At 34.7% G+C, this 144,179-nt stretch overlaps 2 protein-coding genes across 6 annotated transcripts in view; one reads left to right on the top strand and one right to left on the bottom strand.

The window, feature by feature from the left end:
• The window catches only part of LOC143233364 (protein turtle homolog B-like), a 398,319-nt gene extending 390,993 nt beyond the window's left edge, over positions 1–7,326 (top strand). For 2 of the 3 annotated variants that reach the window (XM_076469543.1, XM_076469544.1), the window contains exon 16: positions 6,528–7,321. The gene's annotated coding sequence lies outside the window, so the exon portion shown is untranslated. Of the gene's footprint in view, positions 1–6,527 lie in introns of all 3 variants that reach the window. The other variant, XM_076469542.1, reaches the window with a different exon arrangement.
• Positions 7,327–63,242: 55,916 nt separating this feature from the next.
• LOC143233361 (serine/threonine-protein kinase SIK2-like) lies at positions 63,243–140,142 on the bottom strand. Of its 3 annotated transcripts, XM_076469535.1 has the most exons (10): positions 139,903–140,142; positions 108,040–108,156; positions 102,661–102,724; positions 79,857–79,972; positions 75,683–75,728; positions 75,181–75,305; positions 73,887–74,010; positions 71,605–71,831; positions 67,858–68,124; positions 63,243–67,578 (listed from the first exon to the last, which is right to left on the bottom strand). In XM_076469535.1, the coding sequence occupies exons 1-10, from the start codon at positions 140,023–140,025 to the stop codon at positions 66,541–66,543; spliced, it is 2,247 nt and encodes a 748-aa protein (XP_076325650.1). In that variant the 5' UTR covers positions 140,026–140,142; the 3' UTR covers positions 63,243–66,540. The 3 variants fall into 3 exon arrangements, with proteins under 3 accessions (XP_076325650.1, XP_076325649.1, XP_076325651.1); XM_076469534.1 differs by lacking the exons at positions 102,661–102,724; positions 108,040–108,156; positions 139,903–140,142 and adding exons at positions 80,652–81,053; positions 81,262–81,388; XM_076469536.1 differs by lacking the exons at positions 79,857–79,972; positions 102,661–102,724; positions 108,040–108,156; positions 139,903–140,142 and adding an exon at positions 77,998–78,069.
• Positions 140,143–144,179: the final 4,037 nt, after the last annotated feature.

The following is a 144,179-nucleotide window of genomic DNA, read 5'->3' as shown; positions in this document are numbered from 1 at the left end:
ATAGTCTTATTCATAAAAACTTATATTTTGAAAAATGTTGTTTTCAAGGTTTAAGATCAACATGCTTTTTTAAGGTTTTAGCTTCCTGAAATATTATGACATATGTAGCAGTCTAGGGAAGTTATTTTGGTCAAAAGCCAGGTTGTATTCTACTTTAGTAGACTGAGACTAACAATAGTATCGTTCTTTAAATTTATTAATATAAATATAAAAGAAGTGTAGGTTTACTAAAAATGGCACCGAAACAAAAGAAAGCTATTGAGTATTTAACTCAGATGCAGAAAGATAGTTCAGACAATAACTGTTGCTATATGTAATGCCTATTCATATTTAAAAATAAATAACAAAATTATCTGGATGTTTAAAATATCTCTATTAAAGCTTATATACTAAGATTACCTGTCGCTGTCCCTAATTTTAAGCTACTAACAATATGGTAGAAAACCAGGGGAAAGCACAATAAGAGATGCACTGTTACTACTATAATGTTTCCACAACCTAAATATTTGGCAATTTTTTGTAGTCGGTACAAATTCAAACTCCGCTCACCAGTTTTGAGTTCCAGAGAAAGAAAATATTTGTTCGCAGGTGAGCATAAAGTTACACGAAGGGCTATCTGTGCTCTGTCCAGTACTTACATCGAAACCAGGTTTCTAGCATTGCAATTCTGCAGACATACCACTGTTTCATTGGCGGAGCAACAGTTAGAGATAATCCAGAGATATCCTTAGAAATAAACACATTGGAGTAAAGCGTATCTAAATAATTCTAAAATTTTAATCGTATTTATTTTTATTATTTATATATGTATTTAGTTAGTAAAATATATGAATTTTGCAGGGAAAATGAACAAAATTATGTTTGGAAAGCGAAAAAGTCTGTCAATATTCCTTTCAGGAGACTTATGGATTAAACTAAAATTCATTAATAAGAGACTAAATGTTTGAATATTTTTAAGCCTGGCTAATTACTAATAACTTAATGCATTTGTCCTGAATATTAATTATATATTTATTGGAGTCGTTATTACTCACACACAATGTTATGTCATGTATAAACTAATGTTTATATTAAGGTCCCGCCCTAAAAGAATTACATATATTTATATAATTGCTCTTTCTTTGCATGTGTATATATTTTTTTCTGAACGACAATAATAAATGTTTAGATTTTAATCATTCGGAAGAGAACTGCAAATATATTTTGATTAATAAAGGCGTAAAATCCTGCTTTCACTGATGTGCATAATATTACTTTTGGGTGAACAAATCTCGCTTCAAAGTTCTTGTGGTTTTCAGAAAGTTTAATTTACAAGGTAGTCTGTATAATTCATTAAATCCTGGATACACTAATAAATCAGAGAATTCAAACAACGCTTATTAAAGTGTAATCGTAAGTAATTTTCACGGAACTTGTTCTCAATTAATTCTAAATGTTGTTTTATTCTGCAGTTGATAATCTGGTTCCTTAGATCGATTTATTCTGTATTTATTTATCTAGTTAATACGTCTCATGTAACTAGTGAGTTTTAACATATCTACTGAATATTTTTACAAAACCAAATAAATTATTTTTATTGCAGGTGAGTTAATAGAAAAATTTATATTTCAAGAAGCTCGTATCTGTGTCGGCAGAATATTATGTATTTCACTATATTTGCTAAATCAGCACTTCTATTCGAAACATTTGATTTCTTTCAATCAGTCCAAAGGAATTTTTTTCATTACGAACCATCAGTAAATTATTTAATAATAACTCTAATATTTCATAAAAACAGGTTTCAGAGTTTCTTTATTTACTATGATTTTAAAACCTGTAACTATATATTTAATTATTTGAACTGTTTCTGAACTGAGTGAATATGATTAAACAGCTAGAACTGTCTAAATATTCTTCCTGTTAAAATTATTCTGTTCAACATGTTGCTAAATACGTTAACCTGTACCTATATTTTGATCAAGTTGAGATGGAGTTCTTTTGTTTTTTTGTAATGATATTGAAATACAACGTTACTTTCTTGTGTCTTCGATGTAAGAGAAAACAAACTGGTTAATTTGAAGTACGTTAAATTTATCTAATGACGGCTCTGTGATGAAAATATTCAATCTTCCCTCTTAGTAAACAAAATTTAATTTTGAAGACTCGTTAAGAATTTAGAAGAAATGACAATAGAAAGTGGAGAAAAGAAACGTAAAAAAATATATAATAATTAAAAGTTTCCTTTTAGTTTCAAGTTAATTAAAAAATAGACTTGCATTTCGTACAGAGTATTTTCAGAGCTTGTCTTTGAATGTCATTGATGTTGTTCAATAATATGTATTTAAAGATGAGTGCAAAAACGTAATAATTTTAACACGAAAATCAAATCTTTAAAATAAAATACTTGTCTACTCCAATCAGTCTGCACTACTGCTTTTTAAGTTTCAGGAAATCAATCATAAGTTGCTATAAACAAACTATCCTCAGGGGCCAGCGGAATGACTGAGCACTTGATACCCGAGTTAGGCATAGCACATATAGCTCCTTGTGCAGCTCTTAATAACAAATAAACAGATACGAAACGTAAAACGTGCAGAACGTCATTGTTTTCTTTTTTTCCTGTTAGAGAATTACATGTATAGAATTTCTTCAAGTAATCTATATTTGATATTAAAGGAATTCGAAGTAATTTTGGACGTATATTGGGGTATAAATTATTGATGACAAGAAACCCACTTGAAACAAAAATATATCTCAGAACGGCAGGTATGGGTATTAACACTTTTATTGATCAGGAGAGAAGAACGTTTCGACCTTTCTAGGTCATCTTCAGGTTAAGAAACAGAGAGTTTGCAAGTGACCGTTGCGCTCTCTTTCTTTACCTGAAAATGACCTAGGAAGGTTAAAACGTTGTTCTCTCCTGATCAATAAAAGTGTTAATATCCATACCAACAGTTCTGGGATTTATTAATGTTTCATAGTTTTCTTTTATGAACTGTGAGGAATACTGACAAATATTTCAAGTTTATTGTATAATTTTGTAATAACTTGATGACTTGTTAAATGTTGCTACTCGTAATTTCTTGAATCATCTTACTAAAACTGTATGGTTATTTGCTAATATTATGTTTATGAAAATGTCAGGAACAACTCCATTGATGAAGTAAAGTGCACAAGTTAAAGTTCCACGAGAGCTATTTATTTTTAGGAGATAATTCAAAAATTAATTTATATTAATTAATTATTGTTGTTCATCAATCAAACACATGTTTTAACGACTAGGGGTCTCAATTATACATGTTCTTTTTTTAACCATGTGCGGAACTAACTTCTACAAATATACACTGTCGACAAATGCATTCGAACCACAGATGTGCCACTGTACAAAGGTGCTCATTGTTATACATAGAATCTTGAAATCAAATCAAACGAAATTAAAGTGCAACTGCTATAGAAATTACCATATACTGAAACTCTCAGCTTATATTTTGCAGTATAAATACCTGACCATCCCTAAATGAGTTTATGATATGAAAATTAATGAATTTTGTTGTTTCTCGAAAGTTCTACGAGCTTCGTACACGAAATTAATATATTTTCTGGAAATTACAGAACTTCAAACATTTCATTTGAAGTTAAAATTATGATATAAATTATATTGTGTCAGAAATCGTAATGCAGATTAGGTTTATCTTAATAATTAATGGGTTAATTTTTTTCAATTAAGCGAGAAATGTAATATAATTATATTTTCTGACGTTTCTAATAATGTCTATATAAATATAGACATATATGTGGTTATCTTGGCTTTACATGTATTTTTGCTTTTAGATGAAGTTTATTCATAGCTTCTGAAACTGTCCGTGGATTTTCTTTGTTTCCAAAACTTTCATGATTTCTTTTTACAGGATCTGCACCATATCAATTTTTAAACCATAACTGTTATTCCATTATTTCAAATAAATTAAAAAATATATTTTAGAATAATCGAAAAAGTGACAGATATATGTTTTCGATCGGTAGTTATAAAGGGCCGGCATGGCCTAGCGTGTTAAGGCGTGCAACTAGTAATCTGAGGGTCGCGGGTTCGCATCCCCCGTCGCGCCAAACATGCTCGCCCTCCCAGCCGTGGGGGCGTTATAATATTTCGATTAATCCCACTATTCGTTGGTAAAAGAATAGCCCAAGAGTTGGCGGTGGGTGGTGATGACTAGCTGCCTTTCCTCTAGTCTTACACTGCTAAATTAGGGACGGCTAGCACAGATCGATCTATAGTAATATTCTAAATAAACAAGCGACGAAATGACACTAAATTCCAATCTTGTGTATTAGTTTATTTCAAAGTGTTTTACGTTCTGATGTCTTAGAAAACAGGATTTTAATTTATGCGATTTGTTATTTTATGTTACATAATGGACATTCAACATTATAGACATACTTATAATACCATAATTTTTTGTATAGTTTACAATTGAAATCGTCTGTACATAATAACATAATTACAGGATTGAATAAAAACTAAAAAAATTGTACTTTTCACAAAAACCACGTTTATTAGTTTCCTAAGTAAGGACATCATTAGGTACCGACAGATACCTAATAATGTCTTCTTTTTCCTCTGTAATTAGAAAGTTTTCATTACTTTTGGTTTACTGTTCTTAAAACCCTGCTACTGATAGTCATTTCAGTTAACATTAATGAAATATTACAGTAAATATTCAAACGGTATTCCTTCCTACAAAGGATATAAATGAATTATTTATGAACATAATTATGCACTAATATTTGATTACAAAGTTCTTATGTCTATAATTTAAAAGTTTCAGCTCATTTAAAATGCTGATAGTCATTAAAATTTATTAAGTAAAAATGAATATATCAATTAAAAACGTCTCTACTCCATACATTGTAATTTTACCGTTTTAAATTTGATGACGAAGGACTCTCTATTTAGAAATCAAAAGTTTGAAGACGGCTGTTTCCAAACTTTTATTTTATAAAAAAAAAATAATTCATTAATTTTGAGTTAATTATGGTCATTCCTCGAGGCTGAGAAGTCTAAAAAGTTTATCTTTGTTACTGTACGTATACCTTTCTAGTATATTCTCCATTTGTCCACCACCACAAATCTATCGTATCGTGCAACTACCTCCAAACATAAACATAAAAATCTTCAAAAGGACAAATTAATGTTTCCTTTATCAGACCTCGGAGAATGGTGCTCTGAGCAGTTAATTCACAGCTTTGTAAAACTCAAAATATCCAGAAACCTAAACCAGTTTACAGGTATTATCCCAAACAGGTAATGACAGCTTTTCAAAGCCTCCCTAAATTCCAAACATCGAGATTAAAACTATTTACTAAAACGTAAACAATAATTAGACCATCAACTTGCCTGCTGTCAAAAACCAGATGAGTACAGCGATATACAAGGGACCATCGACCAAAATAAATTCGTGTTAAAAAGGGGTAAAAATCTGTGCATAGCAAAAACCTCAAAGAACTTAGAAGTACCAGGTGATAATATAATATTTTCGAAACGATGTACATTTATGATAAAGTTGCTTTAACCACCCATTCAAGCTGTCTACAAATCTTTACTTTTTTCCTAGAACTTTAAATCATTAACACTGTCGTCTGATTAGCTAATGAGCAAACCATTAGAGGTTCCATTAGGACGGTATGACTTAACAGCACGTATTATTGAAATATCTTTAATTTATGACGAAGTAACTTTACAAAAGACTAGTAAAATGAAATGTATTCACTAGTGAGAAAATAAAGTTTAAACTTCTGAGACAAAATAATCATTTTCCTTCCTTTATCTTTTTTATTTTATACAAAAAATATTTTTTGAAAGTTTTGGTTTGTATAAGCACAAAGCTACATAATGGACTAACTGTGCTCTGTCCACCACGGGTATCGAAACCCAGTTTTTAGCGTTGTAAGTCCGCAAACATACTGCTGAGCCACTGAAGGGCATTTTTTAAAATATCAAAATTATAAGTGTATTTAACAAATCTAAGAACAGAAATGTACTTTATAATTAAGTACTTTAACCTGGCATAACTACTATTAATATCTTCCAATGCTATTATAAGTATCTTTAATGTTAATTAAAATTATTCAGAAATATTGGTATTGGTAAGAACAATTAATGGTTTTAATGTGATGCTATTAAATATATTAGCTTTATTTTTTCCAAAAAACAAACTTAATTACTTAATATTACTTAACTCGTGTGCATACTTTCGTTTCATAATTAAAATACTCAAAACTTGTGTACAGTTAAACAATTAATCTTTGCAGTTTTATTGGCTGATTTAAAATGTCAAAATTATTATCAACTGCTTGTTTGTTATTTTTTGACAAAACCTTTTTACACAATATATTATTTGTACTATGGTCACATTGGTGTTTGAACCCCAGATGTTAACTTTATAAATCTTGAAGTACAGGAACTTATTTCTTAATATTTATAGAGTTAAGTTATAACATTTGTATTCTTGTATTTGTTTACCTATGTATAAATTGTTTATATTTCTTAGGAAAGAGATTTTCGAAAACAGTACATCTGTTTGGAAGAGAATAGAGAAGTAATTATTTCGAGAAATTAGAGGCTACCAGAGAGTAAACTGTTTTGGTGTCTGAAATATGGGAAAACACAACTTAATTTCCTACTATAATAAATAGGTATACAAAATAAGATACATTATAATGTGTTGTATCAGTCACTCTAAAAGTTTTTTAAAAGCTTTTATGGATATATTCTTCTAATATATCTCATAAACTTGATTAATTGTGCTATTTTAAAACTTCTTTGACTGTTCGATCATCACGCGCAACAATTTTAATAAATTACTAAGACTTACCTAAAATTAGTGTAATATTACAATAAAAAATTTATGATTCAGTCTACATTCAGTTACGAGAAATAGATTGTAGCTTATATTCAAAACGTTCGGAAGACGTTAAGTGGCGCTCGATCTAAAATGTTTGTGCGCATTCGTAGTTCTTAGTTAATAATGTAACATAGCTTAACAAGTCTGAGAAATTCCCAATATAACGCTAACTTCTATTCTATATGCCTTAAACTAACTTTTATTTTTATGAATCAACTTCACCGACATAATATGTAAATAACACAAAATGATGTAAATATATCAAAGACTCTGATACTCACTTTAAAATATTAATACACACTTATTAATAACAATGATAATTTGAAATATAATTAAAACTTAGCACATCAAATGAGTTATTAAATGTAAACTTCTTCAAATCGAAAATTAATTAATATTAATTTCTGTTATTCGTATAGACTTCATTTTGATTTTAAATACAACTATCAGAAAACACTTGACGTCTGTGTATCGCTCACTTTTTTAAAATTGAAAATAAACTAATATAGAATGTTCTATTTTGAACTATTTCAGTTACATTTCCTTTTAAACACTTTTGAAAACATTATATGTTCACTTATTTATTGCATTTTATAATTATTTAGTGTTTAATACCTCATTAAAGCTGTTTTTATTATCATAGAAATTGTGATTGCATAATATGTATTTTCAAAGTTACGTTGACTTACAAAGACAATAAAAGTGATAATATGTTAATGTATGTTAGTGAGGAGAATAAAAGTAGCTCTTCTGTTATTTGTTGTCAGTTTTACCAAACTTTAGCGGTTAAAAAGCAAAATTATAATATACTAATTACTCATTTATATATATGAATACTAAACTGTAAAACTTTGGTTACCTTTCAATTTTACGTATTCCTTATAATGTAAGGATTGTACTTACACTATATAAATGTATTTATTAAAATACTTATTTGTCCTTGTTTTAATTTACTGTACAATGTTGCAGTATTTCATGTGAAAGTATATGTGGTTTCTGAAGTAAAATATTCAATCGATTCTATTTTTGCTCTATGTTTATCTGTCAGTGTGTTCGTGTTTGTGGTTACTGACAATGTGATTAACCGTTTTTGTATTGTATTCCTTGCATTTTAGCATAATAAAAATAGGTATACTTGAACAACTATTTTGTATTATTTTATATACTTTATGTTAAAATGTAAAGTTCCAGTACGTATGGTAACAGATATCTAATTCGGGTGTCCGTTATTAAATATTTAATTAAAAATGTACCTGGTTACAAAGAAGTTTTAATGAGCTGTCAGGGCGAATAAGTATTATTAACTGTGGCGAATGAAATGCGTTAAAATTTGGAGAAGCCAAACATATCAGTGTCTTATATCAACTATATTTTGATTTAATATATGCACATTTTAGAACGTTCCGTTAACTTATTTAACAGTTCAGAAAGTGCTAGACATTTTCTCTGGTTCATTTGTTTTCTATAAGATTATTTTTCTGACTGAAATCGCTCAGCTTCACTAAAAAAACTTTATGAAAAGTATATATGGCTGATTTTCCAATGTTATGCCCAGCTCACAAAAATGGTATACAGCCACGGATATCCCAATTGTTGACGCCTCTTTTTTTGGAAAGCGTCTACACTTTTAATGAATGTCTTTCAACTGTACAAATATCTGACAAGTAAAATTTATATAACTTGATAACTGTGATCAAATGAAGATTGTAGGTATAATGTTTGAGCTTCATCATTGTTTATTTACATTTCAAGTGAGGTATCTTCCCTCTTGCATTTTTTTCCGCCCTTCACGCGCAGCAGTTACGTGGTAGTTCCTCAGTATGGAGTCAGAGAGCGGATAACTCTAAAAATTACCACTAGGGGCAGATAGTTCAGAATTTTTCTACTAAAAACAATGAGATAATCTATGGAGAACAGTAGAAACAATTATTCCAAACAGACCTAATTTTCTTCTGAATATTAAAAAAAAAAAACTGATACTTATTTGATTTAATTTGAACTTATTCGTATAGCGGACTTAATATAAATATCAATATACAGAACAACTGACAGTTTTAATGTAAAATGTTCAAACTCTAGACGCCTGATTGCTTGTAACTAAGCACAAAGCTACACACGTTTCACTATCTGCGTTCTGCCTACCACGGATATCAAAACTCGGGTTTTAGCATTGTAAGTCTACAGACACGCCGATGTGGAGGCCTCTAGTCAATTATCCAGTGCATTACACTAATATCTACACGTTGATTGAGCTTACAATATATACAGTCTCGAAAATAGCTGCTTCTTGTAGTTTTGTACGTGAAATTTTTAAACTCTAGCTATGGCTTCATCAGAATCATATAAACTAAATGTTTGAGGTATGTGTAAATAGAAAATAGACAGTATTGTACACTTTATTTATCGTAACTTATATAGCCCTATTTTCGTATGTTTGCTCCCTCACATAAATTATTAAGCTTTAAATGACAATTTTATTCCAGCTAAGGATGGTCACACTGACAAAATATTTTAAAATATGCTTTTAATGAATCACTTACTGCAGAAACTATCCAACTAACTGTTAAAGTTGATCAAAAACAGAGTTTTTAATTAGTGAAATAACTGACAAAGTTTACCATTTTATGTTTTGTCATAGTAACTGATACGTTTTCATAAGTTCCATGATTTTTTCCAGAATATTTACTTTGAAGTTCAAATCACCAGATCACTGAGACAAGTAGTAACTGTAACTGTTGGTGAGAAAAGGAACAAATAATCATGTCTCACAGCTGAACGTATTATGTTTTGTCGAGACTCTGGGTCATGCTAAACTTTTCTGTTTAAGGTTGTAAATATATATCTATTTATTCTCTGAAACGATCCGATGATTTTAAACGAAAATGATAAAACTCATAAATACTGTTTATCTGGTACTCACACTTCAGAGGTTTAATCGGTTTGTGTGTGTTTTCATCTTATATGAGGTTATGTAATAACCTTTCTACTACACAGACTTGACGTAAAGTGAAGTTGTCGTGACTTCTTAAAAATAAAACAACATGGTAGGGCTTTTATTCACTGTTGACATGCCCAGAACAAACCTTAAACGTTAGTAATAATTATGACTAGATATTAAACATGGTAGGGCTTTTATTCGCTGTTGGCCTACCCAGAACAAATCTTAAACGTTAGTAATAATTATGACTAGATATTAAACATGGTAGGGCTTTTATTCGCTGTTGGCCTACCCAGAACAAATCTTAAACGTTAGTAATAATTATGAGTATATGTTAAACATGGTAGGGCTTTTATTCGCTGTTGGCCTACCCAGAACAAATCTTAAACGTTAGTAATAATTATGAGTATATGTTAAACATGGTAGGGCTTTTTTATTCGCTGTTGGCCTACCCAGAACAAATCTTAAACGTTAGTAATAATTATGAGTATATGTTAAACATGGTAGGGCTTTTATTCGCTGTTGGCCTACCCAGAACAAATCTTAAACGTTAGTAATAATTATGACTATATGTTAAACATGGTAGGGCTTTTATTCGCTGTTGGCCTACCCAGAACAAATCTTAAACGTTAGTAATAATTATGACTATATGTTAAACATGGTAGGGCTTTTATTCGCTGTTGGCCTACCCAGAACAAATCTTAAACGTTAGTAATAATTATGAGTATATGTTAAACATGGTAGGGCTTTTATTCGCTGTTGGCCTACCCAGAACAAATCTTAAACGTTAGTAATAATTATGACTATATGTTAAACATGGTAGGGCTTTTATTCGCTGTTGGCCTACCCAGAACAAATCTTAAACGTTAGTAATAATTATGACTATATGTTAAACATGGTAGGGCTTTTATTCGCTGTTGACATGCCCAGAACAAATCTTAAACGTTAGTAATAATTATGACTAGATGTTAAACATGGTAGGGCTTTTATTCGCTGTTGACCTACCCAGAACAAATCTTAAACGTTAGTAATAATTATGACTAGATATTAAACATGGTAGGGCTTTTATTCGCTGTTGGCCTACCCAGAACAAATCTTAAACGTTAGTAATAATTATGACTAGATATTAAACATGGTAGGGCTTTTATTCGCTGTTGGTCTACCCAGAACAAATCTTAAACGTTAGTAATAATTATGACTAGATATTAATCATGGTAGGGCTTTTATTCGCTGTTGACATGCCCAGAACAAATCTTAAACGTTAGTAATAATTATGACTAGATATTAAATATGGTAGAGCTTTTATTCGCTGTTGGACTACCCACAACAAATCTTAAACGTTAGTAATAATTATGACTAGATATTAAACATGGTAGGGCTTTTATTCGCTGTTGACATGCCCAGAACAAATCTTAAACGTTAGTAATAATTATGACTAGATATTAAATATGGTAGAGCTTTTATTCGCTGTTGGCCTACCCACAACAAATCTTAAACGTTAGTAATAATTATGACTAGATGTTAAACATGGTAGGGCTTTTATTCGCTGTTGGCCTACCCAGAACAAATCTTAAACGTTAGTAATAATTATGACTAGATATTAAACATGGTAGGGCTTTTATTCGCTGTTGACATGCCCAGAACAAATCTTAAACGTTAGTAATAATTATGACCAGATATTAAACATGGTAGGGCTTTTATTCGCTGTTGACATGCCCAGAACAAATCTTAAACGTTAGTAATAATTATGACTAGATATTAAATATGGTAGAGCTTTTATTCGCTGTTGGCCTACCCAGACCAAATCTTAAACGTTAGTAATAATTATGACTAGATGTTAAACATCAAAACACTTATTGATCTAATGCAGAGTTACATGAATTCAACTTATTTATTGCATTCTCTATTCTTTAACTCAGGCAAAATTTTGGTAGCATTGACTCTACTACCATAAACAGCATCACAGACGTCAAAATAAGGAACAATTTCGTCACCTGTGACAAAATACTTTAGATAGAAATTATATTTCTTCATTTCATTAAACTTGTATTCATAGATAACGACAATTTGGGATTAAAAATATTCAAGGTTTTGTTCTCTCTCTTTCCTTCTTCACATGGCTCACGTCAACATACATAAAAATACTTAATCTATAAGTTACAGTGAACTCCAAAGAATATACTTTGTTGTACAGTAAGATGAAGTTACAAATCTTGTTAATAACTGATACGACGATCATCAGGCTGTATAGTACAGAGGTTGTTTCTGATTATGGATTAGAATAGTTGGGCTGTTTCACTGTTTATCAGTATCATCGTAGTTTGACCTCTGTACAAAGAGTGTTAAAAGTACATACGGGTGTTATAAAACCGTCCGTCTCTTCTTTGTAATGTACATGTTTTAAATTTTCCCACCTCTCAAATTTACTATAAAATGTTATGCTTGACCCGCATATATATATACATTACCGTACAGCATTACTCATATGTTGGACAAGTTACAAAACATATGCATCGCGGTATACATTGAATAAGTCAGTAATTGAACTTCTTGTAATTTTCTCAGTCAGGAATGTGTTTAATAATGTAGAATAATCAGATTACATTCAAAACAAATATATTTAAACATTGTTCAACACAACTGATGTTACACGTGTGTAAGTACAATATGGTAAATAGATACAATTACATGAGTTATGCAAACTAATTATTACACTGTGTAACACAATTTATTACACTATGTAAACTAATTATTACACTGTGTAACACAATTTATTACACTATGTAAACTAATTATTACACTGTGTAAACTAATTATTACACTATGTAAACTAATTATTACACTGTGTAAATTAATTATTACACTATGTAACACAAATTTTGTTCCTGGATAGTATGTGTTGTTTCTTAATTGCTTATGTTGTAAAAGTACAGAAAATGGACATTATTCCCTTCAAACTTTGCTTTTGTAACCTGAATAATGAAATTTAGAAATTAACTTATTTTCTATGCAAAAACGGGCAAATTTGCGCATTTTCATTTACATAAGGTCTCAATAAAACAATATATGAATCAAGATTTACATGTATTTATACTAAAGTTATACAAAAATGTTTAGAAGTGAGTATTTTTTCTACTCACTTTTACTACTGTAATGTAAATCACTTTCACGTATCAATCCCCAAATATAGTCTCCCATCATGTTTTTGTTATGCGCTTCCAGGTCACAAAAGCAAAATTTGACGAGAAAAACAGGTCTTTTCCATTTACTTTTGGCATAAGCAATTATGAAATAACACTTTCTGACCAGGAACAAGAAAAAGTAAAAATTTTGTTACATAGCGTAATCTATATGATTTGTTATAATTATAAGAGATGGCATTATTTCACGTAATGTTACACAAAATAACTACAGTTATTCACATAGGTATGAAAAAAAAATATATATATAAACACTCTTTTGAAGAAGTCAAGCACGTGTTTCATCTAATTTACATTGGTTTACCTTATTAATAATACTGCATGTGGGAAATAAAAAAGTAGTTTTACTGTTTGTAGGTGATGTTTTTAAGCAGATGATAGGATACCAATTAGTTTTCACTGTAAAACTCATGAAGCCTTGCCAATTTTAAACATACAGTATGGGTGTTTATGTCAAAACAGTTGTACTTACCAACTAGTTTACTGATCTAGTACCATGTACTTAAAAGTAAACGTTTTGCAGAAAAATATAGAAATTAAATTGTTTGGCAAGACATAAAATTGAGATATTTATTTCTCGCTTAGCTAGCCTCTGTAATAATAAATTTGATTTGGAAAAAAAAAATAGGTGATTGAATTTGTTCTACAGAAAGGTATGCATTCATTCATTCACCATTAGATTCCATCAAGGAACATAGGGCCGCAATCGCTTGCGGATTCTTCAACAGGTATTTAAGTGAGTAGGTTGTTAGCCCACTGCACCGAGCCGTTCCTAATTTAGTAGTGTAAGACCAGAAGGAAGGCAGCTTTGTTTGTTTGTTTGTTTTGGAGTTTCGCACAAAGCTACTCGAGGGCTATCTGTGCTAGCCGTCCCTAATTTAGCAGTGTAAGACTAGAGGGAAGGCAGCTAGTCATCACCACCCACCGCCAACTCTTGGGCTACTCTTTTACCAACGAATAGTGGGATTGACCGTCACATTATAACGCCCCCACGGCTGGGAGGGCGAGCATGTTTAGCGCGACGCGGGCGCGAACCCACGACCCTCGGATTACGAGTCGCACGCCTTACGCGCTAGGCCATGCCGGGCCAGGAAGGCAGCTAGTCATCACCACCCACCGCCAACTTTTGAGCTACACAGAAAGGTATTAGTACAGAAAATCATTTGACAAAGTATAACTCTCAAGTTTCCACTATGTTTAGTTGCAGTAAAACGGTCATAATTTGTAAATAAAAGGAGACATAATAACAAAAACAAGGATGTATGGACCATGACGGATTAGCTACAATACTACTGATAGTTTTCTGTTCGGATAAACTATTTAGCTTTTAGTTTGTATGATTCAAACGAAACTATATCTTGAGTTTGAATGCTTAAGTTGAAATGTAAAAATTCATTCTTAAAGAATTATATTGTAAAATAGACTTCTGTATGAGTTCACAATAGTAGGTAAAACATTATATTTATTCAATCATATTCATTTAAACTGATTCTGAAGTGAAACTATCAATTAGAAAGTTTATCCTGATCACAATGCAGAAACTAATATTGGATTAAGAACTATATAGAATGAAATAATGTATCTTGTTTATATAACGTGTTCAACAGCATTATTTAGTAAGTTTTTTGTGAACCGTATAATAGAGTAAATTGGAAAACTATAGCGCTATTCTCCCCTAACGACACATTTTTAAAATATCCGCCCTCTGACTATACTTTGGGCAAGTATGACGTAATATAATATCTCCTCGGCCTAAAATGATACCCCCACAGGGAGGCAACCTATGACAATTTCTTCTTCCCACATCCAAAATTACTATCATTCCTTGAGTAGAAATGTGAGTCCCTAATCTTGGCTAGTTTAAATTATTCTTTGGGGTCTGTAACCCGATCATAGCCCCTTAAGTTGATCACGACGGATGTCTAATCTGCTCATAATAATTTTCCAACTCAGAAATTAGCTTGACCCTATTTTTAGATTTTCTATTATTCATGTCTCGTTTACGTCTTCTCTTCCAAGTATCTTTGTAAAACTCTAAAACCGTTTAAATGAATTTCATTCTTTATCATGTGTTATGTGTTATTTTCATGTTTATCACATTGCTCAATTTCAAGATTTAGCGCACAGAGATGTTGAATACTGCATAAGAGCCAATGTTATATCAATAATATATGTCTGTCTTTACGAGATAATACTACAAAACATAAATAAAGCTTCAGTCCTGAAGCTGTATCAGGTTGCATCTGAGTCTTAAACACATGGGACTTTGTTCTTTTTTCGATAAACTAAAGGAAGCTGTGCTTTCCTTCTTTATTACAATAATGGAAATCGTTTCGTCTAAACTTCCAACACTTAAGCCACGATTTGTTCAGAAAATTCCCGCTGGATTTTAGTATTTAGTTCAGAAAACGAAAATTGATTTAGTAACATCAATATAATAAAGAGGATTTTTTAATTTAAATATATTATGGATAAAAGAAATTTGATTTTTTTCGGATTGGAAGTCATTGAATTTTTCTAATAAACAAACAGAATCAGAGATTCCATACGTAATTTTGTTTTCAAATATGCACTTTGATGCAATTTTCAAAAACAAATTACTTTTACAGGAAAACTGAGGTACGATTTTGAAAACGGAACTCTTTTGATCAAAACGCCTTATTCTTAAACCAATATTTGTTGTCAAAATTCCCACTACCTTCGATTTTAGTACAATTCTCAGGAAAAAAAGTTTATACAAGGACTTTAAAAGTAGAAACACGTATAAGAGTGTTTCTAAAAATAGAAAGAGGTCTTCGGGGCCACTGTGTTTGATTCGGCAAATGTAACGATTTCTCAACAAATAGAAAAGATAGGAAGTTCGTATTTTTTATTGTAGCTAGTCAAGAACTCTAATTTGAGTTTCCAATTGGTAAGAAACTATAGACTTTGTGTTTGGACGTCACAAACATCTAAACTGAACCATGAACCAATGCTGCATTCAATATTCCACGTGAAACACAAAAATAAGTTTTCACTTATTTTTAATTTCAAACATTAGCTAATGTTAGTGCTAAAATATGAATTATTGTTTTACAATTTGATACCAAACATAAAAACATTAATTCATAAAATTCATAAAATAGAAGATCAACGGAAGAGATGACATGGCCTTAGTCCCGTGACCAGTGTGGATAAATGAAAATATTATTTCACTCCCGATCCATAGAAAACAAATCTTTTTTCTCTATAACAAAAACACAGTACGACATTGTTTGTTTGGTAGGTTTGTTTAAATTTCGCGCAAAACTACTCGATTCACGAGAGCTATCTGCCCTAGCTGTCCCTAATTTATCACTGTAAGACTAGAGGGAAGGCAGCTAGTCATCATCACTCACTGCCAACTCTTGGGCAACTCTTTTATCAACGAACAGTGAGATTGACAGTCACATTATAGCACAATCCCACGGCTGAAAGATCGAGGAACTTTGGTGTGAGGAGGTGACTAGAAGGAAGGCAACCAGTCATCACTACCCAACGCCAGCTCTTGGAACACTCTTTTACCAAGAAATAGTGTGATTAATAACCAAATTTAGAAAAGAGTTGAACAAGGGAGACTTTGCGTTAAAATATGAGGGAAAACAATTTTTCTCCCAAAATTTGGAAAAAAGAATTAAAGACTTTAGCTTCGGTAAATTCGGTGAAAGTGCGATTTTTTTAAACGTGTTAAAATGCTTCTTAAATGCATTATTAATAATATAGAATATCAGAAGGTGTTTATTTTGTAGGATAATTCACAAATGATTTTATATTTGATTAACGATATACATAATCTTGATTTAAAAAAAACTCCGCTACTTCAGCGTAAAATAAATCCAAAAGTCGAAGTATATTTGGAGAGAATAGGAAATGGCATTGCAGGTGAAGTGAGTTTCTAAACAGTTTTATTTTCATACCTTTTTTTCTTTCTTTACCATATATAGGCCCGGCATGGCCAGGTGAGTTAAGACACTTGACTCGTAATGTGAGGATCGCGAATTTGAAACCCCGTCGCACCAAACATGCTCACCCTTTCAATCGTGGGGGCGTTATAATGTTTCAGTCAATCCCATTATTCGTTGGTAAAACAGTAGCCCAAGAGTTGGCAGTGGGTGGTGATGACTAGCTGCCTTCCCTCTAGTCTTACACTGCTAAATTAGGGACAGCTAGGGCAGATAGCTCTCGTGAATCTTTGCCCGAAATTCGAAAACAAACAAACAATTGTCATGTATTTAGAAACAAAAGAAAACCGAAGTTAGCCTAAAGTTTGGTAACATGTTATGGAATAAATAATGAGAATTGTGGTGAAAGAATATAAATTTTGGACAGTATTGATCAAGAGCGTGTTGGTATTGAAATGTGAGAAAAAATGTTTTTTTTCTTTTTTACATTTGGGAAAAAAAATCAAAATCCTGGATGGTTTCGCTGAATATATGAATTTTTTAAAACATATTTAAAATGCTTTTTCAACGGAAAATTAATAAAGAAATATCTAATAGCATTTATTTCGATGGAAAATACAAGACTGATGCTATATTATTAAATACTCGACTATATAATTATACAATGTCGCTTCAAAAGCAAAAAAAAATAAAAGTAATTCCACTAACTCAGTATAAAAACAAAGTAAAATTCGGAGTAAATTTGAAAAGAATGTCTCATGATCTATCAGACGAAAATAGTTTTTATTTATAGTGTTTATTTACAAGCAGACTTTAAGAGTGAGCTTATATTTGATTAATGAAATACATAATGTTGATACGAAATTAAAAAATAAAATTTCTTTAGCACAGAGTAAAAGCAATCGTTAAGTCGTATGTTTTTCTTATAGCAAAGCCACATCGGGCTATCTGCTGATCCCACCGAGGGGAATCAAATTCCTAATTTTAGCGTTGTAAATCCAGAGACATTCCGGTGTACTATCGTGGGCTCGTTAAGTCGTCATATGTGATGGGTTTTCAGATGAAGTTCTTTTGTTGAATAGTTTAGTTTTTAGAGCTCTTCCTTACTGTATCATATTTTTAGAAATAGAGGATAATCGAAGATACCTAAATTTTTAAAACATACTATGGAACAAATTGGTGAAACGGTATTCATTTGCGATTAAAACATGGGCGTCTTTGCGTTCAAATATTTGGAAATACAATTTTTTGCGAAAATCTGAGATGAATCAATACAATATTTGAAACATGTTGAAAATGCTTTTTAAACGCAAAATTAAGTATCGTGTAGTGTTTATTTCGTTAGGAAAATCAAGACTTGGCTTAAATTTGATTACGAATTACAAAATGTCACTAAGAAAGTAAAAAAAAAAAGTAAACAACAGTAAAACCAAAGCTAAATTCGTAGTACATTTGAAAACAATATGTCATAGTCGTTTAGATGTAGTGAGAATTTTTAAATAGTTTTATTTTTAAAGCTTTTCTTGTGTGTGTTTTCTTATGGCAAAGTCACATCAAGCCATCTGCTAAGCCTACTAAGGGGAATCGAACCCCTGATTTTAGTGGGGTAAATCCGTAGACTTACCGCTGTACTAGTGGGTTCAGTTTTTTTTTTCTTTATCACATCTTTAGAAATAAAGGAAAATCGAAGGTAGCCTAAATTTTAACAGTTATTATGCCCTCCAGTGGCTCAGTGGTATATCTGCGGACTTACAAGGCTTAAATCCGGGTTTCGATACCCGTGGTTGGCAGAGCACAGATAGCCCATTGTGTAGCTTTGTGCTTAATTCAAAACAATGACGATAACAGTTATGAACTACTTAATGGGAATATTTTAGAAAGGATAGATATGCATTTTGGAAAGCATCGAAGAAGGGCGTATTTGTATGGAAATATGAGGAAAAACATTTTTTTTTAATATGGGGAAAAAATGGAAAGATTCGGTGTTTTTCGCAAAAATATGGTTTCTTTGAGAACTTCTTTAAAATACTTTTCAAACGCAATATTGATAGAGAAGTGTTGGACATTGTTTATTTCCTAGGAGACCTCAAGATTCAGTTTATATTTGATTAAAGAAATACGTAATGTCGCTTCAAAATAAATATAAAAATAAATTCCGCTAACCGAGAGTGAAAACAATGTAAAAGTCACTGAATATGTGGAAAGAATATGTCGTGGCCTTTTCGTGATTTTCGAACAGTTATGATATACATAATGAGAATTTTGGTGAAAGAATACTCATTTCGGAAACTTTAATCAAAGTGTATTTGTATTCAAATGTAGGGAAAAAAAACAAGTATTTACAAAATACTGGTAAAAATCAAACGTCTTGAAAGTAGCGGTGAAAAATATATATATTTTTAAACACGTTAAAAATACTTTGTCAACAGAATAATAATTATTTAGTTCGAAAATTCGAGAATGAGTTTATATTTGATTAATGAAATACATAATATTGCTTGAAAATAGAAAAATAGAATTCCGCTAATCCAGAAGAAAAGAAATCCAAATGCCGTAGTATATTTTGAAGTAATACGTCATGAAGTGATTTTAAGACAATTTTATTTTTATAGCTTTTCCTTTTCAAATTGACAGCTGTTACAGCAGTAAGTCTACGGATTTACAACGCTAAAATCAGGGATTCGATTCATCTCTATGAACTCAGCAGATAGCCCAATGTGGCGTTGCTATAAGGAGTGTATGTGCTTTCTTATAGCAAAGCCACATTGGGCTATCTGCTGAGCCTACCAAGGGGAATCGAACCCCTGATTTTAGCGTTGAAAATCCGTAGACTTACCGCTGTACTAGCGGGGGGCTGCTATAAGGAAACGCACCCTCTTTTTAAAATATCGTGAGTAATGAAGTAAAATCAAAGTTATCCTAAATTTTCAAAATAGATTAGGGTAAATAACGAGAATTTTGGCGAATTCATTTCGGAAGTCATTGTTCGAGGGCGTTTTCATATTTATATAGGGGAAACAATTTTTTTTAAATTTTGAAGAAAAACAACAAAGAAATTTCGTGTAAATATAGTTTTTTAATATATTTAAAATGCTAATTAAACGGAATAGAGAAGTGATTATATAATTGAAAAATTCAAGATTGAATTTATAATTGATTAACGAAAAACATGAAGGCTGTTGATAATAATAGTCCCGATGGTACAGCGGTTAGTCTAGGGAACTCACGTTGAAATCAGGGATTCGATTCCCCTGGGTGGACATAACTGATAGTCCCATGTGGCTTTGAAATTTACGCTAACTTGAACGTTGTAGTGTATATTGAAATAATAGGTAATGGCCTTTAAGATGAAGTGATTATTTTAAACAGCTATTGTTTAATATGTCTTCTCGTCATTACAATATCTTCATATATAAAATAAAATCGAAGTCAGCGTAAATGTTGATAAAATATTTTGAAACAAATAATGAAAATTTTGATAAAAGGATATTCATTCACGTAAGAGTAGAACAAGGAGTGGCCCAGCATGGCCAAGTGTGTTACGGCGTTCGACTCGTAATCCGAGGATCGTGGGTTCGAATCCCGATCACCCCGAACATGCTCGCCCTTTCAGCCGTGGGGGCGTTATAATGTGACTGTCAATCCCACTATTCGTTGGTAAAAAAGTAACCCAACAGTTGGCGGTAGGTGGTGATGACTAGCTGCCTTCCCTCTAGTCTTACACTGCTAAATTAGGGACGGCTAGCGCAGATAGCCCTCGAGTAGCTTTGCGCGAAATTCAGAACAAACTATAGTAAATTTACCATTCGTTTAAAATTCAATTTATCTACATAACGTTTTACAAACTATTAGTTTGTTTGTACTTAAGCACAAAGCTATACAATTGGCTATCTGTGCTTTTAATGTTATAGAAACTACTTAACAAACACGTGTTGTATATATTTACATTTACAACGTGCACACTTTAAAATACTGAAATAAAATCTTCTTATTGGTTTTAACATCACCACCAAGCTGTTCATCGTGAACCTTATTGTATTTCCTAATTGTGTTTTCAATCAAGTCTCTTTCCTTTCTGTACTTCTGCATATTTTCCAAGAAACGTGTGTAATAAACAACATGGGCTTATGCATACTTGCATATTTGAAATAAATATGTGGATTTGTTTAAATAATTTAAAAGTTGTTTATATAAAATGTTTTAAATCGGACGGATATAAAGGCACAGTTAAAATATAAAATACAATAGCAATAGGAATACGGTAAGTACACATTCTTACCGTACAGTACGAATGTCGTTCTTCTAGCAAGAGGAACTATCTGCGCTCTTTCCACCAACCAGAATCGGTCCTTGGGTTTTAGCACTGTAATTCAGCATAATTATCTTTAAAATGAGTTAAAACACGTCTTTGTACACATTGGTTTTTTTTGTTATGTACGTTTATACAGTCAGTTTCTTGAAAGTAACCTGTTCCTATGTATCTTTGTCTCTCGATTTTGAGATAAAATTACAACATTATACTGACTAACATAAAGAAACTGAAACCATATTTCCTTTTTATTTCACATGTGCATTCCAACTTCTTTTCGTTTCTTGTTCATTAATACAGAAGGGATGCTGTGTTAAGAATGCAAATCGCTACTCATTTTGAGAAATTATTTTCTTGGTTTACTTTAAACCCATCACGTTCATATTAGTTTTAAAGATAAAATGGCTAATAAATGTGTAAACGTTAGCTCTGACTCTGTTTATAAATTTCTGTATTTTAATATTTCTATAGTGATTTCCATAAGTTTAATCAAATGTACTGTGCCATTGTCTACGTCAATAAATCTGACAAAAAAATGTGCCTAAAGGACTTACGTTCGCTAATGATATTAGGGTCTCGAATGTTGCTAGCTGTGAGGACGATTCCACTACTTGACGAACGGATTTAGATCATTCTGTGAGTTTCAAAAGTAATTGGAAGAATTAGTTTGGTTATAATAAATACAAAATGATGCATTTGGGCTTAAACTTAAACGAATGTCCGAATAAAAATATTTTTAATCACTATTCGAACCAAAATGTGTTATTCGAATATTCGGCTCTTAACTGTGATACTATTGAGGACTTTCATGGTGTTACAAGCAACATGGACGTCATTTCAATTCCCGAATGCAAAGCGCACACAAAGTTCTTTTTTGCAACTGTTGAAAAAATGCGTATCCTTATGTCTCTTCATCCATCACCTTAAAGTGACAACTTAATGAATGAAGTCAATCCTAGTTCGTTATTCATAGCACAACTTTCGTAACTCGAAATGTCTCGTGCATTGTAGATCATAAAAGAGTTTGTTTGAATGACATTGTTTTGAATATAAAACATATATTTAAGCGTCCAAACAAATAAGGTGAATTTAACTTAATAAATGTTTTAAACAACACTAAACGTAAACCAAAATGACAATTTATCGAGAGATTAGTGTGGCATATTCAAGTTGACTGTGATATGTTTTTGATGTATATAGTGTATTTATAGGGCGTGTTATGGTGGGTTGATGTATATAGTGTATTTATAGAGCGTGTTATGGTGGGTTGATGTATATAGTGTATTTATAGAGCGTGTTATGGTGGGTTGATGTATATAGTGCATTTATAGGGCGTGTTATAGTGGGTTGATGTATATAGTGTATTTATAGAGCGTGTTATGGTGGGTTGATGTATATAGTGTATTTATAGAGCGTGTTATGGTGGGTTGATGTATATAGTGCATTTATAGGGCGTGTTATAGTGGGTTGATGTATATAGCGTATTTATAGGGCGTGTTATAGTGGCTTGACGTATATAACGTATTTATAGGGCGTGTTATGGTGGGTTGATGTATATAGTGTATTTATAGGGCGTGTTATGGTGGGTTGATGTATATAGTGTATTTATAGGGCGTGTTATGGTGGGTTGATGTATATAGTGTATTTATAGGGCGTGTTATAGTGGGTTGATGTATATAGTGTATTTATAGGGCGTGTTATGGTGGCTTGATGTATATAGTGTATTTATAGGGCGTGTTATAGTGGGTTGATGTATATAGTGTATTTATAGGGCGTGTTATGGTGGGTTGATGTATATAGTGTATTTATAGGGCGTGTTATAGTGGGTTGATGTATATAGTGTATTTATAGAGCGTGTTATGGTGGGTTGATGTATATAGTGTATTTATAGAGCGTGTTATAGTAAGTTGATGCATATATAGCGTATTTATAGGGCGTGTTATGGTGGGTTGATGTATACAGCGTATTTATAGGGGGCGTGTTATAGTGGGTTGATGTATATAGTGCATTTATAGAGCGTGTTATGGTGGGTTGACGTATATAGTGTATTTATAGGGCGTGTTATAGTGGGTTGATGTATATAGTGTATTTATAGAGCGTGTTATGGTGGGTTGATGTATATAGTGTATTTATAGGGCGTGTTATAGTAAGTTGATGTATATAGTGTATTTATAGGGCGTGTTATGGTGGATTGACGTATATAGCGTATTTATAGGGCGTGTTATGGTAGTTTGACGTATATACAGCGTATTTATAGGGCGTGTTATGGTGGTTTGACGTATATAGCGTATTTATAGGGCGTGTTATGGTGGTTTGACGTATATAGTGTATTTATAGGGCGTGTTATGGTGGGTTGACGTATATAGTGTATTTATAGGGCGTGTTATGGTGGTTTGACGTATATAGTGTATTTATAGGGCGTGTTATAGTAAGTTGATGTATATAGTGTATTTATAGGGCGTGTTATGGTGGATTGACGTATATAGCGTATTTATAGGGCGTGTTATGGTAGTTTGACGTATATAGTGTATTTATAGGGCGTGTTATGGTGGGTTGACGTATATAGTGTATTTATAGGGCGTGTTATGGTGGTTTGACGTATATAGCGTATTTATAGGGCGTGTTATGGTGGTTTGACGTATATAGTGTATTTATAGGGCGTGTTATAGTAAGTTGATGTATATAGTGTATTTATAGGGCGTGTTATGGTGGTTTGACGTATATAGCGTATTTATAGGGCGTGTTATGGTGGTTTGACGTATATAGTGTATTTATAGGGCGTGTTATGGTGGGTTGACGTATATAGTGTATTTATAGGGCGTGTTATGGTGGTTTGACGTATATAGCGTATTTATAGGGCGTGTTATGGTGGTTTGACGTATATAGTGTATTTGTAGAGTGTGCTATGGTGGGTTGACGTATATTTATATGGCGTGTTATGGTGATGTTATTTTTGAAGATATCTGTCTAACCATGGCTGCTGGTAGTTTTAATGCTGATGGAAACACTAACTATTACTGAAGACTCGTCTGTATAAAGTCTGTACATGTTATTTCCAAACACTAACTATTACTGAAGACTCGTCTGTATAAAGTCTGTACATGTTATTTTTGAAGATATCTGTCTAACCATGGCTGCTGGTAGTTTTAATGCTGATGGAAACACTAACTATTACTGAAGACTCTTCTGTATAAAGTCTGTACATGTTATTTCCAAACACTAACTATTACTGAAGACTCGTCTGTATAAAGTCTGTACATGTTATTTCCAAACACTAACTATTACTGAAGACTCGTCTGTATAAAGTCTGTACATGTTATTTCCAAACACTAACTATTACTGAAGACTCGTCTGTATAAAGTCTGTACATGTTATTTCCAAACACTAACTATTACTGAAGACTCGTCTGTATAAAGTCTGTACATGTTATTTCCAAACACTAACTATTACTGAAGACTCGTCTGTATAAAGTCTGTACATGTTATTTCCAAACACTAACTATTACTGAAGACTCGTCTGTATAAAGTCTGTACATGTTATTTCCAAACACTAACTATTACTGAAGACTCTTCTGTATAAAGTCTGTACATGTTATTTCCTTTTGTGAGCAATTGATTTCCACCTATTGTAAACACAAAAAAACCATACGTGTGATATTTTCCATATATTTTTGTCGATTAGTCAGTTACCATCTAGATTTTCTATTTTCCTTTTGAAACAAATCTCTAGTGAGGTTTATTTCTATAATAAAATAGCACTTTAAATAAAAATAATCTAAATTTACTATTATGGAATTTATATATTGTATTATCACTTTACAGGTTGAAACATAAAGACACAAGCTACTTACTATTTGTGACTAATAATATATTAAATTATTAACTACTAACTTTCATTACAACGAAATGTAAACTGACTCATACTCGAACGAGTGATTATAACTACTGCCACTTTTACCCTCAAGTTTAAAACTGCATGTTTTCTTGAGGTATCTTCCATGTAGAACCTTGACATCCATTAACAGGTATTCAAGAAATCTGAAGTCCATAGAAGTATATATATGTATATACAACACAAGCACAATAGAAGGTTTCTGTTGGTTTGGGTGCTTAGAACGCTGTAGAGAATTAGCGTAACTCATATCAACTATGCTTTGAGAGAAACGGTCCACAAATGAAACAGCATGCACAACTGCAGCAGTGTGGTGTTGGAACACCACTTGAGAGAGTTGCTCTCTATATATTTGGCCCAGTTTCAGAGTAAATTAGTTTAGTTTGTTTAGAATTAAGCACAAAGCTACATAATGGACTATCTGTGCTCTGCCCACCACGGGTATAGAAACACGGTTTTTAATGTGTAAGTCCGCAGACATTTCACTTTGTCACTGTGCGGCTTCAGAGTAACAATGGTGATAAATAGTTCCTGGCTGTTATGGAATGAGAGAGAAGATACTCTAAGAAGCAAATTTTTACTGAACATACCATTTAAGCCCAATATACAAACAAACAATTTTTATCTATAGTAAACAAAAACATACATACGATATATTCTACATATGATTCCAAAATAAAGTTGTCACTGTGTGGCCTTGATAATAAGAAAAAACACTGCTTAGAAATTTTATAAAAATTTAATATCTAACTACTTTTGGAGTGATAAGTTATCAGAAACAAAGTGTGTTTGTAAAATGTCACATCTTTGGAATAATAACAAAAAGACCAGGATAACAGACCTTAATCAATCTTCTGGTGGAAAAGGAGAGGCCAGGACACTACAACGTCCTATTTATATTGACAAACATCATGAAACGTGGGATCAAGTTCTTCCAAATTATCAAACAGAAACACATAGCATTAAATTAATCGAAATAATAATACACTGCTAAGTTTTCCTATCTATCTTGAAATTTCTTTGTACTGTATAATACGTAGGTAACTACCATCAAAACTCAAGTTACACATTGCAATGTTTTCAGTTTCTGATGTTTATAATGACAAAGAAAAATTTGTTTTATCGAGAAAAGAAGAAAAAAACAAACTAAGCGGCCACATATTTAAAACATAGTCATAACACTGTAAGTTGTTATTGTTTCGAAGTTAAGCACAAATCTACACAATGGGCTATCTGTGCTCTGCCCAACACGGGTATCGAAACCCGGATTATAGCGCTATAAGTCCGCAAACATACCGCTGTGCCTCTGGAGACAACACTGTAAACAATGAATATTATGATTATTTTATATTACCATGCTTCATTGGCATAGCTGGGTAGTTAGGGCGTTCGACTCTTAATATGAGGATCACAGGTTTGAATCCCTGTCACGTCAAATATGTTTACCCTTTCAACTGTGGAGGGGCGTTATTATATTACGATTAATCTCATTATTCATTGGTAAATGATTAGCGCAAGAGTTGGCGGGAGGTGACGAAGATTAGCTGCCTTCCCTCTAGTGCATTACCATTTAATTAGAGACAGCTTTGTGTAATATTGAAACCAGTCAGTGCCTTATGATTTTCAAACCTTACGTTTAAAACGAGTGCCAATTTATTGTTTTGGTGTCACGTAAAAAGGAATTTAGACAGGTGGTAATCATGCACATTGATGGTCAGCAGAGAAGCCAAACATTTCCTGCAAAACAAACAATGAACAGTGAATAATATATATGCAAAAACGGGTCGTTTGGGTTGAGAAAAATATTTTACGTAGAAGAGCGAACAACGTTTCGACCTTCTTCGGTCCTCGTCAGGTTCCCAAAGAAAGAAAGATGTAACTGACCGGAAGCTGACCACATGTTTGGAAGGGGTTGTGTAACTGAGTGTCGGAATGTAGAGGGCGGTGTTAGAAGTTTGAATATATAATTTTATATTATTTATTTTATTATATTTAATACATATATATTTCTCTACAAGTGGGTTTTCTCGACATCACTGAAACAGTGAATAAATTAAACACGGATAGTAGATGAATACAAACGACTACATATTTTTTTCTTTGTATTTACGAAGCATAGTGTGGATTGGTATGGTAATCCATAGTGTGGATTAGTATGGTAATCCATAGTATGGATTATTTAAATTTACCAGTCTTTATTTTTTTCTGTAGAATTTAGACGCTGAGGTCGAGACAAATAAAAGCAAAGAAGAGACCAGAAAATCGGAGCGAACACCATGGAAATTCCCGACTCAAATACTGTGGCTAAACAAACAAAGTCAGATATCTCATACGTATATGGGTTACATACTTAACCAATGGGTCACGTACAATTATGAGCTAAACTCAAACCAGCATTACTTGCTTCTGTATCACCCGTTTGAACAGGTTATCTTCCATATTAATGGCCAAGCGCATTAAGGCGTTCGACTCGTAATCCGAGGTTCGCGGGTTCGAATCCCGGTCGCACCAAAACATGCTCGCCCTTTTAGCCGTGGGGGTGTTATAATGTGGCGATCAATCCTACTATTCGTTAGTAAAAGAGTATCCCAACAGTTGGCGGTGGATGGTGATGACTAGCTGCCTTTCCTTCAGTCTTACACTGCTAAATTAGGGACGGCTAGCGCAGATAGCCCTCGAGTAGCTTTGCGCGAAATTCAAAACAAACAAACAATCTTCCATATTAAAATAAAACCAAGATAATAGTTGCAATGTTTAACATTTATCTGTGTAAAAGGATAAGGCCTGTTTATAACCTTCATAAGCTGCAATGAAACTAAGGAAAACATTACATGAATATATTAGAATAAAAATATTCAAATTGCTCTTTCAGAATTAAACGTATCTATCAATAAAATGCATAAATTCAAATAATTCTTTAAGTAGGGTTTTAATATTCAACACCTGAATTTATTGCTTGTATTTAATTTGTTACAGGTACTCACGTGTTCACTGGCCTTTATTTCAAAACACGCTACTTTATATGCACCGCAGCGTTTATATCAACCAATTATAGTACACTGCAGTAATAAATATTAGAACGTTATGTATACCTTATTGTTCAAGAAGATTGGCTGTCAACATGCATACACTTTTATTACTTTTACTACAAATGCCTCATCACGTGTTAGATAAATCTATTGAATATGACTGTCATAAAATATACAGTAAAACAACACGATGTGGTGTTGAAAAGAACCAGGTGTTTAATCGTTTTTTTTTAAATAAAAGGTAAAATTCCAACAAAGTTTTGAAACTGAATCTGACGCTTCTTTTCCCAAAAATACTACTAAGTCAAATGATCAAACCACCAGGTGCAGAAGCATTGTTTTATCACCAACATTGACTCAATACCTGTGGTGGGTAGAGCACTGATAGCACATTGTGTAGATTTGTGCTTAATTAGAAACAAACAAACACCAGCATTAACCAGACGAAAAGAAAAATCTCTTCATCATGTAGCTGAATCAGTTAAAGAAAAAGTGACACGTCGAGATACGAATCCTCAGAAAAGTGCAATTCGACGAACCATTAAGAACACATATGTTAATGTGACGTCATCCATTCATGTGAATGTGAAATTATACTCCTTGAGTGATCATTCTTCTTCTTAGAGCAAAACTGCACAATGAGTAACCTGTGTTGTATTCCAAACTCAAACAAATGAAACTTAAAATTCTGCACTCCCAACTGTCCATTTTATAAAGCCAAGTAAAAATTGTGCGTTTAACGGTAACAGAAACATTAATGAAAAGAAACACAAGTGTGAACTTTCTTCTTCAGTGTATTTCTTTTTTTACGCATCAAAAGTAGTTTCATGTTATCTTTATTTATGGTTTTTTAAAGCTAATCAAACAAACCCAAAGAGAAGAACTTATATCACATAACACAACAATGGTCTAAATAGAAATACAATATAAAATGGTATAAATGATTTTCGTTGTAATGAAAAAAATACCATTGTATCTGAGCCAATCATATGCTAAGAAATTTTTGTTTTTTTATATTGGGATTTCGCTATATGATAATCTTCTAATCAACCAATTCAGACACTTCAAGAAAAGAAAAACTTACATTAAAACAAAATGTTAGGCGCATTAGATCGTTATATCAGCCAACAAATGAGAAAATTGGAATATATGGACTATTTATATAGCGAGTGTGTCCCAATGTAAATGATGAATGTTAGAAAATGAAATGCCTTGATAGGGGTTTCCAATTCATATTAATAACCATTTATGTAAGTTTGTTTGTTTTAAATTTCGCGCAAAGCGACACGAGGGCTATCTTCGCCAGCCGTCCCTAATTTAGCAGTGTAATACTAGAGAAAAGCAGCTAGTCATCACCACCCACCGCCAACTCTTGGGCTACTCTTCTACCAACGAATAGTGGGATTGACCGTCACATTATACCGCCCCCACGGCTGAAAGGGCGAGCATGTTTGGTACGATTAGGATTCGAACCTGCGACCCTCAGATTACGAGTCGCACTCCTTAACCCACTTGGCCATGCCGAACCATGCTAAGAAATATCGAAACCACAAAAACAAATGATGACCCTCATACGTACTCTGGAAAATGTTTGTTTTAAATAAGAAAAAAAACGTATACGGAGCCATGAAAGAAACTAACAACTATTTATCTCTGTGTGAATCATACGAAGTTAAAGGTTGTTTTATGACTTTTGAATAGACTCGTTTTTCTTATCTTACGAAACGGTTTAATTTTTGTTTTTTGAATTAGTTTTCTTTTAGTTGTTCATTGATAACGAGAGAAAAAAAAACTGCTCGCATATTCCATTAAAAAAATAATATTTAATAACTCTGTAACCGATCAGTTATCTGTATAATTATCAAGAAAGAGCTGGCAGTTCTTGTTTCACTACATTACCCGTTATTTCACAATCTAATAATGTGCCACAAGGATTTATGATAATTAACTTCTAAATGATTGTGAAGGAATGCTAGCTTGAACAAGATAGAACAAACACGCTGACCATGCATTGTACAGAACACCACGAGGGGGAAATCAATAGCATTGATACAAAGCCATCGACCTTCCGCTATGTTTTCAATTTAAATGTCTGGTATGGTCGAAGAGGTTTTAAATACAACCAAATATTCCTAGTATTTATAACTACCATCACGTACGTCTATTTCTCTCTTGTGAAAGCCATTTCTGTTCGATATACCGAATAAGTTTATTATTTTACACGTATCTCGATTCAGTCACAGCGCCATGAGCACAAGCAGTCGAGAATCGTAAGATATTATTGAATAGGCGGACGAATACATCACAAAGAGAGAGCGTAACCAACTGATCAATCAATATATTCTAATCATTATAATATTTTATTTCGTGGCTTTGCATATATCTAATAAAAAGTGTATACTGAATTAGCTGTGTTAATTAGTAAATTAGCTTGTTGTTTCTTTTCAATGTAAGCAACTTGTTCCTTTTGTGATACCTATTATTAATGTGACAGATGAAAAGTTTATTACAGTTAGACGTATAAAACAATTCGTCCTTCACAATTTCTGATCGTGAATGAGTTATAAGACTCATGGTTAAATATCATTATTATATTCTATTAATGGAATCCGTGAGTTGTTGGTGGATAGATGGCTCTGACTAGCAGCCTTCCTTCTAGTCTTTCACTTCAAAATTAGGAAAAGCTAGCTGAGATAGTTCTCGAGTAGCTTTAAGAGGAATAAACAAATATATTTCACGTATTCTTCATTATAAAAAGAAGATACGTACTTAATTTTAAAGCTTAAATTGAAACCAACTGTTTTATGTGGTTTCTAAGTAAACCCCCCCTGGGCACGGGATGAGGAAAAATACACATTTTTCTGATTTCCCGACGGTTCAGTTTTACACTTTATAGCCTGTCCTTAGCAGCCATTTAATTCTTCGTGAAAATGTAAAATCGAAACGCTGGGAAATAGCTGCAAGACATTTTTTTTTTTTTTTGCCTATCTGGAACCAAAGTTCGGTTATATATAAAATATCTCAAATGCTTCTGACTCTACAGCGTACTCTGGTAACAATATTAATATTATAGAACATATATATATATAAGACAGGAATCATTTTTCATAAACTGTCTTAGCAGTTATGAGCTTCTAAATTATAAGGGCTCCATATTGGTTTGACAAGAGTGCCGACTTGTGACAAACAAAGTAAATGATGGTAGATGTAACGATTTAATCACAATTTTGTAATGACTTCGACACCTGAATTGTGCTAATATACAATGTTGTTAAATCATACAACAATGTTTAATTCACTTGAAAATTCCTGCTCAGAAACGTTTTCTTTCCGATGTCAAACGAGATTATGATTAGCAATTACACGTATGTTTAAAATCATTTTTCAAACCATCTTAAACGAAAAATACGAATTGAAACAATGTAATTAATTTCAATTAATAAAATAATTTACTAGTAGTAATATTTTTTGGTCACTACTATACAGAACGTGTTAAGGCGTGCGACTCGTAATCTGAGGGTCTCAGGTTCGAATCCTAATCGTACCAAACGTGCTCGCCCTATCAGCCGTGGGGGCGTTATAATGTGACGGTCAATCACACTATTCGTGGTAAAAGAGTAGCCCAAGAGTTGGCGGTGGGTGGTGATGACTAGCAACCTTTTCTCTAGTCTTGCACTGCTAAATTAGGGACGGCTAGCACAGATAGCCCTAGAATAGCTGTGTCCGAAATTAAAAAACAAACTATACGGAAAAACTATGTGGTGTACCCAGGAAGTTATGTAAATTTATGGTGATTGAAATGTATATTTACGATATGAGAAGTTGCTTCGCTCATATATAATGATAAAAAAGGCCAATAAAAACTGCAAAAAGAATGTAAAACCACAAATTCATATTTATCTCACTAATAGCCTCAATGTGCAGACAGTAAGTGTGTGTATGTGTGTTTTCTTATTACAGAGCCACATCGCACTATCTGCTGAGTCCACCGAGGGCAGACGGTGAGGTGGTGGTAAAATAAAAAGCAAACATTCTCATAAAAATCACAAAACGCAAAATACGAAACTAAACATTTGTAGGAATATGCCTATGGACCCATTGACCCTTCATACCAAATTTGGTGAAGGTCTATCTACACCATGCAAAGTAGTTACATAGACATATAAAAGATAGTGCTATAATACTTATATAGATGATTTTCAACAAACTCTATTCATCGCATTTAGAAATTAAAATGGCTCTAAGTTTGTGTAATTGCAATTCATTGAAGATTCTTGCAATATGTTCGTTCGTAGGGTAATTAATTGAATTCATTGTCGAAATACAAAAGAAATATGGAATTTATTCTATGCTAAAACTACTTATTTACCTGCTGAAACATAAACGGAAATGTAATCATTTTCAGTATATAGATATATACCTTACACTGCACCACGAACTCTCCTTTATTATGCACTACTTTAATGTTCCTTCAAGTAATAGTCGAGATAGATTTAATAATATCTATAATACATTGTCATTATTTCGTAAATTAACTACTTAAACGAGAATTCCATAAAAGAAAGTTTGGCAGATAAGTTTAACTTTTGTTCGTTTGTTTTTGAATTTCGCGCAAAGCTACACGAAAGCCATCTGCGCTAGTCGTCCCTAATTTTGTAGTGTAAGACTAGAGGGAAGGCAGCTAGGTCGTCCCTAATTTTGCAGTGTAAGACTAGAGGGAAGGCAGCTAGTCATCACTACCCACCGTTAACTCTTGGGCTACTCTTTTACCCTCGAATAATGGGATTGACTGTCACATTATAACAATCCTAGGGCTGAAATGGCGAGCATGTTCGGTGCGACGGGGATTCGAACTCGCGACCCTCAGATTAGGAGCCGAACGCCTTAATCCACCTGGCCGAGCGGTGCTCTTTACATTTTGTAAATTATGAACACATATAGCCTCATCCAAGGTTTACAGATAACTGGTGATTGTAATGATAACCACAGACAGGTTATGGAGATAGGGATTAGAAAGCAATGATATTGTTTTATTGTAAAAAAAATACTCAGTGAAGAAATGATATTGTGACGTAAGTGACAATCGATAAAGAGTAATTTTACAGAAATAAGTTTTTTTTTTAATTTTCCATAAACAGGTTGAATGATACACTGGCTTTGTAAACAATCATATTTAAGTAAAAGGCACTTCTACGTCGTTAATGTTAATTTTAAAACTTTAAAAATACAATTAGTATACCTACTGACAGTTTGTACACATAATACAGGGTACAACTTTATGTTTAATTAGAAACAAACAAACAAACACGAATACGTTTGATTTTAAGGAAGAAATAAGATATCATCGGAGCACACAGAGAGATAACCTTTATTAAAAGTCGGCTGTAACACCTTCTGTTGAAATGTAGATAAATAGAAAGAAGTTAAATTTTAAAATAAAGATAAAAAACTCAAAAGGTTTAACATTTTGTTGTATATGGTTGAATTCTTAAAGCAAATTATGGATGTTTAATATTCAAGATAATGTAATGAGAGGTAATACACGTGATAGACATGGCTTATAATGACGACCTAAATTTCTTATTGTATTTATGTGATGAAATACATTGACCTCTCCTTTTCTGAATGGCACGACAAACAAACATAACTCAATTAATCAAACGTCTGCTCACAATAAGAGTGAAATATTGTGATAGAAGAAACAAACAACATAAAAACAGATTATACAATCTGTTTATAGGACACTAAACAAACAAACATAACTAAATTAATAAAACATTTGCTCACAATAAGAGTGAAATATTGGTATAGAAGAAACAAACAAACATAAAAACAGATTATACAATCTGTTTATGGGACACTGAACAAACAAACAACTCAAATAATAAAACATTTGCTCACAATAAGAATAACGTTTAGACTTCTCTCTAAATTCTAGATAAAAATAATAGAGTTGACCACCATCTAAGAAAACAATAGTGTCTAGATTTAGTTTGATATTCACGTTACTGTGGGTAATTAGAATATGAAGAGCACAACCACCAGCTATTCCTAAAATATTTACACAATCAGCACAAATAGAGAGGATATGTAACATTAACGTATGTACATCTATTCTGCCAGATCTGGCAAATTAGCATCGTACCATTACCTGTAAGAACATCCGAATGCACGAACACATACACGTGTGAAAAATATCCAAAACATTCAGTTAATATCAAATGTTCAATTGTCTGAACTACATGATGTATAATTCGCACATTAAGTCTTTCTTTCCATTTACTCGTGGCTTACCATCAAGCTGAATTTGGTTTTGGTTTCGCTTTAAATCCGAAATGTATATAAAAAAAAAAAACATCAACTGTGTATACTTGGCATTTTGTTCTTCCTCTTGTGGAATCCAAAAAAAAAACTCATAAAGCATAACTTTATGAAACGAGTCATAATTAAGCCTCATGTTAAAAAATATATACAGCACATACACGCTGTATGTGTATGTCTGCAAACTTATAACACTAAAATCCGGGTTTCGATACCCGTGATGGGCAGAGCACAGATAGCCCATTGTGTAGCTTTGTGCTTAATTCAAAACAACAACAACATCGCTCTTCTTTTTTATTTAGCTTTGTGCTTAATTCAAAACAACAACAACATCGTTCTTCTTTTTTGTTTAGCTTTGTGCTTAATTCAAAATAACAACAACATCGTTCCTCTTTTTTATTTAGCTTTGTGCTTAATTCAAAACAACAACAACATTGTTCTTCTTTTTTGTTTAGCTTTGTGCTTAATTCAAAACAACAACAACATCGTTCTTCTTTTTTGTTTAGCTTTGTGTTTAATTCAAAACAACAACATCGTTCCTCTTTTTTGTTTAGCTTTGTGCTTAATTCAAAACAACAACAACATTGTTCTTCTTTTTTGTTTAGCTTTGTGCTTAATTCAAAACAACAACAACATTGTTCTTCTTTTTTGTTTAGCTTTGTGCTTAATTCAAAACAACAACAACATCGTTCTTCTTTTTTGTTTAGCTTTGTGCTTATTTCAAAACAACAACAACATCGTTCTTCTTTTTTGTTTAGCTTTGTGTTTAATTCAAAACAACAACAACATTGTTCTTCTTTTTTTGTTTAGCTTTTGTGCTTAATTCAAAACAACAACAACATCGTTCTTCTTTTTTGTTTAGCTTTGTGCTTATTTCAAAACAACAACAACATCGTTCTTCTTTTTTGTTTAGCTTTGTGTTTAATTCAAAACAACAACAACATTGTTCTTCTTTTTTGTTTAGCTTTGTGCTTAATTCAAAACAACAACAACATCGTTCTTCTTTTTTGTTTAGCTTTGTGCTTAATTCAAAATAACAACAACATCGTTCCTCTTTTTTATTTCTCTTTGTGTTTAATTCAAAACAACAACAACATCGTTCCTCTTTTTTATTTCTCTTTGTGTTTAATTCAAAACAACAACAACATCGTTCCTCTTTTTTGTTTAGCTTTGTGCTTAATTCAAAACAACAACAACATTGTTCCTCTTTTTTATTTAGCTTTGTGTTTAATTCAAAACAACAACAACATCGTTCCTCTTTTTTATTTCTCTTTGTGTTTAATTCAAAACAACAACAACATCGTTCTTCTTTTTTGTTTAGCTTTGTGCTTAATTCAAAACAACAACAACATCATTCCTCTTTTTTATTTAGCTTTGTGCTTAATTCAAAACAACAACAACATCGTTCCTCTTTTTTATTTAGCTTTGTGCTTAATTCAAAACAACAACAACATCGTTCCTCTTTTTTATTTAGCTTTGTGCTTAATTCAAAACAACAACAACATCGTTCTTCTTTTTTGTTTAGCTTTGTGCTTAATTCAAAACAACAACAACAACATCGTTCCTCTTTTTTATTTTTCGTATTGGCTGATATTCATTAATGTTGTCAGTTTTGTCTGTTTACATAAACAACAACAAAAAAATGATGTTATAATACACTAACAAAACGGGCCTGGTATGGCCAGGTGGTTAAGGCGCTCGACTTGTAATCCGAGGGTTGCGGGTTCGAATGCCCGTCACACCAAACACGCTTGCCCTTTCAGAGGAGGGGCACTCTAAAGTGACGGTCAATCCCACTATTCGTTGGTAAAGAGTAGCAAAGAGTTGAAGGTGGGTGGTGATAACTAGCTGCCTTATAGTCTTACACTGATAAAGTAGGGACGGCTAGCGAAGATAGCTCTCGAGTAACTTTGCGCGAAATTCATAAAAACAAAACAAGCACTAACAAAATACGTACTATTTAGTGTTTACTGCCTTTTAGGTTGTTTTTATTGTCAAGCGAAATACAAATTTTATTGACTATATCAAAGTCACCTAAGATATCAACATAATAAAACTAATAATCCTTTGTTATGCATTTTTAGTTTTTTCTGTTGGAATTCAATTCGAAAACAAAAACGTTTAGTTACTGCAACGAAAATAAATGGCTCGGCATGGCCAGGTGGTTAAGGCACTCGACTCGTAATCCGAGGGTCGCTGGTTTGAATTTCCCGTCACACCAAACATGTTCGTCCTTTATCTGTGGTGGCGTTATAATGTGTCCGTTAATCCCGCTATCCGTGTAAAAGAGTAGCCCAAAAGTTGGCGGTGTGTGGTGATGACTAGCTGCTTTCCTTGTAGTTTTACACTGCTAAATTAGCGACAACTAACGCAGATAGCTCTCGAGTAGTTTTGTGCGAAATTCAAAACAAACAAAACCAAACAATTTTATTTGCACAGGAAGAAAACTGCCTACAAATGTTCAGATTGATTCTGATCTATCGGTTCAGCTCAATGTAAGTAACTAATGTTTTATTCTTGTGAAATACTAAGTGAAATTGTTAGTTATGATCATCGGTTCAGTTCTATTAAAACTTATTATTTCTTCTGTTTTAGTCATCCTGAATACAAGTAAAATATTTTCACGATTTTCAGATCTGTTTGTTCCTCAGTGGCACAGCGATACTTCTGTGGATTCCTACAACTGAAAACAGGGTTTTGATATTCGTGCTGAACAGAGTACAGTTATTCCATTGAATAGTTTTGCGTGTAATTCTAATCAGACCTGTTTTTATATTTTCTACCTACTCTTAATCGACGTTTCGGTCATCAACATAAATAGAAAGAGAAGAGAGCTTCTTCACCTACACGTAATATTACACTAAATTAGGCGTAAAGAGTTTCAGTTTCATTTCTGAGTGAACGTTTTAGAAAATTATCACACTGGTGAAGTAATAGCTATCATAAGCCTAGTTTTTATTCAATGACATATTAATATTTTGCTATTATGTAACTCTATTTCTGTTGTAGAAATGTTCAAGTATGTGGTTATTTTGGGCGAAGAGATTAGTTTTTCTTTCACTCATCAGTGTTGAGTTTCTTTGTTTTGCTTATGACATTTTTCGCTTTTCTACGTGTTTTTCGAATTACTATAATCAAAGGAAAAAAAAATTCTAAGTGTATATAATAGCAAAAATATTGAAAAGTTCCTACGTAACCTAATCCAACTTGGCTAGTGGCAATAACAATCAAGTGATGTTAGTGATAAGAGAATTTCATCTTAGACACACACGCTTTTTGTAGATTCCATAGATATTGTTCGCAATGTATAAAGTACTGCTAAGTTATATTTCGAAATTCATATACGACGTCACTCTGAATCAGTTAAATAATCTAACGAAAAATACAATTTTCTGGAATCATCTGCTGTTGCTCTAATCATTATTGTTGGCTTTCTTTTCTTATTCGATGGAATTTAAGGTATAACATTTTTATTAAATGTGATCATAAAATGTTGTTAATTACACTTACACACAGACACGTAACAAAGAACAAATATCAAAAATTCTAGTGTGTTTCTTGACGTTTTTCATGACGGTTTGGTTTGTTTTGAATTTCGCGCAAAGCTACTCGAGGGCTATCTGCGATAGCTGTTCCCAGTTTAGCAGAGCAAGACTAAATGAAAGGCAGCTAGTCATCACCACCCACCGCCAACACTTGAGCTTCTCTTTTACCAACGAATAGTGGGATTGACCGCATTATTATAACGCCTCCACGGCTGTAATTGTGAGCATGTTTGGTGTGACGGGAATATGAACCAGCGACGAGTCCTAACCCACCTGGCCATGCCATGCCCGTATTATTAATACAACATAAGAAAATATATTTTAAGATTCTTCATGCAATAAAACTATTAGTAATGTATATACATATTTTAGCAGCGACCAACAAAACATTTAATATCAAATTAATATATCTATTACAACAGTAATTCATTATTTACTGAATTTACAGGATAATACAAAGGAATTTTAATCACAGACGTCGAAAGCTGTAGTCCATTTGTCTTAAGCCTAACATTAGTTAAGAATTTATTAAATAAGGTTTATATTCGATAAAGAAATAAATTTACATTGTAACTTGAGAACTTTTTTTGGTTTAGTTAGGATTGAGCTTCATTATACTTTATATTATCAGTCCACCTTTTTTTATTACATCTTCGTTAACTTTCACATTTAGATAGTTATATGCGCGCACGTTTTCAGAACAGACAAAAACTGACAATTATTGCAAACGGCATTCGAAAGCTAAAAATACCAGTTTCCAATCAAAACAAACTCTAAGTGTAAGACGAATAGAAGTCATATACATGCACAATGGGCCCGGCATCGCCAAGCGCGTTAAGGCGTGCGCTTCATAATGCTGAGGGTCGCGGGTACTTGCATAAGTACATATTAATTAGTGTGTATTTTATTACAGCAAAGCCACATCGGGTTATCTGTTGTGTCCATCTAGGGTAATTGAGTCCCAAAATGTCCGTCATGTTCAGATGGTTAAGGCACTCGACTCGTAATCCAAAGCTCACCGGTTCAAATCCTCGTCGCACCAAACATGCTCGCCCTTTCAGCCGTAGGGGTGTTATAATGCTGCTGTGAATCTGTCTTTTTGTGGGTCATTCTTAGCTCGCTATATACACCTACATACTGAAACTACTTTGTTTCTAACGAGCATTTATTATTGACTTTACTCTGCCAAATTGGGTCTATACCTTGACATGAGGCCCCGGCATGGCCAGGTGGTTAAGATGATCTGAGGATTGCGAGTTTGAATCCCCATCACACCAAACATGCTCGTCCTTTCAACTGTAGAGGCGTTATAATGTGACGGTCAATCCCACTATTCGTTAGTAAATGAGTAGCCCAAGAATTGGCGGTGGGAGGTGATGACTAGCTGCCTTCCCTCTAGTCTTACACTGCTAAATTAGGGAGCTAGCGCAGATAGCCCGCGTGTAGCTTTGCGCAAAATTCAAACAAAACAAACAAACGAGTCCCAAAAATTTAGCATTGTAAGAGTAAAGACTTACTGTAGTTCCAAAGGAAAATATGTTAACGACAAAGATAGATATTTTTATCTGTCAAAAATATATTTATTCTGCATAGCATATAATACTTAACTAGCTAATCATATGTGACGTCATTAGTCACATTACAGTATTATTTATCGTTTGAGATCCATTAGGGTATCTGAATTACAGGTGCAAATGTTCTGTAATTTATAGCTACACGTATTCTACGAGACGTTACTTAAACAATCGAGGTTGTTATTGGATAGTTGGTAAAACAGAAAATGTGAAATAACTTTACTTATATTTTAAGTAAAACGATCCTAACGAAAGCAAGAAGTGTTTGACGAAGCTAAGCCTTTTATCAGCTTTCTATCAATCGGTAAAAACCAACTTACGTGTTCCGTACTTGGATACAGTAAAATACGAACGGAACACTTGCATTTACTAAAGATAAGACTAACCAGTCAGGAAGTGAGTGTATAATTAATCTAAGTAGCAGGAAAATCATTAAGTTAGTAAAGACATCCAAAGTAAGAGAATGTTGTACTTTTAGATACTGACACCTTTACAGTTCCACATACCTCGGATATTACAATGATTTAAAACTAGGGACAATCGTTCATTTCCCAGATAAGGACTGGTTCTCATCATGTGGATTACCATTCTATCTATAAAACGGGCGATTATTTAATCGAAATTCATTTCATTCAGAAACACTGAATTAAAACGTAAATGTGCCCCTAACTGTACGGTTTATTCCAAAGGAATATTAGTATCTAATGGCGAAATAATAAAAATAGTAAAAGAAAAGTGTATTTCAATATGGCTCGTATAAGTATCAACAGTTTTATTGATAAAGAGAGAACAACGACCTACTTAGGTCATCTTCAGGTTAGCAAAAAAAGCTTGCAACTGACCGTTGTTGGGCGCATGTGTAGGGGACAAGAATGTAAACGGGTGCGAGACGGTAGAGGGCGTTGCATATATATTAGGTTATTGATTAATGTAGGTTTGCATGTTTGTTTTGGATTTCGCGCAAAGCTACATGAGGGCTATCTGCGCTAGCCATCCCTAATTTAGCAGTGTAAGACTAGAGGGAAGACAGCTAGTCATCACCACCCACCGCCAACTCTTGGACTACTCTTTTACCAACGAATAGTGGGATTGGCCGTCACATTATAACGCCTCCACGGCTGAAAGGGCGAGCATGTTTGGTGCGACTGGGATTCGAACCCGCGACCGTCAGATTACGAGTCGAATGCCTTAACACCTTTGGCCACGCCGGGCCTTCATTTGTGTTGTACGACTTGAAATACCCACTAAACATCCTGTCACCTCTTAACTATAAGTTACAATGTTTCAAACTATAGGCTTCAACGTAGAAATATATTTTAATATTTTCTTTACGCAGATTTAAGCTAATAAAATGGCGTAATGATGCGTTTACTTCTTTTTTATCTTAACGTGAAAATTTTTAATTGGATTTTGATAATCGGGTAGGTACAAAAGATTAGAATGTGTTCATCTTTAAAGCTTGAAATATGAAACATTTATCAATCCGTTCATCATTACATAGCACGAGGCGTGTATATCAAAGTCACTTAATTAAATGTCTGAGAAATGGAAGGAGACGTCCTCGTATCGCAACTGTGTTCATTTTTGGATATTGATTTCCCTTCATTTCCAGAATATAATCATTTGAACATTATTCAGAGAAGTAGAAAAATCTACCGACTGTTTTTATCAGACGTAAATGTCATTTTCTCTGGTAAGTTATAAATTTGTTTTTTTCAATAAATTAGCAGTAAATGATTTTAGTCTTTGTTTTGGTTTTTTTATTTGTTTTTCCTAATTCCACAAATGCAGTTGAAGCGCATTACATCGATTTAAATATTAGTTTTAATAACCTCAACTCTAGTTGGAAGAATAATTCAAGTAAAAATTATACGTTCCTGTTGTTAAATAGGATTGTTTGTGTCCTTGGGATTTCGCGCAAAGCTACACGAGGGCTATCTGCTCTAACCGTCCCTAAATTAGCAATGTAAGATTAGAGGAAAGGCAGCTACCGTCACATTATAACGCCCCACGGCTGAAAGGGCGAGCATGTTTGGTGCGACTGAAATTCGAACCCGCGACACTCAGATTACGAATCGAACGCCTTACCCCACCTGGCCATGCCGGGGCTTTCTTCATATTCTGTGACAGAATATGTCACAGTAAATAGAGTACAACGTTTACCTACCACAACTCAGTAGTTTTTCTATATGTTTTTCTCTATGTTGTTTTATATAAAGTTTGTGTGTTTGGTTGGAATTAAACACAAAGTTACACAACACTACCTGCTCTTTTCTCACCATGAGTATCAAAACCCGGTTTCTAGAGGAGTCCGCAGACATATCCCTGTGCCCCTGGGCAGGAGGGCGGATTTTTATATCAAATATTAAAACCAAACTTATGAATAGAAACTTGTTTTTTTCAAAATTGTATGCAAAACAACTTTTGATGTAGAAAATATGGTTTATTTTTAAGTAAAGTGAATACCATTGATAGTTTTGAACCTTACATACAATTTTATAACAAAGACATTAAGAAAATTGAATTTATAAATGTACATATTAAGTAACAGATATGGATAAAATTCTTTACCATTGCCTCAAACATTTTACACAAATCTAAGAATTCCATATTTCATAGTTATAATTTTATTAAACTCTAATACAAGTTGTACTTAATTGTTTTCCACTCTATGCTAGTTGGCCCGGCACGGCCAGGTGAGTCAAGGCGTTCGACTCGTAATCTGGGAGTTGCTGGTTCGAATCCCCGTCATACAACACACGCTCGCCCTTTCAGTCGTGGGGACATTATAATGTGGCGCTCAATCCCCACTATTCGTTGATAAAAGAGTAGCCCAAGAGATGGCGGTTGATAGTGATGACTTCCTGCCATCCCTCTAGCGTTATACTGCTAAACTATGGACGGTTAGCGCAGATAGCCCTCGTGTAGCTTTGCGCGAAATTCAAAACAAATCGAACTGTGCTAGTTGCCCTAGCTTACGTAGTATAATTAACATAATATTAACACATATATTAACGTAATTATATAACTAATGTTCTCAGCACACCTTTCATTTTTATTACAACTCTGACGGATTTGCCAAAAATTTGTCATCCAAAAACGCTACGTTGAGATGAGAAATAAGAATTCGTATACCCTAAGTAACAAGTAAGGTTGTGCGAGTTTGTGTAACTCATAGTAATTTATTGAATTTAATTTGAATAATTAAATATAGATTACAAATAATTATGATATTGCCTGTATTAATATATTTCTTAAGTAGTAATAACAAAATTAGCCAAAAGTGGTAGACGTGATACATAAAGCTTTACATGTGGCAGTTTCGCTTCTCTGCTTGGCTGAGCAGGCCTATGTAGTTCTTTGTGGTTAAAGGGGCGACAAACGCTGTTAACGAGGATAACAAACTGATGATCTCGGACAGTTTTGTAAACATTGCTTTTACTCATAACTAATATTATTTGTTATTAATTGGAATTATTACTGTAAGATTTTAGCAGCTATTCTGGTATAAATTATGACATTATATATGAAATTGTTAGCAAAATGTGTCCAACTTAACAGGCGAGTTTCGATTAAAATTAGGTGTAAGATTAAAAATAGTAAGTTTCGCAAGCTTCACGTTTGTTTCCAGAAATCATAAAGCAAATTGCGTTTGAAAATTGCCGTATTTCTTATTGGTGTATCACATAGAACAAAGCTAGATCACGGGGATCAACATTCAGGTTTTAACGTTATAAGACTTGAGGTTAACAGTTCCCCCCCCAGTGGCACTGCGGTATGTCCACGGAAATACAACGTTAAAATCCGGGTTTCGACACTCCTGATGGGAAGAGCACAGACAGCCCATCGTGTAGCTTTATGTTTAATTGGAAACAAACAACGTTAACAGCTGAACCACCGAACACAACCTGACAAACAAGTAAAAATATACAAGTGGGGAGAAAGTTACTAGCATCACTAAATAAAATTGTTAGAAACTGACACAAAACACCCACATGTTTGTTTAATTTCGCGCAAAGCTACTCGAGGGCTATCTGCGTTAGCCGTCTCTAATTTAGCAATGTACAGCTACAGGGAAGGCAGACAGTCATCACCACCCACCACCAACTGTTGGGTTACTCTTTTATCAACGAATAATAGGATTGACCGTAACCTTATAACGCCCCCACGGCTGATATGGTGAGCATGTTTGGTGTGACAGGGATTCGAACCCGCGACTCTCGGATTAGGAGTCGAGTGTTTTAGCCATACCAGGCTAACTTGCAAATAGCCAGCACTTAACAATAAAGCTAGCAGTGTGACAAATGAAACCAAATTTCAACTTGAATGTATCTAATAATTCTGTAATTCATTTTGAAATCTCTTCCATTAACATTAAATAACCCCAGTTTTCTTTATTTCAATCAAAACATCATTTAATTACCTATTAATCTATTTCTGTTACCTTTAGCATTTACACCACTGAAACTCCGTCACTCTTAAATGTCTCTCTCTCTGTCGGCCCCGGCATGGCCAGGTGGTTAAGGCACTCGACTCGTAATCCGAGGGTCGAAGGTTCAAATCCCTGTCATACCAAACACGCTCGCACTTTCAGCCGTGAGGGCTTTATAATGTGACGGTCAATCCCATTATTCGTTGGTGAAAGAGTAGCCCAAGAGTTGGCGGTGAGTAGTGATGACTCTCTGCCTTTTCTCTTGTCTTACACTGCAAAATTAGGGTTGGCTAGGGCAGATAGCCCTCGTGTAGCTTTGCGCAAAATTAAAGAAAAACTCTTTCCGTCTTTAAAGTTTACACCTGTCTCCTCTTAGTACATTTAAGGACAGCTCATATTTCAGAAATATTTGTTCTATTATAATCTTATTATCTCCTGATAAGAAAGTTACTTCTATAATAATTGCTGCACATACTTTGTTATCCAACGTGAAAATACTTACGTTCTACCATAATACATTGTCAGCACTAATATGGCTTGGGCATTCATAATATTGGTTACAATGTAAACAAACATGCTAACAGCTTACACAACTAAATTTCTAATTATACTTGCTAGTCACTCAATGCATTACTTTGTTTCCCTTTACTTCATATCATATTTTTCTTTATGTGTAACAATTTGTAGATCAAGTTAGTTCTGAGTCCTTTAGTTATGGAGGGGGAGATTTCGCTATAATTTATATTTTGAAACCAAATAATGTACATTTTGATGTTATCAAAACGTTTTATATTTCACTGGTACTACTGAAAGCGTACACTTATATCGGATAGCTCAGCTGTATCGATCTATGTTAATCTTTTGTCTGTATTCTGTTAACTAGCTTTGCTTATATCTGAAGATCTAATCTTTGTGTCAGAAGCTACTTTATCAGCTTTAGATTAAATATTTATAGTTTCACTATCTGTGGAAACATTGCAGTTGTTTTATAACTATTTCATTATTACAATTCCGTACTACTATCTGCACCATATTTTTCTGTGCTTCTGCATAAAACACGTGGCTTTAGAAAGTAGTCAGTTTCATCTTTGCACAGTACCCTGTCTTACAATGAATTGAGTGCCACATCCTTGTCTCGTTTCGTTTGTTAATAACGTTATCTACTTCCTACTCATCGTCCTGTCTTACAATGAATTAAGTACCACATTGTCGTTTCGTTTGTTAATAACGTTATCTACTTTCTACTCATCGTCCTGTCTTACAATGAATTAAGTACCACATTGTCGTTTCGTTTGTTAATAACGTTATCTACTTCCTACTCATCGTCCTGTCTTACAATGAATTAAGTACCACATTCTCGTTTTGTTTGTTAATAACGTTATCAACTTTCTACTCATCGTCCTGTCTTACAATGAATTAAGTACCACATTGTCGTTTCGTTTGTTAATAACGTTATCTACTTCCTACTCATCGTCCTGTCTTACAATGAATTAAGTACCACATTGTCGTTTCGTTTGTTAATAACGTTATCTACTTCCTACTCATCGTCCTGTCTTACAATGAATTAAGTACCACATTCTCGTTTCGTTTGTTAATAACGTTATCAACTTTCTACTCATCGTCCTGTCTTACAATGAATTAAGTACCACATTGTCGTTTCGTTTGTTAATAACGTTATCTACTTCCTACTCATCGTCCTGTCTTACAATGAATTAAGTACCACATTGTCGTTTCGTTTGTTAATAACGTTATCTACTTCCTACTCATCGTCCTGTCTTACAATGAATTAAGTACCACATTGTCGTTTCGTTTGTTAATAACGTTATCTACTTCCTACTCATCGTCCTGTCTTACAATGAATTAAGTACCACATTGTCGTTTCGTTTGTTAATAACGTTATCTACTTCCTACTCATCGTCCTGTCTTACAATGAATTAAGTAACACATTGTCGTTTCGTTTGTTAATAACGTTATCTACTTCCTACTCATCGTCCTGTCTTACAATGAATTAAGTACCACATTGTCGTTTCGTTTGTTAATAACGTTATCTACTTTCTACTCATCGTCCTGTCTTACAATGAATTAAGTACCACATCCTCGTTTCGTTTGTTAATAACGTTATCTACTTCCTACTCATCGTCCTGTCTTACAATGAATTAAGTACCACATTCTCGTTTCATTTGTTAATAACGTTATCTACTTCCTACTCATCGTCCTGTCTTACAATGAATTAAGTACCACATTGTCGTTTCGTTTGTTAATAACGTTATCTACTTCCTACTCATCGTCCTGTCTTACAATGAATTAAGTACCACATTCTCGTTTTGTTTGTTAATAACGTTATCAACTTTCTACTCATCGTCCTGTCTTACAATGAATTAAGTACCACATTGTCGTTTCGTTTGTTAATAACGTTATCTACTTCCTACTCATCGTCCTGTCTTACAATGAATTAAGTACCACATTGTCGTTTCGTTTGTTAATAACGTTATCTACTTCCTACTCATCGTCCTGTCTTACAATGAATTAAGTACCACATTGTCGTTTCGTTTGTTAATAACGTTATCTACTTCCTACTCATCGTCCTGTCTTACAATGAATTAAGTACCACATTGTCGTTTCGTTTGTTAATAACGTTATCTACTTCCTACTCATCGTCCTGTCTTACAATGAATTAAGTACCACATTGTCGTTTCGTTTGTTAATAACGTTATCTACTTCCTACTCATCGTCCTGTCTTACAATGAATTAAGTACCACATTGTCGTTTCATTTGTTAATAACGTTATCTACTTCCTACTCATCGTCCTGTCTTACAATGATTTAAGTACCACATTGTCGTTTCGTTTGTTAATAACGTTATCTACTTCCTACTCATCGTCTCTGTATCCTCTTACTTCCGTCGTATTGTTAGTGGTTTATTTTGAATTAACTCTAACAGTTTTCTACCCTATTCTGAATTAACTCTAACAGTATTCTACTATATTCTGAATTAACTCTAACACTATTCTATTATAAACTTTCTTAATACACACACAATAGTGTGGATGGTGAGATCGATACAAAATCAAGAGATCGAAGAATGAATTGAAATAAATAAAAAACATCGTATATTTTGGGGTAACAAAATTTATCTAAGGATGTTCAGGTATGACAAGTGTCTCTTCATATACAAATCGATTGATATTTTTTGGAGTGAATGGAATTGAACTTTCCGAATGTCGCGTAGCTTGAGATTTCTGCGTACAGGCGTGAAATTAAATAAGGTATAACTGTTTGTCAGGTTGACTTTGACGAAGTGTCGCTGCTGTGAGCGAGGAGAACACGTGCAGGTGAGCTGATGTTTATGATTTGTCTGTCCTGAATTGATTTATACTTTACAATGCCAAATTAGTTGGAGATAGGGTTTATACAGCAGTGAGGCATACATGTAACAAGATAGAGCTGTAGAGGAAAGATGATTGCAGAAAAGCCCTTTTCTCAACCCAGAGATATTAAAATTTATTCGGGTTTCTTTTTCTTTTCTTTCTTTATTATTTTTTGGTTGGATGAGTTCTCTATATTAGAGTAGATGATGGTTTAAGGTCCGGGTAAATGTGCTCGTACTTATAGTGGTGATCTAGATAGTACTTAGGGTTAAGTAGTATTCCCAGATAAATAGTCACTTGGGGTTATAAGTGACCTATGGTATACCATTTCAGGAAAAAGCCACTAACTCTAGATGATCTGTTTCACTTTCCGAATTGACTTGGAAAATATGAGTATATATATATATGTGTGGGCTTCACATCTTTGAGAGTATCTCATTCAAATGTCACAAATAAATAAGCAAGAAGTGTATTGTTTAAACAAGGGAAGGAAATTGTTATATTATTGGTTTTTCTAAGTTAAGCTAATCTCCTGACAAGCAAGAAGTGTATTGTTTAAACAAGGGAAGGAAATTGTTAGTGTGGTTATATTATTGGTTTTTCTAAGTTAAGCTAATCTCCTGACAAGCAAGAAGTGTATTGTTTAAACAAGGGAAGGAAATTGTTATATTATTGGTCTTTCTAAGTTATTTTACTAGTTTAAAGATCTACCTTTAAGACATTTAATTTTATTATAGCTATAGAATGCTTTGACGTGGATGTAATTTAATGATGTAGGTATTATCCTTGGAGGATGATTTATTGTTTTCTGAATGTTAAGAAAGGTGTGACCGGACATGTTTAGAACGTTGGCACAGTCTTACTTTAAAACGGGTGTTTTGCGAAGTCTAAATTTCCTAATGACAGGAATAGTGCTTGACACCATTAAAGTTCCAGAAATCAGGACTGTAATTATATATTACCACATTTAAGGAAGAAAACACAAAGTTAATCCAAAAGAGTTCGCAGAAAATATCCATTTTTTTTACAAATATTACTTGACACTTGTTATAACTTGAGGTGTAAATCAAAAATATAACTTTATCATATATATATCTGAATACGTTATCAGAAGTTCTGAAATAACTTTTATCTATTTCTCTCAGAGACTTAGAGGTGAGTCCGGAGCTGAAATCGCTAAAAACCGTGTTTCATTCCTCGTGATGGGAATAGCACAGATAGCCTATTGTGTAGCTTTGTGCTTAGCAGCAAATAAACAAAAGAAAAACTGGTATTTCTAAGAAACTTAGTTACCTTCATTTCTAACAAAAATAGTTCGTTTAATACTATTCTTCAAGAAGGAACTTGTAAGAGCTGGTCATTGAATTCATGGGAAAACAGAGCAACACAAAACTGTGGAAAATAATAATAATATCGTATTAAAACTCGTCTAAACCAACGTCTAATTATTTAAAGTTGGTCATCAGTGTTTCCTTTCCTCCTGGTAGTTCAAGAGTGCATCTGGAGGCTTACAAAGCCAATAATATAGTTTCGATATATGTGGTGGCAAAGCACAGAGAATCCATTGTTTAAATGTTTGTTTACGAACAACAAAACTCACAGCTAAAGACAGTATTTAGTTATTCTAATTGAAACAAGCTATAATTCGACAACTAAGCTACATGTCACTCATAAAACACTAACAAATAAATCATTCTCAAACGAATGCCAAAAATAACACTAGGCCTAAATCATACACTTATACTCTTTTTAAAACCACGGATAACGTCATATTACAGTTATAATCATGTATAGTAACTACTGTACAATAATATCATTCACGAGCTTTAGTTAAGTTCCATGGCAATAAAACTAATCATGCGATCGAAATGGACACCATTAATAATTCATCTTGCAAATAACGACTTGATAGACATGGTTTTAGGTCTTCACATCTCATGACATTTCAGTTCAATATGGAGTACGATCACCTAGAGAGAAGTGAAGGGAACTCAAAGCGATGTTTTAACTTTAGCATCAGAACGAAACAACACAAAGAAAATCTGATATATTTGCTCTCAGCCAATCAGTGAATACTTACCATATACATGGCCCTCTGTAGGAACTCGAGGCATATACATGGCCCTCTGTAGGAACTCGAGGCACATTATTTTTACCAATCATTTCCCATTTTTCAATTGGCTAAGATTAATTAGTTTTGACATATATAAAAAAGGGGCTGTCCTTTTATTGACAATTCATACAGTTGATGTTTTATGGTTAATTTTAAATTCTACTCTTTTTACCTTTTTTCTTCGTCTATTAAACTTGGTGATTCTCATAACAGTAATTCGGAATTATTTTAACTTTCCCTATTAAAAAAAAAAGGAATTTAATCAATCAAATTTCGGTAAATTTTCCAACACTTTTAAAATTAATCACTTTTCCCTAAAATAATTATCCCAATAATAGCGCATCCAAAAATAAAGTAATTCCTTTAAGGAAAAACAAAAATAAAGATTGAATATCATTGGTTTTAACCACAGTTACGACAGAAAGTGTTCGTACCCCTGCATCGTGAGTAGTTTTTTTCCCCATAACTTAAAAAGTATCACGAGTAGGATAATGAAAGTATAGTATATCATAAATATTATATTAGCACACATCTACATAATTTTTATATATAATTTGAACAACAAATAAACTGTTTATAAACAAATAACCAAACATAGGAGGGGCAGAAAGTGTTCGTGCGTCTACTTTAATGGTCAGTTGTGTAGCCTTTCAGGTGAATTACTTGGCGTAATCTCTCCTCATAGCCCTCCATGATCGTTTGACAGTACTCGACTGGTATTTTCTTCCATTCTTCTTTACAGAAGGCCTCCAACTCTTGCAAGTTTTTCGGATTACGCTGATGAACTCTGGTCTTCAACTCATGCCAAACGTTTTCAATTGCGTTGGAATCGGGTCACTGCAATGGCCGCTCCAGAACGCTTATATGATTCCTCTGCAACCAGGATTGCACATATTTCGATGTGTACTTGGGGTCATTGTCGTGCTGGAAGATCCAACGACGCCCAAGCCACAAGTTCCGAGCATCATTCTTGATATAAGTGCCTAATATATCAACGTACTCATCTTTTTTTCATGATTCCGTTGACGCGGTGAAGACTGCCTACACCAGAAGAGCTGAAGGAACCCCATAGCATGACCGAGCCACCTCTGTGTTTAACTGTAGTGACGGTGTTCTTTGGAAGATTTCGTTACCCCTTCTTACGGAAAATATTGCGAATATCATTGTGGTCGAAAAGCTAGATTTTAGTCTCGTCTAACCAAAGAATAGTCTTCCAATAGGTAAAGGGTTTATCTACATGCTTTCTTGCATACCTTAATTGTGCTTCTAAACAAACTGGCTTTAAATATGGAGTTCTACGAGGATGGCATGCTTTGAACTCACAAGAGCGTAACATGTTTGTAACTGTAGAGGTTCTTACTTCAATCCCAGTTTCCCTTATCAGCTTCTGTATGTCATTACGTGTTAAACGAGGGTTCCTACTAACTTCTCTGAGAACCTTCCTCTTGGTTTTCTCTGGAATTTTGGTGGGGCGTCCGAAACGAGGGAGGTTAGCTGTTGATCCTGTAAGCTTAAACTTGGCAATTATGCTTTGAACAGTATATTTCGGCGTAGCAATACCGAAAAGAGACACACGAGACTTGTATTTTACAATAATTCGGTTTTTTTAAACCACTGGACAGTTGTTTCCTGTTCGCGATGATGACCAAGCAGATAATGACGGAGAGGGTGCTAAATTGCCGGAAGTACATTTTTTGCTGGCTAAATTCCAATAATTATGAACCCAGTGTCTAGTTCTGGAATGGTATAATGTAGTTTATTCGCCAAACTAAACAAAATTTTTACGGGAATATCAGTTTTTTCACACGTTCTGAACTGTACGAACACTTTCTGCTTCTCCTATTTTTGGTTATTTGTTTATAAACAGTTTATTTGTCGTTTAATTTACATAAAAAAATTATCTAGGTGTGTGTTAGTATAATATTTATATTATATTTTATGTCTATTAGCCTAATCGTGATACTTTTTAAGTTATGAGGACAAAACTACTCGGGACGCAGAGGTACGAACACTTTCTGTCGTAGCTGTACCTTCAAAACCCCTTCAGTGGCTCAGCGGTACGTCAGAGGATTTACGATGTAAAAACCGGATTTCAATACCCGTGGTAAGCAGACCACAAATAGCTATTTATTACTATTTGTTCAGTCACCTTTAACACCATTTCATTCTATTTATTACCATTTGTTCAGTCACCTTCAGCACCATTTCATTCTATTTATTCCTATTTGTGCAGACACCTTTAACACCATTTCATTCTATTTATTCCTATTTGTGAAGAACACCTTTAACACCATTTCATTCTATTTATTAGTATTTGTGCAGACATCTTTAACACCATTTCATTCTATTTATTCTTGTTTGTGCAGACACCTTTAACACCATTTCATTCTATTTATTACTATTTGTTCAGTCACCTTTAACACCATTTCATTCTATTTATTGCTATTCGTAAAGACACCTTTAACACCATAAACTTTAACTAGTTTCTGCACGACATACAAAACGTTCGTTCCTTTTTCTTTTGAATTTTGCAAAAAAATTAAAAATATGGTACTGTCTGTGTAATATATACAAAGGTAATAAAAATAGGTAATATGGCACTGTCTGTGTAATATATACAAAGGTAATAAAAATAGGTAATATGGCACTGTCTGTGTAATACATACAAAGGTTATAAAAATAGGAAATATGGCACTGTCTGTGTAATACTTACAAAGGTTATAAAATAGGAAATATGGCACTGTCTGTGTAATACCTACAAAGGTTATAAAAATGGGAAATATGGCACTGTCTGTGTAATACATACAAAGGTTATAAAAATAGGAAATATGGCACTGTCTGTGTAATACTTACAAAGGTTATAAAAATAGGAAATATGGCACTGTCTGTGTAATATATACAAAGGTTATAAAAATAGGAAATATGGCACTGTCTGTGTAATATATACAAAGGTTATAAAAATAGGAAATATGGCACTGTCTGTGTAATACATACAAAGGTTATAAAAATAGGAAATATGGCACTGTCTGTGTAATACATACAAAGGTTATAAAAATAGAAAATATGGTATTGTCTGTTTATTATATACAAATGTTATAAAAATAGGAAATATGGTACTGTCTGTGTAACACATACAAAAGTTATAAAAATAGTAAATATGGCACTGTCTGTGTAATATATACAAAGGTTATAAAAATAGGAAATATGGCACTGTCTGTGTAATATATACAAAGGTTATAATGAATGGAAAGCCCTCTTGTACTGCTAACATAGATCACACAGCGTAAGATATCTGTAATATTATTGAAAAATGAATAATTTTTGTTGTCGCCTGTAACTTCAGGTCATGGGTTCATTATAATTCTACTGTTAGATAAAATAACAGTAACCCAGTGTTGGTGTTTTTCGCTAAGTTCTTTTCCTCTAGTCTATCAGTTTAAAATTAAGTGTGATTTGCACAAATAAACCCTGGGTGTTTTCGAGCATATCCAAAAAGAAACAAATTAACAATTACTCTGATATCGAAGTTCAGTTGACATGTATCGAGTTATGTATCCATCGTTATGGAGTTCCATATAATTGAGGAAATAGTTGGTTCTGGAAGCAAAATTCTGCTTATCAGTATCATTAAATACGGTATACATTTTGATCAGTAATACATTGTTATTTTTTAAATATTAAACACAAATGATTATTGTAACGCGTGATTAGCTGCAAAAACGACACTCATTAAACATAACTCAGATAAACTAAATAATTAAATTTCGTTCGGTCTTTTTTTAGAACAAAGACACGTGAGACCATTTGCCGAGTCCCCCGCGAGGAATCGAACGCTGAATTTTAGCTATGTAAGTCTATGAAGTCATAGCTTACCCACAGTGGTACTTGATTGAAATCACCCGTAAGACATATTAAATGACTTATTAGTTTTTATATGAAAGGTTAGCATACACATTGTGGCATTGAGGCACACTAATATCAAACAGGCAGCCAAAAGTATTCATGAAATACAGGTTCGGGACTGTTGAGAAAACGGTTAATGGAACAGAAACAACACAAACACATGTCAACGAACACGCCACATTTCTGTTCACCAGTCTGTGAGTAATGACCACCGGTGGGTTTCGTGTACATTGACCATTTGACATCTGATGTCAAAGGACTGGACAGAATTAAAACCACGAAACAGAGTAAGAAAAAAACAACCTAAAAGTCGATATAGTCTTTTATAGCTGGCACAATGCCAAATGTGTTCCGGAAAATCAACGGTCAGTTCATGTACCTACAACGGAAAAGTACGGGATTAGACTGAGCAAATTATGCGTTATACTTAAACATAAACAGACCAATATGCATTTTCATAGAAATCAACACACGAAGTAAGCGTTATCTTTAGGCTTAAGGACAAAGAATTAGTATATGCTTAAGGCCTTACAACATGTTGTTCATGCGATGAAAATGCGTGGTAATTTAGAAATAAAATCTCATTAATATATATATGCTAAATAATACGAAAATGTGAATGTGATACTAAATTGTCACAGCATTATATTACAACTTTAGTGACATCTATTGAATAAGAATGTAACTACACAACCAACGGTCTAGGTTGTTTTTTTTGTTTTACTGTTGTTTTTTCCTTTGTTGTTATTGGTCGTTTCAACACTCGTCTCGTTCGAATCTATTTACATCAATAATATATTTTACTATATAACCGAAAAAAAGTTACGTAATTCAATTTTATTTCTCTCAATTCTTTATTAAAATCCGAAGTTTATGGATTAAAAAAAACACTAAAAGAATAAGCGTGGAAAAAATTTCAAAATACTAAATAAACAAACTTATAAAGTACCAACCGTGAAGAATTATGCAGTAATTATTAACATTTTTGTAATCCTACACTCTTCTTCCAATTCAAATGTTTGTTTCTTAAGACGTGAAAAAAAAGTTCTCGCCAAATATGTAGGACCCCCCGTGGCTCACTAGTAAACCTCAAGGATCATAAGACTTACAAATAGATGTTTGACAGTGGTCACAGCAGATAACCCACTGCGTATTTTTGCGCTTTAACACAAGCAAACTGGTTAAATAACCTTCGAATGAAAAATAGCGAATGTTTCCCGGAACGTATTATTTACTGGAAAATTAATAGAACAAAATCGATTTTCTTCCTACGAGAGAGAGATAAGCAATCAGAGAAAAAAAAAAAGAAGATGATAAAGTTAGTTTCGAATCTTCCGAAAATAAAAGTTTTATTTCAGAGTTTCCGAGCACGTTAAGGAATAAATAATCTTAAAAACAAATTACCAAATGAATAACATTTACTGAAATTTGAACTATCAAGAAAAACAATTTTTGTTTTTTGCGCAAAGCTACTCGAGAGCTATCTGCGCTAGCCGTCGCTAATTTAGGAGTGTAAGACTAGAGGGAAGGCAGCTAGTCATCACCACCCACCGCCAACTCTTGGGCTACTCTTTTACCAACGAATAGTGGGATTGACCGTTACATTATAACGTCCCCACGGCTAAAAGGGCGAGCATGTTTGGCGCGACGGGGATGCGAACCTGCGACCCTCAGATTGCGACTCGCACGCCTTAATACGCTTGGCCATGCCGGGCAAGAAAAACAATTAAGACACGCAAAACAGATGCCTTGAGGTAGCTCATCTGGGGGACTTATCACAATTAAAATCGGGTTTCAATTCATTGCAGGGGGCATCGTGTTTAGCAAAAAACAAGAAAGAAAATCTAAGACAGGTACGAAACAGTTCCGAAATTTAAATAAAAATAAATGTAAAAATTGTCGAGTGAAACCAATCATTTATAAAAAAAACAAACACAATTAAATGAATTATATGCAAATAAGCATTGGTTCAATGATATTTTTAAATACTGTCGAAGAAACCTGACGAGGCCTTTTGAAATGTCTTTTCACGACGCGTGTTTTCCATGAATAAGACTTACAATTATAATTAGACAGGGTTCTATCCACGGTTGCCTTAAAAATCTGTTTGATGTCATATTAAATTCGAAAGGTTGCAAAGTGCACACCAAACTACAAATAACTAATGGTGCCTCAGCTACATAATGGAAAAATAGTATAAAATGTTTGATGGATCATTAGGTAAGAAGTGTTGAGTGTCATAAGAAAAAAACGATAACATACGAATATTAAAAAGGTTCATCCAATTTAAGCCAGAATCTACACTCTCACAAAGGATGATTGGAAAGAGTCCCTGCTGTTTGTACAGCGTTAAGTCTATGGATTTATAATGCTAAAATCAGGGGTTCGATTCCCCTCGGTGAACACAGCAGATAGTTAGATGTAGCCTTGCTATACAAAAAACACACAAAACACACACTGGAAAGAAATGAAAGAACACTCGACGGCGACCACACACCTGGTCAGAGCAAATTGGAATATTTCTGATTCCTTGACGAAATGAATCTTAAATAAAATATGGTGTAGTTTACACCAACACTTAATGGATTGTACACTGTGAGCACAGTGACTTAACAAAGAAAAAGCTGTGAGTCAACCTTGTTAAATGTCTCAAATGTAAAGAACTATGGTTATAACCCAGGAATCGAATAAAATTAGACGTGTGTAAATTGGTATTTGCTTTAGATATGGCTTTATTAGAGAGAACCAAACCTTAACAACGTCTGCTGAATTTCGTGCAAAGCTACTCGAGAGCTGTCTACATTAGTTGTCCCTGATTTTGAGGTGATAAACTAAAGGGACTAAGACTGGCTAACAGCTAACTTGTGAGTTACTCTGATAGTGCGAAGTGTGACTTTTTTGGGGGGAGTGGTGGGGCAGTAATGGAGTGTAAATTTCTGATCTACAGACCAGCATAAGGCCCGACATTGCCAAGTGGATAAGGCACTCGACTAGTGATATAAAGGTCGCGAGTTCGAATCCCCGTGACATCAAACATGCTCATCCTTTCAGTCGTGGGGCGTTATAAGTGACAGTGAATCCCACTATTCGTTGGTAAAAGAATAACCCAACAGTTGGCGGTGGGTGGTGGTAACTAGCTACCTTCCCTCTAGTCTTACACTGCTAAATTAGGGACGAATAACGCTGATAACCCTCGTGTAGCCTTGCGCGAAATTCAAAACAAATCAAACCCAGATAGCTCTCGTGTAGCTTCGCGCGAAATTTAAAAAAAAAAAAATGTGTGTTTAGTGCTACATTTATTCTCAACGTTTCTGAAATTAACGCTGTTTCAAACGTGATTATTTTTAATATTTACTAGTCTTCTTGCAATGTAGTGACGAGGATGCTTTGTGTGTTCGTTTATTAATGGTTATTAATGCTTAGCTCATGTTTTCATAAAGTTTCCTATTTGTGTAATGTGTCTTTATTTCCATGTTAAGGTTTGCTCCTTCTAAATACGAGCCTATTAAAGTATGTAGTGTAAGGATAAGGCCTAAGAGATATTTCCGAAAAACAAAAAACAAAAGGTTGTGTTGGATATTTGTACGCTATTTAAATTGGTTTTAAATCCCATAAACCTAATTTTGTTTCTTATAATATTTTGCTAATGTTTTTAAATTTTCTGTTTTAGTTGAATACACAAAATCAGTGAAGAAAAATATTGTTGGACTACCGAGATATATTTCAGAGTAATGAGTTATATTTTTCATAGTATTTCAAATTAATTAATATGGCTATTTGAAAACTCCATCGGTATTAAGTTCTAACTTAATTTTGTAATAAATAGCTTGTGACTACATGACTGTTGGTTTACAGATCTCTACATAATCTGCTAATAATGGAAAATTTGCTGCCATTTAATCCCATTTCTTCTTGCTGAAGTCCCTATGTATTAGGCCCAGCAGGCGGTTAAGGCACTTGACACAATCTGAGGGTCGCAGGTTCGAATCCCCATAACTCTAAACACGCTCGCCCTTTCAGCCGTGGGGGGCGTTATAATGTGACGATAAAGTGATGAAAGAGTAGCCCAAGAGTTGGTGATGGATGGTGATGACTAGCTGCCTTCTCTATAGTCTTACACTGCTAAATTAGGGACGGCTAGCGCAGATAGCCCTCGAGTAGCTTTGTGCGAAATTCTAAAAAAAAAAAAAAAAAATCATCCTGCTTTGTTTATAAAAATATCTTAATCCTGTAACACGTATGTCATTTTTGTTTCATTATGATACACGAAAGAATCTTCACAACCCGCTAGTCCTCAAAGAATTTCTAGAAATTTCTTGGGAGGCCTAGAATGGAAATAACACGTGCATAGTACAGGTTCAGTAATCTACAATTTGTTCCCCTTTTTGGTATATATATAGCTATTTAAAACTTAAAATAATTGTGTTTATCGTAAAACGATTAGTTATTCCATTTGTGTCAGAAATTGTGTTTACGTGACAATATTAAAACAAAACAAAATATGGGCAGTGTTAATAAGAATTTGTAGATAAATAAATATGTATTTGATATTTATTAAGTACCAGTGGGAAACACAGAAAAATTAATTCGTCGTCTTAACATGCGTTTTTTTTTTCTTAATTTTGTATTATAATGCCCCCCACAGCTGAAAGGAAGAGCATGTTTGTGACGGGGATTCGCACGCGGAATCTTCGGATTATGAGTCGAGTGTCTTAACCACTAAGTTATTGTAGGCCTCTGAGCATATGAAACACAATGTTGTAGAAATTAAATAACTATGATATTGAAGTCTATTGATACGCATGCTATGGTACGCTTTATTAATTCTCAAATGATCAGCTTGTTTTAAACAGTTTATTAGCGATGGGTATTCACGTATTGCATCAGATTTATTATATATTTTATTTATAATAGTATTCAATTTAAAGAATTGATAGCAACACTGACATATCATTGATTTAATATTTAAAATGCATAGAGTCTGGTTTGTTTTGATTTTCGCACAAAGCCACACAAAGGCTATCTGCGATAGCCGTCCCTAATTTAGCAGTGTAAGACTATAGGGAAGGCAGCTAGTCATCACCAACTCTTTCATCACTTTATCGTAACATTATAACGCCCCCACGGCTGAAAGTGCGAGCATGTTTGGCGCGACGGGGATGCGAACCCGCGACCCTCAGCAGGATGAACAGATATACATTGGTCACTATGTTTTAACGCTATGAAAGTTATGTTTTCTATCTTTATATTTTCTCGCAAGAACTATTGAATGTTCTATATTATCCGAGACCATAGAAATAATCTTTTTGTTGAAAATACGGAATAACAAACAACATTTTCAGGTTTACGTCTTAATATATATTTAAAGCTATTTATAATAATCCAACAACTTGTCTTCTTATTAATTTTATTATTACTATTCACTTTCCACTGTGGAAAATGTGTGCCATCTACTGTTCCAGAAAAATGAATGTACCAGTCTATGTAGAAATTTAATTAATTAACCGTCTCTAGTTACACGAGCTATAGTGCAAGCTTCATCTATTGTAAATTAGTGCTAAGTTTTATATACATAATATTGTCAATATTTAATAGATCCAACTTCGAAGCCGTCAGCGTTCGACAGTATTTTTTTTTAATAAAAGAGGAAGTCTGCGACACTTCAATAAGGGTGTTTTAGATGTAACTTGAGCGACGGTCCTGTCATCTAGTGGAAATAATCCTAAGTATCCATCTATCCACGTGTAATTGTTAATAAGTAATCAAATATAAGCGAATTACGTAACGCAGAAGCAAAATCACTCAAATCAAAACCTAACATTAATTATGTCAATTCTTTATAACTGAGTGTCATGAATCAAAACACCAGATAAAACTAAAACATATGCTGACTAAAACACGTTGTCAGCTTATCTGACAGGTAAATATGGCAGTGGAATGTTTTTGTGTGTTTTAATACATATATCTTGCACCAAATTTTCCATCAAATCACTTAAAGCTGATAAATCTTATCCACTAGATTATAAAATAATTATTAAGGAAAATTAATAATGAAATTAGTTCACTTCATTCTTACTGAAATAACTTCATTGTCTGTAGCAGTTGCAAACACCCCCTGTTTTCTCAACTTTGTAGAACATTCTAAAATAACGTTATTGTGCTAGTATTTCGTCATTGCGTGTAGAGGAATGTAATATTATTCGGAAGGGGTGGGTCGTACATTTGTCTCATAATCATTGTTTAATAATTTTTAATTTTGACTTTATCTTTGACTTGTAAATGACAGGAGCAATAGATTGACTAATGTAATTCGTTATTTTATTTAACTGTGACTTGTTTGTTTATTTTAGCACAAAGCTACACAATAAACGACCTGCTCTAGGTGCCCCAAAAGAAATCGAAAACCTCGGAGTTTTAATGTTGAAAATCCATAAACTTGCCGCCGATTAAATGGGGGAATATTTCGTTTGTTTGTTTTAGAATTTCGCACAAAGCTACTCGAGGGCTATCTGTGCTAGCCGTCCCTAATTTAGCAGTGTAAGACTAGAGGGAAGGGAGCTAGTCATCACCACCAACCGCCAACTCTTGGGCTTCTCTTTTACCAACGAATAGTGGGATTGACCGTCACATTATAACGCCCCCACGGCTGAAAGGGGCGAGCATGTTTGGCGCGACTGGGATGCGAATCCGCAACCCTCGGATTACGAGTCGCACGCCTTAACACGCTAGGCCATGTCGGGCCAGGAATATTTCGTTGTGAAACGCCCAGAACTCTGTACAAAAAACATACATGACTATGTAATTTGTGATGAAGGGAAACACATTTGAAGTAAAAATGTATTTTCAAGACGGCTGGTGTGGGTATTAGTACTTTAAAGTACAGAACAATGTTTGAACCTTCTTATATGACTAAGGTTATCCTTTCTTGTGTACAATGTAGACACCTTTAATTTAAATAATATTTGAGCTATGTATGCATACTTTAGCTCAAAGCCACACAATGGACTGTGTGTTCAGCGCAGGAATCGAACCCCAGATTTTAGTGTTGTAAGTCCGTAAAATTACAAGGAGACGTGTTATAAATAAACAATTACAATTTTACAATAAAATAAGTAAAACCTCCACTTGCGTAATTATAAAGCAAAATAAAATACTTGGACAAAATCTAATTTCATTGGCTTATTAGATTAAACAGTAAACACTGTTTAAAAAAATCCAAACTTTCAATAAATAAACAAACAGGATATCTGCGTTTATAATAGTCTAACGGAAATTAAGTATTTCTTTGTTGTTTCATCACGGGCCTTTTTCATTAAAAAAAAAAAAAAGATATCCATACATTTATGACAATACAGTAAACGAAATTTCGTTCTACAAAATGTGCTCGCCTTTCAGCCGATGTAACGTTACAAAATTATGTTCAACCTCACTATTCTTTAGTAAGAGAGTAGCCTAGGAACTGGCGGTGATTGGTGATGACTAGCTGCCTTCCTTGTAGCCTTTCAATGTTAATCTATGAATGGCTAGAGCAGACAGCCCTCGTCTAGCTTTGCTACAAATTAAAAACAAAACAGCCCAATAAATAAAATTTAAATAATTGCTTCTTTGATTAGAATTCAGCACAAAACTACAGAATGGGCAATCTATTATTTGCCCACCACGGGTATTGAGCCGTGGGAGCCTGCAGATATACCGCTGTGCCACCTTGGGGGGCCTTGGAAATAGAATAACAACTTTATTAATGGTGTTCCATTTCCTAACACAAAGTTGTCTAATTAAATTTCGCAACAAGGTTTAATAGTTATAATTAATTAATTACAAATCCGAGTAAAATGCAAACAAAAAATAAAACTAGAAAACTGAAAATGTTGGTATTCCATATTTAGCGTTGGGTCGTCACTGGAATTGTGGTTAATATCGAATTAGTAATCCGTTATTTTGGAATTGGGAATTTTAAACTGAGTTACAGAGATGGATTGGGTGGTTGTTTTTGCGTTCTAATCGGATACAACATTCAAGTTAGTTAGTTATAGTCGCGTCATTCTCGCGAGTTTCTGTGCGTACTTACAGATAACGTGTTATTTCACCACTAGAGATAGCTTTCTAGCGAGCTCCCACAAACGTATTTATTTATATACGACCCACGAAAACGCAGGGAAAAATTAGTGTTTCTAGGTTTTAAACAAGTTTCAATTGTAACTGTTGACTTGTGTATACTAAGCTTTGCTTATCTTGTACCTAGTATGTGTTGACTTTCTTTTGAAATCGGAATTTGCAATGAAATCTCTGTTTGTCTTTGGTAAAGAATTGACAAACACAAACGGATATGTTGAGGCATTGCAGTTTCCTGGTGAGGTATTTTTTTTCTAATGTTTGTATTGCACAATGTAAGGATTTAATGGAATAGTGATTTTGTTTTTTGTAAAATATAATAAATTTTGAAAATTTCAAAGTAAGTGCAGCCGCAGGCACGGCAGAAAATATACGTTATGTTTAGAAGACTTCAAATGAGCTTACTTTTGTAAGACTCGATTATGCAACTGTTGAAAACATTGTACACGCAGTTAAGGTCGTTCTGTATGCGAGAATTTATTTGTTGAATTTTCGCGTAAAGCTAATTTAGGGTTATGTGTTAAGGTTAGCCGATTTTAGTTTTGAGGAGTTTTAAAGAGGTAGAATACAGGGAAAACAGATTAAACACCAGCAATCGTCAACTCTTGACGACGGATTTCGACTCCTTGTCCTGTAGATTTGGAGTCAATGCTCTGGCCAGCAGGCGGCCACGACAGATCCCATATATCTATATATATTGCGGTTTCTGAAAGGTTAATTTTAATTTTATAATGAAATATTTATTTACATAGTACAGGACAGTGCTTCAGTGTGACCAGAGCTCTGCATAAGTTATAAAAAAACGGGTAATTTTCACCTTTGCTTCTCTAGAATCCTAAAAGGAATTACTTTAACGGTAAAGGGCTTGGCCTGACCAGGTGGTTAGGGCGATAGACTCAATTTGAGGGTCGAGGGTTCGAATTCCCGTCACATCAAACCTTCTCGCTCTTTCAGCCGTGGGGACGCTATAAAGTGACGGTATGTCCCACTATTCGTTAGTGAAAGAGTAGACAAAGAGTTGGCAGTGAGTGGTGATGACTAGCTGCCTTTCCTCTAATCGTACATTGCTAAATTAGGGACGGCTAGCGCAGATAGCCCTCGTGTAGCTTTGCGCGAAATTCAAAAACTAACATTAATGGCAAAATTTTTTCTGATATCTTGTGCTTATGCACGTTAAGTTTTAACCTGTTGACTGCCAAGTATTTCAGCTGCTACAATACAACTTTAATGCTTCTTCATTTTGTAACCTTTTTGATGCCATTTTGGATCGAAAGTGAAACAATTTGTTAGTAGATCAAATGCACGTATGGTGCTGACATCTAGCGTTGAAGTTAGGTATTATTCAGAACAAATCACTCCTCCGTGGCACTGTGTTACCGATCGGCTTGGACGAGTTATCTCGTCTACGGCACTGAACAGGTTAAGAAACTTAACCACTAAAATAAACACACAGAAAACAAGGAAAGTAATCAGTTGAAAATAAAAGTCTTCGTCTTCTTGTTTATAACACAGTGAGAACTTTATGAAATTATTACAATTATATTAAAACTAAACCATTATTACAGTATAAGGTCTCACTGTATTCCTTATAATCAACTTCAAAGAAACGTAACACGGCTCATTAAAACCTTGTCTAACCTTCGAGGTTTTACTAAGCATTATGATTTCTCACGTGGAAACACAATAAATGGTTTGTTTTTACCAACATTCACTTAGAAATCAAACATTTTATTGTCGTTTATTAAGAAAGACACAAAGTCGGTGACTAAGGTTATAATTCAAGCACTTTTTTAGCGAGGCAGAAAATAAGAAAGTTATAATTTCCGCTTTAGTTTCTAAAATATAACTTAAAAACTTGAGATATAAATATTATAACTTAGATAAATGTGCGTTATAAACGGACAAATCTTAGACACTTGAGATCAAACATTTCAGTTCCCAAAGAACGCCGAGTTATTGTACTGAACAAACAGACGGTTTCATTGTTGAGGGATAGTAAGTTCAAAATCTTTAAAAGTTGTCTTCAACTTTCGTATTATGCGAGACGAAAAAAAGTTAAACCTGTTATTCATAGGTTATGTTGTAAAACATGGACGGCACAATCAAGGGACACAGCTCATTTACTGAAGGTTTTAACACAGGCAAACCGAAAAACTCGTGAGTTAAAAACGTCATTTACATAGGAACCACCTCAGGTAAGTAGAATCTGATATGCAGCTCTAAACCTAAAACATGTTTGTTCGTATTTTATAGAACATTCCATTAAACCTATTCAAATGCCTATTAAAGTCACTAGTTTACAAGATTCGCGACTTTCTATACACATGACGAAATGCAATAGTCCTGAAAGTAAGACCCACTAGCATATTATCGTTTCATCAGCACTGTGGCAAGTGGATTTCTACACTGGCATACCTCAGATAACGAAAACAAATTATAAACAGGTGATATGTGCCTTCGAATCACTCACACTCACATAACGCAACAATTGTAAACAATAAAATTACAATAGTTGTTCATACGTTCTAAAAAGAGAAGATTTAGTATCACCCACATTTTGAAATCGACGTGATGCTGACTAGAATTTATATTTGTTCAACGTTTCCGCTATACGCCTTCATCAAAGGTATACAACTTACGTAATGAGCTCTATCTCCAAAATTACGACCGCTGTATTCTGAAAGTTAAACCATGTACAACAATAAATTTCGCTTGTGATTAGTCCTATTGTTAGAACCCATAACAATATGCAAACAATATAATATAAACCTAAAGGGACAGACCTGGTGATAAAAAAAAAATCGAGTCAACCGCAGGTTTTCATTTTTACTTTCTTCTTAGCGTTCCAAATCCAACTCTTGTCTCCCATAACTCACTGCCAAATAGTCACTTCGCCAAATACCATAACTAGTCAATTGAGCTGGACATGAGAGATAAAATAGGTCATTTCACTTTTTCCACTCTTATTTTAATCCAGCTCATAGATCTAACAGACAAGAAGGCAGTTACGTTATATACACGGGCATGAGGTAAAACTTCATAGCATAACGTATATGGATAATGCGTGGGTAAAATTTACTACAGTAATATCCTGAAGCTGACACTACAGGGTGTGAACTGAAACTCGTCAAGTAACGAAATCTACAAGTCTGAACTGAAACTCATCAAGTGAAGGAAACTACAGGGTGTGAACTGAAACTCATAAGTAACGAAAACTACAAGTCTGAACTGAAACTCGTCAAGTGAAGGAAACTACAGGGTGTGAACTGAAACTCGTCAAGTAACGAAATCTACAAGTCTGAATCATTAAGGGTTCAATACGAATGATAAGGCTCATCTCATAAAAAAAATCATGTTCCCTATGAAAGCGTAAAACTGAAACGTTGAGTGTACTAAACAATAAGAACCTTTCACAAATTATACATTATACGTTACTCACAATATCATAAAATGTTATAGGTACAATTAAGTAAAATCAATCAGTTAGTTGAGTTCGATACTTGTTGACCTTGAAAGTACAAGTGTTGGTTATGTTATTTTTCAAAAAGAAGAAACAGCGCCTCTTAGCAAACATTATATATTTAAGGACTTATAAGGATTCAGAAATCCATGTTATTTACTGCGAATCCACTCAACAGCTGCTAATAATATTCTGGGATAATGTGGAACCGCGGAAATCGCCAATAAAAGAAAGAGGTATTATTTTAAGTAAATAATGTGTAATACACACACACACACACACATAGTGAGCTTGTACCCTGGGATCCTTTACATTAATGTAGCGTTTTTATTTTTATTTCGGCTTGTTTCTGGTTATAACAAACTAATACATCTAAGAACATAATAGTGTAGGGTGGTGATAATCGCAAGTAGTTTATTTTGAATATTTCTTCTCAAATAAAAAGGTTTAATTATACAGCAAAATTCATATACTTTATTATATACTCTATTTCTGGCTTTCTTTTTGGTGCAAATATTATATTTATTGTAGTATTTTACACCTATACGCAACAGCGATTTGGGATCAACTCTTAGCAACATTGTGTTTTTCCTATTTACAATCATAAATACGATTTTAGATACTTAAGTTTTATAATTTCACGTATGTACAGACATAGAACATAAGACTACAAGGAACCGCATGAATCTTATTTGATATTTTCCTTCTGTGATCCTGATCATATACCATTTGATTATTAAAGAGTTCAAGCGCCCATTTCGAAAATGAGACCCCTGGTGGTAAAATTAAGAAAATTAACAATGAGTTTTCTAAAACGATAGCATTTGTTTGCTTTAATTTGCAGGAAATTTTTAAAACATCTTTCCATCATTATTAATTGTAGTACCTTCAGTTACGTTTGACACTCATGAAACACCAACATTCAATAGTTAAATGGTCATTAGGTTATAATATGTAACAGGAGGGTTCACCATATCTGCAATAAGCTTTGTAGATAATTTCAAACCATCTATGCTACTCGTGTTAAGTTTGTAAAGTACACAACGTACAACAGAAATCTATACTTTATCAAAACTTATCACTGGGGTAGCACATTAAATACCAAATCACTAGAATACATTACATCATCTCCACAGACTGATGTGTTATTAGAATCAACACTGATAGCTGTCCCTTTGGAAGAAACTTCAAAATTATCCTTTATTGGTTTTAAAAAAGGGGATTTAACTTGCAAGGCCACAGTTTCTTCGAGTTCAGTTGTTTCTGGGGTTGGCGTCTTCTCTCGATCTGTAGGGGGGCTCTGGCGATTAGGAAGCTCCCCTTCTTCGTCTGAGGGGAGTGATATGTCTTCAGTTATAGGCTGGAAGGACAGCACAGGACTGAAAAAATCAGTGGGAAGAGAGGGGAGGGCCGATGTTTGCTGTACGAGTTTGTACGAGGGTTGGCGCGCCATCTGGCGTCGAAGTGCCGACTGTTTTTGAAGTATCTGTCTCTTCTGCTGTAGCTTTTGATGTAGTAATTGTTGTTGCAATGGCTTACTCTGGTTTAGCAGTTTTCCTGAAATTCTTCACTAACTTTGTGTGATCTTAAAGAACAGGATAATGGTGTACATTTGGAACTCTCTGGGAGACTATCTCGCTTAACTGATAAGACTTTTCGGTGGTCAGTGGACGAAATTTCAAAATATGGCATTTCAGCGACTTTTAACCAATCGTGAGAAGATTGCTGTAGATGTTTCGTCTGTTGCGCTACTCTAGCTTGATTCAAATGCTGAAAATGTTGTGTTTTCTTCCTTATCTTATTTAATCCCATAATTCCACGGGCCTTAAACGTCTCACCTAGCCTCCGACAGAAAGGGACTATACAATGAGTTGGGAGTCCATCTGATGCTCTTCTGCCTTCTCGGAAACCTATAGTTGACTGTATTGCACTGCAGTCAGTTTCCATAGGGTTACGCCAACAAATCATTGTGGAATCATGACTGTTTCTAACGGGTAGCCTTGTCTGTAAGAGTACTTCATAGGGGTTGGTTACGGATAGTGAGCTGTCTAGGAGATTTGTGGCACTCTGATTATCCTGAGAGGTCAGACTAGAGGCAAAATCAGTTTCAATTTGTGAATCAAAACTATCAAAGTTTGAGCTTTGGCTGGTAAAACTTCCTACAGGGGAGTCGGATAAACTGAGCATTTGTGTGAGATTACATAATGGTGGAATAACCCTTTGACTGTCAGTTGATACAGATATGGAGTCACAACAAGTATTATGTTCTATAAACTGAGAAGACAACTTTCGTTGAACACAAGGTATAGACTGAGAATCATCAGAACTTTCATACAAGTCCGCCTCCACCCCTTCGTCCAAAGACTCTGACACTCTGGACACTTGAGAACAAACATGACTACGTTGGAGATCAGAGCTTTGAGCAGCATTACTGAAGCACGAGACATCAGGTACAGTATACTGTTCTATTTCTCTTTCGTTCATTCGATAGGCATGACAAACAGACGGCTCATTAGAAGGTGTTGTCCCATCTGTTGTTCTGCTAAAAACACGATGTCTCATATCGCCAATGTACGGTCGGGGCTGTAAGTACGAAACATTATGAGTATTAGCAGAAAGAAAAAGTTAAATACAACATATAAAGTCTTTCTTGTGTTTTTCATCCTTATGATCTAAGACAAACAAAACATTCATGAGTTATTGGTTTTCAAAGAAACTAGTAATACTTTCATCTTAGTTAAAAAATGTTATACTTTTTCAAGAAATTGTGAACAATAACTTTGGAATCAGATAGAAATTTATTGCATTTTAAGCCTTTTAAATATTTCGAAACCTTTTTTTTTCGGGTTTTAAACAACATACCTGGACTTCAGAATCAATCACGCTTCCGTGCGATATAGGTGAGCTAGATGTTGAGCCACCTGGTGGCTGATAGGAAGTGAGTGCAAGAGAACAAGCGCCCGATTTCCTCATTGCTTGTTCTGCTATGGTGCTAGGCCTACGTGGATAATAGCTAACTGTCGGCTGTTTTGCAGCTGCAGACGAAATATGTTTTTGATATTGACGTAAACGATCCAATAAGAGAAAATAGATGGCAGCATGATGGTCATATTTTTCATTCACTAAAGACTAAAAATTAAGGGAAAAAAATTAATTAAAAGTCCAAAGTTGTAACAAATTATTTAGAATTTAAGAAAAATAATAAATTGTTTTTATTTCTTATTCTATATAACATGTTTTATTCTGTAACAAAAATATTGAACATTTCCTTACTAAAATGTTTCTTATTCTGATCCTCTGATCTCACACGTTAGTTTTCATGACTACATTTTTAAAAAAAATATGAAAATTACCTAATCACAACAGAAATATAATTTAAATAACAAAACCAAAAAAAATACAAGTTATGAATTTAAGGTCCACACATTTCTTTGCTTCACTTAAGTTTGTTTTGTTTGTTTGGGAATTTCGCACAAAGCTACTCGAGGGCTATCTGTGCTAGCCGTCCCTAATTTAGCAGTGTAAGACTAGAGAGAAGGCAGCTAGTCATCACCACCCACCGCCAACTCTTGGGCTACTCTTTTACCAACGAAAAGTGGGATTGACCGTCACATTATAACGCCCCCACGGCTGGGAGGGCGAGCATGTTTTGGCGCGACTCGGGCGCGAACCCGCGACCCTCAGATTACGAAGTGCACGCCTTAATGCGCTAGGCCATGCCAGGCCGCTTCACTTCCAAAGACCAAATCTATAGAATCTATTTAGCTTCGTGGATGTATTTTATCAAATATTAGATAAATGACTATTTCATTAGTTTGTAATATTTCGTTAAATTAATCTTCAAAAACTAATGCATATGTATACACTCTAAAACGTATTTCAATGGTGCTAATCATTATTTTGTTTTGGAAATAAAAGGGAATTTTCAAATAATGTATTGATCTAACAGTATTATCATTATAATTAATATTAAGCCTTAATAGAATGGCAAAATACGTAGTAAATGGTGAAATTTTATTTACACGTTAATCTAAAAAAAAATATTCTGACATTATAGATGGAAAGAATGTTGTTAAGCGAAAAATTACACAATGAGCCAACTGTGCTATGTCCGCCACGGGTATCGAAACTCGATTTTAGTGTACTAAGCTTGCGAACTGAGCCACTGTGGGGTAATATCAAATGAGCTATACACACCCTAAAAAAACGGTATATAAATAGTGAGTAATTAGTTTGAGAAATTATAATTTTAATTATATTTAAAAACATTGAGCTTCACACACACACACACGTCTTTATTGATTACAATGCAATTCTTGTTCACCGAACAAAAACAGTAAAAAAAAAATTATAATTACAAACTAACCCGTGAGAATAAAATGCTTATTTTTTTTACAAGTACAAATGTTTGTCCACCTGAACAACACCTTATGCACTGGTTAAAAGAGCAGGTCAGGGACCATGTGACATTAATTTTGAACTGGGAATCCGAGAGAAGACGATCGTTATGGCAGCGCCCATTGTCTGAAGTGACTACTCTTGGCAAAATAACGAAATTGATTGTCATTTATATAACGAAACTAAATAAAATAGTAGTACCACGTTTACATCAGTAATCTCAATCATTAACTATTAGGCTAAAATAAAAATAACTCACGTTGACAAACAACACTTGAAATGCAAACAGCCACGTGTTGTTTTCATATTTGTTTCTTTATGATGGAATGCATATTGTTAATACAGGCATCTCTATACCTTTTGTCAAATCTTGAAAGGTTTTTGAGATATATCTGCGCTAGCCGTCCCTAATTTAGCCGTCATGTTTTAACTGCTAAAAGGACGAGCATGTTTGGTGCAACGGGGATTCGAACCCGCAATCCTCGGATTACGAGTCGAACATCTTAACCCATGCCGGGCATAGAAATATTAAAAACACAGGTTTCCTTTTCAGTACTGGTACTGTTATGTATTTTGATTGCACTTGTAATATTTGTTATATTAAGATAATAAAGGAGAGAAGCATAATTCTCATCCTTTGTGTCAACCTTACAAGGAACGACCAGACCATCTAGTTTATTATAGACACAAATGCATTGGAAGAAATATCAGTGCTCACATAGTTCTTACCCTGACATTTCAATTTACGTTTATAGAATTAAAACGACAATCGATATTGAAACAGATATTTGTTTTGATTGGTGTTTTGCTTTGGAAATTTCACAACCTTCGTGGAGGGTCTTTTCTTATTCCATAGCTTCTGGAACATCAGTTCTATTATGTTAAATATGCTAATATCTTATTTTTTGTAAGCATTCTTCTAACTGTAGCCGTATGGAAAAAATTGTTATCACTTAGAAATTGAACAATTGTTTACGTTAGGAAATTTTGGAGTTTTTTGTTTTTTTTGGATATTCAACTTTGGATTTGGTTTCTAATGGTTATATAGGAGTTGACCTTCTTTGTGTAATTGTGTCTTCATCATGGAGTACAGTGTGATCTTCTGTATTGTTCTCTTGAATTATAGATTAATATTGTATGGCACTTCACATAAAATCCAGATTGATGCTTTGTGTATTTTACTGCTTTCTCTTTATAGCTGGTGGCTAAAAATCCATCTCTCAGTTTGAGAAAGTATTACTTTTAATGCAAGTTTCGCCATTCTCTGTTAATCAGAAAGCATTAATATTTTTCAGTTTTATTTTCCCTTGGCGAGACTCATTGGAATTTTTATAACTGGAGGTGAGATCGCTGACTAGTTAGAGCAATGTGAACATATCCTCTTCATAGCAGGATATGAATTGGAAAATGACCTTTTCTTTTCATTTCCTCAGTGCATTACAGACTGATTACATTATTTGCAATGATTATTTACTTATATCCTTAATTTGTATAAGGACTTTATCTCTAGTGGCTAATCGATTTAACAAATACCATAAAGAAATAAAAACATACTAATCGTAATTTTGAAGCTACATACGAGTCCGGCATGGGCAGGTGGGTTAAGACGCTTGACTCATAATTCGAGGGTCGCGGGTTCGTATCCCCGTCGCACCAAACATTCTCGTCCTTCTAGCCGTTAAAACGTGACGGCTAGCGTAGATAGCCCTTGGGTGGCTTTGCGCGAAATTCAAAACAAACAAACAATATTTCTATTAATATGAAATGAGATGGGGATTTATCCCCTTATGTCATCCGACATCACTGTTTCAAGTTGGTACTGTTTGATTAAAATATTATTAGAAACGTACAAATGACAGATACACACATATATTGACATTTATTTATGTAAAAGATAAGAGCTCCAACCTTTACCCCTTCACGACCTTCCTCATGTTACCCAGTATCGCTGTATATAATTGGATACTGATTGGCGTTTAACAGATGGCTGAAAGGTGCGAACAAACACACAAAAAATTAGCTTTATATATTAAACTGCCACAACTAACCAATGCACAACTTATCGGCAGTATTTTATAAATAAACAAACAACTTATAAAACAGATCGTAGGATACTGCACTAAGACATTGGGGTCTGCCCATAAAGTAGTTCCGGATAGTTATCAATATCCTCTATCTTTAACTTGTTTGTATAAACGAATTTTTTGTTACCTCTCTGGTTTTAGCTGCATCAATTCCTAGACTCTGCATTAACCGTAGTATTTGTTCGTTAAGTTCTCCACGCTTTGCTTCCTCCCTATTGTCATTATTGGCAGGGAAAGAATGTTGAAAGGAAGGAGAGATTTCCATCTGCATCCATTTATGTTGTTTGATGTGCTCTACTTTATATCGTTTCTTTGGCTCCAAAATCAACATTCTACGTATTAAATGTTCGCACTCTGGAACGAAATCAAACACAGGAGTTATTGGACATTTTCGTTAACTTGCTCTTCAAAGTGAACAATTTTCAAAAATAACACACGTCTTTATATTCTTGGTAAAGTGGTTCCTGACTTGGGTTAATTTAATTCATTCGCCTGGATGAATTGTTTTTGCTTCATTGTTTCACATTTTTCACGCAAAACAACACAAAGCTATTGTCACATTGTCATCCTTAATTTTAAAACTACCAGACTAAAAGAAAGGCAGTAAGTTAATATCACGAACTGATAGAGTTTTCAATACTCTTGTCCGTCTGAGTAATGGGATTCGACCTACATTTTATTACGAACCCACATAAAGTGCGGCGAGCGTTCTTGAGGCAAGGGGTCGTGGACAATTCACCTTCTGATTTGCAGTAAAAACGCTTTAAACAACTGTACCATGTATAGCTCCCCCTGGATTCTACTTTATAAATTCGCAATTTTTAATCTATGATACCATAAAAAGCTCCGCAGTTGTTCAGAAGCAAGTGTTTCGATACTCGCGCTGGTAAGAACAAATACACATGGTACCTTTTGTGCGTAAAGAACAAAAACTAATAATACCATAAAATGTTTTTAAAATTTTGTAATAGAACTATTAAACATGTATTTGTTTGTTTGTTTTCTTCGCGCAAAACTACACAAGAGCTATTTGTGCTAGCCGTCCCTAATTTCGCAGTGTAAGACAAGACAGATTGGTTTGGTTTCTGGATTTCGCGCAAAGCTACATGAGGGATATCCGGGCTAGCCGTCCCTAATTCAGCAGTGTAAGACTACATAGAAAGCAACTAGTCATCACCACCCACAGCCAACTCTTGGGCTACCGTTTTACCAAGGAATATTGGAATTGACCGTCACATTATAACCCCTCATAGCTGAAAGGGCTAGCATGTTTGATGTGACGGGAATTCGAATCCGCGACCCTCAGACTGCGAGTCCTAACCACCTGGCCATGTCGGGATCTACAGCTGCTGGCAGTAAATAAGCTAATGACTTAGAACACCCTATTCCAGTATAGAATAGAACATCCTATTCCAGTATAGAATAATAAATAAATGAATATATACCCAGCTTCTAACACCACTACCAATGTTGAATACAATATTTACAATCTACCTTAAATTTTGTTTTGGAGACCAGCTTCGCTTAATCAGTTGCAAACATATTAATACTTTCACAAAATGCCCACGCGACGTATCATAGTGATGTTTCTGTTTCTCTCTGTATATAATTACATAAATATTTTACAAAAATACAACATATGTATTCGATCTTCAGTAAGCTATGTTAAAAAGTGTAAAATATTAGGTACAAAAATTCAAAGGTTTTATAGAGTAAAATACAGAACAAAGATACGAGATAAATTAAAAGACAAACAAATAAACACCACAGAATTGTTTCATTATCCTATCTATTGCGAATATAATATTATCTGTGACATTACTTGAAATCAGAAAGTTTTTTACACATTTTATCATACACGAAGCATGAACTTCCAGTTATAACTTATTTATTTTCTGTTTTAATAAAAAGGTGCAAAATTAAAAACATTTTTAGCGCGAAAAATAATTTCATTTCACAGTAATAATGCTAATTATAGGGCAGATTTAAAGTCTTCATAATATTGTCTTAATAAACATTAAGTATTTGTAGAAATACAGTATTAATATACTAAAATAAAGGTTTATATTAAAGTACACACAAGGATAAAAACAAAAACCGAGACATACAACAACTAAACGTAAAAATTCAAGACTACCAACATCCAGTGAATACAGGAAAATCGTATTAATTTGAATATCAAGCCGCTAGAGGGCTGTTTCACTCAACCAAACCAAAATAATATTTTGTACTGTTTATGAAACACTACACGCGTAATTTTTCGTAGATCGTTATTGCATCTTATACTAATCGAAAAACCGTAATTAAAAGACTTAAGCAAACAACGTCTAAATCATAATTAGTCCAAATATGCAAATAACGTTATGGTTTCTGTTTAAAAATTGCGGAATAAATCCACTTTTTTCTCACCTGAGGACATGAAATAGGGAATACGAAAACGACCAGATAAAACATGTTCCCGTAAAACCTGAAGATTACTGCCATCAAACGGTAAAGTTCCGCACACCAACACGTATAAAACCACACCTAAACTCTATAAAAATCATAAACAGTGTTTATCAGCTGATAAAATACTGCACTGAAAATGAACACAAGACGTGAGATATGAAACTGATCTTATTGGGGCAAATCATAAAAATCATGTTTTTTTTTACAAGTTAAAAAATAAAGTTCATACTTCAAGTTTATCTGATCACCAGAATTATTAATAACATCATTCTCAAACTCAAATCGCAAAAATCGGCAGAGAAACCTGAACTTAAATCACAGCTACATACGTATATATCTTGCTTGCTTACCGTAATGGATTTACCATCATACATTTATTTTAATATCTACGTTTGTTTCAGTTTAGCGCATGTAATTTGTGTTGCCAAATGTGTACGTCACATTATAAATCGGTGACTTGCGTTCGGGATAAATTATAATACGTATTATTAGATTGTTCTCTTATAATTATATTCATAAACACTTCAATAACGAGTACTCACTGAAACACTAATAGGCGATTTTTTTACTTTACATCCCTTGTATTATCGAAGTATTTAGAGATAGTTACATAGTACTATAATACGTTGTATACCAGAGATCATTGTCAACTGTTGCAAAATAGCGTTATTAGTTCATTTATATTCTTCTTTGTGTAATAGTTCCAACTTTGTAAACAGTAACAGTTACTAGTGTAAGGAAACCGTAACACAGTTACGAGTGCGAGTAAGGAAACCGTACAACTTTAATCATTAAATGAAACCATAATTAAAAGGTAAAATGATAATCAGAGAGTTCCGAAATGATTTATTTCACAAAATACTTTATTATTAGCCTTATGTATCTAAACTGTAACATTTTGTAATGTAATAATTTATAAATACAGGACATACCTAAATTACATACAAATTGCCGAGTTTCATCATACTCTCTTCCAGTTGACACTTACCCATATATCAACTTCTGGTCCATTGACACTTACCCATATATCAACTTCTGGTCCAGTTGACACTTACCCATATATCAACTTCTGGTCCATTGACACTTACCCATATATCAACTTCTGGTCCATTGACACTTACCCATATATCAACTTCTGGTCCATTGACACTTACCCATATATCAACTTCTGGTCCGTTGACACTTACCCATATATCAACTTCTCTTCCAGTTGACACTTACCCATATATCAACTTCTCTTCCAGTTGACACTTACCCATATATCAACTTCTGGTCCAATATAATTCTTCCCTTCGAAAACTTCCGGCGCTGCGTAGGGTGGACTTCCGCACCACGTTTTCAACCGGTCGTTTACCGAGTAGTAATTGCTAAATCCAAAATCTACCGAAACGTTCCAGATCGAAATTCAAGATTCACGAAAACAACGTATTTTCAATATTACAAAAAGCGATATTTAAATTTAAATTCTGCTTTTGATTAGCTGGATCTCAAACTGATATTTATTGTGATGTTGCGAGTTCAGAACACAACACAGAACTGATGTCAGAAAAATAGCTTTTTATTTTGGAGACGGATTTATTTTTTTTTATAAACAAGTAAAAAGTAACTTTTTCAAAACTTTAAACTTCTATATTGATGTTTTTAGAATTTTAGAAAAATATCACAACATTAATAGATCACACGATGCAAATTACCTGCTATTTTGATGGAATTTAAAAAAAATATCACAACATTAATAATCACAGGATGCAAATTACCTGCTATTTTGATGTTCATGTTTTCATCAAGCAAAAGGTTTTCTGCCTTTAAAAAAAATAGAAACACATGAAATAAATAATTCTGATAATATTAATTACATGGTTCGTTTGCAATTAGAAATTTTATAGAATATAAGAACCTGATTTATTTATAAAGTAATTTCATTGGTCTGAACTATACCAGAAGTATTGTCCAGAAACTCTTACTTAAATCATAACAATTTGTTGTATTTTAGTCTTAACCGTATTTGGAATATTACAGATAAGTCAGAAGACCTGTGATTAAAAAAAAAAACATATGATAAAAATAAACCAGTGAAATTGTGCACTGTTTGATAACTCCACCATACATAAAGAATTACATAAAAATTTCCATAGGTAAAGTAACGCTTCATCGGCAGATCACAGAGGAAACTGCGTAAACATTATGATGAATTTACGTATAATATTTAAATGTATGTACAGTTAGTTGTATGCTATTTAGTTTAAATTTTGTCTTGTATATACATGTAGGAAATTAAATTACAAATTTAATATACTTGTAAAGTATTCCATGGGTTTAACTTACTTCGATGGAAAAACATCTTCAGATTTATAGAATAGGTATTGTATACAATTATAACATTCACTAAATGTATTCAAAATTCTTAAGTTTCTTCGGAAAAGGCACCTTTGTTTTTCAAATGATTCAGATAGTTTGTAAAAAAGAAGGTCGTATATAATATGATATATATATGCATTAGTAATTAATCTTACAATGAGAAATACAAAACTTAAGATTTGAATATTTTTTAAAATACGTTATATTCAAAAAGTGAACTCAAGTAAGTGTTAAATCTATTACAGTTTGCCAATCCAAGATAAATACTAACCACCTATTGTCCTATAACATGTTTAGTACTCAAATAGATTAAACCATGAAAATATATATCCTGCCAGTGCACAGCCCGCCGCTAGTACAACGGTAAGTCTATGGATTTACAACGCTAAGATCAGAGGTTTGATTTCCCTAGGTGGGCTCAGCAGATATAGCCCCATGTGGCTTTGCTATAAGAAAACATACATACACGCCAGTGCACATTTCACGAACTGGTTTCAAGTGACATCAAAAATTAGGTATTTGTAACATATTTCAATTATGTAGCAACATGCAGTTTATAACAGATGTGTCAGTATAAATTAAAAAAAAAAAAAAACTTGCTTTTTCAGATAATCTAAATTTCACAGTTTCACATCTCTTTATAGCTTATAACGTTCCCTATTTTGAAATACATATGTTACAATGACAGTTTTCTCAGACCTATAACAGTAAAATCGATTACTCCAACAAATATGTTTAATATCAAGAAACAGTGGGTAACGTCATCAACTATTGCTAAAACACACCATCACGTATATTTGTTCTAATCACATAAACATGTCTAAGTATTAACATATTTTACAAAAATTAAAACAGAAAAACAAAACACATATCGTAAATATTGAGTAAATAAACAGAAAATGGACAGAGATATATAAACAGTCTACTAAATACAATAAGAGTCATTGTCTGAGTACCGGTTTTATTTTTTGGGTAATGTAAGTTGTTATTTGAAAATAGTATGAAATATTAATTACTTCATAACATTTAACGTTAAAAGGTACAGTTGAATAAGGCAGTGAGCGATATGACCTTTGACCTTTAAAGCAGAACGGAATTTCCACACGGATGAACCGAAAGGGAAATTTCCATTTTATAACAAGGTGAAACTCGAACTCAATTGCAGTCTTAAGCCTTTTTCTTTGTTCTTTGGTATTTTCAAGTTGTGTTTTTTTAACTGCATAATACAATATATGAAGAAAAGGTAGGTAGAATGTAGCAGTAACATGCAAGGTAATATCTTTAGGAAAATGTGCCTAAAGTTCCTATCTTGTATATACATTTTACGAAAGTTTACGTGAGAAGATTTTAATTCAAAATAAACTTGCTATTCCTTCTGAAAATTAGTAAAACAGGCAGACTAAAAACAACAATAAATTAATTATTGCTACGAATAATTTATTTCGTAAAGGTTTTTTTTTAATTACAGCATAACCGAATCATGATTCACGACAACTCAAATATGTACTCTAATTTGCATTGATTAATAAAACTACAATAGGTTTTTTTATCACATTCATTACCAAAGTACTAACTATCTGGTGTTTAGATTAACTAAAAACGTCTGGGTTCATAGATACAATGAACTCCCGAAGTTTACAATCAAAGACTGATAATTCGATTACCTCAATTACACATTATATAATTATACTTCTGAAAGAATTAATGTTCTTACCACAAAGACATTAATGTCGTCCCTGGTTTGCAATGGTGTACAATCCTATTGTACATTAAATGTTCTCAGCTTCTAACAAACAAACAAGTCTTTAATAAACACACCTGATCAACAACAATCACTGGTTCGTGTGAAGAAAATTATTACTGTAATTTTACGAACTATTTACTCTTTGCAAAGCACGACATTCTGCTAAACTGAGGCCCCGGCATGGCCAGGTTGTTAAGGCATTCGACTCGTAATCCGAAGATCGCAGGTTCGAATCCCCCCTTGTCACACCAAACATGCTTGCCCTTTCAGCCGTGGGGGCGTTATAAAGTGACCGGTCAATCCCACTATTTTGTGGTAAAAGAGTAGTCCAAGAGTTGGCGGTGGATGGTGATGACTAGCTGCCTTCCCTCTAGTCTTAAATTGCTAAATTAGAGACGGCTAACGCAGATACCCTCGTGTAGCTTTGCGCGAAATTCGAAACAAACCGATCTGCTAAACTGTCCACAACCTTTATTTGTATAAACAGAAAAAGATAAAAGCTATTTTGTGTCTTTGCATAAACATATTTACACGTGCGCGCGTGTGTAATGCATGTATATCTGTACGATATTTTTGTTTTCGTCTTTCATGTCATTTGTTTGACAAATGTCTCTAAAACTGCAAATTTGGTTTCACATTTTTATCCTTTTAAACTGCAGTTAGTGGTAAAATTTTGTTTAATAACTAATACAGTTAAATCGGATCAATTAGCTTTTTCCAGGTGGTTAAGGCATTTGATTCGCAATTTGAGAGTCGCGGATTCGAATCCCCATCACACCAAACATGCTTGTCCTTTCAGACGTGGGGGCGTTATAATGTGACGGTCAATCTTACTATTCGTTGTTAAAGAGTAGCTCGAGAGATGGTGGTGGTGACTAGCTTCTTTCCCTCTAGCCTTACACTGCTGAATTACGGACGGCCAGCGCAGATAGCCCTCCAATAGCTCTGCGCAAATTAAAAAACAAACAAAACAATTTAGATGAAGCTACCACATTTTAAGTTGAAAGTAATGCGTTTAATATGTTGAAACACAGTAAAAAAATTACTTTTTTATAATCTAACGGTAATTTAAGTTATAAGTACTTAACATTTTGCTAAAGAATATAATATATAATTAACATCAATACAAAGCAACTGAAATATGTAATTCTCGAAATTCTCTTTTACATAACTGGATAACTTGTCCCAATAGTAAATAAAGTTAGCTTTTAATTTTTGTTCTTCGTAGATAAAAATATTATTTAAGGTAAAGAATACACATGCTGTGAATTACCACAAAGACTTGTGTATAACACAGTGTTGAATCTCTCTTCTGCACGGCCAAACGTTAACGTTTAGTTCGTAACGTGTAGAATATTTCGTCAAACGTCACAAAATACTGTCATGCGCAACTGATGTTTATAAACATGCACACTCTACGACGGAAGATGTTTTGATTCTTTTTAAAGCATAGAAATATAATGCTAAACAACCTCAGAATATCAGTTATAATTCTGAAAGGGTGGAAAATTTATAATATTACAATAGCTCTATGAACAAGTTAATAAAACTTGTCTGAAAATCAATGACATTTAAATTATATAACAATTAAAATATTTCACTGTGTTTCAGAACATTTACGAACAATCACAATCGTACACGAACTGTAAATGTGGTATCCACATTAAAGTAGGAACAAAGTTTACAGTTACATACAGTATATGTAAACAACTGACTTTCGTTTCACAGACAGTCATTACAAAATTTTCTAATAAGGACAAATGTTTACAGAAATGTTAAAACGTTGAACAACTAACAATGAATTTACGAACAAATATTGTGGTACTTACCTTCAAATCTCGATGTACAATGTGATGATTATGACAATATTCTACAGCAGACAAAATTTGCCAAAATTTCTTTTTAGCCATAGCTTCCGTCATTCTTCCATTTTGGGCAATATAATCTGCGAAATAAAGAAAGATATCCATATTCTTTGAGAAAGATTAAACATTGCACTAAATATACCTATATTTTATGTATAAGCCCGAAAATGGAAAAAGTCTTAAATACAAAGATTTATCACGACGTTGTTTTAAAATAATTTTGGAGCCTCACCACGTCGTTACAGTGCATGTCGCCACATCAGTTCATGCTTCATCTAAACGATGTCATTATTGAATGTAGTTCTGCAACATATATTTCATTAAAATAGGTTTGATAATGCATGTAATGTACGATTATGGAGGTTATCCAGCACTTGTTTTAACAATAACATTGCATATCCATGGGCGTTTCGATCGATGACTTTAATTGCATGTCTACGTACTGGTAACACTATGCAACACAAATTTTATTCCTGGATAATATGTGTTATTTCTAAATTGCTTATGTTGTAAAAGTACAGAAAACGGCCATTATTCCCTTCAAACGTTGCTTTTGTAACTTGGATAATGAAATTTAGAAATTAACCTATTTTATATGTAAAAACGGGCAAATTTGCACATTTTCATTTACATAAGGTCTGAATAAAACAATATATGAATCAAGAGTTTCATGTATTTATACTAAAGTTATACAAAAATGTTTAGAAATGAGTAGTTTTTTCGAGATTTGCGACTGTAACGTAAATCACTTTCACGTACAGCCCCCAAATATAGTCTCGGTATTCGACTCTGTAAGACCAATATCTCTGATCAAGTCACCGAGGTCTTCTTGGCTGGGGTAGTACAGGTTTCTCTCACCAGCTGAACATCTGAACTTGTAATCTGGATCTTCAACGTCTACCTCTTCTTCTGATTTGCTGCTCTCTTCTGAGGATGGGTGCTTTCTCTCTGCCAGAGTGGGTACAGGGAGCTCAGGACAGTATGGCACTGAGGCGATGGATGATAGAAGCTCCGTATACATGAGAGCAGATGCATTCTTGCCTGTCAAACGTTTGGAAGGGTCCACCATGCAGAAGTAACAATTGCTTGAGTGGTCAGTGGGTTCACGCCTAATTCTTGGAATAGCGAACTTCATGTCTATTTTTAACCCTCTAAACCATCCTGCAAAAGAGTAAAATAAAATTGTTATGAAGGATAAATTTATTTCATCCACAACTAATGTGTAAGAGATTCATACAAAATATTTTATATGTGATATTTTTTCCATACTATTGGAAATTTAAAAAAAAGATATTTAAATTTTAAAAGGTCTAAAATTTATATAATATAAAATCTTACTATTTAAGCAAACAAAAATTGTCCGCCTTACCTTCTATAGTTTTTTCTTGCAGGTAAAATAAGATGCCCAGGGTTTGTCTTGAGCCCCGAAATATGTCTTGTAGGCTTCACACATTTTAGCAGATGCTGTCACAGAGTACTTTTACGCTCTTGTCTTGATAAATTGGTCACATACACAGCAGAATGCGTCTGGAGAATGCTTGCAGCTTCTTGATGCCATCTCTGATAAAATCAGATAGGTCTATGTGTTCACTTAGGCAGATAGAACTAAACTGAAGTGGTGAGTGGTGAGTCCCTGTGTGTATATTACTGTGGAAAGTTCTAGAAGATGCTAAAAGATTCGTGAAAATTCTCGTAAGTTCTACATGTTCTAGAAAGTTCGAGAAAATTCTCTATCAGCACTGAATCTACCTGGAGCGTTTTGGAAAATTTGAAAATTTCATTACCCAGGTCACAAAAGCAAAGTTTGAAGAGAAAAATAGGTCTTTTCCATTTACTTTAGGCATAAGCAATTGGGAAATAACACTTTCTGCCTAGGAACAAGAAAAAGTAAAAATTTTGTTCCATAGTGTTATTATGAACACCAACGTCATTCTCTGGGTCCTTCAGGCATGCGACTGTTGTACAAATATGTCGTAGCAACATTCTGTGTACATGTGGTTTGTGGTATCTCAGAAAGAGATACTTGTAGATCATGTTCCGTATTGTTGTATACGGCATATAAGGAATTCATGTCACTAGCTTCAGAGTTCGTGGATTCTTTCACCTGTTACAAAATGCTTTAAGTTACTCACTGCCCACTGATTAGCCGGACAGCCAATACAGCTCCGTATTTCTCTCTCTATTTTCGAATTATACGAAGAAAAAATGGATATTCCCGTACGTGAAATAAGGGCTATTACATGTTTTTGCCCAAAACGATCAATTTGCGCTGAGATCAAACCACCTGCCCAACGCCAATGTTAAAATGTAGTTTTCACACTATCCGTTTCACCACAATTTTAGTTCCTAATGTAGATATTCAAACCATACACCCACTATTTGTATATCATCATCCTTTTAGAATATGTTATCCAATATATATATATCATAGGTCTGATTTTACGATATATATTTCTGTAAACTCTTGTAGTAACTGTATCTAAACGATAAAACATGAACAAAATGATTACTTTAATAAAATCATACGCGCGATTCATATACCTGTGCATAAAAGAAATTTCATCTAAGTTAATTGTCGTTAAGCGATAAGAGCTACACAACGTGCTGTCTCTTATGGGGCTTTTGACTTATCAATAAGCTAAGGGAATATATGGAATAGCTATGTCTGAATCATGTTATAATTCAAAACAATAACATATTTTATATATTTATGTTATCAAGCTTGTAAAATATCACAAGGTGGTATTAAATATTTGTATTCCCATATAATAAGCAAGTCTATTATTTATACGTTATGACAAACCATGGCGCATCAATTGAACCTATAAATAAAAGATCGTGTCTCATGGTCTGTGTGTACGACCGACATAACAGGGAGAATAGAGCCTAGAAACCTGATGTTTTGCACACAAACTAAGTGGACTCTAATGGTGTATAGCGGTGTATTATTAATTTTTCACGTGCGTGTGCATCTTTTTTCAAGTAAGCTATTGAAAAACCACAAATAAAAAACGTGTTACCGCCAAACTCCAAGAAGAAAAAACTTAGACTCCTGAAAGTTTGTACCTATACCGAAGATGTGTACCTGGATATTACTCATAAATGTATGTGCTTCTTTTGACGCGGAAAGCTAGCAAAAATCCACATCCGAAAAAAGTGGTTCTTTATGTAACAAATAGAAATCATATAAAGACAGACACTCATGTGCGTGCGCAGTATTCACCTGGGTATTTTTACGTATCCACGAATGTGCAGGCATGTTTGTGATGCAAGCTAGCGAAAAACAACATAGAACGGAATATGCTACAGCCATATTTTAATAATTAAAGAATAAACCTAGAACCCTGAAATTTTGCGCACATACGATGTGTACTCTGAGGGTAATCACCTAGTTATCATTCTTTATATACGTATGTGCGCGCAACTTTTTATGAAAAAAAAACATGGAAATGTCTCTGCCATGGAATGTTAATAACTCTCTCAATATGGGCTCGGTCGTCACCACCCACTGCCAACTCTTGGGCTACTCTTTTACCAACGAATAGTGGGATTGACCGTCACATCATAACGCCCCCACAGCTGAAAGAGCGAGCATGTTCGGCGCGACGGGGATGCGAACCCGGGACCCTCAGATTACGAGTCGCACACCTCAACACGCTTGGCCATGCCGGGCCTTTGCGTCATCTTAAGTATGGATTCATACAGACAGTTGACATGTATCCAGTTGAAATAACGTTGACACGTAGAAAAATATTTAGAGAGACGTGCTGTACCGTCTACATGTATGATTTGAACTTGGCGGTAGCCATTCTGAACAGATACTGTAACAACGTATTTAAACAAAAATTGTTTTCTTTGAATTCAGACTTTATGAACATCTTGTACTGGAAAACTCCATATACATATTATGTACGCAATACCATTGTAACAGGCCTTATTGTATTTGTTTGGTCTGCTAACCTCAAACTGTAGTCCAGAACAGATGCGAATCAATGAATACATTTGATTTGTACGTCACAATTACATTGTAATAAACTAAGTTCTTAAGGTCATAATTTAAACTTTATATAGAGGGCGCGTCGTGTTACGGTCAAGTTAGTCGGAGTATTTGGGAAATAATGAGCAAGAGGCTTTGTGATGTAATTTAAAACACAGGAAGAAAGTCATAAGAGTTTTGAATAAAATGTTCACTTACTGTTACCTTCTAGCTGCAGTTTTATCGAATTTTGACAATCACTGTTTCTCAGCCTCGACTGAGGCATGGTGAGATGTAAAACAGTTTGTTTTGAATTTCGCGCAAAGCTACACAAGGGCTATCTTCGCTATCCGTCCCTAATTTAGCAGTGGAAGACTAAAGGTAAGGCAGCTAGTCATCACCACCCACCGCCAACTCTTGGGCTACTCTTTCACCAACGAATAGTAAGATTAAACGTCACATTATAACGCCCCACAGCTAAAAAGGTGAGCATGTTTGGTGCGACCGAGATTCGAACCCGCGACCCTCAGATTACGAATAGAACGCCTTAACCCACATGGCCATGCCGGGCCCAGAATCGTTAACATGAAAGACAAACAGTGCAGGACTAGGAGTAGGTATCCTCAATATTTACTTTGGCGCTTTTATCTTCCAGTAAGTTAGGAACCCAGCGAATGATATCTATGCTAAGTCTCAATTTTGACAGTTTTTATACGAGTCTACTGTGACATACTTTATTGAATATTTTTGATCATCGAGGAAACATGCATCTGTGCATTGCTTTTTTTTTATTAAAGAAAATGTATTATTTATCTCCTCTAATTTTAACAGATGATCTGTTGTTTACCTTACTTTCAAGGAAGCCATTTAGTATGAAGGTATTTTTTGAATCTACTATTAATGATATTTTCAAGCCGTTTTCTCAGACTGGTTGTTAGATTCATGGGCTTATACTTTTCAGGGTTTAGTGATAATTTTTCTTCCTTCTGGAAAATAAGAACATTGGCTTGTTTCCAAGCGATTGGCATGTTCCCTGTTTTAAGTGACAAGTTGTATAAAGATGCGGGATGTTCTAAAAACATCGCAGAGCATTTCTAGGGTTTTGAATTTTGTCTTGTCACGGTGCTTAACCTGTTCAGTGCCATAGATGAAAAAACTCGTCCAAGCCGATCGATAACAGCGCCACAGACGAGTTAATTCGTTCTCGATAATACCTAACTTCAACGCTAGATGTCAGCACCATACCCACATTTGACCTACTTACAAATTGTTTCACTTTCGATCCAAAATGGCATCACGAAAAAGGTTACAAAATAAAGCATTAGAGCTGTATTGTAGCAGCTGAAATACTTGGCAGTCAACAGGTTAAGACATACGTTCTGTCATAAGACTTCATATCCACTCCTTTCTGCAGGGGTTACGCTATAATTCTAATGTACTAGAACGCCGGTTTTCCAGGTCCCATTGCAACACTCATAGCTAATACCAATATAATCAAAAGTTTGTTCTAAAAACTAAAATTGGGAGTTTTACAAATAAACACAAGGAAACGATATGGATAAACGAAAATTAAATTCACACGTATGTTTACTTTATCTGTAAATCTCAAAACAAATAAGTAGTACATTATCAAACCCATTTTTAAACCTTTTGGACGCTCTCAAGTATTGTAAACAAAATAAAAGAAATGAAGGACTACATCAAGAAATTCTGAAAATAAAGAAGATATTCCATTCAGTGCTCATGTAAGGAAGCCTACACAGGTAACAGTAAACGGTCTCCGAGTGTAATAATAAAAAAACACGAGAAAACATTGGCCCCGATTGTGTGAAATGAAAAACGAAAATCAGCCATTACCTCCCGCGTATACCAAAATGATTACAAAATCAAATTCATTGAACGAAAACTCATTACCGAGCCAAAATATTTTCAACAACGAAATATGAGGAAATCAACTGAAACACTTATAAACAACAATATATGCTTTCAGTTACAGAAAACGTGGTACGTCTAAACCACTCAGGTAAGTAATTGCATATTTTGCAAACTAAGCTTAATTAATCTGTGCTTTTCAAAGCTGTTAGTGTTAGCGTTACAGTATTGCTGAAAATGTCAGCTCCTGGAACCAGACAATCGAATACTGACTAAAAATAAAGATTCTTATACAAACCTACAGAGAAAAATGTGATTTTATAACTAAGATGAATGTTACTATTGTAAAACTATACAATGTAAGTCAGCATTACAGTTATTGGTGTGATTGAAGCAAACTTTACTGAGCGTGCTTATAATAAACCAATAAGACTTATTTAGCGTCTTAAGGTTCCAAAAGAAAGCTGAAGGATGGTAAAAAGCAAGAAGATAATATTAAACTAGTTTTTGCGAGAAGACTTGACAAAATAGTTCACAAAATACGTATACACATTTAACACTTTTGATCATAAAATTGGTATTGTATTTTTGTAGGTATTAAAATCTTTCCAAGTGTGCTGTTGTTACATTACATACTATACAGTAACAGCACGAATTTTAATGACTTGTTTGTCTTGTATTTCGCGCAAAACTACATGAGGGCTATCTGTGTTAACCGTCCCTAACTTCGTGTAAGACAAGAGGGAAGGCAGTTACTTATCACTACCCACCGCCACCTCTTGGACTAATCTGTTACTAATGGATAGAGACGACTAGTGCAGATAACCCTCGTGTAGCTTTGCACAAAATTCGAAAACACAGAATTTTTAAAATAAATATCATCCTTACTGTTTCCGGATTGCATCTTAATCCAAATATGCAATAAGTCTGTCACAAGTATGACAAAAAAAACAAATGTGAACAATATACCAATTCAGTTATATATACTGGTATACATGGGCAAAGGCAAATAGAATGAATAAGACTAGACTTCATATAATGGTGTTGTTTTTATTACATGTATGGTGTTTTGAAATATCTGTTTATCAATATGAATACGTGTCAAACAGATGCGACTGATGAGAAAGTAAGAATTTTATTTTCAATAAGCTGTGGCCTTAAATATGTACCAATAAAGTCTAAATTGATTTATAATAATTCTATCACTGGATTGAAGATTTCTTAAAAAGCACGACGCTGAACTGAACTTGTCAATCCATACAACAATTAAGAAATGAAATGAGAGACAAATAAATAAAAGAGCTGATAAAAAATGGTTCTCGTTTTCCAGAAAGAAAGAAAAAATTATTTTTTCTCATGATATATATACACACACACACACACACATATACAATTTTCATTTTCAAGAAACAACAAATAAAAAAGTAATAGAATAACAAACTATCTCAGTACGGCTTCACGTACTTTCTACCGGTAAAAAAACATTTTAATGTGGCACCGTACTCTATACCCAACATTTTTTTTATATTGTATGATCGATCATACGCTAAATTGAGTAAAAGAAATGCAAGTTTTTTTAGTAATTTTGAGTTACGTTAAAGAATAAACACCATATACATCATGTAAAATCTGAGGTGACCATAAACACCATAAAGCTGTAGAATACTTAATACCATGGGCGTCCCCAGGAAGGAGAAAGAAGAGGTATTTGTCTTCCTTAAATTTCACAAAGAAAACTACACGTATTACGGTTTAAACTTAACACCTTATTTATACTAAGTATTTTTAGTAATTTTTATTAAAACTGTAGATTTAAGTTTACGTTTAAGCACACATAACATGCATTGGTTTAGTCTGTTGGCTCACACTGTCAAAGTTGATCTCGTACATTCACGTTTTCTATTTTCTAAAAATATTTCTGTTTCTTACCATCTTCATTACAATTAGATACGTGAATGCGCAATTATTAAACAACATTCAGATTCGGCCTTTGCCAAATACTAACTTTTGTACCTTAGGTGAATAATCATAAAAAATATTAAGAACAGAAAGCCTTTCTGGGTGACTTTAATTAACAAAACAGAAGAAATATGTAAAAAGAAAGTATTCTTAAAACACATTCATCAGTTTGGTTTGAATTTCGCGCAAAGCTACACGAAGGCTATCTACGCTAGCCGTCCCTAATTTAGCAGTGTAAGACTAGAGGGAAGGCAGCTAGTCATCACCACCCACCGCGAACTCTTGGGCTACTCTTTTACCAACGAATAGTGAAATTGGCCGTAACATTATAACGCCCCCACGGCTGAGAGGGCGAGCATGTTTGATGCGACCGGGATTCGAACCTGCGACTCTCCGATTACGAGTCGAATGCCTTAACCATCTGGCCATGCCGGACCCATTCATCAGTTAATCACAGGTTTACTTTTAAAGTAAATTGGAAAGCTGAAACTCCAATTTCTGAGACTTAATCCATTTCCTTGTTCGTTTTCATGTTGATACTGATTTGACTTTTTTTGGATTCCTTTTGTATCTGTATAATTTTGTAGTTTTCATCTCCCTGACTAAGGTATTTTGTTATTTTGTAGCTTTTCTGAACTCAAAAAACGCTTCGTTAGTAAAAGTATTTTTTGCTCTGAAAGTACAAAAAAAAAAAAGTTGACCACTAATGTATATTTCGCAATTTTTTTCCTTAGAAGTATACTTAACTGTAGTAAAACAAACAAACTGAAAAGTGAAGCAGTCTTTTTATGTAGCTGTTCAAATTAAAACCAGTCACTTAAAGTTCTCTTATTTAGACAGTTTTTATCACGTGGGCAATTATTTACTTTGTAAATTCGGAGTACCACAGCAAGTTGTCGGCTTTGTGGTAGTTATTACAGGCGTAAACGAACTAGAATTGTTGAGTTAGTGGATAGAAAGGGAGAATTATTTTTTCCATTTTTACTCCTGTGCCTTTTCTTATAAAAAAACCCAAAGTGTGGACTCAAATATCACAAGAAAAATAATTTATAAATAAATGGAACTTGTTACGCACTGAAAACAATCTTTGTAATAACAAACTATAAGAAGGTGTGTGTGTGTGTGTGTGTGTGTGTGTGTGTGTGTGTGTGTTCTTATAGCAAAGCCACATCGGATTATCTGCTGAGCCCACTGAGGGAAATCGAACCCCTGATTTTAGCGTTGTAAATCTGTAGACTTACCGCTGTACCAGCGGGGGGCTATAAAAAGGTAAATTTAATAAATTACAAACGAAAACGGTTACTTGCAACCGTTTCCCTAAATAATAATAAATATCAAAGTGTGCATGTGTTTGTATTTAAGCACAAAGTAGTATAGTAGCTAACGGTCCACTACAAGTATCGAAATCCGTTTTCTAGTGTTGTAAGGAAAGGAAACCTTGACAGGATAGCGAGTATTGAAAAATTAAGTGTAGCCCAATAGGCCTACGGTACTTTATTATATAGATGTGCTCTAACAGTGTTACAGAATAGACCCAGGGTACTTCATTACATGAAATGAGCTCTGAGAGTGTTACGGAGTAGGACCAGGGAACTTCATTACATGAAATGAGCTCTGAGAGTGTTACGGAGTAGGACCAGGGAACTTCATTACATGAAATGAGCTCTGAGAGAGTTACGGAGTAGGACCAGGGAACTTCATTACATGAAATGAGCTCTGAGAGTGTTACAGAGTAGGACCAGGGTACTTCATTACATGAAATGAGCTCTGAGAGTGTTACAGGTAGGACCAGGGAACTTCATTACATGAAATGAGCTCTGAGAGTGTTACGGAGTGGGACCAGGGAACTTCATTACATGAAATGAGCTCTGAGAGTGTTACGAAGTAGGACCAGGGTACTTCATTACATGAAATGAGCTCTGAGAGAGTTACGAAGTAGGACCAGGGTACTTCATTACATGAAATGAGCTCTGAGAGTGTTACGAAGTAGGACCAGGGTACTTCATTACATGAAATGAGCTCTGAGAGTGTTACGGAGTAGGACCAGGGAACTTCATTACATGAAATGAGCTCTGAGAGTGTTACGGAGTAGGACCAGGGAATTTCATTACATGAAATGAGCTCTGAGAGTGTTACGGAGTAGGACCAGGGAACTTCATTACATGAAATGAGCTCTGAGTGTGTTACGGAGTAGGACCAGGGAACTTCATTACATGAAATGAGCTCTGAAAGTGTTACGGAGTAGGACCAGGGAACTTCATTACATGAAATGAGCTCTGAGAGTGTTACGGAGTAGGACCAGGGAACTTCATTACATGAAATGAGCTCTGAGAGTGTTACAGAATAGACCCAGGGAACTTCATTACATGAAATGAGCTCTGAGAGTGTTACGGAGTAGGACCAGGGAACTTCATTACATGAAATGAGCTCTGAGAGTGTTACGGAGTAGGACCAGGGAACTTCATTACATGAAATGAGCTCTGAGAGTGTTACGGAGTAGGACCAGGGAACTTCATTACATGAAATGAGCTCTGAGAGTGTTACAGAATAGACCCAGGGTACTTCATTACATGAAATGAGCTCTGAGAGTGTTACGGAGTAGGACCAGGGTACTTCATTACATGAAATGAGCTCTGAGAGTGTTACGGAGTAGGACCAGGGAACTTCATTACATGAAATGAGCTCTGAGAGAGTTACGGAGTAGGACCAGGGAACTTCATTACATGAAATGAGCTCCGAGAGTGTTACGGAGTAGGACCAGGGAACTTCATTACATGAAATGAGCTCTGAGTGTGTTACGGAGTAGGACCAGGGAACTTCATTACATGAAATGAGCTCTGAGAGTGTTACGGAGTAGGACCAGGGAACTTCATTACATGAAATGAGCTCTGAGAGTGTTACGGAGTAGGACCAGGGAACTTCATTACATGAAATGAGCTCTGAGAGTGTTACGGAGTAGGACCAGGGAACTTCATTACATGAAATGAGCTCTGAGTGTGTTACGGAGTAGGACCAGGGAACTTCATTACATGAAATGAGCTCTGAGAGAGTTACGGAGTAGGACCAGGGAACTTCATTACATGAAATGAGCTCTGAGAGTGTTAAGGAGTGGGCCCAGGGTACTTCATTACATGAAATGAGCTCAGAGTGTTACGGAGTAGGACCAGGGAACTTCATTACATGAAATGAGCTCTGAGAGTGTTACGGAGTAGGACCAGGGAACTTCATTACATGAAATGAGCTCTGAGAGTGTTACGGAGTAGGACCAGGGAACTTCATTACATGAAATGAGCTCTGAGAGAGTTACGGAGTAGGACCAGGGAACTTCATTACATGAAATGAGCTCTGAGAGAGTTACGGAGTAGGACCAGGGAACTTCATTACATGAAATGAGCTCTGAGAGTGTTACGGAGTGGGCCCAGGGTACTTCATTATATTAGTAATTACTATTTTGTGTAGTTCTCCACGTTATTAAATCACCAGGTGTATGGAGTTGTTTACACTTGAAGTTACATATTCACAAGTCAGTTACTGTAAATTTCATGCAGTGTGAATGTCCAACCCCAATAATTAAATAAGAATGATCGAAGTTCTTACCATCTAAGCATCATTGATACGAACTATTAAATACTACAAACATAAATTTAACTTTTGAAACTCGCAGGAATGTTGATTTTAATATCATTTTACGAATATTAAAGTGGTAGACTTCAAGCCTACAAGGTAATTTAAAACCAAATGTCAGTAATGAACACGAAGGTAAAAATTTCTAATACTATAAAAACATTACAATGTACAATTAATAGTGCCAATATTAACAAGGTGAAACATGTTAAGTGTAACCATTAGCACTATGTGGTGCCATAAAATTACATACTAGTAACAGTGGTACTATTAACTACAGGTGAAATAAGTTAAGTACAACCATAAAATAGCGGTTAACTGAATACCATTTATATAATGTTGAGTTTAGTGTTATGAAAACTAAACTTATTTTCTCACGTTCTTTAACGTAACAACATCACAGCTATAGTTCATAGTTTTCTTGTATGGATGCCACAGATATAATTCAATATAACCTTCTCACTATATAATACACACACACAGGACTGGAAATAAACTTGGAAATATAGACCTTATCTCTAACAGACGCCAGATGACGTCTGTTAAAACACAGGTAGCAAACAATATGATTTCCAGATATTTAGTGTGTTTGTCTACTAACTAGTCTTCCATACCATCACCACTTTTAACATTCTACGTCTTCTTAATCAACGATAAAACAAACTAAGAAACCTGTACAGAAGTTGGAACTTATAATTAACCTAACAGAGGGCGTTTGTAAACAAAGACACGTAGATTGTTGGTACACAAGTAGGAAGTGAAAACAGTTAAAACTATTGGAAAATATACTATACATAAACACGTGTTCATGAATGTACCAATATACAGCAGCATTTATCAAATCAGTGTGAAAATATCTTATGGTATTTCACACGCGTATGTTGAATACCAAGTGTTTGATACACTGTCAAGGGTATCAAATGTTGACATTTAATAGAACATCATTTATAAAAGCTTGTTAAGTCTTTGACTCCTTATATTAACAATACCAATTATCGTTCTGTTTTTGTGGGCTTTTTTTTTTCAAACAATGGAATGAATTACTTCAAAATATACGCCCCATATTAAAATACTGTATACCTGACCAGCGCAGATAGCCCTTGAGTAGATTGGCGCGAAATCCAAAACAAACCAAATCATTAAAAAAATTCTGTTTTAATCTCTTGTTTGTACAATAGAAAATAGGGAAGAAAAAGAAATACAACAATTATGGAGTCATTTTTTCCACAAATAAACAGCTACAGATTATGTCCATTATGTGTCGCTTTAATAGTCAATCAAAATACATTACTGTGTGAAACATGATTAGCCATCTTGAACAAATCTGGTTTCACTCTTTCTACTTTTAACTATGAAATTCTTATAAGAAACTACATTTCAGTCATTGAGAAAACTTTATTGCATCTTTGTTTCTTTATTATTAGCTCCATTAACAGTCATTAAAATATTTAATATATACACACACACACACACACACAACATTCTTCTATTATGACGATTGTCTTACACTGTTAGATTATATCAGTATCCAGGATTGTAACAAAAACGATTTTCCTACCCATTTCGAACTCCGACAGATATAGTGGAATTAGTCGAAAATATGGCTAACAGCTGGAGTACTTGATTGATAAAGAAACGCAAACTAATCATTATTATTCGCATGAACGTCACGTTAAAATAGCTATACAAATTACTTGTTGATTTGAATTTTGATACATGTAGGAATTTTATTAAGAGGTTAGACATAAATCACCAAATCTTTCGTGAATATTTTAGGTAACAGTTTAAAAATACTGTTGAAAATAAATCACGTATAATGTACATTTCTTTTTCCTTAATTTACTGTTCGTTCAAACACAACACCAACCTCAGTTGGTACGACAAGAGAAAATAGTAAAGAAGTAAAACGAAGACGCCTACAAGAAATATGTCATTCTTGTATGGCTTTCTATTTCGCAAAATACAAGATATATCAATTGAATTAGTTTGGCCAAAGTGCTTTTCAATTTACTAGTGTTTTATGTTATTACCATTACTTACTGTCAACAAGTGGTGTGTTAAATGTGGGGGCGCACCTTCTACGGTGGGGGTGGATAGTCAATAGAAGAGCTAGAGATTTAGTGTTAAAGTACATGAATCACATCTTAGTATCAATTTAAAAACTAAAGATACTTTAAAAACTACTGTACAAATGTTAGTAATACAGTATAATATAGTCACGCAAATTAACATGAAAAAATAACTAGCACAATATACAGGGTGTCCCAAAAAATGTATACACACTTTGAATGATTATAACTCACTCGGAGTTTCTTTTTTTACAGGTGCAACTGATTTGATGTAATGGTAGAATTAAGACTAAGCTTTGAGAAAAGGAAATTTATCTTAAAGTGCCACTGGAAGTGCCAGAACGTAGTTGAAGTGTATATACGGTTTGGAAGGGAGTTTCAAACAGATCCACCAATGCGACTCACCATTACTCGCATCAGAGATAAGTTTAAAACAAATGGAACTGTTCAAGACGTCCATAAAGGGCGTTCTGGAAGACCGCGGTCGTTCACCAGTTCAACACGAGAAGCAGATCTGTAGGAAAGTCTCCACCGATCTTCAAGAAAACCTGTTCGGCAAACAGCCCGTGAGGCAGGAATCCAAAAATCGAGCATCTACTGCATACTGAAGCAGGTTCATTGGAAGAGTTTTATTCCATCATTAGTCCACGTCCTCAGTGAAGATGATCCTGATCGAAGAGTTGAATTTTGTGAGTGGTACCTCGCAAAATCTGCAGAAGATGCACAGTTTCCAAACAAGATTGTTTGGAGCGATGAGGCCACATTTAAGTTAAACGGCTCAGTTAATCGCAACAATTGCAACTACTGGACACCCCAGAACCCGCATGTTACGATTGAACATCACGTGAACTTACCAGGGGCTACAGTATGGCGTGGAGTATCAGCGTTGGGCGTAATTGGACCATTATTTTTCGAAAACAGTCACTGGTCTCGTTTATCTGAATTTGCTGCAAGAATCTGTCGTGCCAAACATTCGACAGCAATTTTGAGATGAGAAGTGTACTGCCAGCAAGATAGAGCCCCTCCCCGCTACTATCGTAATATGAGGACCTGTCTTGACGAAAATTTGGAGATGAGTAGTGTACTGCCAGCAAGATAGAGCCCCTCCCCGCTACTATCGTAATATGAGGACCTGTCTTGACGAAAATTTGGAGATGAGAAGTGTACTGCCAGCAAGATAGAGCCCCTCCCGCTACTATCGTAATATGAGGACCTGTCTTGACGAAAATTTGGAGATGAGAAGTGTACTGCCAGCAAGATAGAGCCCCTCCCCGCTACTATCGTAATATGAGGACCTGTCTTGACGAAAATTTGGAGATGAGAAGTGTACTGCCAGCAAGATAGAGCCCCTCCCCGCTACTATCGTAATATGAGGACCTGTCTTGACGAAAATTTGGAGATGAGAAGTGTACTGCCAGCAAGATAGAGCCCCTTCCCGCTACTATCGTAATATGAGGACCTGTCTTGACGAAAATTTGCCGAACAGATGGATTGGGTGAAGAGGTAGTGGTGAATTTCCCCCACTACCTCTGGACTATTTGTTTTATGGGGATACGTCAAAGATATGGTTTATGGCACAAAACCTGCAACAATTAGTGAGCTGAGAGCAGCAATTGAAAGAGAATGCACCCAAATGCCAAATGAAATGATACGTGAAGTTGTGTCCATCTGTCCGCGTTATCAGCAGTGCTTGGATCAGAACGGTCATCAGTTCGAACACTCGCGATAACTCAAAAGATTCTACACTTCTCTTATAAAACCTAGATATATCTTAATAAACATTGTATTTATTATCATGCAAAGTATGTATATAATTTTGGAACACCTTGTATATACAATAACAGGGTGCAGATGGAGGGGGGGTAGATTACCATTAAAGGTTTGTGTACCGTTGACCTAGTGAATCAAAGGTAGGTGTTCTATATTCTACAAACCCTTTGACCACAACGGTCAATAACGACTATGATAGCTAAACTTATATTATAAAAAGGTATAGAAAATACTTAAGTTTGAAATAACTTATAACCAACAAACTACAACGCATAACACAGTGAACAGTAAATCAGTGACGAAAGCTATAACTTGAGGCAATACATAAGGCTGCATACAGTAAATCAGTGACGAAAGCTATAACTTGAGGCAATACATAAGGCTGTATACAGTAAATCAGTGACGAAAGCTATAACTTGAGGCAATACATAAGGCTGTATACAGTAAATCAGTGACGAAAGCTATAACTTGAGGCAATACATAAGGCTGTATACAGTAAATCAGTGACGAAAGCGATAACTTGGGACAATACATAAGGCTGTATACAGTAAATCAGTGACGAAAACGATAAATTTAGACAATACATAAGGCTGTATACAGTAAATCAGAGACGAAAACGATAAATTGAGACAATACATAAGGCTGTATACAGTAAATCAGTGACGAAAGCTATAACTTGAGGCAATACATAAGGCTGTATACAGTAAATCAGTGACGAAAGCTATAACTTGAGGCAATACATAAGGCTGTATACAGTAAATCAGTGACGAAAGCGATAACTTGGGACAATACATAAGGCTGTATACAGTAAATCAGTGACGAAAACGATAAATTTAGACAATACATAAGGCTATATACAGTAAATCAGTGACGAAAACGATAAATTGAGACAATACATAAGGCTGTATACAGTAAATCAGTGACGAAAACGATAAATTGAGACAATACATAAGGCTGTATACAGTAAATCAGTGACGAAAGCGATAAATTGGAGACAATATATAAGGCAGTATACAGTAAATCAGTGACGAAAGCGATAAATTGAGACAATACATAAGGCTATATACAGTAAATCAGTGACGAAAACGATAAATTGAGACAATACATAAGGCTGTATACAGTAAATCAGTGACGAAAGCGATAACTTGAGACAATACATAAGGCAGTATACAGTAAATCAGTGACGAAAGCGATAAATTGAGACAATACATAAGGCTATATACAGTAAATCAGTGACGAAAACGATAACTTGAGACAATACATAAGGCAGTATACAGTAAATCAGTGACGAAAGCGATAACTTGAGATATAGAATTAAAACGTATAAAACAAGGATTTAAATTTAATACAAGTATACATCTTGAACCTTTTAATTATGTTGGATTTAACCGATGGGAAAAAGACGGTTCATCATGAAGTGAAAGAACAAATCTGATCCTCATATGAAATTTAAAAACCTGAGCAGATATCTTCTCAATACGGGTCCGGCATGGAAAGGTGATTAAGGACCCTCCACACATAATCTGAGGGTTGAAGATTCTAATCCTTCTTACATTAAACATTTTCGTCCTATCAGCCGTTGGTGCGTTATAAAGTTACGGTCAATCGTACTATTCGTTGATAAAAGAGTAGTCCAAGAGTTGGCGGTGGGAGTTGATGAATAGTTGTCTTCCCTCTAGTCTTACACAGGTAAATTTCGGATGGCTAGCGCAGATAGTCCTCATGTAGATTTGTGTGAAATCAAAAATAATATTGTTACAGGACCACAAGCCTTCAGCCCAACTGATGACCACTGAATGATTCATGCAGTGGATTGTTTTTTAATTTCACACAAATCAACGTGAGGACTATCTGCGCTAGCCTTCCCTAATTTACACATTATATTGTTTATGCTCCCCATTGGTTATCAGTTGTGCTCAAGGCTTGTAGTGCTAAAACCCGGTTTCGATACCCTTAGTTAGCATGACAAGATGAGCCCAGTATTCATTTCTGATTGTTGTAAGTATTTTACTCCAAAAACTACAGCGTCACTAATATTAATACAAATAATTGTTAGTCGACAACTGGAACAATCATTTTTATGTTTGTACCAAAGTTTTAGTTTGTTTGTTTGACTGATTTGTTTAAAATTTCGCGATAGTCGTCCCTAATTTAGTAGTGTAAGACTAGGGGAAGGCAGCTAGTCATCACCACCCACCACAAACTCTTGGGCTAATATTTTACCAACGAATAATGGGATTGACCGTCACATTATAACGCCCCCACTGCTGAAATCGCGAGCACGTTTGGCGTGACGTGGATTCAAACCCGCGACCCTCAGATTACGAGTCCAGTGCCTTAACCACTTGGCCATGCCGAGCCTGTATCAAAGTTAATGGCTGACTCATGTTAGTAATCTAAAGATTTTCATCAAAACAGGATACAAAGATCTTAACATTTCAGTCACTGCTCAGATTGTTATATTTTCGTTTTTCTGAATGTATATTTTTAAAATGACTTTGAATTCCAATACTGTATTGGTGAAACGATCTGATGGGTATTTTTCAGTAACCCTATACACCTCATACAACTGCATAAAAATAGTATTTTAATATCCTACAACTGCTATAAAATATTATACAACTATTGTATTTAAATTGAGTATGTGCAGTTTAGGTTTGATATATATTATGTTCGCACACGTACTTCGCTTTGATGTATTCTAGCTTATAGTTTTTACAAAACCTTTGGAAGAAAAATCAACATCTTTTAAGCTCAAGATTATAGTAGCTGTGTTACCGATAAGGAAACTATTCGATGCTCTCGTAACGTGTGTATCCAAGTAAATATTAGGGTATGGTAGAAACTCCAGAAAAGTTAGACGAACGAAGTAACACTGCGTGACTCTGTGAACAAGTCCGAACTTTAGACCAAATCTGTGGTTTTGGTACAACTGTTACAAATGTCGGAATGTCTTTGTTCTTCTGAACATACCGAACACTCTTAGAGACATCAGGTTAATGTCTATTTCTGATTAAGAGAAATGTGGCAAAAAATGGAAACCTTGTTTTTTTCCTACTCTTTTTCATGAAGCCGCCCCCCTCCAACAGTACAACGGTCTTTCTACGAATTAAAAACACTAGAAACAGGGTTTCGATACCTGTGGTGGACGAATCATGATAGCTCTTTATGTTTCACTACAAACAACCTTCTTAAGATCCAAAACTTACAGGGAACAAAGGAGAAGCACCATGTAACAAAATTACACATAATATCCACTAGAGTTTTTGACAAATGTAGCACAAATATTAACATTTGTTACCACTTTTAAATACAATTTTGATGAATAATACCAATCCAGAACCACTAAGAAAAAATAATGATTTAATGGCAGATGTGAAACCAGACATGAGACATGATATTTCGGTTTAGGATGCTGTATCCGTATTGATACATTTCTGTAACAGCGGGCGTTATAATCCCAAATCGAGTGAAACCTTAATTTCAATAACATAAATTAATGTTATATAGAAATGTATTCAATCTATTATCAAGAGAAATAGGCATCAACATAGCTAACTGTATCGTTTCTTCCTGTTCAAGTATCTCAGCGAGAATGTTTTAAGTTGAATAACAGTTACATGTTTAATTTCTATCAGTATAAAAATTATTTATTTTAGAAAATAGTTTAAGCAAATGGACAACATCCTTAATGGAAAGGTATTAAATCTGTTCGTTTATGTTTGTTTATTTAGAATTTGGGTGTTCATTTTCAACAACCACAACTATATACAAACAAATGGCATAAACATGGGCAACCCAGTATCACCAGTCCCAGCCAACATTTTTATGACACAAGTTGAAACACAATCAATTAACACAGCATTACATCCACCACTATACTGGTACAGATATGTAGGCGACACGATTGCGGGATTCACATCTACAGAACACACAATTTTTTTTAATCACATTAACTCTATACATCCCGACATCAGCAGAAAAATAACCAAAATTTGGTAAAAACTACTAACAAAATATGACATTCCAGTTAATACCAAATTTATTCAAAAACAGGCACAAAACTAAAGTCCATACTATGTAAAAACTACACTGACAAATATCACACCAACATTATTTATAAAATACAATGTGATAACTGCTACGACTTCTATGTTGGAGAAACAAGTAGAAAAATGGAAACCAGATTCAAAGAACATAAAAAGTCACCTTCACACGTTTTCGAACACTGCAAATCAAATAAACACAACATAACCATAGAAAACACCCAAATACTAAATAAAGAAACAAACATAAAATTAAAAAGGTCTTACTCATACAACAACTCAAGCCCAGAATAAACCAATACAAAGGAACACCTTTATACCAATATAAATAAATATATCCAACATCTAAGCACGCCCTCTACATTCCTACACTCAATTACACAAACGCATTCAAACATGTGGTCAACTATCGGTCAGTTACTTTTCTTTCTTTGTGAACCTGACGATGACCGAAGAAGGTCGAAACGTTGTTCGCTCCTCTACATAAAAAAATTTTCTCAACCCAAACCAGCCGTTTTTACATATACACGAAGAGAGGTTCTCTATGCTATTAGCTCATGAGTGACTTTTGGTAGAATATGCGATCGGTTTCATAATGTTGTTAAAAGTTAACTATTCACCAACTATGCGAAAGTAGTGTTAAATAATTACAAATAAAACATTTACATGAAATTTTCATTATTTCAAACCTTATTCACAAAGTGATTTATCATAAAGGTTTCTCTGTTTCAGAGTTATAGGTGACATAGCTGTATCTGCAGCGAACAAATGGAAGTTATGTATAATATCTGTTCCCTTAGCTTTTAGGTTATAATACTTTTAGATATTGAACTTACGAATAAAATACTTGCATTATATATGCAAGTTTATTTTTTTCGAAAATAATAAACGTTAGAATATCCAAAATAAATTACCAACAAATAACAGTTACCATCCATGGAATAAACTGCGCATATTTCACAAAGTTCTTTATCTACACTAAGGTACCAAATTTGGAAATACTCCAATTTTCAAATAATAAATATTGTGGCAAATATATTTCTAGTAGGCTGTGCAACGTATTTTGTAACTTAGGAAGTTTATAATGATGTTGTAACAAACGTGTGATATTCCACCTTGATAACCACCCGCAAAACGTCCAGATGTCGAGAAGAATTTTTAATTTAAAATCTGTTCTTGTTCCGCACTTCAATTTTAAATTTCTTTACTTAAAATAAGCTGTTTGTTTTTTACATTCTCGCAAAGCTACTCGAGGGCTATCTGCGCTAGCCGTCCCTAATTTAGGAGTGTAAGACTAAAGGGGAGGCAGCTAGTCATCACCACCTCCCGCCAACTCTTGGGCTACTCCTTCACCAACGAATAGTGGGATTGAACGTACATTATAACGCCCCCACGGCTGAAAGGGTGAGCATGTTTTGTGTGACGTGGATTCGAACTCGCGACCCTCGGATTACGAGTCGACCGCCTTAACCACCTGGCCATGCCGGTCCAGTGAGCTCTTAAGTATGTGAATAAAGTTTAATAATCGTCGAGTTATTTCTCTTACTGTTTTTATTTTGCGAGGATATTTTCTCTTCGTCAGTAAGCGTTACATTCTTTAAGAAAATACTCAAGTTTTCTGGTAAAACAAATTTCTTGTGTTACATTTTCGGGGAATATTAAAAGCTATTTGTCGAAATGCCGTGAATAAATTATTTTTAATTAATTTGTCGAGTGATTAATCTTTCCGAGTGTTATGCTAACATGCTGTATTCACTGATCGCCTTCGCAGTACTTACAAAATGTTGTTCACTGGAATATCTTTGCCTCAACATTCTAGATTTTCAGCTCGTTACCTCTGTTAATTATATAACAAAAGACGAATGTGTTGTGTGGAAATAATGTTCGTTTGTTTTTGTCATAATTTAAAATATTAATGTTTGGTATTTACGAGGTTTGTATCAGAAACTTCAACACTATTATTTCTTGTATTTCACGTTTTACTAGGGGGGGGTATTTGTTTTTATTTACGAACACGTTTATAGACAAAGTTTTTAAGGTATACTTTAGTTGCTGGTTAGTATTAGCGAATTTTGAAAATAATACGTTCACAAATCTCTTCACCGAACTAATGACGACAACAATATTGTTGTTATACACGGGCAACTCATGCAACCTACGTCATCAGTATTCTGTGGTAAGAACATTAATACCTCTTTCGTCAATAACTGTTTGCAACTCAGGTTCTTCTCGAATGACGTAAGCAAGAGTGAAATCAATAATTTCAAGTCCCCGAGCTCTCTACTGACAGATATGTTTCACAACAGCGTTTAAATAATACAAGAGAACTGAAAGACAATTAAACCCGGAACTCTACATAACAACTTCCTGTGAGATTTTGTTGTTTTTTGTTGTCTGAGTTCATAAAAGAAAAAAAAAAGATTCCTAGCACGCCCTAAATATATATATACATTAAGGAAGACGAAATGAAATGATACTTTCACTCATATCTTACGTGACTTAATTAATTTCAAATATATTTTTACAACTGTAGTTGCGTAGCGACAGTGATGCGACGCTAGGACACAGAACATGCTCCTTGTCCGCAATTGCACAAAATACAAATAGAATAAAAACTGTCCAGGTAACTGTCAGGCTATCACATATGACAAACGATCCATCTACTCTCTAACTTCCATAGAATAATAGGCTTGATCGGAGATAGGGAAGGATCATAAGAACAGATTTTTTTGGATTAGAGTAGGACACAAACCAAAAATCTGACATATATATATATATATATATATAAGTGTGTGTCGCATTTCAGGTTTTCTGGATCAATGCACTGAATCAAAATCAAAATATCGTGTTCGTTACACATTTCGCTGTGAAGAATAAATAAATGGGAAATATAAGTAAAGTGACCTTAAGCCTTTACACCATCCAGACGTTGTACAAAATATATATAACGTAACGTGTTGGAATCACGTTTTTATAATGTTATTATTCTCTTTTAGCACTATTTATAATACAAAACCAGAGGGCGTTTTGTCGAGTATTGATAAAGGCAGCCTGGTGAATGAATGAATGTTACATAGTTGCCTCAAGTCTTGTATCGTCCTATAATCTTATAACTAGAGATAAGAAATTTCGACCAAATTTTGATAACCAACTTGTAACTTAAACGTGTACAGAATTCTAAATGCAAGTCTTATCATAAGCTAGATTAATTGTATCTATAAGATTCCTTTTATTTCTTATAATGTATCATTTAACAAAAATTTTGTTTCATAGTAAACCCTGTGTTTATGTGTTACGTATACACGTAATACAAACTACGAGCACTTTCTGTTATCTACAAGTCTTTACCCACGTGGCAGTTATTGCTTCGGTTTCTTCCTTCTGAAAACGTACATATTTCAATGAGCAAAATCACACTGATGTTATACAAAGAATAATAAAAATTAACTTACCAAATATTTCTCCATTGCTGGCGTATTCTGAAACCAAATACACCATACTATTCGTTTCCATCACCTGTACATAAAATAAAATACATGGAGGGATTGGTAAGTTTTCTAACATTTTATCTGGTACTCATTAAAGTGTAAAAGATAAACAACTAAATATCTATCTGTTCGTCAGTATATGTATTATTAATGTAATATAAAACAGTTGTTTTATAATGTGTGTGTGTACACGTATATAAGATGTTTGTAATATAAATCATGACTGTATTGAGCATACTTAAAAATCTCAAAACCACATAACTTCAAGGATATTTTTAGTAATATCGACATGGTAGGTTTGTCATTTAAATTGACTCTTTCTAGCTGTTCCTCGGATTATCCTGGTCGATTACACGTAAATCTTCAATATGAAAGCCGAAAGTCACCTCGTTGTAGAAGCAGTCATAAGCAGTACATTAAAGCCAAAATTATCAAAAATACGTTCGTTATAGAGCAGAAAAACAAGTATCCTGAAGTATCTATAGTGGCTACCGTACTGGGCTATGGATCCGAAGGTCCGAGGTTCACGTCTAATTCCAACAAAACTCGCGCTCCACACCTTGAACTGTTGATAACTATAGATGCGATATAACAGGAGCATCTATCTGAATTCTATTATTTGATTACAACACCACAAATGTTAGCGGTCGGTGCTAATGACCAGTTTCATTTCCTCTAATTTACCGCTTCGATATTATGGGCGTCTTGCACAAATAGAACCTGTAAGTACTTTGTATGAATTTCCGAAACAAAGCAAACTCTTATTTCATAGTTGTTTCGCAGTATTATTTTACCATTTAATGATATATATATATATACAAAATCGATTTTCTTAATATATATATGATGCAATACGTACTATGGTAAGGAATCGTTTTATTATATTCTACATATGAACTCAAACTGAGAAAATTTAACACGACGCAACTGAAAGGGTCAGTTGTAAAGCATAACAAATCTAATTATCAGCGCTTCCTGTAGCCTAAAAGTTATTTGATTTCAAGTGAGAAACAGGTGATAACTTGTCTGTATCTCGAGCCTGCTTTTCAAGTTTCAGATTGTCTATTTTTTCAGTAAATAATCGAAAGTTCGCCATACTTGAGTATCAAATGTAGCCAATATCTTGTTTTTTTTTTTTTTGTTTTGTTTTTGAATTTCGCACAAAGCTACACGAGAGCTATCTGTGCTAGCCGTCCCTAATTTAGCAGTGTAAGACCAGAGGAAGGCAGCTAGTCATCACCACCCACTGCCAGCTCTTGGGCTACTCTTTTACCAACGAATAGTGGGATTGACTGTCACATTATAACGCCCCCACGGCTGGGAGGGCGAGCATGTTTGGCGCGACGGGGATGCGAACCCGCGACCCTCAGATTACGAGTCGCACGCCCTAACACGCTTGGCCATGCCGGGCCTGCCAATATCTCTGTGAATGTAAATCGTAAGGTCGAAGAAAATTTTCTGTTACATCACAAACGAATCGTTACGTTACCTCAACATCTTCATTCTTACTGGTGTTTAGTGAAAAATTCAGTTTCACGATTACCTGTTCAAAGTTGATTGGTTGGTTGGTTAAGCACAGAGCTACACACGGGTATCGAACTCCGATTTTAACGTTGTAATTCTGAAGAATTATCGCTGTGCTGCTGGAGTGATTATTCAAAGAAAATTAATCGAATGTGTTTTCGGCTAAGGAAATAGCTTTAAAAATATAAGACATGTTTAACACGTTTCATTTGTAAAACACGTATTTATTTATTTTAACTAGGTATACCACTATTTTTTTTATTTTCTCCCACCCTAAGTGGCTCAACAGTAATTATGAGGACTTTACCTCTAAAATAGAAATTTCGATTTAAAAAAAAACAAAAAAAAAACAACCAAAGTCAATGATGAAATATATAAACACACGATTCGTAAACCAACACCAGTTAAAGATTACTTTTATAACAGTAAAATCTATCTTTCGTTACCAGCAAAACTGTAACAAAATCTGGTCCGAGTGGATAACTGGTGGATGAGTCAGACTTGTAATTACCTAACAAGTAGAAGCACCTGTAAAGTTGGCGAACAGTTGTACCCATCTCTGAGTCATCACTAGCATTTGTGTACTTTTTGTTTAAATGTACGCCACAAAATATCTCATCCACTTTAGACACAAAATCGTACAATTTCACGTTAACACATTTGGAGTGGCACATAAGAAGTGCTAAATGAACTTAATTAACCAGTCTTAATATGATTTATCCAACACCTTTTTCTCACTAATAACACAAGTATATGTATATAATATATTAACACAGGACGTGAGAGCTACACCAGTAAATATATTATAAACACGTATTTTTGATGCTGAATCAAATACGTGAACTTCCCCTGAACTGTTTGAGTACGTTTTATGATGGCTGTTTGATCAAAATACCGTGTAAATTACTAATGACTGACAGTTCTCCACACGTCTCCAATTCTTGGTTAGCATTTTTTTTTTATCAAACTACAACCTCCAATTTTACACTAAAACTCATTACGTAGCAATAAAAACGTGAAAAACACTTATTTCAAACATCATCTTGAAACAATCTGAACCTTCTATGAAATTATCAAGGACAAAACGACTATTGTTTTTATCAGCTTCTCTCTATACAATATATAAACAACAATTATAATAAAGATTTTTTGTTTTACTTTAAAAAATTAAACTTATTTTTTAGCAGAGTAGTAATACAGTAAATACATTTCTGCGTTACAAAAGTAAGTTTATCGAAACAACTCCGCTAACCCCTGTTCGAGACATTAAGCGACCAAAATCTCCATTTTCAGACCATGCATGTTTAATGGAAAGGTATTTTAGTTTACCAAATTTATTGCATAAGATACTGATTAACATAAACTGAAGCTTCAATTTTCATTGTTTATGAGCTTTTCCATTATTTCTTAATAGTTTTATCCTATACATACAAAAAATTTATTTTACGTTCAACATTTTGGTCTTGAAACAAAAAATAGCGAAATTCACCTTCGTCTAAAAAATAGAAAAAAAAACTACTAAATTTGATACAAATATCAAGTTGTTTTAAATAAAAAATATGTTACGTATAAAATTGTTTCTAACCTATCACACAAAATAACAAATATAGTTTCACTGAAATCTGATACTCATTTAGAACGTTATGCAAATTAATATGAAAACAATAAGAGAAAACAATGCATATTTAATTTTAACATGAAAGTCATCTTACACGTAAAATCAAAGACAAAAGTTTATTTTTTTACTGCCTACAAAATACACAGTATTTTAAAAAAAGGCAGCTTCCCACATTTCGTGAAAATACTTGTTATATTCAATACTATAGAACGATGGCTGCAAGTTAGACAAATAGCTTGTTATATTCAATACTATAGAACGATGGTTGCAAGTTAGACAAATAACCATGCCCGTATAAGTAGGATTATATGTCTTTCATGTCTCTCTCAAAGAATAAAAGTAAAAATTATAATAACTAATACTGACGTATTCTTATGTGGCACACGATTTTATCTATGAATATATTTTGACATGTATACGTATATCAGCAATTTCGTTCAACCGGTTGACGGCTTGATTTAGAATTAAGCACGAAGCTACACAATGGGCTGTCTGTGCTCTGCCCACTAAGGGTATCGAAACCCCGATTTTAACAGCGTGAGTCCAAACACACAACACTGTCACTGGGGGGCATTTCAAGCAGGAGACAGAAGCACACTATTATACGATTTATTCTACAATTACACTAAAGACAGGTGTTTGTTATAAGTAAAAAGTCTGACTTCTATAGCACATTATCCATAACAAAGTTTTCTTTCGTCGGAAATGGTACGAAAAAAGTTAATTTCTTTGAAATTGTCTTGTTCACTGAGCACCAGAGAGGTGGAATGATTGACGTCATCAAGACGTTACAGACGTAACTCTTGGGATGTTAAATTTCTTGCCGAGAACAGGAGCTTTATTGTCTTGCCATATCTTGGTCACGTAAACAAGTTCTGTATTTATTATGTTTCCAATATGTAACAGTGACTGTCAATACGGCAGAGTTGTTACTTGAAGTTTACAATGTCTCACAGCGAGAACATTTGATATTATTGATTCAAGCGCTAAAAATACGATAAATAAAAATATCAGAGTTGATGGAGTAATCCGTAATTCAATACTATATCTTACGTCATTATTACTTACCATACCTTTAGAAAGTTTCAAATTATCCTTTTTTGAAGTCATACTATTATATAACACAGTTGTATGGCTGTAAATGTCAGTGAAAATCAATATTACCCATAGTTTATACCATAAGCTCAACTTAAATGATGCAATCGAAATAAGTTAACTTGTTAAACCAACACTGGAATTAATTTATCACGAATATGATGACTTAAATCTTTAATTCAACATGTACATGACTTAATAGATTTTATTTAAAAAAAAAGATAAAAACACGATTTAAAATGTTGAAAAATATTCATATATTCAAATAATGTTTGTTAGTTTTAGATTTCGCGCAAAGCTACTCGAGGGTTATATCTGCGCTAACCGTCCCTAATTTTGCAGTGTAAGACTAGAGGGAAGGCAGCTAATCATCACCACCCACCGCCAACTTTTGGGCTACTCTTTTTATCAACGAACAGAGGGATTGACCGTCACATTATATCGCCCCCACGGCTGAAAGGGCGAGAATGTTTTGGTGCGACCGAGATTCGAACCCGCGACCCTAAGATTACGAGTCGAACGCCTAAACCCACCTGGCCGTTCAAATACTACGAAATTGTATTTAGACTATCAACCATCAGTATATCGAGACTATACACTGTTTGTGTATTTGTGTTATATGATTCAGTTATTCTCCATTGTACAATTGGTTGATACGTGCAAATAATGAAAGTGGATTAAAATTATCGCGTTTTTTAAATTAAAACAGATTAGAATGATAATAGATTAATATTAATTTTGGCTGTTCATAAACACAGGGCCCAGCACGGCCAAGCGTGTTAAGGCGTGCAACTCGCGGAGTCGAATCCCTGTCGCGCCAAAAATGCTCGCCCTTTCAGCCGTGGGAGCGTTATAATGTGACGCTCAATCCCACTATTCGTTGGTAAAAGAGTAACCTAAGAGTTGGCGGTGGGTGGTGATGACTAGCTGCCTTCTGTCTAGTCTTACACTACTAAATGGGGGACGACTAGCACAGATAGCCCTCGTGTAGCTTTGTGCGAAATTCGAAAACAAATAAAAAACACGCTTCTAAGTAAAATATGTTTACCAAACAATCGCTTTCTTCCAGTTTTAAGTGCATTCTAGAGTAAATAGTCGTATCTCACCTGATAAAGTTTGATAATATTAGGATGTGAAAGTTCCTTCATAATTTGAACCTCACGATAAACCTTCTCCAAGTTTACTTCATCCAACTGAGTTTTGTCTATAATCTTAATAGCCACCTAATCAAGCAAAACACGAAAAACAAATTACATAAAAATTAACACTCATGAGACAGACAAATATAAACATGAAGCAAATACAACTACAATGACAAAAATATAAATAAGGTTTGCTATTTGGTACATTCCAAAAATAACATTTTGGTGTTTAAGTGTATAAAATATTAACTCCATTTTGGGAACAGATAACTCTTACATTTCAAAATATATGTTAATATGGTTTGTGCTTAAGCATACTTAAATGGAATTTAAGGAACACCCTGTTGTTCAGGAAATTTCTACATTCAACCTAAGGATTTGCACGCGTGGCAAACTGACGGAATGGTATATGGTTTTCGAACATGCGTAAATTGCAAATCGACGAAACAGGACATACGTTTAGGACACGCATGAAAATATTATATGTATATTTAGTATTAACAACCTATTTCAATGCTTATAGTCCGAAGTACCAAATATTTTAGGAGTTAAATCTACATTCTCGCTACAGATATACAGACAACCCTTATCAAATACACGAATATATTTAATTTTCGTGAACATACCAAGCTTATTATGCGCATGTTTGTGTGTGTGCCGGTGATGAGAAACCATTTAAGTACAAATATCGCAGTCAATTTTAATTTCTAAAATACAGCTAAAGCTATTTCCAAGTGTAAAAGGTTGCGATTTACATATATATAAATCACTCCAGTAAAATAAATATCCCGAGTACACGTACACCTCCTAAACTACAATACGCAGGAACGATATACACCAACTGTATTGCTTTCTGTTTATCGTAATAATGGATCAGTTTTACGTTATATTATCAGTAATATGAATAAACAGCATACATTAAATTAGCACACGTAGGTTGATATCGTTATGATACAAAATCATAACAGGAGCTTAGAATTAATAAGGGCACAGTATAGAGATTCTGTGCTTATGCTAATAATATAAACAGTGAAAATAAAAACACCATAACGTTAGTAAGGTTATATGGTGATTATATCGTCAAACTCCCCAAACATTATCATGGAATAATGCGCTGGTGCTTCTTAGTTCAAAATTGTGTTACTACTCAAATTGTCCTGATCGCACAATTCACGGGAGTCGTTCCGCCAAACATAGAAGTTCAGCCAAGTCTGTTGGTCTTTTAGAATTTTTCGAGAATTTGTGTACGCTAAAACAAAGATTACTCCAAACAGATTATCTGAAAAAAGACAGGTTGCATTAAATTGTGATTGACTGGGGTAGGGGGTTGGGGATTTTGTGGAAGATGACACTGTCGTAACCTTACATTACATAAAATATTTATTTGGTGTCTAACAAAACAATGACCTAACATTAGTTTTACTTTGAGAAGAGTCAACTTCCTTCAATAGTCGAAAAAAAATCTTTGTCGTTGGTTTTCTCAGCGAAAAACTACACAATGGATTATTTGGGTTATGTTAACAGCAAGGAATCGAACCCCAGATTTTGGCGATGTGAGTGGAAAGACGTACTGTTGACCTACCGAATAATATAAAAAGATATGTTCCAATACATCTCCTACACTAACTGCCAGAACTAGTTTACTACCTTTAAACCTTAAAACGGTATAAAATCAAAGATAATTATAAAAGTAATTATTTAATACACACGTTAATGTTATTCCTATTAAAGGTTTCGCGATCGGTTGTATATAATGTTTTACTAGGCTTAGTTATTTCATCTAACCCAATATTCTATTCCTTTCGGTTAGTGACCACGTGATTTGCTTTGTTAACTTAGTTGGCAAACTTCCAAAGTTCTATACATAACTAATATCATGAACCTACCTACTGATGGGACAATCAATTAATAAGGAGATGTTAATACCAGATATCATTTTAATTTTAACTTGTTACCGAATATCATTGGTTTTCTGCAGCAAAACGGATTCAAGAGGGCAATGTTACATAAGTGTAAGACAAAAACAATATTAAAATATTTATTGAATATACACTATAAAACTGGGAAATCCCTTGGTCTTACTGTTTTAACTGGCCAGGTTAAGACAACTGTACTTTCTGAATGTCGAAGCAGGTGGGAGAAAATTCAACTTCCTGAACTAAAGACAGCTGAATTTATTCTATACCATACTTCGAAAACGCAACAAAGCACATAGAATCCTTGCCGAAAGGCCAGGTGGTTAAGGCGCTCGACTCGTTAGCTTCCGTTGTTATCCCCGTCACGCAAAACATGCTAGCCCTTTCAACCGTGCGGGAGTTATAACGCGATAGTCAATCTCACTATTCGTTGGTAAAGGAGTTGTCCAAGAGTTGGCGGTGGGTGGTGATGACTAGATTCCTTCCCTCTAGTCTTACACTACTAAATTAGGGACGGCTTGTGCAGATACCCCTTGTGTAGCTTCGGGCGAAATTCAAAAACAAGAGAACAAACCTGATCGAAAACGTTTAGGGCGAGGGTACTCAACTGATTGAATAATGTACTCCAGTCTTTATAAGTAAGAAAAATATATTCTATAAACTATTCCCATTACCAGTTTAATTTGTTTTTCTCTCAAAGTAATTATTATTCTTATACAACGTTCCAGGGAGATTAGATCCCAACTGATACTAACTCGTACAAACCTATTCACCAACATTTCAATTTTACTTAAAATTTCTAATACGTGTATAATTTCTAATAACTATTTTTAGTTAAGTATAAGGTCATTTAACAACTTGGCACTACTTTACGCGGATGTACACCCGACCTAAACCTCAAAAACAGATGATACAGCAGCTAGACCATGAAAAGATAACCTCCATGGTATAATCTTGTATCATGCAACCCGAGCCTCAGACAAGGATTAAGTAATATTCATACGTATATATGCTCTATTAGCGACATCACGCAGGAAATAATTTGGAAAATATTCTTGAATATACCTTCTTAACGACATATTATTCTCTAGTTACATAATGGTAAACTGGCAGTTACTGACTGCTACTCTTCATTCTTTCATATTCCTGCGCCTTCATAAGCCAGAATCTTAAAAGAAATAACCCCATACATCAAATTATAAGTCTAGTAAGTCAACTCGTGGTTACTTCATTAACTGTCTATCAAAAACGAAAGAAGCTTTACACGTCTAGTTACCCTTCTCGTGGTTAATTTATTATCTGCTTATGAAAAACGAAAGAAGCTTTACACGTCTAGTTACCCTTCTCGTGGTTAATTCATTAACTGCTTACGGAAAACGAAAGAAGCTTTACACGTCTAGTTACCCTTCTCGTGGTTAATTCATTATCTGCTTATGAAAAACGAAAGAAGCTTTACACGTCTAGTTACCCTTCTCGTGGTTAATTCATTAACTGCTTACGGAAAACGAAAGAAGCTTTACACGTCTAGTTACCCTTCTCGTGGTTAATTCATTATCTGCTTATGAAAACGAAAGAAGCTTTACACGTCTAGTTACCCTTCTCGTGGTTAATTCATTAACTGCCTATCAAAAACGAAAGAAGCTTTATTTAAATAATTCAACAAAGCTATTACACTAGATAGAATACAGCTTAATGTACCATAAAACAAAAATATACACGAGGTAGCAAATCTAATAACTATAACTTTACAATAAAATCGGCATAAATGAATTTTAAATTACTGGAAGTGATCATAAAGAACTAAACTTCAAATTAATTCACTAAACAAATAATGACTCAAAACATCTAAGATAATATCATAATTCAGATATAAAAAATTTAAAACTGTACATGTAAAATCAAATCAAAACATAACTCAAGTTAGGATTAATACATAAAACAAATAAGCAAAACGTGATCACAAATGAGTTAAATTACAAAAAACTCTTTAAATAGTTTCAAAATAAAAAACTAAACAGAACATAGATAAAATAAGAAGAAACGGAAGACAATACCTATATACTGAAAATTAATAAGTAAGAGGAAAATATTTGTAGTACAGTTCTGAAAAAAGATAACAATCAAAATAACAACCTACAACTATATGCATAGAATGGGGTCCCAAACTTTCGGAAAAACGCTTATTGGAACGAGCTCGCCAACACCATAACTAAGTCTGTCTGTTTGGTGCTATCACTGCTGTGTCTATTCTATACATGAACTACGGTCCTGTATTCAGGACTCTGCTTCACGCCAGTTGACAGTTGCCTCGGAGTAAGCAACGCCATAACAAGATTTTCCAGATCAAACCTTATATTGTTTCCATAAGGATCAAGTTGTCCTGGTTAGGCTACACATTGGTTACAGTTATTTTAACTAATCGTTTTGTTGTTGTTGTTGTTTTTATGTGGGACAGTTGCACCAATGTGTGATTTGGGTGAAACTCAAGTCACATTAACCTACACTTCACGAGACCGTGAACCACAGCATCATTGTAAACACGTATTTACCATGGGCTTATGTCATTTGCGTTTTTAATTTTTTATGGGCCATTAGCCATGTTAATTCTATTTAAGCTTTATACCTGATAGTTGAAATTTATTTAGTTTTATCTTCACTTACATTTTACAAGTATCTTAGTTTTATGACGTTTTTCTTTACCAGTTGCTTTGCGCTAATGAATGCCGAACAACCAACCAACTCACCCTTGAGAATCTTCTAATTTAAAAAAAGAGACGACACATGCTTGTTTGTTTGTTTGTTTTGTAACCAGTACTGCTATCTGTGCTAGCGTCCCTAATTTAGCAGTGTAAGACTGAAGGCAGCTAGTCATCACCACCACCGCCAACTCTTGGGCAACTCTTACCAACGAATAGTGGGATTGACCGTCACATTATACACCCCACGGCTGAGGGCGAGCATGTTTAGCGCGACGCGGGCGCGAACCCGCGACCCTCGGATTACGAGTCGCACGCCTTACGCGCTAGGCCATGCCAGGCCAAGACGACACATGCACAATACACATTTAATAATACAACTTACATGCATATCTAATTACACAGTAAACGGAAACAAACAGATATTAAAATAAATATATAACAGTAAATTTGTTACACTTTTCCATGTTGGTTCTCATGGTCTCGCATCACGTCACGTGTGTGGTCCAAGTCAAGATGCCGGCCTGACTCGTGAGTAGGTGTTAAAAACTTTGTTTTCTTGTACTTTTATCAAATGCATTTAAGTACTGTTTATTAACGTTATATCTGGTATTATTGTGTATTTTCATAATTTTTCGGTATGTTTAGTAGAAGTGAAATGATTAAAAACAATTTCTTAACTAATTACTACTTACAGGAGACACATGCGAGTTCTTTGTAGAATTAGCAACAAAATAACTTTTGTATATGTTATTTACTTAGCTCGCGATTTTAACGCTTACTCTTAACTTCATTATTGCTATGCTGTGACTGTTGTGTTTATATACTTGGTTGGAAAGTAACAACAACCAATCAATTTCAAGTTAAGGGCTCGCAGTTTAAAAACGTCTTTTTTTTTCAAATACCTGAAAATTTATCGATTTAAATTGTTCGTTTTTTTTCAATTCGCGTATTCTAAAAAAAAAATGTATTTCAAGTTTTAACGACGCAAAGTTGGAGAATCTGGACAGTGATTTAGCTTTAAAAACGTTGAATCTTTTTTTTTAATTATTTAATCAAAGGAGTTCCGGCTAGATCACTGAGTAAAATTAAATTTCAAAATTCCATTCTAAGTATAAATTAATCTAATGTATGGCTGATTATTTTCGGTTTTAATGGAAATACTTCTTAAACAGAAAACAAAACAATGTAATGCACTTGTAAGAAAAAAATGTTTAATGAAATAAATTAAAATAATTACCATAATTCCACTTAAGAGGGGGGTAAAATACAAGGCTTAAGAAACCTACATAAATATAACGTTAAAAACAAGCTTGACAATCCAAACCGTGGATTTTATTCCTATGAAAGAAGACAAAATTTCGAAGTTTCGTTTTTGCAGTTGTGGATAAATATATTTCAGAAATAATACTTAAAATGTAAAAATATTCAGATGAATTATAATATATATCAAATTATATTGTTAAATATCATTCAAACGTACTATAATTTTTAAAATCATCATTTTTAGATATATAAAAATATATTTTGTGTATTTCTTGTATGTACTACAACAAAACCACACTGGGCTATCCGCTGTGTTCACTGCGGGGAATCGAACTCCGGATTTTAGCTTTGCGAGTTCGTAAATTTATCACTGCCCCACCGATGAACATTTGACATGCAACAGAACTCTCTCCGACCGAAATTTAAAAGTCCGCCATTTTGTTTATTTTGATTGTTGTTGTTTTGTTTTTTTCCTTTTATTTATAAAGTTCACTTAAAGACTCGTGAAGACTACCTGCACTAGCCATCCCTAACTTAGCAGCGACAGACTACAGGGACACCCATCTTGTCAACACAACTCTTCGATATGCTTTATAGTTATAACCAAATGTCACAAACTCGATGACAGCTATTTTTATGGTATAAATTCTCACTATATCCTGCTCTGAACTGATAAATTATTTAACGCCATTGTACTTACACAAAACAGTTAAAATGAATGTAAAACTATAATTACATATGACCATTTGCTACAATTGGTATCAGTTACCTTTTGATCCTTACATTGAACTACTTTGTTAACCTTTACTTACAGTATTCAACGGATCCTATTGTTTTCCTATTTCTGATTTTATACAGTAGACAAAACGTTTGGTAGAAAAACTTTATGTGGACAAAATCCTATAGAGTTAATTAATCCCATCCAAGCTTGAAATGTTTACAATGAATGTCAGCCTAAAATTTCTTAATCTTTAGAATCGAGAGAATTGGTTATTTGTTTTTGTTTTTTTTATTTCACACAAAGCTATACGAGAGCCATCTGCGCTTGTCGTTCTTAATTTAGCAGTGTAAGAGTAGAAGGAAGACAGCTAGTCATCACCACCCACCACCAACTCTTGGGCTACTATTCTACCAGCGTATAACAGGATTGACCGTAACGTTATAACACACTCACGGTTGAAGAAGCGAACATGTCTGACGTCACAGGGATTCGAACCCGTAACCCTCAGAGAACTAGTCCAGCGCCCTAAGCACCTCGCCATACCGAACCCTTAGTTATTCGAGTTACACAACTCGTGAACGGAAATAACATTCCAAATACAAGTTCGTTTTCAAAATAAGCAAGATTTCAATTAATTAATTTTAATTAATTTTTGTCTAAATCTACAAAATGCTTACGCAAATTATTTACGTTATGAATTAACTTCAAGGAATAATTTCACTTTCCAGCTAACAGCAACAGATCAAGTAGAAATTATACAGAAACAATAAAGATAAAAATATTACAAATACCTAAGCTTATTCCAGAACACTACACTTAAAATGTGGCTTTAACACTGACAACGCATTTCGATAAGCATTCTTATAAACGTGTAGGTGATGTATACAAAACTCTGAATCATCAGGAATCTGTACGTTCAGATTTACGAGTACTTTATCAGCCAATAAGACTGACTGAACTACATAAGGAGATTTTGTGTGGGTTGTAAGCTTAGGTTTCTAAAATCGTAATATAAATACTCCATAAGAGATATTTCATATTATTTCAGCTTGAATTAATTAATACGGGTATGGGTCGGAAGAAAACCACAGCGAATGTTATTTCCGGAAAGGTATCAGAGGTATTACTGTTAAGAACGTCTATGAATGTAACAGATTTCCTTTACAGACTGATAAGTCATTGATCATTCTAGCTTTTCAAGTACCAGATTCGAAGACGAAAAATACATTAATGGTTAATATTTATTTCGTGTGTACTACTTACTATCATTTCGTACAGTATTTATTTTGGAAAGATTAAAAAAGAAACAAAAAAAAACTTATGTTTCCACAAGAGAAATGTAAGTTACTAATTGTGTATTAGTGGCTAACAACGTCTTATCAGTTTCTGGTTATATAACAAGTATTCAGAAAATCGATTATCTTCTGTCAGTTTTCCCAAGTTACCTTAGTTTACCCAAGGAATATTCCTACTGATCCAAAAACAGTTGGAAGTGACATACAAATCACCATAAACAACGTATCGTTTAGAAATGTTATGAATATTTTTTTGCAACAGTTTATTCAACTAGTATTTGAAATTATAATTTGTACAGCAGTTTAACTCATAGGATTGAGTGTATGGAGATATGACAATTGTAAGGACTTACAATATCCGTTTTCTCATAAAATATTAACAAAGCCAATCACTACCAATACGTAAACGTGTAGAACATCCACATGCTTGCATTCCTTTCATAATACATCTGTTAGTTAAAATCATATATTAAATTATCCTAAAAAATTAGAAAGAATATGGGGTTTACTAAATGTAATGGCTTTCGAAAGTCACCCTAATAAGCTAGTTTTAATTTACCAATTATATATATGTGATTGATACAAAATTTTGATCAATCAAAAATATAAATATTAACGCCCTTCTACTGGTAGCTTACTACAAATTAATGTAAATGTGAACACAAGAATATAAAATATGCAAGATGTTTACTACATATACACATATATAGTATATGACGTGACAATCAATTTTATAATAAAATTACTGACAAAAGCTAGGAAGTATTTAAAATTGTCACCATCAGAACTTATTTACTGATACTGTACTAACTATGTAACAAAAGAAAAGATCCGGATTAGACTTGTCTTTATTTAGAAAGAAATGTATCTTGTTACCTATTATAATTTATTATTTTACGTATTAGGATTTCAAATAACCTGAAATTTTAAATTATATTTTAGAAGTTAATTAAATGTCCGTATGTATTAAATTTGATATTTGCCAATAAGACCGAAACACAGAATTTTCTTTATTAATACAAGCACACCACCAACAACACAATTTATAATAAGAGTTACTCTTATTTACTACAAATAATGACTTATAAACAAAATATTACAAACAATACTAATTCGTGTATCTGGTCTGGAATTGAATATTTTATCGACGGTTCACGACTAACGAATTAATTCTATGTTGACATCGGTTCACTTAACCGATAAGTTATCTCTCGCTGCTGAAATGCGAGTTTTTCAAACACGAAGATATGCAATTTCATTGTAGAAATACTAATGTTCGAGGTTAGTGTACCAAAGTAATGTGGTTTGTAATGTATCAAATCTATAAATGTTCCTGGTCAAACATCTGTAGTTTTCCTTATTAATAAGCATTCATCACAAATACAGCTTCCAAGACTTGTAGTATACCAACTGTAACCCCTCCAGGTGGATTCTTGTAGGTGGTGAAGTTCTGTACTTTCAGCTTGTCGTGAAGGGGAGGAGAGGATCCTAGTGGTTGAGGGGTACAGTCCCTACATGCCACTTTGACCTTGAATTACTGCAGAACATTGGTCTTGGAGTGAGCCCCAGGTCAATCGGCTGGTTCATTTGGACAATGGTCAACCGAGTACCAGTGTTTGAATTTTTCAACAAGTGTTGTGATGCTGGTGTTTGGATATAGTATTAATGAAACCCTGGAATTGTTGCAGAGTCCTTGTTTGGCATTGTAGTCCGACCCCTCGAAGGGCTTCATGGTGGGTGGGGAAGTTGGGCACTGAACTGTATTCCTATTTATTACAGATACTTCCATCCATAACAAATAAATAAATAAATAAAACAGATTATTGGTAAACGATCCCAACTTGACGACTTTGTTGCACAGTCACCATCACACTCGGGCTCCATATTTCAATTTCTCGTTATACATTCCTTATTTGGGAAATCCTCAGGGCAGATGTTTCCCTTGCTAGCTCCCACAAATCAGTAAGAAAGTTGCATTGTGGAGACATTTAGGTGGAACGATTACACAAATTCCTCCTGATCATTCGATCCTTACCACAACATTCTATTTGAGGTTGCGTCTTTCTTCTTCAGTGGGCCATGCTTTTTTTCAGAATAGTCTGCTATTCTTCCTTTTGGCTTTTGTATCAAGGTTCAGCTTGCTGGATTGGGCCTGTCCTATGAATGACGTCGTTGTCTCCACTGATTAACTTCTATAGAGATCAGAAGGAGAAAGTTGTCCTGACTAGGCTACATATTGATTACAGTGTGTTAACTCATCGTTTTCTTTTATGTGGGACTGATGCAGCAATATGTGGTCTTTGTGACACTCAAATTACAATAGCCTACCCTTCGTTAGACCGTAATCCGCGACACCAGTGTAAACGTGTTTTGACCATGGGCTTACGTCATTTGTGTTAACTTTTTTTATGGGCCATTGGCCATTTTAATTCTATTTAAGTTTTATGCCTGCGAGCTGAAGTTTATTTAGTTTTATCTTGATTTGCTTTTAAATTTTACAAGGATTTTAGTTTTATGTTTTTTACCAGTTGTTTGGTGCAGATAGCCTAGTTGATTTATGCTAATAAACGCCAAACAATTAATCAACTTACAAATGAGAATCTTCAAATTTAGAAAACTGACAATACTGGTGCAAATGCACATTTAATAATACAAGTTACACGCATACAGAAAAGCTTATTGGAAGTAGTTCACTAATACCACAACTAAGTCCATCTGTTCAGTTGGCAGTCGACTTGGATTTGGCAACGTGATAACAAACTTTTCCAGATCAAACCTTCTGTTGCTCTTTGGCTGTATTGTTTCCATACGGATAAGTAGGAGAAAGCTGTTCTGGCTAGGCTACATATTGTGACAATTTTTTAACTTACCATATTCTTTTATCTGGGAATGATGCATCAATGTGTGGCCTTTGTGACACTCAAGTCACAACAGCCTTCGTAGCCTTATATTCAGAAAAACTGGATAGAAATGGATGGTAAAGAGAAATATGACAGTTTGTTTTGAATATCGACAAGAACAGAATAAGAACTAACATGACGCAATTCCTGGACCAGTAGAGAACTAACAGAGTCGGTATAAATTGTACAATTCATGCACTGTATTGCTTCTACGTGATCCATGGCAAGAAAAATAGTGTGTAATTCAGTAGTAAAGAGAGAAACTGTATACGGGATCATGTGTGCAACCACTGAACTATAACAGAAAAGGGCAGAGCCCACAGTATCACCCTATTTTGAACCATCCATATAAATGGGAACAGAAGGATGGTTTGAAAGACGTTGGCAAACAGAATACAGTACTTCCAATAGGGAGTATCCATTTTCTTAAGATGAATCAAAGAAAGGTCACACTTGAGGATGATAATAACCATAGTGGAATTGGCTGAAAAGTGAAGACACCAACATCGTTCGAGGTCAAATACAATTCAGCAAGTTACATCTAGATACGAAGACTAAAAGGGACAATGGTAGAAAATCTATTCTGAAAAAGCATGGACCACTCAGGAAAGAAACACAACCCAAGTGGGATGCTGTGGTAAGGATTGAAGTTATGAAGTGTACAATAAAGGCAGCAAACGCATGGAGGAGTAAGGGGGATTTATGAGACTCAGTGCAAAAACTCTGGACTGCAAAATACAGAAAGTCCTCGTGCAGAAAAGAAGCCCCTGATAGTGAACGGGGTCCAACATTTTTAAAGACGATATAATGACAGAGACAAACCACAGACCCATAGTCCTGTTTTGATAGAATGAGAGCACGATAGATCTTTAGCATAGTACATCATTACACTCCCCAATAGTTAGAAGAGAGGACACAGAAGACGATAAGTGCCCTTGCACACTTGATGCATAACTGTTTGATGTGTGAAATGAAAGTTAGTGTATTATCGAATGTAAGCCCTAAGAACTTTGCCTCAGGGACCACAGGAAGCATAAATTCACCAAGATAGAGCTTTGGAATGATGTGAATACCCCATTGATGGCAGAAATGCATGCAAAAGGTTTTAGAGAGAGAAGGTAAAAGCGTTTGCTGTGATCCACCTCAGTAAAGGACTGAAGGCAGTCTATAGTTGTCGCTCAATAAACCTCATGCTCAATAACAGACACAATATTTGGAAGTCGTCGACGTAGAGTTGTAGAGGGAATTTGTCCAGTGATGACATTCATCTTTACAGTGAAAATTTTGACATTCAACATACAGCCCTAAAAACCTCCAAGTTCCCTGAGAAAGAACAGGTAAGTGTCAAACCCACATGGACTTGGAATTGTTTATCCGTTAAAGAAATGTTTAATAAATATTAAGAAATGGCTATGCAACCCACATGATTGGAGATCTCACAGAATGCCATACTTTCACGTAGTCACAACCTTTCTCAAAGTAACAAAATACAGAAACAAGATGTCATTTGAGAAATGCTTCTTTGACTGACGTTTGAAGTAGAATCAGGAGGTCTACAGTGGAGCTCTGTCATCAGAACCCACACTGGGTGGGCGAGAGGAAGTTCTTTGATTCGAGGAGCCAAAACGAGCATTGACCATACACTCTAAGGTCCAACAAAAACAGCTTGCCAAACCAATTGGATCATACTTTGAAGTAGTGTTGGGATCCTTTTCAAGCTTAGAAAAAGGAAGGACAATAGTTAGCGCCAAGCATCAGGAAAAGCATTATCCTGCTAGGTCCGGTTAAAGACAACCATAAGAACAGCAATAGAGACAAGAAGGGGATGGCTTAGCATCTCATAGTAAATATTATCAGGTCTGAATGATGTACTGCCAGACCAATGAAGAGCACGTTTGAGTTTCATTATAGTCACAGAGACGATAAGCCCAGTAAGAAAGAGGTGATCACTCTGCTATAGTTTTGATGGTTAAAAAGTGAGGGATGGATGAGCAGAAGTGCTAGATGCACGAGAAAAGCTCTGGACATCAGCAACCTGCTGGTCAGTTGAGAGAAAGATCGAAAATCTGGCAGAAATATACTGCCCACTGACCTTCCGAGTCTTGTCCCAAATGATTTTGGAAGTGGTGGTAGAAGAGATGCTAGTTGTGAACTTAATCTAAGATTTCATCTGGCTTTAATGTCTAATCTAACGAGCATATGTACGGGCCTGCTGAAAGGCAATGCAGATTTAAAGGGTGGGATACTTACAAAAGGTATCCCAGGTCCATTTTTGAGCCTTCTTTGCCACGTAGCAAGCAGAATTCCACCACGGACAATAATACTGTGGAAAATGTGAAAAATAGGAATACAATGAGCAACTGCTTGGACAATACAGTCAGTCACTGCTGCCATACAGTGGTCTATCAATAACTTGCAGAAGATGGCAGTATCAAATTCCAAGAGAGGAGTTGAAGAGGGTCAATTGGCCTGGTCCGGGTGACACAGACCAAGGCCAGTTTCCATTACAATGATAGGAAAGTAATCACTACCCCGTGGGTCATTATCAACCCCCCAAGAAAAATGAGAGAAAAGTGAAGGGGAGCAGGTAAAGTGATCAATAGCAGTAAAAGATTAGCTAGTTGCATGAAAAATAAGTATGAAAACCAATGCTGAAGAGAGAAAAATTGTGATCCTAGAGCATACATTCTATGGATTCTATGGAATGACCTCTCCGATCAACATCAGTACTACCCCAAAGGGGATTATGTCCATTTAAATCTCCCAGGATTAAAAAGAGAGATGGCATCTGTTCAATGAGAACATCAAGGTTCGATTGATCATAGGTTTATCCAGGACACAGGTAGAGAGAACAAACAGTGATAGTAGAACCCAAGGAAACACAGATAACTGTAGTCTCCAAGGGTATATCACGTGGCAAAGACAGGGGGTTGCATGCTGATAGATTAACAGCACCACACAACCTATCATTTCTGTGAGTGTGTGTCACTCCTCACAGGATGATAAGATTCAATGAAATCCTTAATGTTATCTACATTTCAACGAAATCCTCGACAATTTCACTGTATCAAAGTGACCGTTTTTACATAGGTGGAGGAGAATTGGGCAGAGAGCGTTTCTGTTTAAAACCACGTTTTTTTCTTTATTGGAAGGAGGTCTATAGACCTTCATGGATCCCACCCTGGATCAAGTGGGCAGGTCTCTCAGTGGACGAACATTTAAGAGACTCCATTACGAGGCCAGAGAAGATGAATCCAAGAGAATACCAGAACCCAGAGCCAAAGGAAGTGAAACCAGGTAGGCACTGGAAGGAGTGGTGGGGACAAAGATGGGAGTACACATTAACTGACTTAACCATGGAGGTTAAAGACTCTTCACAAGGTTGGAAAACGACTCTGCTGTAGACACGAGAGATCTGTCTGCATTCCTATTGGAATAACTCCAAACTGAATGGGGAATAACCTTGACGTGTACATCCCCCATGATCTCCGTCTTAAAGAAGAGTGTGAGATGTTGTGGTGAAGATGTTTTCATTAAAATATTTCCTGGGCAAGGCTTCCTTACTGATTTGGGGGAGCCAGCAAGCCCCTCTAATCTCTTCTGGATGAAAAAGCGAGACATTTGCCCGAAGGATTTGTCACGCAATTAATATAAAATGAGAAATCAAGGGGTTGAGTCCCATTGTGATGGTAACAGTACAACAAAGTGGTCTATACATGGTCGTTTTCCAACACTATCTGTTGTTCTTTTAATTTGGAGTTTTACTTATATTTTACATGGATGGGGGGTACCCACAAGAAAATAAGTACATTTTAGTACCCATTGGATGCCAGGTACCATTAGCCCTATGAGGGAACACACTGCAATGCCATAGAAGGATACTGCAGATGAGGGTTTATATCTCAGGGCAGCTGGTATGGGTATTAATACTTTTACCAAAATAAAGCAAAGAACAACGTTTTGACCTTCTTAGGTCATCTTCAGGTTAACCTGAGATACATTTTTAGTTCAGGTGGGTTTCTCGTCATCACGAACGCTAGGGTTTCGTGTGCACTATACCCAAACACCAGCATCAGGCGATGTCCATAACACCTGCTGAGAACGTCCAACACTCATACTGTCCTGACTCTAGCTCATGTGGATTAGCCTTTAGACCCTGGAGGACCACCCGAAGGCCGCTCGTCTGAAGGAATTCAAGACCAAATTGGTGTGAAATTGTTGGACCCCTTTACCATCAGAATCCTTTCCTTCCCTTCTCATGGCGCCATACATGGCAAACACGTGAGTGGATGTTCAGATCCAAGAGGAGGTGAACTGAAAATACAGAAAGTTCTTTGGGAGATGTGCGTTTTCTTATAGCAAAGCTACATCGGGCTGTCCGTTGAGTCCGCCTAGAGGAATCGAGTCCCTGATTTTATGGTAGTTTATCCGTAGACTTCCGGCTGTACTATCGAAGAACTCTCTGCGAGGTCCCCTAACCACATCCAGGTATCCACCCCAAGGATATCCACACAACGATAATAATTCTATTGGGGAACTATATATACTCGAATGATTAAACGTAATTTTACCATCAGCTTCTTCGTGCAGTAAACAGCGAATAATGCATTAATATAAAGCTTATACGTTTTCAAATAATTAAAATGAGGTATGGTGCGTCACATCAGTTTTATCATGTCACTTTTTTAAAGCAGGATGACAAACATATGAAAGAAAAACAATAGTTTTAACAATCTAACATGTTATGGAAACCTTTACGTATTCTATTTTATGGTTCACTGAGTCTTTTGTTCGTTTGTTTTAAGTTTCGTGCAAAGCTACACGAGGGATATCTGCACTATCCAGCCCTAATTTAGCAGTGTAAAAAATACACCAATTCTTGGGCTACTCTTTTACCAATCAATGGTGGGATTCACCGTAGCATTATAACACCCCACGGCTGAAAGGAACTGCATGTCTGGTGTGAAGGGATTCGAACCTGCGACCCTCAGATTGCGAGTCGGGTTAACTACAGAAATATTTCAGCTTTAAATTCTGCAGGCATTTGTACCTTTCAGTTCCGTCAGCCTTAAATTTCAGAAATGTTCTTTTTTTCCAAATAAACAGACTTTATACGAGTTATATGAATTATGTTATTGTGTTTATTTCTCGCATAACCTCAACATTTCTTAGTCGTACGAAAACATATAACATGACAAAAAGTTATCAGGGAAGTATGCGAATGTTTCTTTGTTTTGAATTGCGCGCAAAGCTAAACGAGGGCTATCTGCGCTAGCTGTCTTTAACTTAGAAGTGCAAGACTAGAGGGAAGGCAGCTAGTAACCACCACCCACCGCCAACTCTTGGGCTACTCTTTTACTAACGAATAGTGGGATTGACCGTCACATTATAACGCCCCCACAGCTGAAAGGACGAGCATATTTTACAGGGCTTCGAACCCGCGACTCAAAGATTGCGAGCCGAGCAATCTAACCACCTGGCTATGGCGAGCCTGAAGTATATGCTTTCTGTTTCTGCATTCAATAAAATTGGTTCCTTCTATGAAGGTTCACACAGGCTTGGACGTTTTTAGCAGCTTATTTGGTTGAGATCCAATAGTCTCATTTTAGTTATATTACTCAAGTTCTTACATCTGCTATTCTTGGGACTAGTTCTGGTTCAATTCCAATATACCTAGTATTTTATTTTGTTTAGAATGCCAAATTTAAATATCGAATGTTGTTGTTCGAATTCCAATGTTTCACTCTGTTTTGTCCGGAAATCAAATGAAATGATTTAAGATTTTTTTTTTTTTAATTCACTGCAGTATTCAAGGGCGCAGAGTTCCAATCAAGCTCCTCCGTTATCCAGATTACTTCTATAGCTATCCCTAGTCGGGTTTTTACCCGAAAAAAACAACAACAAATAAAACACCCACACATGATATCTGTGCCAAGTTTGGTCTACTAATTGTGAGTGTTGGGTATGGATACAACTTAGAACATGGTGTCCTGGAATCCTGAAGGAGCCAGAAATACAGCTATCGAGAAAACCTATTTCTAGATCCCCCAACACGCCTGAGTGGTTATCTGGGTTAGCCTCCCCCTTCCCCGTAGTGTTAGTAGGCTACGCCATATAGATAAAGGAATACCGCCGGGCCGCTAGAGGTTCGTTTGTCAAGGTTGATCCAACTAACAATGAGCAAACAAAGTTAAACTGATACAGGATTTTCGGATAGAAGTACCACTCTCTTAAAATAAAAGCTTTCATTTTTGAAGTTTGGCCAATGTACTCCACAGGTTTTTGTGGTCCATATTGGTTGTTGATACGATGTACACCTCAAGTTTACTTACCCCCCAGTGATGTCGAGAAAACCCACTTGTAGAGAAATATGTGTGTAAAAACGGCTCGTTTTGTGTTGAGAAAACTCAGTTACACAACCCCTCACAAACATGTGGTCAGCTTCCGGTCAGTTACCTCTCTCTTTCTTTGTGAACCTGACGATGACCGAAGAAGGTCGAAACGTTGTTCACTCCTCTACGTAAAAAAATTTTCAACCCAAACGAGCCGTTTTTACATATATATTTTATTTTACTTGCCCCCAGGTTTATATCCTTATAAAAATATGTTTTAACTGAGAGAGATAATTCATCGTTTCACTTACTTGTTATAGTGTATAATGTTGTTAATTACATGTTTGACTATTTATTCATTTTACAATCAATTATGTTTGTCATCAAGCTTTATTCAAGTTTCTCCTACTAAGTCTTTAATGACGCTGCTCGATGAATGTTTTTGTTTCATCGTTTTAAGTTTCGGGCAAAGCTATACAAGGGATATCTATGCTAGCTATCCCTAATTTAGCAGTGTAAGACTAGAGGGAAGGCCGCCAGTGATCATCACCCACCGCCAACTCTTGGTCTACCCTTTTACTAACGAATAGTGAAATTGACCGTAACATTATAACGCCCCTACAGCTGAAAGGGCGAACATGTTTCGTGTGACAGGGATTCGAACCGGCGACCCTTAGTTTACGCCATAACTACATTAAATAAAATTAGCAGAGGGCGTTTCGAGTTTGATAAGTTACTTAGATTTGTATTGATCATGTAGAAACAAAACTTATCCACAACCGGGTAGTAAGTACACTGATAATTCATTGATTATTTCAAATTAAAAGAAGTTTTGACACGTTAAACAGGGATACAAACCTGTCTATGTTTATTTATTTTTTGTTTATTTGCAAGTCAGATTAAGGGATCTGTAAATACTTTGGGCTTAACATGGAAGGTTTTGGGTAAACAAAGGAAAGAAAAGGATGGTTCCTGTATGAATAAGAAACCAACTGTAGACCAATTTCATATCCTAAGAAAATATTACAAAAAACTACTTTAGCAGTTCGTTTTCCGTCCCTTATGAACCTGTAAACTACAAATTTGTCAGCTGTTTTCCCCTTATGCAAATACAACTATTCAGCTATACGTTCCTTCTATATCCAGTAAATACCTGGATTTATTTTACTCGCTTGATTTATTTATGCCATAAAAAATACTGCATATACATTTCCATAAATATAACATTTTTTTTTCAAAAAATTGAATATTTCTAGAAGGTAACAAGCAGAAATATGTTATTGAATTTGTTTTACTTATGTTCATGCGTATTCGGGAACGAAACATTTTTCATCCAGCTACACTTATTTGTGTGTGTGTGTGTGTGTGTGTGTGTGTGTGTGCGTGCGTGCTTACCTTAGACACAATCTTTATATCACTTTTTTATATTTGCACAAAGATACATTGCAACTGTATCTCCACAATGAGAACTGTTTCTATTAAATAGAACAGTTCAAACAAACGGAGTTTTATTGTGTTAAACAACTAATATCAATGCCTTTTATTTGACACCGACCCTCGTTGTAAATAATGAATCATTTAATACGAAATAGACAAGGTTTTAGTGAAAAGAAACAGTAGCACATAAGAGATTAATTAAGGCAACGCTTCACCTATTATGTGTTTGTTTGTGAATTTTGCGCAGAGCTACTCGAGGGCTATCTACGCTAGCCGTCCATAATTTAGCAGTGTAAGACTAGAGGGAAGACAGCTAGTCATCATCACCCATCGCCAACCCTTGGGTTACTTTTTACCAATGAATAGTCGGATTGACCGTAACATTATAACATCCCTCCCCGGCTGAAAAGGTGATCATGTTTGATGCGACGGGGATGTGAACCCGCGACCCTCAGATTACGAGTCGCACGCCTCACCCCACGTGACCATACAGGGCCCCTATTACGTAATAATATTATACAATACAAGAAAGATGCAAGATAAGACGTTTGATAATTCTCTTGTTTATATTTATTCAGCTAATTTTTATACTGCAAGATGCAGCTATTAATATATTAATTTCTCATTTCTCCGAAGTAACTACCAACTTTTTACGGAATTGTAGCATCTTTATCAGATAATAACCCGCACAACTGGTCTCAAAATGTAAAGAGTTAATTATTAACCGAAGGGATCAACTAACCAAATTACTGACTGGGATTATATAGGTTGTACGATATTTAGAAAAATAACAAAAATTGGTAGACATATATGTTCCCTTCATTTTTATGTTTTTCTTTCTTTTTTTAACTTACCCTGATCAGCCCATAATAAAGAAAAAGGCCACAGCATAGCTATACAATAAAATATTAAAACGTACAATGATGATTACGGTTAGCCCCTCAAACGTATTATAAGTTTCATAGCTCATAGGAAGACTTCCCCCTTGGTCGCAGTCTAAAGGCTTGTAGAGCTATAAACCGTGTTTCGAAAACTGTGATAGTAACAGTACAAAATACATAGGTGATTGTGTAGTTTTATGTGTAAAAAAGAACAACTAATAAGTCATACGAAGAGTAGTTTCTACTAAAACATCAAGGTCAGTTACAAATATACCATGTAAAGGATTTAATATTATTTTAATATCTATGCTTAAGTTTAATATACACATTTAGAAGTGAATGTAACGCATATCATTAATTGTGTATTGCTAAAGTCCTGCCTATTCTCGAAATTTGTAGAAGATTCTCGAAAGTACGAATCAATAATGTACCAGGTGTGTACGTCATTGGACAGTATTATTGCCAATTGAATTTCGAGAATCTGGACTAATGAATATAAAAGGTAGCCTCGCAGTATGTACGCGGGAAGATGTATATAAAATATCATTTATCGCTATAATCAGTATACTATAAACCTGAGTAGTTATAATTGTGATAAACGCTTATTAATCGGAAATGTGCAGATATTTAACCGGGAATGTTTATATATTTCGAATTTTACAAACAATTCAATTTCACTGAATAACTTCAGACATTAGTATTTCTACGAGGACATTAAATATCTTCGTCGGTAAAAATTGAGCTTATAAGCGACGTGAAGATAGCTAAGGATAAACAGCTAGCTAGCTTAAGCAAAGTGAAATAATATGAGCTCAGAATTAATTCACTTGTCGTGGGCCATCGATAAAATATACTCTTCAAAAAAAGAAAGGCAAAAGGGATATTTTTGTTATTTTAAAGAGAAATATGTGTAATAACGTTACAAGCTCAGAGTATGTGATGTTACACGTGTTAAGGCACTGATTGTCAGACCAAAATGACAATAAAAGTTGTGCACTTTGAAAGCGGAGGGAAACATCGGATTTTTCGCCAAAACGCATTCGTGTCCAATAAATTTGTTTGAGAGATCTGCATGTTCTGCAAGTGCAACATGTGCAAAATCCCCTATAAAAGTGACGGGTTCTCGGTTTCCATAGCTCAGTGTTAAGCCACCGACACGCAATACAGTTACGCCAAGACTGACTGAAGCATAACGCAACAACGCCATTGGTCGTTTGGAAGTAGGCGAATCTCGATCAGATGTTGCCAGAGCTGTGAATGTCCACCCAAGCACCATCACAAGGCTATGGAATCGTCACCAACAACATGGATCAACTCGTGACCGTCCACGATCTGGCAGACCTCGTGTGACCACGCCCGCACAAGATCGTCACATCCGGTTACGTCACCTTCGGGATAGGACCGCCACTGCAACGTCTACTGCCTCAACCATACTAGGGCTGCGTAGGATTTCCGATCAGACCGTACGCAACCGTCGACGAGATTCTTAGGCCCCATGTGCAACCCATCATGGTGAACGTCAACGACGTTTTTCAACATGACAACGCCCATCCTCACACAGCCCGACTCACCACTGTCTTCTTGAGACACCACAACATCAACGTTCTTCCCTAACCCTCCAGATCACCAGATTTTAACCCCATCGAACATCTTTGGGACGAGTTGGCCCGACATCTGCGACGGCGACAACCTCAACCGCAGACTCTACCTCAGCTTGCAGTAGCTTTGCAGGCTGAGTGGACAGCCATTTCCCAGAATGTGATTCGTCATCTCATCGCTTCCATGGGCAGGAGATGCCAAGCAGTTATTGATGCTCACGGGGGGGCATACTTGTTATTGACGTTGAGTGACGTTAAACTTCAACTAGTGAGCGTGGACTTTGCCTTTGCAGACTTTGCATATTCAGCAGTGAATGTGCAAAGTTTCACACGTGTCATACAGAACTACCCGGAATGAACTTAACAATTTGTCTAATATTTTGCCTTTTGCGTTTCTTTTTTTGAAGAGTATATTTATTAACAGACGAGATAGAAGACATAATCCTATTTGCGATTTTCTATTTTTTTATTTATATTATTATTTGTAATAACCGTTATTATGAATTGCATTGTTGTTTGTGTATCAAAATATATTTGTGTTAAGAAAGAAAATTGTGTGATCAATCTTGTTGTTAATTATTATATTAACATTTAATTAACTTCTAAATTAAAATTTATGGATAGTTGAAATCGTAAAAGGTAACGTACGTAATATAATAAATCGAAAATTCGTAACAACCATTTATTTGTTTGGTTTGAATTTCATTCAAAGCTACACGAGGACTATCTGCGTTAGCTGTCCGTAATTTCTCAGTGTAAGACTAAAGGGAAGGTAGCTAGTCATCACCACCCACCGTCAACTCTTGGGCTACTCTTTTACCAACGAATAGTGGGATTGAGTGTCAGATTATGACACGCCCCCACGGCTGAAAAAGCGAGCATGTTTGGTGCGACAGGTATTCGAATCCGCGACCCTCGGATTAAGAGACGAGTGCCTTAAGTACTTGAACATGCCGGGCCCAACAATCATTTCAAACTTTAATTCTAAAATAATATTTAGACTTAAACTATTATTTAATGCTTACATAACTAAAAGTGCTAAGTTTCATAATTATGGAACCTAAAGTGAAAAAAGTGTACATATTTATACAAACTATACCAATCAGTCTTAACGCAGATGAATTACTAGACAAAGAATTATAGTAAAACACTTAGCAGTAACGAATGTTGTTACTTGACAGTAAAATATTAACCCTCAAACAGTCTTCTGTGTTATTTAGTGAACAGTTAAAAGTGATGTCTGTTATCCCCTACTTGAAATAAGCGACCGTTACGATGTAACTAAAACTGGTAAATCATAAGTCGTAGGAATAAACAGCGAAGCAAAAATTCAACTACATTGCCCACTTCTCGACCTATGCGGCTTCTACGTGGTAAAGAATAGTTTGTTTTCTTTTCGCGCAAAGCTACACGAGGGCTATCTGCGCTAGTCGTCCCTGATTTAGTTGTGTAAGATAAGAAGGCACGCAGCTAGTCATCACCACCCACAGCCAACTCTTGGGCTACTCTTTTACCAACGAATAGTGGGATTAACCGAACTTTAGAACGCCCCCACGGCTGAAAGGGCGAGAGAGAATAGTAAAACAGTTTGCTGCTTACGACCTATGTGTAACCTACAAACTACACGTTATTTTTGGTCTACCGATGATAATCTACAAGTTTATTAATACACACATATTTCTGAATTATTAGAAAGTACCTTGGTTCGATGTCGCAGTATGGAAATAATGTTTGGTAACAGAATTCTATTAGGTAGCACAGTCATTCTCAGGAACGTTTAAGTCTAATTCTGATACAGTCAATAATTATAGTGGAAGCAAGGCATGATTAGTGTTCTTTATAGGTGGTAACAAACTCGGTTTGAGGACTACATGGAATCACATTTCAAATTTTCTGCTTGTGATATTTGTTTAGTTCCCTTTAAAGATTTTCCTTAACATAAAGTATATTAATCTGTTTTTCATTGTCGAAGCTGACATTTGTACACGGTGAACAAAGTGCCCAAATCCAATTTGAAGGTGCGTTGCTTCTCCTAGACATTTTTTTAACAGTTGATGATACTGGACTAAAAGGTCAACGGTCGTCACCCAGCTAAAAAGGTCAAGGGTCATCACTCAGTGATCTCATTTATATTACGATATTTCTTTTTTACTTCACCCTTTGTAGGATGAAGACATGTCTGTCAAATCAATAAATATGTAATTAAAGTCATAACTAATTAAAATATTAAGGGGAAAGGCAATTTTTAACACTAATAAATGAGAGTCTGAAATAGGTTTAGGTTCATCTGATGAAACCTAGTAATTGTCTAAAAGGTCTAAAGTGAAAGATTATATTTCTTCAAAAACAGAAACGGGTATCATAATGCGGGTTTCATTATTTTTGCTTGGTATTTAAACATGAGAAGTCTTCATCCGATTACACATACGAACATCAGAACACTTACAAACAAGCCTAATGTGGATTTTATTTGAGAGTGTGTGTACCTAAGACGCACGTTTTAATTTTGTATTCTTATCATACGTACACAAAAATAAAAATTTATCTTTACTTATTAAAACAAATACAACAACAGAAGACAAGGCGATTCAGACTAAACATCAGAAGCTCAGAAACTACTAAAATATCGGACGACAAACAAAACTTGAGTCCAAGAAATTTAGGAGATGCTGTGATTAGCTTCGCATTTAGTCGCTTACAATAAATACATTTATAATGCATCAGTGTTACACTCACATAGTCAAAGATGAGAATGTAATACTAAAGTCTCCTTACTTGGTACATACCAACGAATGTAGAAACAACAAAAATTACAATTGAACCTTAACCTTTTGAAACAACCATTATGTTACTTACAGCTGCGTTTGTTATCTCATCAGTAGTAAGTGTGCAGTCGCGATAAAACTCTACTTGACCTTATGCGGTGTTAAGAAATGATACTAGGATGAAATTTATAGTTACTAGTGTTGTAGGGATCCTTAAAATAATGTTTCCCTAGTGCTTCCGCAGCCAATCAACTTTAAACAATTGCACGACAAAAAATTCGGAAAAGTTTTGTTTGTTTTCCAATTATACGAGAGCTATCTGCACCAGCCGTCCCTAATGTAAAACTAAAGGAAAGAGAGCCAGTCATCACCACCCACCATCAACTCTTGAGATACTGTTTTATCAAACAAACAAAAAAGTAGATTGACAATGTCTCTACCTGTGTAAACAAACCCAAATGGTACTGACACAAAGATTACCTCCAATTCGATCTGAGAAAGCCCGGCATGGTCACATGGTTAAGCTGTTCGGCTCGCAATCCGAGGGTCGCAGGTTCTAACCATGCTCACCATTTCAGTCGGATGAGTGTTATACTGGGACGGTCAATCGCATTATTCGTTGGTAAGTGTAGCCCACAACGACTTTCGATTCTGAAACTAAGATCAGAACCTCACATTGTTTTGTGGTTACCCTTTTTCCACTTTATTCCATGTTTTGATATCAGAAAATGTGTGCCAGGTATTAGCCATAAAACATTATTTTAACTTTTAAACAGCCTTTAATATTTGTCTTTAAAAGTTAGGGAAACGTATGAAAAATATTTGTTTGTTCTGCGCAAAGCAACTAGGCTGTCTGCGCTAACATATTCATTGGGCTGAAAGTATTTGCAACTGTTTACAAACGAGGAAGATTGTACAGTCAGGTTGCTGAAGGTGTAGAAAGACAAAACAATTAGATGACGGTAGCCCTCAACAGAAGTAGAAGAACTGGTACGACATGGAGTTCAGCAAAGAAATACAACTTTAAAACCACGCCCTAGGGCAGTCCAGAGCAATGACGTCACGGTCTACAGAGTGAAAGTTACGATTACGATAGTGTAGACGTCTCTGATACACAACAAAACAGCTGTATTAAAGTTACGCATATCTTCTGGTACCATGAATTGAAACCTAGAAGGTTTATAAGTCAAGCGGTCAGAGGCTTCCTGGGAAATTTCAAATTCAAAGGCTTTTTTCATAAGAAAATCGAATCATCTCAAGCTCGTCCGCCTAAGTGTCTTTCAACCCCCGTACAACCTAATACACTGTTCTGCCTGCTTAAACATGAGTTTGAAAAATAACGTTCGCTGTCGGTGGAAAATTTTCGAGATGCATGACCTAAAAGCGACATGGCAGTCCTTCGCCAAACCACAGCTACTGACAACGGAGGAACCACTTTCAAGGTTACCACAGAATCTAAAACGTTTTTGACGACTGAGGAACTAGTTGCAAGGTTGGCACATAATATACAAATTTTTGACGAATGAAAAGAGCAGTAACAGCACGAGACATGAAAAATCGCGCTTATGAATGACGCGTAAACATTAGCAGTAATTTATAAATTGTGTTCAACAAATGAATTCTAAAGAATATAAAGTACTGCGATTGAAACAAAACTGATACCTAAACTAAGACAAATTATTTTCGTCCTGCATTGACAAGATGATTTCTAACGTTTTAACGCAACAATAAACACAATACAAACAATAATTTCGCTTATTTAAAAAGATCTATTTTTACGCATTTCCTGACATTTTCAAATTAATATTTTTGAAAGACAGACGTGGCCAAGTGTTTAGGAACGTACTTCGACAACTATCTAATGGCTTTAAGAAACTTCTATGCTATAACATTACACCGTACATTCTAGCCACTTAACAAGGAATTCTACCACTCCATCAATACTTATTACTTAATAAGGAAGGTAGTTTTGAACGTTGTTACTATATTTATATGTCTCAGGTTAACAACAGGTTATTGCGTGAGTTGCGTAATTTATTATAAAAAGATTTTTATGAATATAAACAAACAAGTACACTACAGACCACATACCCAGAACAAACAACAGAACTTTGCTATAACATCTCGCAAAAGTACCAACCATTAATGACAAAACATTCACTTTCTTGTAACAAATCGAGAACACATCTGGAAGATTTTCTTATCACCACATGTCTAAACTTGGATTCATCATGATCAAATCTGATCTATAGTATATTAATATTACAAAACAACAATTATTCACAATATAAACAATACCACAACATAATTCAATGTACACCAACTACTGAAGTGAATTGACTTGTTTTAACAACGATACATTTGTTTTGTCGTCCGTGTTTCAAATCAGCAAAACCATGGTTTCAATCTCAGTAATGAACTTAAACACTAAGTTTCAACACAGCTACAACGAACACACACAAAAAATAGAATTAAGAAGTGAGGAACTGCCAAATATTGTTCAAGAACAAGAGTTTCAAAGGTTGAGGGTTGAAAAGCGCATTAGAAAGTTTAGGTGAAACAACTGGTTTAAGGTTTACTACGAAAAGAGTTATTCAAGAAAAAACATTTTGAAATGAGGAAGATGTAATTGAAAGAATGACTAAAATAACAAACCTGTTTAAAGCATCCTCATACAAATATGGAGAACATTCAAGGAATCAGAACTGTTCAAAACAAATCAAATGAAGCATAAGAGCATAACGTTTCACGTGGTCAAACATAAGCCTTAAGGGGATCACAAAACTGGACTAACAATTAGAAGAATTTGTAAACTTCGCATCCCCGTCGCGCCAAACATGCTCGCCCTCCCATTCGTGAAGGCGTTATAATGTGACGGTCAATCCCACTATTCGTTGGTAAAAGAGTAGCCCAAAAGTTGGCGGTGGTTGGTGATGACTAGCTGCCTTCCCTCTAGTCTTACACTACTAAATTAGGGACGGCTAGCACAGATAGCCCTCGAGTAGCTTTGTGCGAAATTCAAAAAAGAAACAAACAAGAGAAATACCACTACATCACGGTTGATCCTGAAATACCCACTAGATGACGCCTGAATGGTTCTGTCTATAAACTGCCACACAATAATGTTCCAAAATGTGCTGAGTAAGAAGTATTAATAGTGGTAGAGTTTGGGAAATAAAAAGCCACAAACTGACCAATCACAACTCGATCCTGATCCAACTGAACACGCACGGCAATAGCAGCAAAAAATATACGTACTTGCACATAAATCTAAAGCACAACAAAGTTGAGTTCGAATGCTGGTTGAGAGACCACAGAAATAATGACAGTAGCCATGCCTGATGTAGTAAAACATATAAAGCTATTAAAAATTTAACTAAACTTCTGTTGTAAAACGAACTCGTTATTTTGTAAGATTATAAAGCGAAACGACGCTTGATTGTTGAAAATCGTGGACTTTCACCGATGACCCTTAATCTTTCTCCTTGTATGTATGTATACATATATATAAAGAAAAAACCTTCAAATCTACGGGGTTTGGTGGGGTGTGTGATGAATTTACACTATGTAACAAATTTTTTTACTTTTTCTTGTTCCTGAGCAAAAAGTGTTATTTCCCAATTGCTTATGCCTAAAGTAAATAAAAAAAGACCTATTTTTCTCTTCGAACTTTGCTTTTGTGACCTGGGTAATGAAATTTTCAAATTTATCAATTTTCCAGAACATTTCAGGTAGATTCAGTGCTGAGTAGCTGATAGAGAATTTTCTCGAACTTACAAGAATTTAAGAACTTATGAAAATTTTCAAGAAACTTTTAGAATTTTCTACAACTTTCCGTAGTATATATATATATATATATATACAGGGACTCACTACTCACAACTTCCGTTTGGTTCTAGCTGCCTATGTGAACATATAGACCGATCTGATTTTATCAGAGATGGCATCAAGAAGCTGCAAGAATTCTCCACACGCATTCTGCTATGTATGTGGCCAATTTATCAAGACGAGAGCGAAAAGTACTCTGTGACAGCATCTGATAAAATGTGTGAAGCCTACAAGGTATATTTTGGTATGTCTGTCATGGATCAATACAAACCTTGGACACATCATTTTACCTGCAAATGAACTATAGAAGGTAAGACGGACAATTTTTGCTTGATTGAATAGTAAGATTTTGTATTATACAAATTTTAGACCTTTTAAAATTTAAATATCTTTTAATTTATTTTTTAATTTCCAATAGTAAATAAAATATCACATAAAATATTTTGCATGAACCTCTTACACATTAGTTGTAGATAAAATAAATTTATTCATAATAATTTTATTTTACTCTTTACGCTATTCCAAGAATAGCGAACGTTATCTTTCAAACTCATGTTTATGCAGGCAGAATAGTGTATTTGGTTGTACCGGGGTTGAAAGGCACTTAGACGGATGAGCTTGAGATGATTCGATTTTCTTATGAAAAAAGCCTTTGAATTCGAAATTTCCCAGGAAGTCTCTGAGCGCTTGACTTATAAACCTTCTAGGTTTCAAATCATGGTACCAGAAGATGTGTGTAACTTTAATACAGCTGTTATGTTGTGTATCAGAGACGTCTTCACCATCGTAATCATAACTTTCACTCTGTAGACTGTGACGTCATTGTTCTGGGCTGCCCTGGGGCGTAGCTTCAAAGTTGTATTTCTATCCTGAACTCTGTGTTGTACCAGTCCTTCTACTTCTGTTGAGGGCTACCGTCATATAATTGTTTTGTCTTTCTACACCTTTAGCAACCTGACTGTACAATCTTCCTCGTTTGTAAACAGTTGCAAATACTTTCAGCCCAATGATTATGTTAGCGCAGACAGCCTAGTTGCTTTGCGCAGAACAAACTAATATTTTTCATACGTTTTCCTAACTTTTAAAGACAAATATTAATAAAAGGCTGTTTGAGAATTTAAAAAATGCATCTACTATGATGTATCCGGACCTACCATCATCCATCACCCCAGTGCCACACTGCTCTGAGCTCTCTGTATCAACTCCAGAGAGAAAGTAGCCATCCACAGAAGAGAACAACAAAACAGAAGAGGAGTTAGACGTTGAAGATCCAGATTACAGTTTCAGAGGTGCACCTGGTGAGAGAAAACCATACTACCCCAACCACAGAGACCTCAGTGTCTTGGTTAGAGATCTTGGTCTTACAAAGTCAAATGCCGAGCTTTTGACATCTAGTCTCAAGGAGTGGGATTTGTTAGATGAAGGTGTGCAAGTCACAAGTCAGAGGAAACGTCATCGACATTTTCAAGCTTCTTCACTCGTCAAGAAGGGCTCTGCTTCTGCTACAATGTATCCGGTCAGTGAGGCAACTGGAATTGCTTGTAACCCAAACGAGTGGCGCCTATTCATTAATAGCTCATCTAGAAGCCTCAAAGCTGTGCTTCTCCATAACTAGAATAAGTATCTGTCTCTTTCCCTGGCTCATTCGGTGCACCTCAAAGAGGAATACAACAACGTCAAGACCTTGCCAGAAGCCTTGAAGTATGATGACTATGGCTGGGAGGTTATCAGAGACTTCAAAATGGTGGCATTCCTGATGGGTCTCCAAGAAGACTTTACCAAGTTTCCCTGTTATCTTTATCTTTGGGACAGCAGGGACACCGTAGCGCACTACAACAGGAAGCACTGACCACAACGGGCAAAATCATCTGTGGGGTTGCACAATGTCAAGTGTGAGCCACTAATGTACCTCCAGAAGGTGTTTTTCCCACCACTGCACATAAAATTGGGTGTTATGAAACAATTTGTCACAGCTTTTGATAAGGAGTCTGCAACCTTCAAGTACTTACGAGATTTTTTTCTCTCTAAGGCGTCTAAGATGTCTGAGGCAAAGGTCAAAACTGGTGTCTTAGTTTGACTACAAATAAAGAAGATCCTGGAGTTCACAGAATTCCCCCAAGAAGCTCAGTAGAAAAGGAAAAATAAAGCTTGGGACAGCTTTGTCGCAGTGGTTCAGGACTTCTTGGGCAATCACAAGACCGAAAATTATGTGGAAGTGGTTGAGGCTTTGGTGCAAAACTACCGCAAAGTAGGCCGCAGGATGTCCCTGAAAATCCATATCCTTGACGCTCATCTTGATAAATTCAAGGAGAATATGGGAGCATACTCAGAGAAGCAAGGCGAGTGCTTCCACCAAAATATACTGGACTTTGAACGCCGCTACCAAGGAGCGTATAATGAACACATGATGGGAGACTATATTTGGGGGCTGATACGTGAAAGTGATTTACATTACAGTCACAAATCTGGAAAAACTACTCACTTCTAAACATTTTTGTATGGCTTTAGTATAAATACATGTAAATCTTGATTCATATATTGTTTTATTCAGACCTTATGCAAATTAAAATGTGCAAATTTTCCCATTTTTACATAGAAAATATGTTAATTTCTAATTTTTATTATCCAGGTTATAAAAGCAAAGTTTGAAGGGAATAATGGCCGTTTTCTGTACTTTTACAACATAAGCAATTATGAAATAACACATACTATCCAGGAACAAAAATACACTATGTAACACAAATTTAAGAGTAAAATACACCAAGGAAATACATATAAAACACACACACAGAGAAGCTGTAGTTTTACCAGGTCACATCAACAATTTTTATTCGTTTTAACCCGTCACAACATTTCTGTTTAACTCGTACGCTGCATATAAGCTAAAACGCAATAGTATGTAAATTAGGAATACATAGAGTTCTCACAACGATTTAAGCGTGGTCTATGTTTTCTAAGAGAACTTGTACTTCGTGCATATGGTCTCAGCATTTATTTCGAAACAGTATGCAATACATATACAGGGTCACAATACTACAAGTACGGCTAAGGCTAAGCTGTGAATCAAAATATCCCCGACACAGACGGTATCAATGAACTGGATATACTTAATGAATATAAACTAACTCCACTATCAGCTCATACACTCATATGACAGATTTTATTTATATGAATACACGTGCAAATTATGTTACATTATTCAATAACATTGTTGTTGGTATACTGAAAACCAAATTACAAGTGTCTTAAATATACTTGTACCTTTCAAGCTAAATATAAGGAAAATTAAGTTTTCTCTCTAAAAACAACAAAAAGTGGATTTCACATACATTTTTAGCACTGAGGCTCAGGCCTTAACTTGGTTGTCACAGTCGTAACTATTACGAAGTAAACATACTTAAATGCGCTTTCATTAGGACTGTGTGTGTTTGCGTGCGTGTTTTCTTACAGCAAAGTCACATCGGGTTATCTGCTGAGCCCATCCAGGGGAACCGAACCCCCTGATTTTAGGGATGTAAGTCCGTAGACTTACCGCTGTACTAGCGGGAAGCAGTTAGAACTGACTCAAAAGGGTATTCTTATAGTTAACCTTGTTTCATAACCCTAAAGACGGAAGTGTACGGCTGTGTCACTCGTTATAATCTTCTAAAATAATCCTTGTAGCTTTGTATGGTCGCTGTGTTGTTGTTTTTCAAAGTTAAATAAATAAATATATACATACATTTCTCAAACGAACAATGTTATGCTATTATTAACTAAGTATAGAAGATTCACTTGTTTATTAATACATCAAATAAGATAGAAGCTACGTTAAAGTTTCATTTGTTTGCTCTACATTAAACTTGACATATGTTGGGTAACAACTAACATGCGAAAACCGTATGTTTAAACCAAGTTTGTGCCAAGTTACGTATCATTCCAAACTGCAACCTTAGTTAACTGGAATATAATTAATGGATTATAAAATATATGCCTTCTTTTGTAGTTATTGTTTCCAAACACACTCGCACAATCATCAACAACAATACGACAGGACTATCACATCAGTTCCTTTTGTTGTTATTGTTATTGAAAGTTAAGATTCAAAACGTAAATGAGAAATTGTAGAGTTACTTATTAAAACACGTTATGCATGTGAATCCACGCTGTTTAGGCGACAGTCGCTTATATCTAACTTAAACACTAGGCTTACTTCAGACTTCGTTATTCGATGTTTCGCTAACTTCACAACAGCGAAGTTTCCTTTCCCAATGGTGCGTTCTATTTCATAAAATCCAACGCGGATTGGACCTTTCGGTTTCTCATCACTACCCATCGTGTTCCACTGTATCGTCTAAGCTAAACTTAACCTGTTTACAACCGTTAAAACCACTAGGAAACATAAACCAAGTGATCCCTTCACATTCATACCTAATTCTCTCTGCCTTGGTCTGATCTTGGCATGTGCCGGTAAACACGGTATGACGTCATTGTAAACGTCAGTAGGCTGTCGACTTATCAGGAGGAGTTGAAGCCACTTGCACAGATATGACGTCAAGTCCAGTGAGTCTGCTAAAATCTAAATAAAACTATGGTTGAAATGTAGTTGTTCGAACAAAGTAAGACACGGTTTTAGTTGATAAGATGTACCACATATACCTGCGGTTGTTATTTTTTTCGTGGTGTTTTTTTCGTTATACGTACTATTTATACAGCACTGAGAATGAGCTCCCACTTTGTGTACTATGTGTGGGTGTACAAAAAAATAGTCCTAACGAAACTATGACCTACTGGACTTCTCTGTTTGTGTCTTTTACATTTAATTATGCACGGTTGTGTAAGCTCCGTTTATATGGTACTTACGTGTGGCAGCTAATTTAATAGAATCACCAGCACGAAGCTAAACAGCGTTCTGTGAATTTGATACTAGCTATGATAACATACAAAACTATTAAGAACATTCGCGGTATCTTTTTCGTTTCATGCAAGGCATTCAAATAGACAAAAAAAATGTATTTGCATTTTAATGCTAATTTCAGAAATATAAATTAAAATTTGAAGAGGTGACTGTTTTTTAAATTTTGCTTACGAAACGAAGGATGTACTGCTAGCGTTACATATATACCCCTGAATTTAAATAAATACAAGACATCAGGACAATGCAAAGCATATCTTGTGTCTATGTAACAAATACAATGTGAACATTCGGGAATAGTCTTAAATATTTGCTTGAAGAAATAATCATGTTCATGCTTACGACACCAAACGAACCCACAAAGATACGAATCAATTACGTTCACGGCTGGCTCCACAATGTCGCTTGTTACGTCTCTTAACCACATTCCAAGTACTTTTATTTTGCTGGAGATCTCAGAAATAGAACTTAAAATTTGGAGAAGTGATTTTTTAAGGGAGAAGAAATGGGAAGAATATTATATTTTAAAAGGCATTTTAAATATTTTTTATTTAAAAAATAATAATTCAAATAAACAAACATTGAAGCTGTATTTCTGTCCTTTGAACCCCATGTAAGAATATTAAGGTAAAATAGGTTTATTTGTTATTCCATAATACATACATATACATACAATATACTACCTGTAATAAGGATTGTGATTCACAATCACTCTGTGTAATAGAATCAGAGAAACAGGTACAAAATATGTACCCATCTTGGCATGTTTTGTCTGTTTGTCATAGTATTGATACAATGTTTTACATGGCGTTAAGAAATTGCTCTGAATCTTTATATGCTACTATGTGTGAATTATTTCTTTTGTTTGTTAGTTTGTAATTAAACACAAAGCTACATAATGAGCTATCTGTGCTCTACCCACCATCGGTATCGAAACTCTATACTCCTTCCTCCCGCTAGTACAGCGGTAAGTCTACAGATTTACAACGTTAAAATTAAGGGTTCGATTTCCCCTCGATGGGCTCAGCAGATAGCCCGATGTAGCTTTCGTATAAGAAAATATACATAATACTCCGATGCTCCACTAGGAGACAATGAACACACGGTTCCAGTATGGCTGGCTCATATCATTTTTTCGGCACGTCTATCTATCTATACAATTATTATTTGTATATTTTGAAGCATCATACAATCTGTAAACGTGGTATTTAATTTTCAACAATATTTTCATACAGAATCCCACGTTTACCAATTAAATTATTGTCTTCCAAATCAGTTCCATAATTTCTTTTAGTCTTAATTTATTCCATATTTTTAAAGTTACAGACAAAAACAAACTTGTCTGAAACAGTCAGTCGTGAATTCGTTTCAGTTTTTAATGATTTATAATATATAATAATTGTTTAATGTACAACTACATTGTTCTTTGTAATTTGAAATATCCAATGATTGTAAAACAATCTCGGAGAAACGCAGCTGCATGATAAAAAACAACAAGAAGAAAACAGTCCGTGCTTTTTACTAAACAGCCATAGTTGGAACCAATTAACAATTATACACTTAATCCTCACTCATGTGGTGTGACGTCTTGCATAACCCATTAACAAAGAAATCTTTCTGTAATCATATCGTAAAGCCAAAACATTCTCTGTTAATACGAGTGTAATAGAGCATGACACTTGGTTATTAGCAAAACTGCTGGAGAATAAATGGACATATTCTATTAACAATGGCTTTTGATCATTTTCAACATGTGGAGCTCTTACACGCTTCCGCCCGCTAGTACAGCGGTATGTCTCCGTATTTAAAACGCTACAATCAAGGGTTCGATTCTTCTCGATGGACCCCGCAGATAGCCTGATGTGACTTTGCTATAAAAAAACACGCACACACATACAGTTTTTTATTGACATTAACCTGTAATTTCAAAGTTAACAAAACAACGGATTCGTATAATATGTTTACAAGGCGTCACTTCTAGATAAACCCATTTTATCCGGAGCAACAACGTCATTCAAACAGACTAGACCCATGCGGAAGCTTCAAAATAATATTAAAACATCGCATGCTGTTGTTGGATTGTTTACTTTTGAGAGATGTTCGTTTTTGGAATTTCGCACAAAGCTACTCGAGGGCTATCTGTGCTAGCTGTCCCCAATTTAGCAGTGCAAGACTAGATGGAAGGCAGCTAGTCATCACAACCCACCGCCAAGTCTTGGGCTACTCTTTTACCAACGAATAATGGGATTGACCGTCACATTATAACGCCCCCACGGCTGAAAGAGCGAGCATGTTTGGCGCGATCGGGATTCGAATCCGCGACCCTCAGATTACGAGTCGCACGCCTTAACACGCTTGGCCATGCCGGGCCCAACAAACTCATTCAAACAGACTAGACCCATACGGAAGCTTCAAAATAATATTTAAACATCGCATGCTTTTGTTGGATTGTTTACTTTTGAGAGAAGAGCTTGGTTTTATATACTTTTCACAAAATGCTAACATTTGTTCGAATGTGTTTTTTTCTTATAGCAAAGTCACATGGGGCTATCTGCTGAGCCCATTAAAGGGGAATCGAACCATAGATTTTAGCGTTGTAAATTCGCAGACTTACCACTGTACTAGCGGAGGGGATTCTTATAATGATACAATAAAGTAAACATTTTTTATCTCCTAATTTTCTGTACTTTATTTCAATTAAAGGTTTAATACTCATACCAGCCGCCTATAGGAATACATTCTGTGTAACATGGTGACCTTCGATAGAGGTCATGTCAACGATTTGAACCATGAAAATTGAGAACAGAAAAAAAAAAAAGTTAACCCATCTTACACAAATTTTGCGAATACAAACGGCTTCATGTTTACTAACTAGAGACATCGAATTAAGTTTACAACGGAACAACATAACGCAGAAAGTATTATAGAAAGTATATTAGGCTTAACCAGAGCAAACTTCATTTGATTGTTGTGTGTTTTTAATCGTGATACACCTTTTCAGGCCAGACAAAAAGACACTGCTGAGATGATTTACAGTGTCGGTTAATACGACATCAGAAGACAGATGTGACATTTTTATCTGAAGTGGATTTAAACATTCAAGGCTAATATGAGGAGCCATAGAACACGTGATTTCTTGACGTCGTTGTAAAATGTCGATATATAGAAGTACCCTGCATTTGCTTTGTTTTGGGGACAAAACAGGAAGTATGTTCATGTTATATTACAATTTTATTTCAAACGAGTCTCCGTCTTATTATGTTACGTACGTTTTGTATTACTATTTCAAATAACCGGATATTTGAATTTAGGCTTAGTAGTTAACTAAATGTTACATTTATTATATTCGCCAAGAGTATTGAAACACACAAATTCCTTCTTGAACAAAAATATATTTTAATATACAAACATAAAAACAATACAATTTATAATAACGGTTATTACTAATAGTTATCACAAATGATGGTTGTTATAACCAACAGTTTTATAAAACTCAATATTGTCTGTAAGTTTCTATCTGGTCTAGAACTGAATATTTTACTGACTATCTAAATCCACTAGAAGTACATTAATTT

Source organism: Tachypleus tridentatus, chromosome 12 (genome assembly GCF_004210375.1).
Source record: "Tachypleus tridentatus isolate NWPU-2018 chromosome 12, ASM421037v1, whole genome shotgun sequence".
Classification (NCBI taxonomy): domain Eukaryota; kingdom Metazoa; phylum Arthropoda; class Merostomata; order Xiphosura; family Limulidae; genus Tachypleus; species Tachypleus tridentatus.
The sequence above is the reverse complement of the archived record's forward strand: the minus strand, read 5'-3'. Positions and strand labels throughout refer to the sequence as shown.

Excerpts from the sequence above, each read along its gene's own strand:
- LOC143233361 (XM_076469534.1), bottom strand. The coding sequence starts at position 81,027 with ATGAAGTTCGCTATTCCAAGAATTAGGCGTGAACCCACTGACCACTCA. Across the intron at positions 75,729-79,856 it reads TTGTACATCGAGATTTGAAG|GCAGAAAACCTTTTGCTTGA; the intron begins GTAAGTACCACA and ends TTTTTTTTAAAG. Across the intron at positions 71,832-73,886 it reads TCCCTATTTCATGTCCTCAG|AGTGCGAACATTTAATACGT; the intron begins GTGAGAAAAAAG and ends ATTTCGTTCCAG.